Raw genomic sequence first — 113,373 nt, 5'->3', positions numbered from 1 at the left:
TACGATATTTAGAACTGATATTGGATACCTATCACTATGTCCCGAACAACAACAACAAAAAAGATTTCGATAAAACGGTTGATTATATTTTTCGTACCTAATTTGATAGTTTGTATTAAATGTTCTCGTAGAGTCAAATTTATTCTAGCCTTCGGGCACTTTTCATGCATTAATTTCATTCATTAACTGTGAAATGTTACAAGCGCTCCGCAGGATAACTCTCACCTGGGTCAAGATCAAATAGTTTTACATAATATTAGATGCTTACAGATTTTTATGTTATACTAGATTAGAAACTATGAACAAACGAAAATAAAACTATAAAATATTTTGCAAACAATTGTCATCATTTGATATAAAATTGTCTAAAACAAAAAAAAAAAAAAAAAATCATACCAATAAACCTTAAATTGTTTAATAGCTAGAAATACTAAAAAGTAAAAATGCATGTAGAAGTATTGATTAAATTTTAAAACTTTTTGACTGAGTGAATTATATTTTTTATCGACATTTATATAGAATAAATTCAGAGCTTTGCATCGTATCATTTATTATTATTGAAAAATAAAAAACAATATACTATTTTATAGAAAGCTGGGCATTTTTTAAAATAAAATATAAATTCCTAATACAAAAGTACAACAGTTTTTAGATTTATTATATTAATAGCAAGTAGTTAAATTTTTTTTTAATAAATTACTAGAATTAAGGCAATCGGAAATAAAACACGACGTATTTGTTTAGAGGGAGACATTTGAGTATATATGTAAACACTAAACCTACGAGTATGTAGGTACCTTATTATAAACGTACTGACTTATAAGTTTCATATAATTTTAAAAATAGTAGCTCATAATATGAGATTATTAGTTATTATTGTCAATACGTTACTTTATTGTACCAAACAATACCCACCTATATTTTTATTACTATTGGCTATATTTAGATACATTTTATACTAATAATGTAATAAATCTTAAAGACTAATTATAAGAAATAATCTAATACCTATTAAGCGATTCATTTTATTTGAATTAAATAATTCATGTAATTGATTTTATTTTCAAGACATTTTAAGAAAATATTAATTGTTTTTATTTATAATTATTGATTAAAAATGATTCCTATTAAATATTATTAAATAGTTAACTAACCACATAAAATTATATAAAATTATAAATCAAGTGAAGCTTGTAAGATAAAAAAAAAATATTTGGATTTCAAGTTAACCAAAATGTATATATAGTGGTTTTTGGTTAATTTCTGTTTTAGGAAAAAAAAATCATCGTGGCTATTTGGATATTGGGTGTTTGTTTTTTAGAGGTTTTAATGGGTGTACAGATTACAGTTAACTTAGACGCAAAGCTCTGAAAAAAATTTAAAAAAATCGAAAATACAATTTAAATGTTTATAAAAATTATTTTACGTCAAGACATTTTAGTATAAACATTTAGTGAACATTTTAAGTGTCTTAAGATTAAAAAATAAACCAATTTTCTTAAATAATAGATTGCATAAAAATGTCTATTTTCCTAAATTTAAGATTCTGATCAATGAATGTATTGATTTTTTAATAACTATAAGTTTTTGTGTGTGTGTGTGTGTGTGTGTGTGTGTGTGTGTGTAAGAGTACACCAAGATAAATTATCAATAAAAGTTATTTTATTATTAAAAAAACATATAAAATGTTTTGTTTAAATACTTTAAATCTAAAATTGAATACAGGATTCTTTATAAGTTTATCAATTTAAATAATAACGAAAAAGTTCTACCAGAAAGTCGAGTTAATTTTTATATGCATTTAAACTTAGAATATTGACATAAATGTTCAACTATGAATCTACCTATTTTTACTGTTTCATGGTATTTATAGAAGTATGCTATTAAATTTTGAATTATAAAAGTTGATAAACTTAATATACCTAAGTATAATATATTATTAATTATTCCAATAATAATATTAATCTATCGTAATATTAAATAAAAGTAAAATAAATTACTAATAGCTCTATCACTATATCAAAAGTATATATCACGAAATATACTTAGTGGTATAAACTGACAGACCGTCTCTCCTCATAATCGTTTTTCGTGTACAATGATATGACATCATTGAATTTAAATTTAATACACCCATAATAATGACTCACTCGACATCTAATGTATAACAGAGCTACATAGGGGGGATAATTTCTACACTAGAGTAATTATTAGTAAAAAATTGCATACCCATGTTAATTCCCACAAATGAGATGCGTAAGTTCTTACACGATAAAAATATTAATATGAAGTTCTTAATGTTCTTATACAAATTGTACATTAATCTTAAACTGATCGTTTATCTATAACCATTGGAGTATAACAGTGCAAAGTACAGGTTTATTAATATTAAATCTAAAATGACAAAATTATATAAATTATTTATTGACAAGTAAAACTCTTATACATCTAAAATCTAAATGATATATAAACCTGCTAAAATGCCTAGCTAGTAGCTACAGTTGTGAAAATTCCACCTAATAAACAAATAAGACCTCTACCAGTTTTATCTTAATGGCATGATGTGTACATGTAGTAAATACCTAGAAATTAGTAGACTAGAAACTATTTAGTATTTTCAGATATTATAAAATATAAAATGTCGATCATAAGTATAATGATGTATAATAATTAAAAGCTAATAAGCTAAAATCAATATAAAAGATATATTGTCCAAGGATATTATTTCGAAGATATTTTGACCCAGTCACTCTTTTCATTACTGGTAAAAATGATACAGAAAACTTGAAGTTAGTTTGATAATAATTATAACTATACACAGAATAATAAATATTACCACATTGAGTAATTTATTCAGTTTGTTAGTATTGTTCGAAACGTTCATGTGTCTGTAAATATTCGTCTGCACTCTATAATATAGACTCAATACTACGTAATAAATATGTACGAAGGCACGATGAGTAAAAATGACGTATCTTTCATGTTTAGTAAAAAAAGCAAAAAATCGCTAGTTTTAAATTGTTTAAATATCGAAAAAAAAATGAAAATAATATGTGATTGTATGTTACAAATAAGTGTAGTTCAAAAGTAGGTAAGTAACAAAAATCAGTCAAAAATATGCTGAAAAAGAAAATTTTTATAAAATATCACATTTTTAATTATTAAATGTATGTAATACAATAATACATTAGAATTATATTATATAGTAATACATTGACGATTTGTGTAGAAGCTTATACGTACGCATATTTTTTTTATACCGTGTAGGAACTTACAAATATCATTTTTTCGCCGTATAGGAACTAACATATTTTTTTACTTGCTAGGTCTTGTGTAGAAACACATATACACTCTAGTAGAGTGAAACCCATTTCCTTAGGCACCTTATTTTTTTTCACTGTTTATTTTAAGACAGTGGATATTTTAACTAATATACTGGGCGACAAAAATGTCGCCTAGAGAAAACTTTTTTTCACCTAATAGACCATAATATTTAATTACTGGGCGACAACGATTATTTGTAAAAATGACAATGTTTAAAATTATTATACAATTATTTCTTATGTTTAATTTTGTTATTTATTTATATCTATATTATATCGTTCAATCATTTGAATTTGGAAGCACAAATAATTATTGAAATTTTCTACAATGAAAAACCCGTGTGACCAATCTCCTTAGGTACTCATAGAAATATAGAATAATACAGTATGCGAGAAGTAATTTATTCTATGCGACAATATGACATGTTTCATCTGGTTCCAATAAATACCTACAAATTATTTTCAATTTTATTTTAGTCCTGGTTCCTACAAGCTAATTCTTATATTTTACTTTAATATGTTGTTTTTTATACTTTTATAACAAAATGTATATAGGTACTGTATGTTATTGATTCTTTTTTTTAACTAAAAAGAATATGTTTAACACATAAATAATTTGTACTTATTATGTATTGTGAGTTATGATGGTATTGTTAGATATAAGTAAGGTCTTGTATATTTAATTCTGAAAAGTATTTTTTAGGCTCATATATTGATTTTGATTATGACGTAATGACGTGTATAAATTTTTATTTTTAATGTTGCCCAGTGATAATTTTTATGTTATACGTACATGTGGTATGATAATATTTTAAATTTAATTATGTAATTAAATTAATCATTTTTAGACAGTAGTATGGTTTTGCCTCGGCTTTCTTTATTTATGTATCAATTGATGAACAACTTTATTTTAGTTTATAGTTGTGCAAAGGACTTCTATATTTTACTAAATAATATTATATAACAGGTAGACATTTAGAACTTTATTTTATTATAGTTTATTAACAATTAAGTTAAGTTTCAAATTTTTTGCTAGTGCTCCCCCGAATGATCTAATCTATTACTATAAAAAATTACCTTACAGTACTTCAGCACTGCTGTTTTCTAATTTTCACTGACTGCAGCATCTAACCATTTCTCTAAATGAGTTCTATTTAAGACTGTCATTACTTGCAAGAGGATTTGATTGATATGGCCATGTAGGTTAATGCGTTGAATTTAACGTTTAACATTTCTAAATGTACAATGACACTTAAGAGGGTCAATAATCCTCTCGCCTTTACTTGCAATAACCGAGTAAACGTCCTATAACAGTGAGACACGGTATACATTTGATTAGTTGAGGACATCTACTTCAATTTTGATCAAAGGCTGAGTTTCCAGAGTAATATTGAGACTTAAGAGTACTAGATGCCTGTAAAGTTTTTAAATTGTTACTCTTTGTTAGACATACTGCGATATGTATGGAATTTAAATTTTAAGTCATTGACACTGTTCATTAGTTCGTCTCTAGTTTTTAGAATATTTGGCATTGCTAATCTCAAACTTAAATGTTAGGAACGTGAATTTTTAAAATTGGTTACTCTTATATATTATACTACCATTACTATACCTATTATACTTGCATATTAATTGTTCAATTTCATATTTGTTATGTTTATGTTAACATGCTAAATATATTAAGCGTATCTTTATAAATAATATTATATATATAAGTAAACTTGTAAGTATTTAGTATTTATTTTATATGATTAATCTATTTGGTCCCATAACACAGTATATTTTAGCTATTTTAAATAAATTATAATGAACGGGCTTTATATATTAAATCTAACTAAGTACTTACATACTACTAAAAACCATATGTTTTTATATCACCAATTATTTGTTTTAAATATTTGTTAACGTAAAAATATATTAATCTGAGAGTAATATAGTACTGTGTTTTGGTTACGGAATCCTATAGTGATCTACTAATCTATGGGCTATGACCATATAATTATCAAACAGTTAACATTATATTGAGTTTTAATAGGTACTAGGTACTAGTTGATTAGTTTGATCAGTTATTAATTGCATTATCTATACTGCTACTGACCTTTGGGATTTTGAGCATGCTCAAGCGTTTATAGTTACAGCATAATATGCATGTAATATTTGATTTCTGTGCTATAATCTATGGACATACAAATGCAATCTTTAGATAAAAAAAAGATTATTAAGAATTGAATTAAATTCGGTCGATTAGTATCATAATCTCTTCTGAATCGCCTTAGCTAAACTTGGTATAGAATAATTTATTCACAATCTGCTACTCCTGTAGTCCCTTATCTAAAAACAACGTGTAATGTATGTACTTTATAGACAATACTACAACAGATATATATATATATATTACGTGTAAAAATAATAATAATTGCATAAATAATAATAGTCGAATGCATTAACAAAACTGTATACACGGTCAAAATGTCAAAATCAATTTGATAAAAAAATGTAGGTATAACTAGCACATTCATCTATACACTACACATACTTGTAATAATTGGAAAATGTATGACGAAGAAGTAAATTTAAACGAGTTTAAAACAGAATTTAATATTTGTTTATAATTAGGTTTAAATGTTTTTTTTTTTTATATTTAATTGAATAGTTTACTGAATCATGGATATAATATATTAAGATTTGTTGAATACACTATAGGTACTGTTAAGTGTTTTAGAGTCATAAGTCTCATAACCAATATTATAATATATATTATTGTTTACTTCTAACTCGTATTATAATATGATTTAATATATATTCAGTATCTCGTTAATTATTACCGATTGAATATGTAGGTACTTCATATGTATTATGTATGTGTGTGTGTGTGTGCGTGTGCGCGTGCACTCGCTCGACTGTATATATATATCACATTACACTCACTACAATATTACTATTTCTATTAACTTAATACTAAACATTTCAAAAAAATAATATTATTTACATAAATTTTAAAATGTGCATAATACATATAGACCGTAGGGAATAACATTGGTCATAAATAAATAACAAGTACAATTTGGACAAAATAATGTGTTTTTGGTACAAATTGTACTTGTGCTTATTTAAAGTGATTGCGGTGTTTAATTATTATATTATATTATTTTTACGTCGAAAATTGTCGAACATAAACATTTTCTGCTTGATTGAACTTATGTCTGACTGCCTGAGTGTATATCATATAATATTATGTAGTATAAGCATTTTGTTATAGAATACTTGCTAGTTGCTTTATAGATATAATTTATGTTATTAGTATAATACAATGTTTCTCAACATTTGTATTGTATTACAGTGGCAATATACCTACTATTAAAATATTTTATACTTTCCACTTACAATAAACAAAAAAGAATAATGGATAATAATTAATTTTAATAGGAAATATAAAATATGTAAAATATGTGGGTAACAGATAACTTATTTTTAATCATCATGGAAATAATATCAAATACCTATAAGTTATTGTAAATCGCATCAAAAACATTTGAATGTTTTGTATTATTTGATATAATTCGTGATACATTTGGACTAAGTTCGGCGACACATAAGCACCAATGTGTCGTGACACGATGATATAGTTGTATAATGGTATCTATAATTTTGTTATTATCAAAGTGCATTTTATAATATAATATCTTACATGGTAATAAAATCCTATGTATTCGTTCGTTCCGATAAAGGAATACATATTCATATTTTCCGTTTCGATTGTAAAATATACAAACCTAGTAATGTTTTTATGATTATTACCAACATGTTTGTTCAAGTGGATATTAAATATAAATTAACACACGTACCGTATATAAACGTCAACATTTAAAAAAAACATCACATTTTTATAAAATACATACGAGTATATGATATAATATGTATAATATAAATTATAAATACAAAAAAATAAAATAAAACATTTTTATTAATTTATCTATATTATGTATTATAGCTTCATTTTTAATCACTAGTGTTGATTTTATAGATTTTATGTATTAAAACATATATTAATTTCAGTCGAGCCATCGCCATCTAATCTACATCTACAATCTACAAAACAATATAAAACGTGAGTACGTGACAGTGTGACAATCGAATATTATAACTAGTAACCAACTATATATACTATATTTACTATGTAGTTTCAAATAGTTTTTAAATTATTTTTACATCTATAATAAACATTATGTTTAGATAATTAAATATTTAAAATATTATACCTTATTTGTATTATATCTTAATAATTCGTACAAATTGTACACACTAGTATTCACATTATAACAGATTAACTTTGTATTTATAAAAAATAACAAAAACAATAATTTTTTATTAAAAGCTTATAATCTTAATATAGTGAAAACTATTTTAGGATATACAAATATTATTTAGGTACATTGTTATGAGAAAAAGTTTTATTTATACATAAATGGTAATTCTTTGAAATTAAAAATTGTAAAAGTACATAATACGTATGTATTAGTTTTAGTATTTGTCATTGTCATAAGTTTATATTTCTATTCAAGAAAAATAATATACATCATATTTCATCAAGAATTTAATTGATTTTCAATTCTATTCTATTCGTTTGATATAATCTAAATCTATAATTCATTACTTTTTATCTTATCAAATGTGAAAGCAAGTTGATGAAAAAATTATATAATATACGTATATTAAATCTTAAAGTTTAAATTTAACATGGGAAATTATTACCTTAATTCAGTTAAATAAAGTTAATTTATTATTTTTTTTATTATCATCTAGATCACTAGATAGTGCTTCTGGAACTTAAAAAGTTATTCTATTACTCTTTCTTATTGTATATTAGCTGTAGTGATTGTTTAGACTAATCAAATGTTTGTGTCTTTTAAATTATCAAGTTAAAGAAATATTAACTTGTTAATTTTTGGTTAAGATACTTACTAAAAAATTTAAAAAATTAAACTTTTAACTAATTAAAGCTAACTTTTTAATATTACTTAAATCTAATAATATTATTTACTGATAAAAATTTAATAAAACATGTTTTGCGGTTTCAAAACATAAAATAATCTATGTTATTAATTATTATACACTAATGTTAGTGTATAACGTTTACTGTACGTTTACAACATTAACTATCGCATATTATTTAGGTATATTTGTTTGATGTTGAACAATTTAATTTAAATACATCTTTATTTTTATTTATTTTAAATATTATATTATGTGATACATAGGTACCGTATCATGAATATATATTTAAATATAAGTAATAAATTATTATTAATATTACACTTCAACAATAATTGAGTGTATTTGTAAATATATGTTTTTGTTAACGATGAATATAGTACATGAATCGGTTTAAAATTATGTACAAAAGTTTAATACAATAATAAAAGTTTATCTCAACTAAATGAACTTGTTGCTGTACCAATATTGTGTTTTAATAAACTGCACAACAAGTGTGTATATTTAACAAGAATAATAATATGAATGAATAAATTTTTATTTTTGATTTTATTTGCAAGAAAAGTATATAATTATGTATGTTTATTTTATTTACATGATCATTGTATACAACTTATGCAGTTTTCGTGGGATTATTAAAAGTAACATTCAATACAATGCATTTCAGCGATGCAAGCTTAAGATATTTGCACCCAGGGTTTAAATTATTTTTTTTCTTTTAGCCAAAAGTGAGAGCACTAATATTTGTTTTTAATTATAGTAGTATACCTAAATTAAAATAAACTGAATAGTATGCATTTTTCTGCTGCTGTTATTCTGGATACATTTGATCAGTTCATAAAGATTTGTAGCATTTCAATAATAGTAAGTCATAATTAATTGCTTGCGTCGTTTATTTTTTGTGTATCATAGAACGAATTATTAATATTTTTGACTTAAATGTTTTTTGGAATCATATTTTTAACAACTACTTTTAAGTATTTAATTATGCGTCTATATAGATATATGGCTTAATTAAATCATTAAAGTCAGACGTAAAAAGTTATTTATTTATTTGTAACAAACTCAAAGATAAATTATTGTGTGAGTTAAACATGCGGCAATTCATATATGTATAGTGATAATCATAGCAAATTGATTTTGAATAAACATATAGTAATCATAGATATTATGATGTATGCAAAAAAAAAAAAAAAACTAGTATCCGAGTTACCGGTTAATACCGGCTTGTCCTCTCGCGTTTTGGTGTAGAACGAAGACATATCTAGTATATACCCCGCGGGACCATAACACGCGTATAATATAAAAGTTTTGCGATGGTATAATAATATTATTTTTGAGATGGAAACATGCGGTGCGAATATATATGTACCAGTTTCGTTTTTATTTTTGGACCGCACGCTGTCGCAGAAAACGTGCACGATCCATAAACTCAATTGTATATGTATGCACACACATATATATATATATACATACAAACACGTAAAATAAAAAAAAAATTGGAAAAAGCATCTACCTTTTCTATATGGAAATGCTTCATCAATGTATATCGAATCTTACAGATATCTCTCATCTAGCAAAGGGTTACGTTATGGTGTTACGTTGAGCGTGGTAATGAGATGAGACTTGATTAGTACAATAAAGACGTAATAAAAACTTTAAGATTGTAGCAGGTTATCAATAATTTTTATCAATATACAACAATACGGCCGACACAGCATAATGTAAGAACTCGTTTTATTCGTATATATATGCACACTATTTTGTTATTTGTTATTTCCTGTAAATGGGTCAGGACGGAAGGATGGGTAGGTATATTATATTACTATATAAGTGGCTTGTTAGAATGATCTGAGTGCGACCAATAAAACTATATGCATATATATATATATATATATATATATTATACACAACTATAACATATGCACGACTTTCATCAAAGTTCCGTGTGAATATGATTATGTTTATTGACTTCTTGTCAGTTGGCGGAAAAGACGCTCCTCCTACATCATACTCCGGAAAAATGTTATCTATGTGATATTAGTAACATCGGCGCAGAATCTCTTGCAGCAGGTCCTACATGTTTATACCACGGAAAAAACCTTTTCCCAGTTTCCAACTACGTAATAATATATAGATAGATCGAGATGGATCGAGAAAAAGAGAGAGGGAGAGGGAGAGAGAGTAAGAAAGAGTGAGAAGAGAAAAGAGAAGTGGTGACGTGATCCCGTCACGAGTGGGCTTAAACCTTATCCTCGTGCTTCACGACCGGAGTGCAGAATACGTATATGCGACTACATTGTATTATATAATATATATTACTATAGCTAGAGGAAACTCTCGCGCGCGCGCGAAATCCATCAGGAGGGTCCAACGAGAGGCTGAAACGACCGTGGCGTCACAGAGCCGGCGGAAAATCAATACGTGGTCCCGTGAGTCGGCGGCGGCGGCGCCGAGGTCGTGGCCGAGCCGGCAGGACGGGGTACGAGGCGTTTGCCAGCGTGCGATGTTCGCGTGCCGTTAGTCGGTCGAATGGACCTCTCTCGGGATGGACGCAGCGCGGTGACCCGAGGGCAAGAAACGGCGGTGGTAGTATATAGTAAGTGTAGAGGAAAAAGGGATGACAAGGCCTATATACTATATAGTCGTATTCTTCCAAGACCCTTTATATACGCACGTATAATATAGATAGATATAATATATATAAACGGCGAGAGAGAAAGAAAGAGAGAAAAATAAAAGAACAACCTATTCACACACATGTGATTCTTTATATTATTGTGCACGTATAGATACTTGTGAGGGGACGCGCGAAAACCGTGCGTATATAAACTGAAGATTTTAGCTGCAGCGAGCCGGATTAAAGGATCTCCGGGGAAAACTCGATTGGTTCTCTCGAACACACACTCGGCGGCGGTGAACTCACCCCCGAAAACCTTCGTCCGAACGCATCATGCGTATATAACATATATTAAATTATTGAAAAAACGCTTCTCGGGAAAATGTGTAAGACTTTCCTATGTACACGACGGTATAGCTGCAGTAAAGTTGCGGCGATTGTATCTATTGCGATATCACTCACACTCTGAACAGAGTTTGATACGACGACATGGCAAAGTTCTAAGACATTATAATATACGCCGATATAGTGACTTCAGTATATAACATACCTAACCTAACCTATGGATCGCGAAAGCATTATTTAAATACATAATATTTTGTTTTCATTTAATTTTCAAGAAAAAAAAATCCCGAAAGATTCTGGTAATAAAGTAATCGAGAAAGAAAATTATTTTAAATAGGTTATAAGACTTCTGTGAGCTGTGTGTGGTCGTACTCTCTTATAGCGTACTATAGGTATAAATAACTTGTATTTTTATTTATAATATTGTTCCTCGAAATACCACGACGTGTCTTTATGCGTCCTTATAGTAGTTTTGGTATAGGTACGTATACTAGTATTGATGTTTCATTCTTGTTTTTACTAGTTTATCGATCAGTTTTTCCGCTTTAGTCATACTTAATCGTTATTCTATCTATTGCGTATTTATTGATTTCCTCTTTTAAATGCATTTTTTGAAGATTCAACATTAATAATAGACGACTTAAAATAACTGCTTCAAGAGTACTTGGACAAATTACAGTTAAAACTCGATCGGCATATACAAGAAGATGTAGAGTTTAGTAAATAAGTGAGTTGGATGAGAAATCTATTTAAAATATCTATTCACAAAGTTAGTAATGATATTTGCAGGTCACCAAAGAATTATTTGATCTTCAAGCTCATCAAGTTTTAAAAGAAAATTTTTCTCGATAGTTTTCAACTCAATTTTGGGCACAGCTAAAAGATTTTAATGAGAAAATCTGAAAATACATTACCTTCATACTCAACCGTATACTTATATAAAGTCGGGTTTACAACGTTAGTTATCACTAAGTCAAAATATAGAAATCGCCTTGACACTCAACACGATATGCTATGTGAACTTTCAATTAATACACATTCAAAGATTAAAAAACATGTGGAAAATGTTCAGCACCGAAGAATTTATTAAATATAAATAATTATTCTCATGTTAAATTTTAAAAAATTAATAAATTCATTTTTATAGTATGTATATTGATTTGTTTTTTTAATTTATTTAATTTAAGTATTTGAGAATTGATAAATATACATACCTACACATATTTACCAATGTAGGATTAATAAATGAAACTTTTGCTTGCAGTAAAGGTTTTTTTTAGGTCGTCAAAAGTTAATTTCAAAATGTTAGGGTCACGCTCTTAAAAGGCTGGGAACCGCTAGTATAGACCAACGTCGTGTTGGAGCATAACGATATATAGCGTAAAGAAAGATTGCTTAAAACCGTTATTTACCTACAAGGATTAGGATATAACCTTTTTAGGAAATTATAATATTCTGTATTCGAAATCCTAGACCTGATACAAAACATTTTTCTATAAATTGTACAATAATTAATACAAAAATTTTAAAATGACACTCATAAGTCATAAACCATAAAACATGAATTCATAATTCAACATATAAATTAAAAATTTGTTGTGGAAATTTTTTGGAAAAATAACAGCCGGTTAAATATTTTTACACGTGATTAAATGATCAAACAATAATATTTTATATTTTTAATATTTTCCTTGATATCTAAAAATGATTTATGCATTACTAATAAATATCTAGATTTCTCACAAATTTAGGTTTTCTAAAATAAATGTTTTTATGTCTGAAACATCCCGATTGTTGCCAAATCCATTTTCAAAAATATAAAGTACCACATCTTGCTAAATATCTTCAAGTTTCTAAACAGCAATACATATTTTTAAAAAATTGACTTGAAACTTTCAATTACCGATAATCAAATAACTATTATAATAAAATATATTTTAATTTTAAAGACCTTTTTCATTTTTTCATGGCATATGGGTGCGTATGTAAGATAAAGAAATAATATAAATGATTCCAAAACAATTCACAACGTGGTAATATTTATCGGTCACCCCCATTTATTATAAATAAACAGGATTAAACAAGTTTTCTATTCATCGCAATTGGTTATAAGTTGTAAATTACAGGCTATAAAATACTATGGAAGTTTCTAACTGATTAATAAGTTACAGTTAAAGTGTAATTTAGTTACAATTAATGTTAAAAATTACTCAACTATTTATTTCTTAAAGAAAATGAAGACACTAGTAAAAATTTATATGTTAGGGGTTGATGATTAAAATATATTGTACGACATATTTAAGTTGTAAGTTATAACTAATATTTAATTTAATTGATAATGACATAAATTATTATAACTCAGTATTTATTCATAAGCATTTAAAGTTAGAAATTAGACAAAATTCATTAACATTGTAAAAATTATTAAAATATTTTGTAGTTAAAAATCCCTAAACTTTTTAATATATGTACCTAAGATTTTAAAATTGAATACAAGGTTCTACGTAAATTCAATAACTGAAATTAAAAAAAAGTTGAGTGTAGTTTCTCACAAATATTTTATATCAACGTCTGAGTATTTTGACGAAAATAGACATTCATGAGTAAAATAATGATTTCTTATAAAACGATTTTCTTATTTTTTTAATTTAAAAATGAATAACCAGAAATGTTTGAAATTTTCATTAAATGTTAAATTCGTTATTTTCAGGTACATAGTATAATTTACAAAATATTTTAACTCTTTTTGAGCTATTTAAAATCATTTCAAATTTTTTTATTCTAAGTTTTTTACTCGGTAATAATGAGAATGTAATGCAATAAGATTCCTTGAACATAAGTATGTAGTTATCAAAACTTTTTAAGAATATTAAAAAAATTCTGGCATGAATCTTTTTTTTTTATATGCATTTGAAACTAAAATTTTACGAAGTTAAATAATTAAATGAAGAATGTTGTAATTCAAAAATATTATTTGTAAGGAGTGGGGATTTGAAATGTTTAGGTACGTGTATAACGTATATATTCGTATTATCATATTTTTTACAGACGAAATTTTCGAGTACATTTTCGTCAAAAAGTAATTTAACTTATCATATTAATAAAAATAAAATAAATCAATTTAATATCAATATAAATATAGTATAAAAAATACATATTTTGATACTAGTTATAGATATATGCGTTTGACCGTATTCGCTTAGTATTGTTTTATGTTTATGTTTATATTACATTAAAATCACAAATGTGCTCTTATTTTATGTCCTGATAATTGATAAAAATTTACTTTAACGACGGTAAAACGAGAAATGGCATCAGTCTTTAATAAACAAGTTGATACTGAGCTTTTATTATAATTTAGAAAGAAATTATAAAATTAAATTTTTATCAAATACTAGTATTCTAGTCTCTAGAAGTTATAAATGTAGTATAAATTCTCAAACTGTTTTGGAATTGTTAAATTATTTACAGATATATTTGCTTTTTGAGCTATATATAGCTATATATAAAATATTTGTTTGATGGTAAAAAAAAGAAGCTATGAATTGAATTAGTTTAATTTAATTTACTTTGATATATTATAGTTTAAAAATATTAAAAAAATTTTTTTTTTTAATAATCTTTTGAAATCATTTTTTTTATTAAATCACAAAAATGTATTACTTATGAGAATATTATAAATTAAATTTGTTATTAATTGCAATTGTATTATAGTTGTATTAACGTCTTCAACACTTAACAAATGAAAATGCTTACATTTTACAGTTATATGCCTATATGTCTATATGTAATATGTGTAGTAGGTATAATGACTAATGACGTCACACGTTTATATTCAATATTGTGTGGCATCTCTTTGAATAATGAAAATTAAACCCTGTCGGCTGTCACTTATATCAATTATCTAAGAATTGAACGTTTGTGTTTACATACAATATAAATAAAGGTTTTTTTCTGTATTATGCACTCCTTTCAAAAAATGTTAATCCAAGGAATTGATTTCTGTCGTTTCAAGTTCAGATAATATTATGCGATGGTGAAAAACTTTTGTTTACGATATGGCTATTTATCTTTTGACTCAACGTTTTAAATAAAAGTATACGTCATGATATAATCTATGATATTTACATATATTATAAACCATATAATACAACTTACTATAAAGAATAACGATGATATGCAAATGGGATGAGGACGAAAATAACATACAACACCACGAGACATTGTTGGACAATAGTACACAAATAAAAGAGACACGTAGGTGGTATGGAACTAATCGAATATCTTTATTTACTCTTAAATGTAATGTTTTTAGGCAGTTATAGTACTATTACATATCTGTGTGATAATCTTATTAAGTACCCTACAAGAAAGACGCAATATTTCTACTGCAGTGGCGTAATTTAAATGTTTCTTTTTTTTCTTATGCTACGAGTTCACCGTTAAATCTTCAAACGAATATAATTAAATTTATACTAATAAAATTTAATTTCAAATAGGTAGTTTCTTTTCTTTCCACGAGGTCCAGTGTCTTCTTCAGTCCTTACCCCTAATATACAAAAAACACAATTATTTGATCTTGAAATAAAATTTAATGAATTCACTTGAGTTTATGCAGGAGAATACGAAAGTAAGGAAATGGAATTTGCCCATGTGTAATCGTACGTGAACAGCAGACACACAACATAATGATATAACGTAGGATTAAACTTTAAACTGCTTTCTTGTAAATATAAATCAAATTATTGTTATAAATAATAACTTTTAAAGTATTTATTTTATGTATTGTTGAATAACTTACTACTTTTACGAGTGCAACTACGAAGATAATTTCAAATATCATTATTACTACTAATTAGTGTAATAAAATATAACAGCAACGATAATATTATTTACAATGAATATTTTATCATTAATGACATAATTGTCATTGTTATTCATCTATATAATTTTTAAAATGTCCTAACTATTATACCATCACATACTAATTTTAATTGCATTGATCTAAATGCCATAGACATATACTGACATCCATGGCTATAAAAAAAATATTATTTATTTATAAATGTATAGAAACAGAAAAATGGAAAATTTACTTTACTGTGGTTTTTGAATGACATTACCTTGTGATTGAGTAGGTTATTTAGTTATTGTAACTAGTATATTTCATTTTAAATATATATTTAAATATTCATTGCAAACGAAAAACGATTCTAAGCAGAGACGGACCGTTAGCATATAGCCATATATATAATATATATAGGTCTTAGGATATTTTATTATATATTTTTATTACTCCTATAAGTAATACGGTAGGTTGAACCGATTTTCGCCAAAATAAAATCATATATAATATATCATTATAATATTATTTCATAAAATATTACTATCCACTATAAGTTAAGTTTAACGTACACAGTTAAACGGTGTGAATATGTTCACAATCATAATAGTGGTATAAAATAGCTTCAAATTCGTTTAAATATTTTAAAAATGTTATTTAGTATAGACAATGATAATGGATAATTTAAGTACAAAAGTGGAATGTTCAAAAATATAACAATAACTTTTTTTTGAACTACATTCTACAACGAAATAAAAAACATATTGTTTGAGAAAAAATTGTTATATTACGTATTTATGTATGAATATTCAATAAATAGTTTTTATCTAACTTTAAACTTCAATCTATCATAAAAAGAATGATCTGGCTTTACGCTAGATTTTTAATTTAAAAAGATATATAGTTTGGAGTAATGAATGCTTTTATATTTTATTTTCAAACTTTGGCTGTCAAAATAAAAATTGTTTGAAATTTGTAAATAGTTGTGATTTTAATAAATTTAGTAAAAACCTTAACTGTGTGTAAATTTATAAAAAAATAAATTGTGACTATTTATTTTTTTAATCAAGTTTTTTCACTCAAAAACAAAAATTTTATTATGCAAAAATTAAAAAGAAACTAGTATAAAATTCAAGTCTCTGCAGTATTTCATTTATAAGTTGCAAAAATAAACACAAATTAAAAACTTATTTTTTTCTCCGTGGTCTTATTTTATTCCTGATAATTATGCAAAATTTTTACTATTGTGCCCCCCTTCCTAAATATATAATAAGTACCAGTTAGTTCCAATATGTAATTTTTTAACCATCTTCAACATTTAATATTAAAGCATTTTTATTTTTAATTGATCCTGAAGGTAAGGTCAAATAAAAAAAAATAACACATTGAATCCGTTTTGAGTATATATATAATAAATTTTCATCAAATAAATTATATTCAGGAACTTGTCAGATACACGTATGTTTATAATATTTAGGTTGAATATAAGGTTTAACCAGAACGTTTCCTGTCATATATGAAATTATAGTTTGACTAATTTCATAATTAAACAATTTTGACTGGTATCAGAATTACTTAGAAACATAATTTAACGAAATAGATAACTATACAGTAAAAATTATCGACTACAGCTGAATTGTTTTATAGGTATTTATTATAAGTACGTATTGCTAAATGTTTCTGTATTTTTAAATATAAGGATGGCTAAATTTCTATATAAATAAATGAATTAAATAATATAAGCAATACCTACTTTACAAAATTGAAGAATAACAATTTGTAATTTATTGTTTATGTAAAAATTTACTATTTTAGTAAAAATAGTAAATTAAGTATTTACATATTTTTTATGATTTTCAAATTAAACTCAAAATATCAAGTATCTATTTTATATGTTTGTGCATTATACGGAATTTTAAGTAAATTCCACATAATAGATATAAATGTTTAGAAAATAGTATGTAATGCGAAGGAATGGATTGCAAATTTAAATATGAAACCAGTAAATAGCATAAACGGACGTAGTGAGTGGCTGACCTTGTGCTGAGTCACCTTAAATGATCTGTTGACTGTTCATCATTTAAGAAAAATATGCAAATACGGATTGAAGACGGATGAACTATATAATGGACTATAGTGAAATTAACTTAAATATATTTAAAATATTGACCTTTATTAAGGGTTTAAATGTAAAGAGCTTTGAAAAAATATTAATGAGATTAGCGGAAATTTATTTATTTATTAAGATTTAAATTAACATACACTGCAGCCGTTGTAATAATTGTGTGTTTTTTATAACTTGTAAAAATTAAACCTGAAACGTAAAGCGTAGTTATTTTTTGTTATAAAAAGAAAGGACTAATTATGATTTATCTTTATTATGGGTAGAGTGTTAGAAATTCCTAAATACATTATATAAGTTACATAAGCTCAAATGCTCAATGTATTTTAATTAGTATATGTTTATTATAATATTTATATAAAATAATATTTATTTTATCTTAAAATGATATATGTGTAGTCCGAAATCGATAGTAAACAAAACATTATAATATACTACTTTACTTTTAGCTGTTTGTGAATTTTTAACCTAATTATTTATAGTGGGTGTAAAATTTTTTTCTGTGGTATTAAAATTTTTTTAATAAATTTAGCAATATACATTTTAACCTATGTTAAATTGTTGTGTATTTAAACTATTGAATTATTTTCAATATATAATATATATAAACCGTACAAATTTTCATTCTGCGCATTGTAGAAATTTGATAGAAAAATGGTATAAGTAATATTATAATAATATATGATAACAACTATAAATAAATTAACAGTTATATAGATTTGGATATACATACAATATATATATTCATAAATAATTTGTTTTTAGAACTTTCAAAAAAAATTTCCTTTATTCTCTTTTTTTAAGCGCACAATTTTTAATTATTAATAGAGTGCTATACATTTTTGTTTAATGAAATAAATCTTAAAATGTGTTAAATATTTTATCATGATGACCATATATTATTTAATACATTTTCATTGAAAATTATTAATTACCTTATACAATGATTAATAAAATACGATGTACTTGTCACTAGTCAAATTTATTTCTATTTGGTTAATTTTTTTTTCTAAAATTAAGTAAGTTGTAGATCTGAGATAAAATCCTAAAAATATTTATTTTTTCCAGTTAAAAAGTATAATAAATATCTCCGCTATAACTGCCTGTGTGGCTAATATTTACGTCAACCTATCATCTACACAATAATACAGTAGGTAAGTATATAGGCACTGTGTATTGTAAATATATTTTGTTGTATAAACGCTTAGTCATATACAGTCGCTATACTGCAGTACACGCTCTAGATTTGATATACTGATATTTAATGGTTTTAATAAGTCTTATTAATGTCTGTTTATCTCAAACAAAAACATTTCATCATAACGTTATTTCATGTACAGAATAATTAACATAATTAGGCATTTGAGTAATGAATCACTAACTCATTTGCTGGACGCGTATTATAATATTAAGTATGTTGAAACCGTCATTGAAGATTATATGAATAAAATTAAACAAATATTAATTATACAACTGATTTACGAATTATATGCTGTATTAGACAAATACATTTTTTACACAATAGAAAGGAAATACGATTTTAATTGTTATTAAATAAACTCAATGATTTATCTTAATGGTTAATGATAACATAATTATTTGAACGGTACATGAAGATTGAAATTGTATTATATAAATGTATACTTAATATCATATGCCGACAAAGTTTAGATAACATAATGATTAATTTCTTCCTGCTTCGAAAAAACGTCAATGACAACATTTGGAAACGTCGTAAAATTTCACATTGTAGTGGGGCGGAACAGTATCTCCCTAAATACAATTGGTCAGCAAAATACTTATACATGTATGTGTAAAAGAAAACTTTCATTGAATCAGCAGAATTAAAGATGATTCATGTGAAAAATCTCAACAGCATTTAATTTATACGCAAGCAAAGCGTTTGTTTAATTGAAGGTACAGATAATTATGTCGGTTTATGTATGTATACATAGGTATGCACTAGGCAATTAGATAAAATACGAGCAAAAAATTTAAACACGGGTATAATATATAAATATATTTTTAAATAAATATAGCATAAAGATAAAATTAAATGTTTTTAAATTTCAATTGATAAAAAAAAGTGATTGTAATAAGAGCTCAATCACTGTAGTTGTAAGTAGGTACCTACGTGGTGTAAACATTTTGTGTGATGAAAATTGTTTATTTCTTGACGATTTTGTGTTTTTGGTTAGATTTATTGATTTGCAACTGCATACAACGTATTTCGTGTCATTTTAAAATATTTGTTTTACCTGTCAAATTCGGTAATTGAATAAAACTAAAAAAATAAATTATAACACCTATCGTATTTCATTAATTAAGGATGAAAATTAATGTAATTTAACCAATATCAGTAATGTTTTGCTAGTGTCACATTTTATTCTAAGGTAGAGGGGATTCTGCAGTCACAGTAATCGCAGTAGCCATGTGTAAAATATAGGTATTCCTCTTCGCACGGATTGAAACATTTGGAACACGTTTAACACACATTCCTAAAGTTATTATAAATGCTGTGAATTTTTTTTTTTTTTTATAAGATACGTGACTAGTAGAATAAAAATAATAAATGTTTTTCGTTTCGAAGTAGATACATATTTTAGACGACTGCAAGTTTTTGAAAAACGAATTGTTCTGGAAAAAAAATAAATCATCAATCCCAGCAGGCACAACGCGTTCTGTAAATCAATATAAGTACATCGCGTTGGAGATGTAATAATGAGACCCTTGGAATGGCACATAAGTCTATTATTGGTGTATAAAATATATATATGTAGTAAATCGTTAGCAACTTTCTATGCAGGATAGGCCACCGCGTGTGGTTTCTCGTTTTGCCCTGTTAGATTTATAGGAAAGAGGAGACATAATGGTCTCATCCTGTACATAATACGTATATAGAGATTTCTCAAAAATAGATATATTTATAAATATATATATATATATATATATAGATGACACGTAGAAAGCTCAACAATTTCGTGTTCTATCGATGCACCGCTTTTATGATATGATCAAACGGTTATTAATTCACATTTCGCGCAACTATATAAAAGTAAATATTATTATAGGTATAGCTATGTAGTATTGGGTATTAACTATAAATATTAGTAATATTACATGAATATCATTAAACTATAATAATTGTATTATGTACGCATCAATGAAACAAATATAATTATTATGATCTTTACTTTATAGGTTTCATAGAAGTAGTTTTGTCAGAGAATGGTGACACTGAAACCAAAACACCGACCTCGAAGAAACTTATGTTAATTTAATCTTTTTTTTTACTTCACGTCTTTTTTATAATCATGTGTTGTGCGTTTTATTTTTGGTATGTCATTTTTCTTCGATCGCCGTCATAATATAATTATGCAAAATTTATATTGGCATATTATTATTGGAAATTTAGTTACCTACTGCTCTTTATACGTTTGTGAATATTACTATCTATACTCGATATATACAGCAGGAGTGTGTAATATATACATAATGCATTTTTCTAACCGTAATTTCTTTATCGTTGTTCCCCTGTAGAAACGCATACACTATTGCCAATCATAAGATAGTTGAAATATCAACTACTAAAAATGAAGTTTATTTTTTCATATGGTTTTTATTAAACTGTGATTTAAATATTAAATTATATAAACATATTAATTATGTGTTTTCTATAATTTAGTTTCCAAGAATATTATATAATTATATTCTAGAGTCTAGACCTATGAATAGTTAAATTATTATAAAATACTGATAACTCTATTTTAAGATTAATGATCTTATTTTATCACTTAATTATTGTTATTATTTTAATTTCTTTTTACAAACTATAACATTAACTTAAAACTTAAGATAAAAATTAATTATATTTATTAGTTGTGTATACTTGTAAAATTTAATGGAACTGTCTTATTAAAATTAAACAATCATATAAGTTGTTATTTACAGAGTTTTTAAATATAAAATATTTAAATTAAAACTTTAATTTTTTTTTATCAAATGCCAAATATAAAGTTTAATAGAAATTTTATATGTATTACCAATGTAATAATTAAATCTTTTTGACCTTACATATCATTATATATATATATATATATAGAAAATAGGTAAATACTTTATTGTACTAATTCACTACATACACACACATGCACACATACACATGTACTTGTTGCAGCTACACTTTTTAAAAATTAATCATTGTGTAACCCACTAATTAATTAGACATCTGTGGCTGGTCATGAACTTAATAATTTGTGAGATAATAAGTATTCCTAAAACCTCAAACATATAATTATAATATTTAGTAAACTAAGTATAAGATAACGATGAATTTAATAAAAATTATTAGGATTACACCAATTTTTATTTGGTGAAATTACGTTCTAAAGCATGAGACGTAATAAAGAATAACTGATAGAAAAATAACTTTACCACTGGGGTAATATTTTCATTTTTTTGCTAATTTTTGTCATTTTATAATATATTTTTTCCTCTCCTTGCTATATTATATTTGTATCGGTAAACTGAAAAAAAAAGTATTTTTCCCATACTCATAGTGTTGTATGAACATGGATCGTCTCTGTGTCACAATTATTTTATAATCATATTTATAATTTTCTATTAAAAAATTATTTCACACACACACACACACACCCACACCTACAGAATAAACAAAAAACTCAAAGCAATTATAAAAACAATACATTCATCACTCTACTTTAAATCTAAAATTTAAATAATTTTACGCAACTTTAAAATTATACCTGTAAATAATAGTATGAATGTGCGCCACTGATAAACATTATTGATAAATATATATTACTCTGTAAAATACATAATAGTCAATTTAAAATCAAAATAATCTATCTAACTACTATAACGTATAATTTATACTTAAAAAATCCAATCATATTTCTATTATTTTGACAAAATAGTTTGATATTAAGTATACCTATATTATTTATGAAATGTTTTTGAGAGATTTTTTGACAAAACGGTTAAAAAGAATTTATTTATTTTTATTGAAACTGTAAATTACCTGCCTAAAAAACAATATTATTCATTAGGAATTTAGAATTAGTTTTATAAACAGTTGTCTAAATGAAATTTAATATATATTACCGGCAATAAGCTTCTGAAAAATTCTATTTTATATTTAACTTTTAGTGTACCGTTTAAACAGTTTTCAGTTTAAGCTTGAAATATATATTTATAGTTTAATAATTTTATAATAAATTAACTTTAGTATTTTACTTCTAAAAATAATAAATACATAAAAAAAGCATAAATAAGCTTAGTAGATTTTAATTCAAAATCTTTTTAACTTCAATATTATTCAATTAACTTGATAGTTTAATACAAAGCTTCTTTTAATTGTTAATTTTTGAATTTAAAGATACAAAAATCTATAGTCACAATATTTTTATTTTTATGTGTTATAATTTAAAAATGTATTACCTGGTTTTTATTCGTTTTTCAATTTTTAAATAAAATAGGTACATTTTTTTATATGCATTTGATGTTAAAAATTAGGAAATTTATTAAAAGTGTAGAAAATTTCAAACTATTTTGAAGTTAAAGTTCATTATTTTTTTTCTTTTTGTAATGAAAATTGAATATAAGATTTCTATGTATAGTATATAAATGTAACTATAAAATTTAAAAAATATATGGAATTTCTTAAGCTCAAATTTAGACAAAAATTATTTATTTAAACTATTAATAAATATGATAATTATTTCGTTATAATTTAAAAACATTATTCGTGGTAACCTAGACTTTTACGTATTTTGAATTATAACAAAATATTATGCTAAACGTATTAAAATTTTTGATTTATTCTAAAATATTATCTATTTATAGGTAGGTACTATATAAATTAATTTTTACTGTTTTACGGTATTTACAGAAACTACAGAAAGATATTACTAAATTTTGAGTTGAATAAGTTGATATAATATATATATAATTATAATAATTAATAATTAAATACTAATAATATAATAAATGCAATATTTTTGGCAGAAATTATATCAACCTACTATAATATTAAAGTCTAAAAGTAAAATAAATGATTTCAGTAGCTACATAAAAACATTATCAATTGGTGATATAATAATTTGATAGATCGTTTTTGTTTTGAATTATTTTTCGTTTACAATGATAGTTATATTATTTAATTTAAATTTAAAAGACTTAAAATAGTGACCCACACAATATTTAATGTACAGAAGAGCGGTATTTTTGTACCTATCTATTTTTATAATACTTTATTGTATCTAGCATTTAAACAAGTTGTTCTTTGAGACGTTGGCATTTATATTGGTATACTCTATCATAAATCTTTAACATTATCAGCTATAGTATAATTAGATGATAGTCTTTTGTTTCTATATTTATATGACTATAATATGGTCTATATGTTTTCTAATATATTAATATGAAACATCTTATAAGTAAATTAAATTAATATTCTTCAGAAGAATAATGATTTCCGTATATTTCTAATTTATTCGTGTAATGGTTAATCAAGGTAGTGTATAAAAATTGTTTAAAAATTAAATTCTTGATATTATATTTTGTAAAGTTTTATTGATAAAAAGCCAAGGTTAGTTAAGGTTAGGAAATACGTTAAATTTGCATACACTATAATATTGTAATCAACACGTCGTTTTGATGAGCATATTCACAGTTTATATAATTTGGTGGGTAACTATAATAATGCATAACTTGTATATAACATAACATAACATCATGTTGTACATTTATTTTTTTAACAAATTTGAATTTTGCTACAGAAATTATAAAAAAAAATATATTTATTATGTACAATTTACAAATAAATAATAATAATAATAATAATAATGTTTATTTTTTAATGATTGAAAAATAACAAATGTTTAACGATTTGCTAAACGTTTTGTCTATGTGCTACATAATATTAGATACCAGTTGGTAACGGGTTATCGTTTTTTTGTTGCGTCTCAATATGCGATCAAGTTAAGCGTTAACTGTTGTATAGTCAAATTAAAATAAATAACCTCAATTATAAAAATTTAATTGAAAATAATTTAAATAAACTAGTACTCTTGTGATTGAAAATTTAATGTGTATTTGATTTATCGAATAGTCATAAAAAGGCAAAGAGTTAGAATTATACAGTTAACAATTATTGTGCTTATTTTTTCTTCATCCTAAGAAATAAATATTATATACTTATTATATAATTTAATATTTAAAATGTGTTTATGAATGCATGAAAAAAAATTAAATTTTGAAAAATCGAAATTTAATGGAAAAAATTGTTTGATTTAGACATACAAAAAATGCACAGAAAAATTATTGGCTAAATAACTTTTATTGATGAGAGTATCTCAAATGCTTAAATTTATTCATCAAAATGAGATTTTCATTTGAAAAACAGAAGTTTGTATCTCTTCGTCAAATTCTTCAAGTAAGTAGAACAAAAAATATTAAGAATCAGAAAATATGATACTTCAGTATATTTTAAATTTTTAAACAACTGTATTATTATAAAAAAAAAATGGAAATCATTTTTGGTGAATCATTCTGTATATTTTAATAGCAAAATAAATAAAATAAATAGCAAGTCCACGTTTATAAGAAAATATTGATTTTCTAGCAAAATAATGATCTTTTTAAAACAAAAAATTTAAATTTATAAATGATTGTGTTTAAACTACCTCAATTGGCAAGTCTTTGTCATTTATTTTCTAATTCTACAATTATATATTAAATATTTTTATGTACATCGTCCATTGTCTTGTACACTAGTATATTTATATCATTATTATATTTAATGAAATAACTTAGTTTTGGTTTTTCGTATCTTTTTAAATTATATAAATGTGGTATCTTAAAGAAAAAATAATAATTTTTTATCGCTTTTATGTTTATGAAGTTAACTGCATAATACTACATAATATTACAGAATTTAAACAAGTTAAGTGAGTATGCAGGAAAAAAATCGTCATTAAAGGACATTAATGCATGATATTTTGTTTAATTATGTTATGTACCTCTTTTGTTATGCAATCAAGTAAGATTTCATAAGATATGAGAAATTTAGTTTTCGATCAGTTAATACAGTTTTTATATTATAAATTAATTATATATAAAAAAAAAAAAAAAATAAATAAACAAATATATTATATAAAAAAAAAAATTTATTCACATTATTCAAATTATAAATTTGCTATTTTTTTAAACTTTAAACAGAGTTTATAAACTCTTTGTATTCCATTAAAGAAATATTGATTTTTGTTTTAAATAATATCATAGTAAATATCAAATAAATATTTATAATCTGAACATAATATTTTTATAATTAGACTTAAAGTTAGCTTTAGTTAGAGAGTTCAAGTATTTTGATGTGAGTAGACTGGCGCAAAAAATGTAAGTACATGCAAAAATAAAGAAAAATAAGTAGACTTTTACTATATTTTTCTACTAATATTACTAATATTTCTGTCTAGAGTGTTGATAACTTTGTAAACAGTGTTCTCTTCAGATATAAGTGGCTCAATGATTTTCTAAAAAAATATACATGTATATGTATAAATTGATAGTGATTTTTATAAGTGAAATATAAGTTTTAATTCTTATTGATTATGTTTATTTGTAAAATTTAAATTTAAATTTTCAAAAATAATTTTTTTGGAAAAACTTTACGATGTACATCAATTAACAAAACATGCCTATTCATTATAATTAATTATCAATTATGTGCATTTTTTAAATACATTTTAGCAAATTAACAAATTAACTAAATCAAAATTCTATTCTGGAGAACGATTTATTAATTTTATAAATTGTATTTTAATCACATGTATGATAGGTGACGTCATCTAAGGGTATGTGATTTAAAGGCTATTTCTAAAAAAAATGAAATCGCTCTCATTCGTGAGTTATTTGACTATAGCATAAAATTTGAATAATCTATAATGTACATTTTTATACACTAACCTTGATTAAACCTATGGTTATAACGATTAACGGGACTCTTAGTCCATAGCAATTTTTATTATGCATTTGTTGATCAATGGCAACAAATTAATTAAGTGAGAACGCTACTGATAAATCTATTATAACACAATTACATAATATTAACAAATTTAAATGTGATTTTTATCAATTACTATTAATTTCTATGTAAAAATAAATATGGCAGTAGTCGTTATCGTCATCAGAAAGAAAAATTGTTTTTATATTTAACGTGAGGTTTTTTCTGAAAATTATCACCGTCGTCATTTATGAACAAAAATTTAAAATTTTATACATTATTGTATATTATAAATGATAATTTGAGTGATTTTTACTTTACCGTAGTGTCTGATTACATTTTGTATATTTTGAAAGTGAAACAACGACAATAACAGACACTTTAGAAATACTTTGCATTGTGTATCGGTGTCTTGTTGGCGAGGGTGGTATATAATACGAGTGCTGAAGGTTGTGGTTTGTGACCTCTGTTAAAATTCTAGGCAAATCCGCCGTCTACGTGATTTTCCCAAAAAAATATCTTAAAATTTAATTAGCGAAATACTTAGCAACATAGAAATTAAAACGCAAAAGTTCCGTTTAAAAAGGAACGCGAAATTCCACTATGTATAGTTGTCAAGAATCTGAACATTAAAAGCGTAAATGTCACGTGGCTTAATTTATAAAAAGTTCAAAGCAATTTTAATAACCAAATAAATCAACAACAGCGGGGTTTAACCGCTATAATATATTTTATAATACTATGGACACTCTGATAAACCGTAAATACTATATACATAACATAATGTACACAATCACGCTTGTAAGTACCTATGTAATATTATATATTATGGCGTTATCATTTATTTATCGTTCGACATTTCGCAGTTTTCTTACAGGACGGTACGTTCTAGTGTTCTATTGCGTTATGACTTATGATAGTAACGATATATCGTTATATTATCTACACAAGACGCATTAAATTTAGTGTTTGGTACCGTAGTAGTACATATTAATATATTATAGGAAACATCGATTTACCGCCGTAACCAATATATATATAATGTATAATATTTAAATGATATAATGTAATTACATTAATGATTGTATAACAAACACGCAAAACCGTCTTCGGGTCAAAATCATTTTTATAGAAAATCGTTTATGTATAAAAATATACACTATATGATATATAGTGTATATGCTGATGAGTTGACTGTTAAAAGTGCCCAAGATGTGAACCTTTAAAAAAAATGCAAGTTTCTAATAAACATAATATAGCAAAACATTAAAACGAACAGTGCATTTTATACATATATAGGTATTTTAGTAAAATTGAATACTTAAAAGCTCTATGTTTTAATGTTTATGTTTAACTTATACTAATAGAACAATGAAAATGAAATTTTTGAAGTTTAAATATTATATAATTTATAGTATACTTTAATTATATAAAATTAACTCGAAAGTATATTGATCTGTGCTTATCCTGTCAATGTACTTAAGTCTATAGAAAGTTATATTAATGATAGATCTCTTTAACATAATTTTAGTTACATTTTATATATTTTTTCTATTTTTTTTTTTTTTTTTTTTTTTTTGGTTATTTATATTTACTGTCATTACCATATTGTATTTGTAATTGGAATATTATTCAGTTAATATAAAATATTATAGTACAAGTTTTAACTAATATTCGCATCTTCTATATGTTAATGTTATTTTGAAATTGTTGGTTTTCAAAGGTTTTTACTAATATATAATCATTTATCGGTTACCGCTAATCTGAGAAAGTTATTATATACATTATATTAAATGACTAAATATTTTTGACCTTCAGACAATCTATAAACCTATAGGTCTGCAAGAGAAAATTGATTTCGCCCTTATTTTGGTTGCAATAGTAAAAAAAAAAAAAAAACGATTTTTGCGAAAAAAATGTCTTAATCTGGAATTGGTTCCGCGTGACATACCATTGCGGCGTGGTTCTGTTTTCAATCACTTTATTGCGAATCAAGTACCATATTATATACAATTCGCTCCGAGCACCCGCTGATGCGAATAGTTGATAGATATACACTACCGCAAAGCGTTGTGTCGGTGTTTATTGATTACAATGGATACACAATGTTATATATAGTTATATAGGATGAAAGCAGTGGTTTTTTCATCTATAAAAAATGTGAATTATAAATTATATATTAATAAATTAACTGTGGATAACGATAGGATAATGACTAATGAGTAAAAATGACACATCTAAACAATTTTTAGTTATCTTATATTAACATATTATGATTTGTTTACACAAAACATTTAAATTCAATAAACGTGATTGAATTACTTACTTTCGAAAGCAAAAAAATTTCATAGTACTATATCCATACAAATAAACCTAACTTTAATAATTATTATTTAGAATTAATTCAATAATAATAATTAATAACGATAGTGGTTTATTTAAAGAAAAATAAGGTATTATAAGAGTCCAAAATTAAAAATTATAATTATAAGTAAAAATTTTTAAAATTAACACATTTACATTTTAAAAGGTTTTTGTGAGTAGAGAAAAAAGTGATTTAAACAAAGATAGTCTAAATTATTCAAAATAAATAAATATAATTTCAGATAAAATTATTTATTTTTTTTTAAACATGAATTATTGTAATTTATACTTATTATTTTAAGTTAAAGAATTAATAATAATTTTATTTTAATACGCAAGTATATTAAGAGTTAAAATAATAATAAAATCGATAAATTTTTTGTTTTTCATAGATTTCTAAAGTTTATTGACTAGAAATTAGTATATTGTATGTGCTCGAAGTCACGATTCCCCTAGAACGTTATCAGCTATATTTTATGCCTTTTGGATTTTACGAGTCTTTGAAAAATCTTTACACATATTATTTTTTTAAACAAATAACGTATAATGTTTTGGTAGCGTTGTTGCCAATGATGAATGTATTAGTAGTAAAGTGGCCATCACACAAAACGTTATTTAAATATCGAATAGTGAACACAAACATTAAAGTACTATTGTAACTTAGATTTAGTAGTCATTATTATTTAGATTCTTTTATTTTTTATTTTTGGTGGAGTGGTAAAGTAACAACTTTAAGATTAGCTCTCTTGATATATTTTTTTTACTATTCTCAGTGTTTTACTGTTACTTTTTATTTGCATTCTAAGTTCAAAGTTCCAAAATCTATTGCTACACTGTGTTCCTATTTTAGGCAAGGTAGTTTTCCTCATGGATTATTCTAAACTACATAAATTATATATATATTTCTCTTTCTACTATGTATTTCCGAATTTTTTCATCATTTTATAGTTATATGAGGTCGTTAAAACAAATTTTGGAGTTTTTAGTTATATATTTTCTTTCACTCACCAGTATAAATACCTTGGAGTATTTCCAAAATTATTTTAAAGATTTCTTAAGTCATGTAATACTACATAATGTATTAGAAAAAAATCTATGTTTGTAATCTTAAATTATTGAAGATAGCTTTTGAACTTAATTTGATATCAAACTCATTTTACTACTTATATGTTCAGACTTCTTTCAAAATGTCCATTGAAAAAAATATACGTTAGATATTAGTATAAATATTTTGCTGAATGTTCTTAATCCCAAAAACAATATAGTTCTTATAATTTAACATACTAAAATACAAATTTATGCACAATATAATATGAAGTATTGTGTGTAAGCAATTATCAACACACATGATAATATACAAAATAAATCTATTATATTTTTATTCACATACACTATGAAATCTAGCCATTTATATACTTATTTAATTTAATAAAATAAAATGAGTAGATTTTTTTCCAGATTTTAATACTATAAAGTGTTCAGTAAATAATAACAATATAAGTACATAAACAAATAGCTATCGGTATAAAAGAGGTTTAGCTGGTGATTGGATCATAATATCAAAATCATTATACATCATTTTATAAATAGCATAGGATACAAAGATTTTACATTTATTAAACACTAATTTATTAGCTTGGCAAACAAATCGCATATTTTAAAATAAATTATCTGAAGTAATTTATACTTTATTTAAAATTAAAGCAACTATTCAGTATCCTGGTATCAATGTCTGACCATCATCTAAGTCTATCTCGTATAGTTCTATGTAAATAATACGTAAATTCTTCATTGTGTGTAGATATACCCCTACACATAATATATAATACGTACAAAAAACAATAACTTTTAAAACTTACAACAACCTTCAGTACAGTCCGTTAAAATTTAAATTCACTACAAATAATTTAGGTCTATTTTAATTTACATATAGGTATTCAAAAATATTCTAAATGAATGCCTCTAATTTACTACGTAGTACATGGTCTATTATTATTTAATTTTTATGTCTAGGTTATTAGGTAAGGTTAGATAATATCCTTTTATTTTTCATCGACCTATAAGAACGAAATTATATTATGTCTATATATATATTGAACAAAACATGCGTGTTAGTACTAAGTATTAAATAGGTATATTTAAAAAGTAGTTGATATTAAGTCTTGTCTATATTTGTTAACTTATAGCTATAATTTACATATCATTTGAATGTTCGTCCTATTTATATTAGCATACGGACAGTGCATTCCTATTTTCACTATAATTTTTGGCCAATACAGTACGGAGAACGAAACGATGGTACTCACTCGCATAGAAGCTTCTGAGCGATAAAGAAACTAACGTTTAAATATTAGTGACGAGGTTGCAGTTAACAATGGTATCAGTTTTGTTAGTATACAGATTTTTATACAATGACGCATCAAATGGTTAGTCCTGACAAAACAAAAATCTGACAGTTCTACATATGTAGGGAGTTGTGTATATGTGTATATGTAAATAAATGTTGTTACTTGTTATACCTATTGTAGTTTATTGTGTGGATATTGAATAATGTTATCAGAACCGACTTTTTACTTTTTATAGATACGTAGACTATAGATGCTACCAAATCGAGACTTCAAGGTTCAAGCTTGTACCTAGTTAAAAAAAAAAAGAAATGTTACAAAATGTGTGTGAAATATTTTTGACAAGTCTAAAGAAGAATAAAGATTAATAAGAAACTAGGTACATTTAATCGTACTCATTATTTTTTTAATATTGAAATATTTATACATAGATAAATTTCCAATCACAATAATTTTAATTTATTTTTTAAATTTCAAATTTTAGCACGAAGTTAAGAATATATTAGATATACAATGATCTTTTAGTCCAAAAAAAAAAAATTAACAAAATTTTTATATATCTGTGTAGTAATATATTTTCTCAAATCAATGAACACTAAAAATAATCGCTGGTAATAAATTTAACTTAGTCAGTTCTTTATATAGTTGAAAATACCTTTCTTAATAATTGGAAAAAATTTACAAAAAACTACAAGAAAATAGAAATATTTACGCATTACTAGCTTTTAATAAAAATTGATTTTCTTTTTTTTTTTAATATAGAAAAGAATAATTGTAGACATTTTAAATTTATATTTTTTGTTATTACGACATTCAAAGTGACAAGAACATAAACATCTAAATATACCTAAATAAATTATAAATAACTATTAATTATATACGTCTTGTATTATGAATTATGATATTGATAAATAAAGCTAAATATTCTTTTGTTTTATTAATAAACTTTAATTATTGCCTTGATAATTTATAAAAAAAATTTAAAACCTAAAATAATACAAATTAAATATTTTTAAATATACTTAACACTTTAAATGTTCTATAGGTATTTTTCAATTAATTCTCACTGTTGTTTTATAATTTCTTAAGCGTTTTATATATTGTAATATAATAATTGTATATCTAAATAATAAAATTTGGTTTTCGTTTTTTCATTGAAACAAGTGTTCTCTAATCTTCTTGAACCACCCAATCAATTTATTCGAAATTCGACATAGTCATTCGTCCGGATCTCAACTGAAATCGTGTCATACTTACCATCACTTTCAGGTAACTTTCTGGATCACTGAAACCCTTTTTCATTTATTTTTGTGGTCATTATGAACAAAATTATTGGTCTAAACAGGGATATAATATGTAGTGTAAACTATTTTGAAGTGCTTAAAGAGAGTTTTTCAAGGATTTCCTTGGATTTTTCTTCTTTCATTATTAGTATTATTTTTTTTTTTTTGATTTTAGAAATTATTTTCTTATTTTATACAGCTTTTAGGGTTTTATTCGTATATTGGTTCATTTAAATGGGGATTTTATACATGATATTTTGAAAAGCGTGAAAAAAACACTGGGAGCTTATGATAAGAGACATACGATTATTATTTTTGGAAACCTTGATATTATTGAATCACATTTTTTAAATTTACTTTAATAACAGTAGGATAATTAAAATTTTTTTTTCTGAAAATAAATAAATAAAAAATAGAATTATTTTTCTATTGAAGAAAAAGGAAAAAAAATCACAAAAGAATACATTTCATTTATTATGTGGGAATGTCGAAAGATCAGTATTAAGTAGTTCAAAAATTAGGACATTGTAAATTTCAAACAAAAATAAACTCAATAAATAAGGACCAACCAGGTACACTTTTTAATATTTCTAGTTTTAAATTTACTGTATTATTAATTCTTTTCTTACTTGGTGCTATGGTATATAGTTAACAGAAGATGGCAACATAGTTTGTAGTTTCTTTCTAACATTATTACTATACATATACGGTATATTTTAATTTATAACCATCCATAAATGAAAAATGCATACATTTCAAGGTGAAAATAAAGTAAATAAATGATTGTAGAATGTAGATAGTAGATCTATGAGGCAATAATTGTTATTGCTCATTTGCTAACTGATAAGACATAGGAATTATTTGGGCGCGAAACTGCGTAATATAACTTAGGACTACCGCTCGCGGTATTGCGGTTAATGGTTATTGATGAATAGGTAAGCTTCTTGTACCATGGTCTCTAGGATTTTATATTATTTTATACTTAGGTATATATCAGGTCGAATAAGAAATGTAAACATAATAAACAATAGAAAAACTCCATTTTATTTCAATTGCGTTTTTATTTTCACCGTGATGAGTTGATTTCCGACATCTGTCTAAAATCTCACAAATGAGCGTTTTGTTTCAAATATATTTTTATTTTTTTAATAAGATGTACGCGAGTGCACTCTGTTATTGTTTTTGTGTGAATATGCATCTATTTTCCGGGTGAACAAATTTTGTGGTAAGTTCTTGTATTCGTAAATATTAACATATAAAATTTAAAATATACTGATATTGCTGATAGGTATAACTATTTATTTAACAAGTAAGATGTTCGAATTATTATTTATTTGTGTATAATATGTTCATTTTTAAAATAATAATTCTTTAGCAAATATTAGTGCATTTTTCTTGTTTATAATTAATTATGGGATAAATTAATTTAATTTATCATTCGTTTTTTAACATTTTTTTTTTTTTTTTTTTTTTGAAATTTATGTATTTTAATGATTTAAGACTTTAAAACAACGATGGAAAAAGATTTGCAGAAATTATAAGTTTATTAAGTTTATATCATAAAACCTTCCGAAATTCGCGATTTTCCGTTCTTAACGTATGTACGTAAGCGCTCTAGTTTACCATATTTTGAAATTTTCATCAAATTTTTATTTTTATTTATTAATTTTTTTTTTTGGAACTTTCTCATTTTAACGAGTTAAAAATTATTGTGTAATCAGAAATTGTGCTGGAACATCGTTTCGAAATTATAACTACTATAAGTATTTATCATTTGTCATAGTAATTACGTCTATTCGGTGCAGATAATTTATAATATGGTCGCTGGTCTAAGTTCACAGCTGCGACCAGAACCAGTAGGCGTAGGGAACGATTATTCGTGTAACTTAAACAGTTTAATTAGCAATATTATTAGTGGTCCCTAGGACCTCGAGTTTTTTGACCGCCAACCAGAACTGGTATGAGTAGAGAGCAACTACTTGTCATACTTTAACTGACAAGGTTACAAAACACTCATTAAGATACCTGTTTCGTTTACCCAAATATAATTGCAAAAATGGTTATCATAGCATTAAGATAATTTAATATATACATAATAAAAATAGAAATTTGTTTAAGACTTGGTAAACTAGAGAGTGCAACGTATGCATAAAATACGGGGAATTTAGGATGGCTATAACTTAACTTAATCTAACTAATTCAAATGATTTCCATAAATTGTATTTAGTTCTTAACTTGTTAACATGTATAAGTAAAAGAAAACGTGTTGCAACTTATGTGAACTTGTGCCATAATTATAAATATTGTAAATAAAGACCGGATTTGAATGTATCAGTATTTAGAATGTTTTCATTAATAAATAATTATTATAAAAGACACAATGTTTAAAATTGATATAATAAGTAGGTACCTTCTACTAGTTCTCTAGTTCTACTCAAATATGTTTAATTATAATAGAACTACAATTAAAGAGTGAAACGAATTAAATTGTTGATACCATTATACCGACAAAGCTATTGATTGTATATACATACCCTACATTTTTATTTCTTAAGGTTGCTCAAGACAAATATAAAGTCAGTATAAAATGATATATATTCGATAAAATAACAAAGTTTATAAGTTAGAGGTATAGCTTTAACTTAAATGATTACATATTAAAAAAAAAAAACAGTTACTATTTGTAAACATTTGTATAAATTATTATTACATTTATGTAACTACACTGTCAATTGACTGTTTTGAAATTAAATAATAATTGGAGAATGCATAAATATAGAAGCCTCGGGCTTACCACACTTATTCACCTTGTCGTTCCGGTTTTAATAGTCAACGGTGGATGTTGGTCACTAAATTGTAAAAAAAAACACATAAATGGCTATAATAATAATATTATGATTACGATGTTAAAAAAAAGATTCAATGAGCTTTCACATTGCAATAACGTTCTTTGACGAACCCACTTAAGATAATATATTTATTAAAATTATATAACCATGTGTATTCATAGATCGTGAGATATCATACGTACAATCATGATGCGTAGGCGTGTCGACATCTGCACATTATACGTGATATTTGGCGCTTGGCATACATCGTGTTACGCGTCCGTTTACCTACCGTCTCACAGTGCAGAATAAACGGAAAAATTTATTACTCGCAGGAATTTATTGGCATAATGCTCAAATGGTGTAACTCAAGATCTGTGGCTCTTCGTTGCTAAGAGAACACGTACATCTAAGGACATTTTACAATACCCTTAAATTTAATAGAATCTCAAGAAAATAAAAATATTCTATAGGATTACAGTTTACATTTGAAGTTTAATTTGACGTACATTAGAGGTTCATCTTATCGTAATTAAATAACAATAATAATAATATTTACTTTTTGGATACCAATAAAATTAAAAGTATAACACTTTTTCCAAGTCCTATAATGAGTATATCGTATATAACTGCTCTATAGCGTATTTTAATAATTCATGGTTGCATTATTGATAAAGCATATTTTTCTATAGCACTGTGGAACTATACAATTGTACCTATTAGATCAATTTTAGTTTTTTTTTTTATTTTTGTGTGAAAAGGCGGAAGGTGGCAAATTTTTGCGTTACACTACTTTTTAACTCTACAAAAGGGGTGTTTAACCAGCCGCCTGCGGTATGCATGCGGCCCATGGTAGATATTGATGCGGCCCTCACTTTAATTTAAAAACTATTAATTAATTGTTTATAATATATTAATATTTTGAGAATAAATTTATCACAAGAATATAAAAATACATAATATTAAACATCAAATAAACTTTAATAATGTTTAATACTTTTATCTTAACATAATAGCACGGGCACACATTAATTATACGAGTAATTAATGGATTAACTCGAGCCGATTTTGATAAAATATTTTATTATCGGAGATATGTCTACGGCATAGATCTCGTGTCATTTATCAACAAATAAAAATAAAATACTGTATGTATAAACTATTATTATTAAAAACTATGCAGCCCACAACAACGTCTACCCATATGATATGGCCCAGACTTTACAAAAGGTTGGACACCCCTGCTCTACAAAATGTAATTATGTACACGAGGATGCATCATCTGTAGTCACCAACTGGTGATTGGTTATAATGTGACGTGATTCGTTTTGAGATTTCACTACACAGCCACTGCCAATCAAATGATGGATATGTTAAAAACAAAAATACAAACGTTAAATCATCATGAACATCAATATATACAGACGAAAAAGGTCAATAGCTCTTGAAATGTAATAAAAAATCATTAACTGAGAATGTCTTGAACTGTTTTTGGTTATCCAAATTCGTATGGTAAATACCATACTCTCATTGTTATTAAGTGGTCGGGGTAAACGTCAAGAACGCAGGGGACAAGAGACAGCAGATGGTGGCGGACGTGCGTCAACGTCTGTATAACTTGTTAGTTTATAAGAGGGGATGAGGAGGCAGGGTGACGTCTCTGAGGAATTCGTAAGCAAAGCGATTGCGGTCGTGTCTCGTCGTTTAACAACTACCGCAGGAAAGGCGTATTTCCGGTGCGATGTAATCGGCGAAGTTTTTCTTTCGGGATTGGAAAAATAATTACGTTATTGGAAAACCATCGTGCGCGTACTCGCTGCCGGAACAGTGTACATATATAATATAGCTACGTCACATCATAAAAATCTTACGACCGACTGTGGTGCACAAGCTGCCGCCGACTACATCGTGACGGAGTGCGCCCGCATCGGAACGGGTCGTGGGTGTGGGGTGGTGGGTATGTCCGGGTCGCAGCGCGTTAAGTGCACGGCGGCTATATATGGGCCCGTTTAAATTGGGGAGACCGTCGCGGCCCGGCGGATGACTGATGACGACGAATTTATACAACCGATACACACGCACGCGTCGTGACCACCAACAGGATCCCCCGATGGTCGTCGGCTCGGACGTTCCATGCCTCTCGTGCGTGTTCATCCGGTGACGGGTGACCGGGCGACCGGCCCGGAAGGGACGCGAACACGCGATAACTACACCTACGGTGCGTCGACGTCAATGTCATAGTCGTCGGCGGTGGGGCAGACGCATAGGGGCCACAAGCAGACGCAGCAGCGACTACGTCGGCGGGCATAGCCACGCCGCACGATATAATATAGGTATTAGGTAGTTGTTCCTCGCGCGCGCACCGACTACGTCCGTGACACTCTGCTGCGCGGCTGTCATGTTATGCGTGTAGTGGATATTACGAACACGGCCGGTTGAACTTTTGCACACGTTGGCAACATTGCGCTGCCGCCGAACGTGTGTGTATAATAATATGTGTGTGCGTGTGTGGCTTATCGTTGGTTATATTTTTCTGTACGCGCCGAGGGCCATCCACATCCGCCGTCAGCAGTAGCGTTACCGTCCGCTCGCCGACGCTTTATAATATTATCCCACAACCAACAACCTCAATAATAATAATAACAACATTGCACCTATACGTAATATTCTGACGACCACGCTCGTTTATCATATTTTTATAGTAAACGCTTTAAACGAATGCTCGGTTCGCAATGAATAACGACGATACATACGGGTTGTGTAGTGTACCGTGAGTTATCGGTCAGTCGCTGTTTTTCTTTTTATTCCCGTCGGAGCGCAGCTTCCGCGCGCAAAACATTTCCCCGATAATACGCATTATAATACGTATCGTGTTTTGAATTGGAGATTACGACCGATACACCGGTGTACCTGTGTGCTGATTATCAATATTGTATCATTATCGAATATAATATGAAATACGCACTGTAAATACCCAACTGTTCGTACACCGTAGGTTATGTCGTGATATTATATTATGCCGGAATCGATGGCCGCAACGCGAGAAGCGGAACGCCGCATTATTTCCCGACACGACGACGAGCCGGCGGGCGGCGATCAACACGTGTTCGCCGGTCGCCGCCGCCGTATCAGCAGTGCGTCGTAGCAGCACCAGCAGGGCAGCAGCATCGCGGCGGCAATAGCCAACCGGCGACATCACCAACAGGAGCAGCGGCAGCACAGGCACCAGCACGTCGGGCGGCTCATTCCGCCACGACGACCGTTCGCGTACAGTCGTCGCCACCCTACAGCTGCGCCTGCCCACGGTACGACGACGACCTCCAGCCGCACTCTAGCTCGCCGCACTCTAGCTCGCCGTACTCGTCCGTTACGCGCGCGTGTGTTTGAACGTACGCGTGTCGTGCCTCAACCGATGCAGCACAAAATTAGCCGCCACTGAAAGTCCATCACAGGTAAGAAGACCGTTTGTGTACATTTTACATTTATTTTTTCTACACAATTATAGAAGTACCTATTTACCGTATTTCGATGTTTTATAAATAGTCAATAATACTTTATAAAATTATATTATAATTTGTGGTGTTATCGAAGAGCGGGGACCGTTGTCCCGCGATGATTATTAATATTATTGTGTCGTCGTCGTCGTTGTTGTTGTTGTTGTTGTTATTATTGTTATTATTAACACCATCGTCGATCGTAAATCGGGCATGCGGGCGTCCTACTATTATGAATTCTCTTACCTAATAATTTAATTTCGGTAAAATTCGTTTTTCGATAAGCTATTACATAATGACGTATTATTCGGAGGGCGATATTACGTATTTGTGTAAGAAAAAAAAAATAACCAAATAACGACGAGCAATTCAATTAATTTTACTCGTCTCGCACAGCTGGCAATTTTTATCCGAACCGTCGTCGTCTGTAATCGGTACGCACGATGAACGCGAAAACCGTAATATCTGTTGACTTAGCGCCAATGCGCGTGTAAGCGCGTCTGTACTAATTTTGTTTTTAAATAATATAATATAATATATAATACGCACGCTGTAGTATAATATGTTATTGTGTATAATAATATGTGCAAGTTTACAACGTTGCTGTGTTGTGTTTTTCTGTGAACCGTCGAATCGGAAACGCCGCCGTCGCCGTGCGCTAGTCACGTGTTTCACAATGTGACAATAATGTGAACATCGTACGCGCAAAGCTGTCGCCGTGAGTAGGTACCTTAATAATTTATTGTGATACTAATATGCCGACCGCTACGGTCTTTTTCGCGCCGGGTATGTTGTGTGCGTGTATTTGTTTTGCTCCCGTGCGCGATTTGGACCTTTGATTCGTATATATACTGCCTATAGGTAGGTATTTTTAAATTTTCGTTACCGGATGAAAGCCTCCCGAATCGGGCAAAATCAGTGCTGACACATCAAAGTTTATACGTGGGGAGGATGAATGGGCACGCTAAATAGTAATGACTAATAATGAATAATGATAGTAACAATTAGTAACAATAACAAAAAGTTGTTGAAACCATCGCAATGATATGTTTTTTCGTTGATAATCGACACAATCGACTTTTGGCCATCGAAGAAACTCGATAAAACTTATTTTTTATTATTTATTTATATAATTTAGTATATTGTGTAATTACTAACCTAGCTATAAAATAATATTAATTAGTAATGTTAATATTATTGGTATGCTTGTGAAAATAGAAATTTGCCAATGAATATAATAATATACATTGTAAGTTGTGGCCTATAATAGTTGTAAATTGCTGAGCGATTTTTGTAGACAATCTATAAGTGCTTCTACCCGCATTCGGCGTTTATTACCGTACCATGATATTAACCGCGATATAATATTATCATGAACGCTATCGCTATGGTGTTGGATATATTCCCACGGCAAAGGTCAATCTAGACATAATATTATGCGCTTACGATATTTTGTAAACGTACTGTGGTATCCGTCTTACAAGTGCGTAACACCAATTTATATTCAGCAATTTACGGTTAGCTTTGTTAATTTTAATGTAAGAGTGAATTTAATTTGTTTTCTTTTAAACATAAAGGTAAAAACATTTTCTGTTTTTGTATGTCGGTTTTTTTAAGATATTTAAATTATTTAACAAGACATGAGTAATGAGTATTTTTGAATTATAATATTTTATATTGTCATGCCATAACTCTCTTAAAAATTTAAATGTAAAAACCCAACAAACGTTATATTACATTGTGGATGTTATACAGACATGTATTAGCTCCGTCTACTAACTTACAACTTGAAAAATTTAATGTTCAGAAGAATTTATTGTAAAAACTCTATTGTAAATATTATTTAAATTATAAGGTATAACGTCTTATTAAGGTAATATGTCCCTAAGTTCATTCTACTATCAACAATACCAAACGTGAACTTCTAAACGTATACGAGTATCTGCTATGCAATGTCGCACTATTGTAAGATAGAGATAATAAATATTATGATTATTCTCTTAAAACAAGTTTTAAAAATATTTAGTTAGTTTGTAACTTAAACGAAAACTAACAAAATAAAATAGTGTTTTATTTACTTTTATCTGTTTTGGTGTCTTTAAACATTTTTAAAGTAATATATAAGTTAAATTAGGAAAAAATAATATTTCTTAAATTTAATGATTTATCTAAATTAAAATATTTTTTATATTCGCACGACTTCAATATTATTTCAAATTATAGATAAAATTTATAAAATACTATCATAAAATAACTCATAACTTTAATTTCCAATTGTTTTAATATTTCAATTTAAAATAGTAGCAGTTTTTATTCTATTGGATATAGTTTTCGCGAAAACAGAGTCGGTGCACTTAGGTCTAACTAAATCAATATTTGAATCTGGAATTTTATCCACCGTGTTTTGTAAAAAAATCAAAATTTAAAATCAAATTGTATAAATAATTGTGTAATACAATTAAAGACTACAATAATTTAAAGTTTTAAAAACGGTATACATATTTTAAGATTATTGTTATCTGTTTTACAGTAAATAATTAAATAGATTTAACATTTTTTGATACGATTTAATTAAGTATTATATTATATTATTAATTCAATGACATAATGATACATAATTAGGTAATCGATTAAATAAAGATAATGAACCAGTCAGCTAAAATATTTTATTACATATCTACTCATAATACCAAATCACCATCAACCATAAACAATTCCTTTTTTAAAGAAAACAATATTAAGAACTAAATTTAATATTAGAATTAAATTGTAAAATTAATAAAAAACAAATATAGTATACCTATAACTATTTTAATAATACAGTGAGATTTAATTATAGGTACATATGGCAGTATTTAATTTTCCGTAGTTAACTATTTTCAAAAACAAACTCACATAAGTTATATTCTTACAGTATTTAGTATAATAAATGTAATTAGAGTCAATTTATTTTAAACCAATTTATATATTTTTTTGTTGTACTTTCCATTAAACACATGTATAATATATTCAATGTAGGGCGTGAATAAACTAATTTCATCACATTGAATAATATCTTTCACTTGTTGTCGCGTATCTCCATAAGAGTGATTAGTATATTAAGTCAAATTTTTTTTTTTTTTTAATATATTATTTAAAAATAGTTAATTCACCCAAATCTACTTCTTTGCATTCAAATTCTAAGAAAATAACTTTTTGTCTTTTTTGACGTTTTAAAACTTGGTCGGTTAAGATCTTAAGACTTGTTCGTCATCCGTCGATCAATAAATACCTACCTGCTTTCTTTTGATGTTTACCGACTTTTTGTCGATCGGAATTGTGACCGATGTCAAACTAGTGTAACACGAGCATAGCGCGAGTTTGTGATTTAAGCTTTAAAATATGATTGGTTTTTTTTATGTATAATTTTTTATTTATTTCTACTTTTTTCAGCTTATTATCTCACTATTTTATTAGTACAATATACATGGCTTTTTCTTATTAAATTTCATGTCAATTTTCTAATTCTGGTTTTTTTTTTTTAATAAGTGATATAGTTTTATGTCACATACTCGTAAATTATAATAGATATACTTAATTAAATATTTTATTATTATTATTATTGTTATACATTTATAAAGCATATTATTTTTAATTTAATTTTTGTTATTTTGTTGTTACGTAATACGCCTTTAATGTGTACCCAATATATTTTATTTACATAGATTTATAAGTTTTAACTTACAAGTATATAATTGTATAAAAACAAACATTTTAAATTACGTCATTAAATTGAAATTACATATTGTGGTATTATTGATAATATGATATTTAAACCCCGTGTTGGATAACGACAAATAGAACAAAAAATATGTTAAATTCGAATCATAGTTATAACCCATAGTATATAGTACTAAAATGTTTTATTTAATATCATAACGTAATTACTAATTACTAATTAGTATTAATAGTCCACAGTATGTATCTAATGGTTATAATATTATTGAACGACAAAACACGAATATATAATAATATATACTGTCATTATAATTACACATGTTCATGTGCGTCAGGTTTCGAGATGGAATATTCTTTTATATTCTTTATTAGATTTCTGTACAACTGTGTAAACCAAAACACGATGTAATTCTAAAGACATTGCGAATGTCTACGCAAATATAAGACTATATAATACAGTGACGGTTTTTGGCTCAACTTCAAAGAGCACATTAATGAAATTAGCTTGATATACGATTTTACGAATTCTATTAATTATTACTATTACAACAGATGTAGAAATCTATCACCACGATTTCTACACTCAAATGTTTCCAATCTGATAATACTTTGGCTGTCGTGACGATTAAAAAACTAAAAAACACCTTTAAAAAAATAAATAGATTTCATTAACTTGGTTAATCTGATTTAGGAATTTGGCTATACGTTAGTATGTTAAGTGCAAATATAAATCAATTTTCCGGAGTTTTATTGATTTTAAATCTTATTTTTTTTTTTTTTACTGTAATTAGGAAGGTTATAAATTATAATTTAGAAATTTATATTATGAATAGTGGTCAGGCGGAGGAAAGTAGTTTGATATTGGTGACTGACAACAATTCGTTTTAAAGTGTTATTTTAATCAGAAAAAAGGAGGGTTTATGACATGGTTATATTATTATAATGGATAAAGACTCTTGAAGTCTATATTCCCTCTAACCTATTGGTCTTTTGATGCTCTTACCGACAGCGATAATTTACCCTTCGAGTACATCGCGTTTCAGTAGGTTATTGCTGCCGCATTGGCAACAAGATATCTCACAAACAGTGCCGTAAAATATGCCAACGATGCAATGCAGTACATCTCTCGACGAGGGGCCCTACAAAAATCAAGTTTAACTATACATTTTTCATATTGAAATTTCAAATTTCAACTCGTACTGGAAAATTAAAAAAAAACAATGTATTGCATTCATGCATAATGTGTATAGATACGCGGTATATAAATTATATAATTACATATTATTATAATCTATAGTAGTAAATTAGTAAATATCAAACAGTTACTAATATGTATTCTAACGTTTATTATCAATATCTAAACTCCATAAAAAGAACTAATAACTATTATTAATAATGTTTCGGCAGTTCATATGTTAACAGTAGGTATCAAACTAAATCTTAAAAACTTAGTCAATACCTTATTTAACCTAGTTAAATGTTCAAATTCAGAGCTTTGTTTAAGTATTATTTTGTAAATTACATATTGTTCAGTTTTTATTGTACACGAGTGGTGATAGTTATACTTTTTGACTACAAGATTATTGTTTTTTTTTTTTTGTATTGGTTTTAGTTAAAATAATTATTGTATCATAGTAATTGTAAACCCTAACCTTAAATTATACAGATGATTAGAGCTTTACTTGGGGATGTTTTTTGTTATCCTTGTTGTCTTTCGCTTTCTATATTCATTTAAATATATAAACGTATGGCGCAAAAATGCAAAATTAAACTTTTTTTTATTCATCAGTGCCGCTAATGACTGCCGTGTCCGCATATTATGTAAATATAGTAAATGTAAAGAATATGTGTATCCGACACCGTACATTTTAACTATCTGGCATCAACTCTTAAGTAAATTGAGAATAAATGTATAGTATATTGAGTACAATAATATTGTTTTTTAACAATGTGATATATATACTGTAATATATAGCATTTACGAGTATATAGTACATACTAGAGTCAAAGTATAATACTATACAGTTAATGTAGTTCATAAGATAGCTGCTTGATAGTTTAAAAAATAACATTAGTCTATAAGTCTTAGAATTCATGTCACCTCTTCTGTGCTTATTAACTATATTAGCAACAATTGATTGTCGAGGACTTCAATACTTCAAACGTGAATTAATTTAATATACCTATACGCTGTAATCATATTTACAACTTAAAGAGATGACTAATTGACGAACCCTTTCCAGTTCGCTGTGTATTTTTGTGTAACTTTGTTCAATGTGCTGAATATATTTTTTATATTAACAAAAAGACAGACGAAATATAAGTAGGTATACTGGTTGTTGGTCATGCTCACTATTGCTTTGCTCGTTCTAGTTAAAATAAGAGATAGTATAGTGAAAGATAAGAGTAGTTTATTAGTATTGATTATTTTAAAGCAATAATATAGATGATTCTGTTTGATGCATTCAAAAGATGATTTTTGGTTTATTATATTTATAAAAATTGTAAGTGTTTGTAATCAATATACAAACTGATGTTAAGACTATTTTTTTAAATTATTACTTACTTCAGTTAAACTTAATAGTTTATACCAAAATTAAATTGTGTACCATATAAATTTGTATATACCACAACTACACACACTTTATAAAAATGACAAATAAAATAAATATGTATGTGTACAAGTATATACTTATTATATTAAAAAATAAATGTGTAAAAATCTATTAACAATTTTAGTATATTTTAAATTATAAAAATATAGTTATAAAATATTCTGTATATTCAAATATAGTTATTATAATTTATAACGTAATTTACTATTCTTGACATTCAATATTTTTGAGATTCAGTTAAAATTAACTCTGCAATGTTATGTCAATTCCAAAAACTTATCTTTTAAAAATCTCATTAAAAGTAATTATTTATGAATAATTAATGTATTTTACATGTTTTTTAATTTAATAGGTTATTGTTAAGTACAATATATTTATTTGTATACATTTAATTAATTTTAGATATTAATTAAGTTTAAAAAAACAGTACGTTTTTTACTAGATAAATATTGATTTTGTTTTGCAAAATCGGCGTATTAGCAATTTTGAATTGGGCACCCCTGACATTGTATTTAATGCGCGCGTTAAAACCCTTGCATAGTATTTTCATTCCAATTAAATTAACCGCGCCGCAACATTGGTCTTTTAATAATAATATACGCGATGCATACATAGAAAGATCGGAGAGGGAACCCTTTTATAATAAATCGGCCGCCACTGATGTGGATGACACACAGTTCAGTTAATTTACAACTACAACGGAAATGATGTATGGTAGTGGACGGTAGTGTAGGACAACCGCAGGATTAAGGCTATTTTTCTGCCGGGCACTATTGTACGCGTTATTCGATACAAAATTTCTTCATTGCCCTCCCGTTTAAATAAGTTACCTACCAGCATGTCGGCGTAGACATAGGAACATAGGGATGATGTTTGGTCTCAATATATTATATTTTTTTTACGAAAGTGCTTTAATTATAATGAATTCACGTTTCTTGTTTTTTCTTAGAATTAAAATGCGATATTTTATATTGACAATAGAGTATTTTTGAACATTTACAATTTATGGTGACATAAAAACCAATATAATAAAAATGTAAGAACCCGGAATTATATGCACCACAGGAAATACCCTATTATAATGCGTATTTTATGCTATAAATTCAAAAAGCGGTTGTTTGTGATTATAATATTATTGAAGTATATACTACATTATTATAGTAAATAGTAGCTATTGTAACAATCAATATGGGTATTTTAAAAATGTCATTTGTCTACGAATTGACCTTTTTTGTTACCACGCAGAGTTCGCTCTGGAGATGATTCTTTATGAGCCTAACGGGAAATAAACATACAATGTGTAGGTGTCCTCATTGTTTTCGTCGTTATTAAATTGTTGATGATGGAGGATTAGGTCTATTCGATTTCTGGTGTTTCGTGAAACTTCTGCCGCAATTTTGGTCAAGGTCGTCCTGTGTTTGGTTTTTATTTTCAGTCGTTTATAAATGGTATGCCGCCTTGTGTTCTACTCCTCCTTGTCATTTCTTCACCGCCGATACGAGGACACGTAGTGATCACTTTTTAGATTATTGCATCCGATTAGTTCATTCACGGTAATCGTGTGCGACGTCTATTATTCGGCCGTGCGCCTATTGTAGTGTATTATCGTATCGAATGAGCAGCATCGACATCTATGTATATCGTTATCGAGGCGTTTTCGACCCTTCCCTTTCCCTTTTACTCATTGGTCATATTCATACACACGCCAAACAGTTTGCAAAACTTTGTCACAAGGTAGTGTTACTTTTCGAAATTTAAAGGGCACGAAAGTTCGATATTTTTTTTGTGTTTTGGTGTACGATTAATTATAATATTAATATTGTTGACTCGTTCCAAGACGACGACATGACGTTGGCGCCGCCAGGCGTTTACGCGCCGCCGAAGAGACCTGTAGGGTTGCCAGCTCTGGTTCCCGTCAAAATCGTCGCTTCTCTCCCCGCCATCACCACTACCGCCACGATCGTAATGCAGCGGCACCAACAAATCGTGCCGGACGGCATTGAGTGAGTGAGTCGTACAATAAACATGATAGTATTATAATAAAAATGAGTGAAAATTAATGAATAATTAGTATCATTTTAAAACCGTAACTCATAAACGTTGGCCAGGAATAATTATGATAATAATAATAATGTGTTTTATATTATTATTATTATTATTATGCATTTGTGAGTGTTGTCAATGCTATAATCTATAGGTTAACTACCAACAGGTGGCTAACACGTACATAACGTAAATAGTATAATATTATACTTGATAATATAGTTAATGTTCACAACAGGCACGCATGCATTTAGGCGATAAAAAAAAAAAAATATAATATTATGTTATGTTATAAAATATACATATTATTATTAGGTATAATAAGCAGAGTTTTCATTTGAATGGCGGTTGTTATCGGTTTTTTTCTCGACATTCGACCGTCAGGCGTCAGCGCACAGTTCGCGGAAACATTGACCACAAGGATTGAGTAAATTTCGAAGCGATAGAGAATATAGAGATGGTTTAATTTTAATATAATAGTACTTTTATCGTACGGATGTCTAATAGTCGTCATTACAATCTGTTTATGTTCTATGATGACAAAAACATACTTGATTTCATGTTAATTGGGTAATAAATAATTATATAATATAGGTTTTCTTTTCAAAAAAATTGTGTATTTAAAAGTGTATTTTGGTAGAAGTCTGGGGTGCGTTGTTTCAAAACAAAGTTTATTGGTGTGCAAAAGTAGAGTTAATGGTTGCATGGCCGACAAGATAATATTTTTTATTTTTCGAACTTTTTTTTCTGAACTTTTTACTGCTTACCGATAAAACAATTGACCTTTACAGAAAATCTGATACGACACTTGGAATATTTCAATGGTGTAAAAAGTTAGTACACAAAAATAATTATATATTTTTTTTAAATGTACATTTTAGTGTATAGTACTATTGTAATCCGAAACTGTAAACTTTATGTTAAAATTAACTTATTGAATGCGTACTAATATCGCTATTGTTCGCCTTTTTATGATATTATGCAAAATGTTAAAACAACCATCATTGTGTATTTGTATATCGATGATAAATCGTGTTGGATTCCATTAAGTATAAGGTTACTTGGAATTTGGAACCGTGAGCGCTCTGGTCTGTACTGCGCTTACTCGTGAAAGCCCGTCCGATCTGGGAATTTAATGGAAGTTACGTCGCACATCATTTGTCCGGATTATAGGGTTTTTTTCCTCTCTCAACTACGTATAGCTCGATAAAGGGGCTTTCGTTCATTCACCAACCAACGCCGCCGCGCTTTTCCATTCCGTGTTTTGTGCCAGTTTTCGAGCTTTTGTCTGAAAAGGAACAGATCTATATAACGTTGTTTTATTATAATATTAGTGCAGCAGTACAATGTCTGGTTGTGCTTGTCACTTTATTATCTGCGCCGAAGGCATTATAATGTATTGTCCAACTGTTTGCGTCCAACAATGGTTTTCGTCAACTTCCGGTGATAATAGTTCTCATTTGTGTGTAAATAACCATACAATAAAATAATATAGACACTATTTGTGGAATTTTTATTAAACATATATTCCGCATTTAATATCTGAGCATGTGTAATTATTATTTTAAGGCCCAGAAAGTGATTACTGCATCAAATATTAGTATACTTATATACTTGTATATTTATTACATCGTATTACTACGATCCTGCGCGAACTAATTTTGTTCTATCAACCCATTTTGTGAGAGTAGGTAAAGGTTAACAGTATGCTGACCTGTTTTCTGTCTTTAACAAAAACTTCCATAGCCTGAAAAATATTTACTTAATGCATATACTATAATTTATCAGTAATTTGTATTAAATTGTATAACATATTTTAATTCTGCAATCTTCAATTTTATGGATATAAACGAGTATACCAAAAATATAAATCCTTGTTTTGTTATATAGTAACTTTAAAAAATAATATTAATTTTAAGACCAACGACCATAGTGTATATATATATTATGAATAAATATGAAAAAGTTATGCACATATAATTAATTATTGAAAAGTCGGTGTTGTATGGCATTTATTAAAATTACGTTGCTCTGCAGAGGTTTTTAGCTTTTCAATGGTCGTTTCCATTCCACACAATTCGTATGCGTTCAATAATATACTGTAATAAGTACCACATGTTTTTTTTTTATCTATGATATTTACTACTATGCATGTACGTGAATCATCGCGCGTTGTGCGATAAAGTCTTGTTGACGGGTCAACAAAGGTTTGCAAACAATTTAATATTAAGTGTCTACATTATATAATGACGCGTTGGTCATCATATTGGAGTGGTCTTTTAAAAACCAAAGTACAAATCTTTGAATAGTTAAATTTTTTTTTTTAACCGTGCGATGTGTGTTGATGAAAATATCTGTAAAAATTTTATATAACACATTAGGAAATATTTTTATTTTCGGTGGGGTTTTAGCATTGGCGTGTGTCAAAAAGTACGACTAGAAGATATTATTCGCAGTTATGGCGCAGATATTTCTTGTCTTTGAGTACGCACTCGGGTGAATTATTCTTATCATTTAATATTTAGTAGAGAAATAAATCGAAAAACGCGCAGCAATGACGAAATGTAAAAATTGTTTCGGTTATATGCCGTTTACACGTCGTCGTTGTCGTTATTAAATATTTACATATTTTTTCCCGACCCCGTTGTGAACTCTGTCCTTTGTGCATTGTGTACGTTGCCGTTGTTGTCGTCGAGTATCGACTAAATCGTTTCAAACGTTTCTGCATAGGTAATATTGAATTACCTGACACAAGTTCCTTTTTGCATGCAAAAGTATGTAATGTATACGTCGCCGGTTTGTGCTTCATCATTTATTCGATTTTTAGTAACCATGGTTTTTGGTCGAGTAGTTTTATATTTTTTGATCAGACGATACGAAAATCCATCGAAATTATATTAGAGGTGTCTGTTGTAAGTACACAGTTAGTGTAATAAAAATCAAATGTTGTACAAAAAAGAATTGGAAATCAAATGTTTCTTATGGAATTTCAACGAATCTAGCAAATCTAATCGCTTATCATAATTTAAGTTCCTACATAACTTACATACTCTGTACACAAATTAAAAATAAATACTGAAAGAAAGCTATGATGACATCTAATAACAATAATAAAATTGAGCCGTTTGAAAATCAAATACATTATATAAAAACCACAAATAACAGCTCTCTGTTAAATGTTTTAATATGACCATTAAGACTGTAAGTCTCGTGTACTTCAAGGAAAAATGAATTTTGGGACCACCAAGAGTCTGTAGGCCATTTAAATATAAATTTGTTATACCCCTATAACATAATCACACAGCCAAAACTTTTTTAAGAAGACAATAATATATTAGGGAGCCCGCTATTAGATGCTCACTATATATAGACGGTTTGCAGTAGTTAGTTAACCATCAAATACTAAACGCTTTAGTAACATACTTTAATAACTGTCTTAAAATAATAACTTACAAAATATAATTGTTATTTTTTTAAGAATATAAATTTAATAAATACATATTATTACTGAAAAAAATCAAGTGTTTATTTTAACGTTAAGAAGACGCCGCACGTGCTACCTTCGTCTTATATACAACATAGCAAATTTTCGTACAGCGGAATCTATTTTATGTTGTTAGCTTCAATATCAGAGTAAATTTACCTATTATCAAACTTAAAAGTAAGAATTTTATCTAGGCCATCACTAAGGCTTTTATTTATATTTTAATTTTAAACTGAGTTATAGCTATGTAAGATATTAAAACTTTAAAATGCTCATAACTCACTTTAAAATTATAATATTTATAAAAACCTATGTGATGATCTGGATAAAATTTTTACATTTAAGTTTGATAATAGGTAAATTTACTCTAATGTTAAAGCTAACAACATAAAATGGATTCTGCTGAACGAAAATTTGCTATGTTGTATATATGTAAGACAGAGATAATACACGCGGGTGCGGCGTCCTTTTTAATACTCAACGATCAGTTGGTACATAATATAAAGTATGTATTTATTAATTGTATTACTTATTAAAATTTAGAAAAATAAATATGAATGTGAAGTAATTAATCGAATGACAATTTAAATATTTTTACTACGTAAAGAATACTAATGTATTATAATTATTATTATTACTAACAACTTATAATATATTATGTTAGAATTAATTTTTAATTCCATCACGGAAAAAAATCAACACTAAACTACAGAAAAAACGAGGTATTCTACGAAATAATATTGTTTTTCCCTTGCTAAATTTCCGCTCTAATACCTATCGTCATAGGATATATTTAAAACAATGTATTTTGATGATTAAAGATAGTCTGTAAGTGTGTCATTTGCCGATAAAACGCATCATAACATTATTATCATATCATCCGACGTCCAATTACTTCATCACTGTCATATTCTTATATTCTGTATTAATAATTGACGCGTTAACAATTTACCAATCATTATATATAATAAAAAAAATAAATATTATTATAAATTCATAGAGCCGAAATTACATTTTCGTAAAAACTTTTTCGATTAGCTTACTGTTTTCAATATTGTCAAGACGATGTGCATAATTGACTCATTGTCGTATCCTTATCAACGCAAACCGTCGTAAAATTTATGATGACGATATTTTTGTAGAATTCGTTAAAATTGTTTTGAAATAATATATTCATGATCACTTATTTTATTATTATTAATATTAGCATATTTTTCGTTCAATACCTAGGTTTATTGTTATAGTTGATTTTTTAAACCCTCGCTGTCACTTATAAATTATATAACAAAATGTGGTTAGTTTAAATTTGGTTTTCGAATTGTATAATTTGTTTATACTTTAAACTTAAACAAAAATATAAAATATTTAAGGTACTCAGACACTTACTATGTGCGGTTATATCCAGAAATTAACTCTGCTGTCTGTAGAAATCATCCTGTTATTTGAAGTTGATGATAATAACAGTTGTTCGTAATTACAATGGCCTTTGGGTTTCGAATTCAGACCGTAATTCGTATAATGTTATACATTACGAAATTATCATATTTTCCTGCAGTAGATCATGAAATAGTTCTTATATAATATACGCATATATCACATCGTTGTTATTTTATGTACGACGAATACCGAGTAATAGGTACATAATATAGTTTATATTAATTTGGTTTGGTAATCCTGAGATACGACCGGAGTTTTTATAGTGTGTGTATAAAATGCCCAAGAACAGCTACATTATTATGTGGCAGTGTCAGAGGCCAGAGTAGAGTAGGTACTGGTGTTTTATCTTTTGACTTTGATCCGTTGGATTTTTAGACGTTGTACCTATAGTATAATCTAACTTTCTGCAACGGTTTGTATAAAAATATATAATATTTAACAGACGTCTTTCGAAATTACAAGACCGCCATAAAATAATAATATGTATACTTACTGGCGGTTACACTACGTCTATAAAATTTGTAAGCGGTCAGAACTGTTTTCAGATTACAATTGCGTAAATTGATATCAAGGAATGTTTACATAATTTTCTTTTTTTAATAAAATCAGTTCTCCTCAATTTTGCACAGAATTATACTAATGTACTGTTCATCTTTCATGGATAAGACAGTTTTCTAAATATTTTTATTCTACTTCATACTTGAACTAATATATTGTTATAATATATATACAATTCTCATACTAATGCAGCTAATTAATAATATCAGTAATGAGTTGAGTGTTCTAGTTACTGTTATGTGATATCTTAAATATAATCAAAATTTTAGTTCCTATAATATTTTAATGATAATATTACCTATGTTAATAATACCTATATAAATAATAAATTAGTGGTCATTATACAAAAAAGTTAGATAAATCGAATCATTTTTTATGGTGTAAAACACAGTTATAAACTTTAAACTTTACGATTAAAAGAATAATATATATTTTAAATTTTCTGTTGATGTAAAATAATAATTTTAATTTCTTATGTGTATTGTTTTCATAGTTCAATTTATGCCTCTTCGGGTATTATATATTGTCTTTCAATAGATATACAGTGTAGTGAGTATAAAATTATAAATACGTATGTACTTACGTCCAAAAATTTAAATAATATACAAAAAAATATTTTTTGTATCAATAACTGCATAAAATCTGCCTAAATAAATAAATCATTTATATTTTTTTGATGCTGACATTCTTTCGTAATACCAGAAGTACCTACTAATTTATAGTTTGATTAATATAACAAAATAATGTATAGGAGAAACAACGGAAATGTTGATTTCATGCCTTTGTGGTCAAGTTGTGAGTTGGCTTGGGGTTGAAAGTACTATTCTTCTCGTAATGCTTTTAATATATACATTTAGTTATTATATTATGATTAAGTGAACTTTTATTGTAGTAAAACATTTTTTTATTTTTTTCCAATTATTCATGTACATTCCCTTCTCTATTACGGATTTTAATCGTTATTTTGGTTATTTATACCCGTATAAGCTACGTAGATACGTTTTGTTGCCGGACGTCACTATAGACAATAATCATCGTGGTTGCATACTGATAATTTAATTTAAACTTTAAACACTTCATGAGATTTGCTGAATTTTAATTGATACTGTCATATGAGTATCTAGAAAAGAGCTTCAGGGCTTAGCTTCCAATGTGAATATTAGCTCCTCAGAATTATTTGTTGTCTATTTTGTTTAGATAAATTGTTCTTATAATATTAAACTAGTTGTGAATGGCAATTATATTAAAACTAAAGTGTTGTAGCCCATAAGTGTAAAATATGACCCAAACGCAACTTAAAAATAAATATTCCATAAGCACAAAAAAATAAATACTTTTTTTAACTAAGCACAAATAAATTTTACAAAAAAAAAAAAATGTATTTTATAAGTTAAGTATAAGTTTATACTGTATATATTGTATAGTTACCTTAAATAATTATCAACCTTAACCATAATTCATCACGATAAAATATGATATACGATAATACTAAACTTCAACTGAACTCGATCACTATTGATGTATTTTAGAATAATTAATAAAAATGCTATATATTTTTAATTAATATCAACAATTCAATTTAATAATTAATAATTTTATAATGAAACTGATAGTTTAATGGGTACAATATTTATTTTTACGCTTTTGATCTATCGAAAAATAATAGACGATTTGCACTTTTGGGTTTCACCGTACTAAAGTTATCATTTTTGTAATTATTTATCAGCGATCATTTTTAATTAACTGGTCGTAATATTATGTTCGATGGAAGTTGACTAACTGATTTTATCAAATACGACTGTACGGGCCTTGTAGAAATTAAATTACTAAATTACAATTGACAGGAGGATACCCGGGCTCATGATCCGTGATCGCTTTTTCTTTTTTTTAACTCGCAATTGCCGCCACCGCAAATTTTACACTTTAAAGTTTCTGAACACGTTTTAAATTCAATAAAACCATTCATCAATGAAGTTTAGTATGGATAAAAAAGTGTTCGGTATATTTTATGTATCAAAAAAATCAGCACAAACAGTGTTGAGGATGATAAATCACTGGATGACCCTTTATAAAAATTACCATCTTTACCTGTTGTACAGGAACTTTTATAAATGTACAGCTTGGTATTACTGATGTAACTTTGGATTATGAATAAAAAAATCAATTTCAGTGAAAAATTATAAAACTAATACGCTTAAAGTTATATTTATTTTATTATGTGTTCTGATTAATGTAAAATTAACTAAAAGTTAAATTTACTTCCAGCTGAAATGATAGTTGCCAAAAATTATATTAAACATTATAATAATGATCCGGAACAAAAAGATTAAATCAATTTATTCAAAAAAAAATTTAACAATTTCAATTTTTCCTAATGTATATACACTTTTACATTTAATTCTGACCTTATTAATTTCTTTGGCATCATATAAGAGGTTATTTTCAACAATGAAACGTAATACATATATACGGTCAACTATGACATTAGATTGTTTTTTATCCTTGAAAATACTAAATATTGAAAGATTTATCTCAAATAATATTAATCCAAATGCCATCTTAAATATATAATCTAAAAATTAAAGGTGTATGGAATTATAGCTGGGAAAAAATAAATTCTTATTTTCACCTAAAATCTAGATTATAGTATTTATTTTTTTTTTATATAATTGTTGTTGTTATAAATTCTTTTTATTAATTTACCATTGAGTTAATATTAATTAGCTTAATTTTTAGTAGCTCAAGCAATAATTTATAATTGTCATTAACATTAATTGGGTGATAGGTGGAGGTATGGGGTGGTCAGAGCGAGTCTCAATGAAGGAATACATTAAAAATTTATAGTAGGGCTTCAACTTCCAATATATTATATCACTCTACGGTTGTGGGTATTGTCTTGATTTTTGAATCTACTGAGTTGACGTTTCTGTTTTAACAATTATTTATAAGTCCTATTTATATATATATATATATATATATGTAGGTAGATAAAAATATTTATGGATTTTTTAGTTAAGTCTAGACACATGTCACCTAACTTGCTAAAATATCTATAAAAAATACGAAAACAAAACGAAAGTGACATCTTTAGTAATGTTTTGTATAAGTCGTAATTAAAGTGCAGTGAGTAGCTCAATCAGCAAATTAATTTTTTTATTTCATAAATAAATACAGAAGTAGATATTGACAAAATAATTTTGTGGAGTGAAAAATATCTTAGTTGTTAGATAACAGTGTTTTTTCAGAAATGTTAAAATGTAATAAAATGAAAAACCTTGTGGCCTGGTACTCGTAGTGTATGAATCACTGCGCTTTCAAGACAATTAAAATATTATTGTTGGTCGTGATACGTAGTTGTATAATCTGTGATTATCATCATTATTCTTTTTTGAAAATTCAACCTATTTGATTCCTAACTTTTATCCTAGGTTATGTTATGTCGGGTAAAAATTAATATTTTGTCTAGAATTTATATTTATAAATAAATGCAGTATACCTATAATAATAATTATTGTAAAAATTAGCAAAAAATTATAATTGGGGAAAAAAGCTAGTACATTTTAGTGTATTACAATCGCAATGATGTAAAACGAATTTATATAATAGGATTACCTTTTTATCACGCATACACATCTATCAAAAAAACATTTTTTATAAAATCTGAGCCTTATTTAAATGTATTATTTCAAATTATTTATTATTTACAATTTTTATGTAGGTTAAATTAAGTGAAGGTTTATTTAAAATTTAAGATTTTTCTTTATGATATTAGAGTTAAAGTGCTCTTTCCCCCTCCAAACGATGTATGGACTAATATTATTGAAAATGATGTCTAAAAAAAAAAAAACGTAAACTTTAAGGCGATACATATACCAATATTTTATTAGTAATAACAATGGGGGTATTTAATGGATAGCTGGTATTTTATTATTGTTATAACACACAATTTCGTAACAAATTGATTAGAAAAACAATGTCATGCTATTTCTAGACTTTTAGTTGTCATACAAAAATGCACGAAAGACATCACTGTATGATTACTTATATACATTGGAACATAAGGTGTTAAACGTTTATCAGTATAATTTGGAGTTAACAGAAAATTGTTATCTACCTACACAGACACGTGCTTAACATAATTTGTTTTTATTTTTAAAACATTTAATTTTTATACGTTTATAATCAATATATTTTTTATGCTACTATATAATTAATTATATTGCTCTAATAACTAATAATATCAGAAGTCATAATGAAATAGGATCGATGTTACATAAAAACAGAAAAATGAATTTCAAGAGCGTCAGTAGAAATTTATTCACTTTTAAAGTTGATGCTTAGATTTTAATATTATTTCAATGTTAGGTATTCGAGTTTGTTGTGTAGAATACCAACATGATTTAAACAGAATATTAACTATTAAATAAACAAAACTATTAAAACCTATATTGTGGGGCTGAAGAAAAAATATACAATAATACAATATATATACTGTACAATAAATCTACTTTACCGGTAATTAAATGTCAATAACGAGTTACATCTGATCAAACCAGTGGACCACAGTTATTTCTGATAATGAAATTTGTCAGCTAAACAATTAAAATAAATTTATTAGTATTAATTTTCAGTTCTACATTTTAAATGCATTGATTACAACAACATTGACGAGTATCTTAATTAGTTTTGTACTTCGCTATGCTCTCTTTTTAATGAATTAAAATGAAGATTACACACTTTTTGGACTTTATTTCTTGCGATTAAAAGTACCTCCGTAGTAGGACTTAATATGTTGTATACATGTAACTATATGTACTATACATTTTAGTGTAAAATCATGATAGATAATTTAAAAACATTATAACAATAATATACATATATAGTAGTTATATTCGTATAAAAAAAAGATAAGGCTATATATAATTGAAAAAAATAAATATAATTTATTAACTTTTAGTTAAATTATAGTATACATATTATTATATTGAAAAATTGGTTGGTAAAATTTAATACGTGGTACAGTTATACCTACGCCAAGACGTAAATCGTATTAATAAAAATACATAGTTATGTAAATACCGATATTACATTACCTACGAAAACGTTTTATTTATAGCGAATAAATTGGCTTTTACACATATTTTTGGTAAAATAAAATACCCCTGAAAATACCTATAATTAAGTATGGGTATAATTATAAAAATAGTAATTAAAAAAATAGTAATTATAAAATAGCGTCATAAAAATGTAATATAAAATAAAAATGTTATTACTGTTATTAGTGTATTACACTTACCATTGGCTCATGGCTGTTGTATTCATATTTTAAGCATATCGTTGAAGTGATTAATTTTACGAATTCAAATCAGACAATATTAATAGTTATAAACTTTGTCTTTCAAATAATATAAATAACTAAAATTAAATTTAGTTATATTTAGTTATCTAGTTATTATTGTAATTTATGCCCAAATGCATAATAACTAATTATTGACAATATAATTGAATATAGATAGTATGTATATTAAATATTAATACGTTAATGGTTAATATATCAATAATCATTGATTACAGCTGTATATCTACTTACCAACAAGATATCTACTGCTGGTATAAAAACGGATAAATTAAAAATAGATAGTAATATTAAAATTTATTGCATTAGTTGTAACGGTTGTCATACTTATCGTACTTATGAGTTATTTTATTATGTCAACGTAGTGCATGCGACTTAAAAAAAAAAAAGATTAATGACAGCGATATATACAATCATTAAAGTCATCAAACACAATCGTAGAATTATACAATCCATAAATAAAAAATTACTTAATTTTGTTTTGGAGTATTTTTGCGAATTTACGCTGGTAAATGACAAATTATTTATTTGTATTTTCGTTGCACAGACTTTGAGACCATTTCGTGCTGTTGCTGATTTTGGATTAGACTAGTTTTCATCGTTAAGAGGACGCAGCAAACGCATGTGTTATCTCCATATAATATACACACAACAGCAAATTTTCATTCAGCGGCATGTTATTAGCTTTAATATTAAAGTAAATTTACCTATTATTAAGCTTAAAAGTAAGAATTTTATCCAGGCTATCACATGGGTTTTTATTAATATTTTAATTTTGAACTGAGTTATGAGCATTTTAAAGTTTTAATACCTTACATAGCTATAATTCAGTTTAAAATTTATATATCATTAAAAGCCTCTGTGATGGCCCAGATAAAATTCCTACCTTTAAGTTTGATAATAGGTAAGTTTACTCCAATATTAAAGCTAACAACATGTGTTATACATGGCGGGTGAATGTAGTGTTCTCTTAAGCAATGTAACTGAGACGATGCAGTGAAGTTTTCGAGAACTCTGCACTTGAAATGTCTCAACGATCTGAGAATAGTTATTTATTATTTATAAGCTCGTTTATAACGAGGATCATTTTTTGTAAATATTTTCAAATCTATTTCCTTTGTTCGTGTTATTAATTAAAATCATAATGTAAAGGAGTTGCTTATATAATAGCAATATATTAACAAATAACTATTGAAGTGTTGTAATTATACACTATTTTTACGTTAAAAATTATATTGGTAATTATTAAATTAAAGTCTAGTATTTTTTTTGACAGTAGAATTTACATAGATTCTGTTACAATACAACTGAATCGTTCCTGCCGAACAACGATAAACGTTGGTCATCTATGGTTGTTTCTTTAAAATAAGTATGATTAATATGAATATACAATAATAATGTGACGATCATAAAACAACCAAGTAGTTTGATGCATAGAGAAATTTCGAGGCACATGTGCACTGTATAGTTAATTAAAGTATCGTCCTTCCTACAATATTTTTTGATAACTAAGTAAAAAAATTATATTTACTGTTAAATTTATGATAATTCTATTTATTTTCTAAATATTATATATTATTATATTTCAAACATTTTAAAATATTAATTAGTTTGTCCCACAAGTCTAATCTTAAACAGACAACAAGGTTCTGACAGTTGGTTTTTATAATTTATATTATATATAGTCGATATAGTAGTGGTAACTCCTTAGTCCTGAGTAGTGGTAGTGAATTCCCCTTCTTTTTATTTCTATTTACATTTTTCATAAGCGTTAGCTGTTTTTCTTACTTAGATTTAAAACAAATCAAATATTACTGGACATCCTATTTTTTATCAAATTGTCAACACTATGGTTCCAAACTTAACTGAGTATATTAAAAATTTAAAACGAACGTAAATGGGGCTTACACATTTTATGTATTATGTAATATAAATATATAATAACGAATTATAAGAATGCACGTATGCACTTATTATTGAGTAATATAAATAATATGATGTACAATAAATTTTGAGTATTTGATACTAAGATATAAATATAAGCTAGTTTTTACATTTTATAATCTCGTTAATTTGAGGTATGGAATTATTATCTAACCGAATTAATAACTACCTGACATAGCACACTCATATTAGTCAATGCAATTGTGCTTATATATAATTTTATCAAATAACAGTAGTATTCTCAAACGTTCAAATCTTCGAACTTTCCGATAATAAAATTTACTTTCGATTTGTTCGGTTTTAACAGTTTTTTGAATGGCATGCTGTATAGTCATCTTATGTGGACGTCGCCACGTAAAATTAATCAGTTTAGTAGCCGACAAAGCCAATCGTCCAAAACGTAAAATTGTATATAAACGTTCGAAACACTGATGGGCGTTTACTATATTTTCGGGAGCAATAATAAAACGTCGCTTCGATTTAGTTTTATCAGTGTGTGGCGGACGCGTCATTAAACCTATACAACACTGGCATACGCACGCTGTTGATATATATGCCATATTATACGTGACCTTTGTACACTCTAATCAAACATTGACCGATATACATTCGGATCGATGGCTTTTCAGAGTGCTTATTCGTATTATATTTTATACACGTCACACATTCCGATTACATGTGCTCTCGTTCGTATACACATATTATATTGTCATAAATAATTATCATTGTCATATTATACACTTTATGTATGTGTACTATATAATAATTGCAGTGCGCTCGTCCACGTTTTTATTTCTCGATAAAGCAATTTTCTATGACGAAACATCGTGTAATAATCATCACTGAACACGCACGTTTGCAATACCTATATTTTACCATATTATAACTGCCATATCGTTTGTATATATAATATGTTATGGGGTGGACCTGTTGTTACAATTTTAACACGTGGAGGTAATGTTAAAATACGCTAATTTTCATTGAAATAAGTTTTGTAACTGAAATACATTTTTTACTTGGATATTTTATTATAAAATTAGATAAGTACCCGTAAAAAAAAGAGATTATTTCACTCGCCGTTTATATTTCATATTTTTATATTTCTACATGGGTAATGAATAATTATTATTAGTGGTTTTACCGAAAATTTTCTAATCTAACAACAAAATCTTGTGAATGAAACTGTTTCTTACACCAAAAATTATTTGGCGGTTTTAAGATATTTTGAAAAATTATTGACTTTTTGGAGCTAATAAAATTAAAGCTTTTAATATTAATATCTGATAATTTTAATTTAACATAAGCCTGAGTCGTTTAGTGATAAAGTATTAATTACATTATATGATATTAGAGTTTTAAAATTTCTGAAAACTTTGAAATTTGTGTTTTGTTGTTTGACCATTTATTTCAAATTGAAATGTTTAAGTGGTGCTAGAATTGCTTACACAGTAATCAAAAAAAAAAAAAAATAATAATAATAATAATAACAAATACAATTTACGCACAGCTAATAATAATAATAGGTATATCGTTAATTACTAATATTATGTCCGGGGATGAGTTCACCTTAGCATTGGCCCTGATTATATGCGAACATAGTCGTCTTCCGAATCATTGTACAATATAACCTAACCGGCAATGTGCTTTAGGTATTATTTTCGTTTAAAACAATATAGTGTGCCAACTAATGTAAATATCATTTATTCCTGACGCTCATAATCTCGCGGTGTTGCGCTCGGAACAGTCGTAACCTGTTTTTTTCGTTTGGATTTTGCGATAGTACGGCATTCGCGCGCCGCGCCGTGATATTATAATATTACATTGACGGAGTCACGCTCGACGTTGTTGGCGATCGTTACTTAATCGCCGCAACAATCGTCGACGGCCAATGTCGTCCGAATCCGTGTCATATGCACAAGCGCGTAATAACGTTGAAGTCGCATAGATTTTTATTCAATAACAATTATTATTATGCGCCGTCGAATAACGAGTCTTTCGGCGACCTGACGGATACCCACCCGTCCCCGACCTGCAACAGCGCGGCGGCGACGATGACCAGACGCTCAGGAATTTGACGTCCGTTAATACGGAGGGCCATGTGGCCACCGCGTGCGCATCATAGCAGACGAAAAAAACCGTATACGGCGAAGGATTGAGGCTGCGTAAGCGGTGGGAAGAGAAACTGCGATTGTACTCGGCTGTACACGCGTGTCGCTATCGAAACCGTCACCGCCACCGCCACATATGCCGTAGTAACCGTCGATGACGTTTTTCTCTTGCACTAGATTCCCGGGCACGACGATGACTGCTGTATGCTTCCTATACGTTGTTCTCTGTTGTCTGCGCATAACCCTTTGCGCGCACAGCTGCTGCTGTGAAATCTGCCGCAGGATACGGCACTCGTCGCGCGCGCGTTTCGCACCGCGGTTCGGCGACGTTTCGCAATCGACCCCGCTGAACCGGTTCCCGCTGCGCGGTCTCTGTGTCGTCCACCCTTCGTGCCGTCCGGTTTCTCAGCTCCCTCTCTTTTGGGGGGAACGGAAAAAAAGGAAAAACAGAAACGGACGATTCGCTGTGCACACATGCGGTGGAACGCATTACAAACGTTAAGCTTATTATTATGTGGGTACCGTTTCGGTGCTAATGGTATTACGCCGCAGCCAAATATTGCGTCGTTTCAAACTACGCCGCCGCTGCGGTCACCTTGACACATATGGCGCACGCGCGACGCCTGTGTACGATATGCAAATATCTATCTCCGTTCTTGGACGGCGGCGGCGGCGGCGCCTCTGCACGCAACGACAAAGGCGGGCGGCGGAGTCGTAGACGATAATATTATAATGTCATAACGTACGAACGGCAACGGTATAATGTCGGTTTCGTTACGTATCTTCGACGCACACGTCTTTAGCTGTTCGAGGAAATCCTCCGCCGGCGCGGTGTTCCCACACGTGCAGTTCGAACAAAACGGGTCGCCGCCGCCGTTTCCGGCTCGATCTCTATAGTATTCCGTCTGTCGCTCCCCGCTCGCCGTGCTCCGCGGGTTCCGTGAACTCTTGTCATTCTTTTCCTCCGAATGATGACGAACGACGGCCTGCCGCGGCCGGCGGTAGACGCAAAAAGTAGGGACGACGCTCCTCCGTGCGTGTGCGTGCGGGTGTGCAGGTGCCGCAGATGGTTGTGCGTGCGCGCGCGTTCGAGTGGGACTGCTCACCGGAGTGTCGATGGCTTGTGTGCGCGCCTTGCACGCGTGTGCTGTTTGCCCGTGTCTGGTCGACGACGATGGTACTCTTTATCATACCAAGAGCGGCGCGGCGGCAGCAGCAGCGGCAGCTGCAGCGGCGTCGCCGGCGGCTGCGGCTGCTCTGATCAGTTAAAGCGGCGGTCGGTGGTGGTAGCGGCGGTGGCAATGGCTGTGGTAGCGGTGGTGGTGGTGGTGGTAGTGGTGGTAGCCGCGCAACCTTCGTAACGGCTGCCGCCGCCGCCGCCGCGCCGCCTGCCTGCCTGCCTGCCTGCCCGCCTCGTGCGGTCGGTTAGTCTGTAGTGCGCCGGCCGACGGAACAGAACGAGACTCGATAGCCAGCAGCAGCCCACCGGCACACCAGCTGCTGCCGCGACCGCGTGTATTGTCAGTGTGTGTGTGTGTGTGTGTGTGTGCGCGCGCGCGCGCAATTAATAATAATAATAATAATAGTAATAATATTAATGATACGACGTTCCTCGCCGGCGTGTGTTCTTCACTCAGGCCGTGGACAACAAATCTCTATAATAAGTCCCGTAAGTATCCTTTTACTCCATCGCCCCAATAAAAAAGACCATAGTGTACGTCTTACGCAATACCGGATAATATATTAGACAATATATTATAGTATAAAAAATGTATATAGTATTATAGTATATTGTTGTTATCGTAGTAATGATTACTACAAGTCTTGTCGTTTATGATAATATTATTGCAGTACTCGTATTGTGTAATATTATCGCGTCCGTACCAGAGTATTTGCGTTTAACGCGTACACCTCGTAAAAGACACAATATTATTGAATATAATAGATTTTGATGAAAGAACAGCTGTGATGTATCGAACACGCCGGGTATCTTTTTCCTGGTTGCCGCAGATACCACCTGTCACCAGCACCGACTGCTGCTGCATGTGCTTCTGTCGCTGCTGCTGCTCGTGCTTTGCTCGTCGTAGACGCGAGCGCGGTGGCAGTAACTCTGACGTATGCCTTACCCGTCTTGTTTTTGTCGTGAGCTTCTTTTTCACGTTGCGCTCCGAGGGCGACGGTATATAACGATCGACGGCCACCTCGGCGCGCGCGCTATGGTATACACCGCCGGCCGTAACTGAATTTCGTTGCGAGCGACGGTGGGAAACCCCTCGGCTCGCCCGCCCGCCACGGCAGCCGCCCGTTGTGTAACCATCGCGAGCGCCAGAGCTGGGAATCGATAAACCCGACGACTACGACGACAAAGCCCTCCACCATAGTAATACACTACAACGTGCCAGCAGCAATAGCACTACACGCCTCCATCGCCACTATATTGCTCAAACCATCACCACCGTTACCAACCATCGTCGTAGTCGTCACCGCTGCGTGCCACTTATTTCGAACACTTGGCGCACGAGGATGTATAACGATCTGCTGGGCAGCGACCACATCGACAGAATACTAGGACAATCCCTGCAGCACTTGAGAACCCTCTCGTTACGCTTATTCAACACTCGCAGTATAATACAACTCCTATATCGTGAAACATCATACGACTTCTTTCGTCCTTTATATAATCTGTCCGTCCAGAAATAACAATTAGGGTCGACTTGTCTTCGCCGCCGGTAATATTTCGTCGTCGTACTTCGTAAACTCTCGTGTCTCGTCCTATTTTGGGCGGTGACGGGGTTGAGGGTAGCTATTCGTACGCAGAAACCATTCGTAAAAATGGCTTATGACGACCGGATATCCAGTCTTGGCGTCTATATGATATTATCTATACGCGAGCGAACGCCGAAGTTATCATAGTACTCACCGCTCGATGACGTTAACGGAGCGAATCGACGTTTTGGGTCAAGTTTTTCGCATCAGAAATTCCTGTCAGTCGCGCTACGCGTCCTCGTCGTAGAATAACCGACGACCACGCGCAGTGTGTTTGGTCGCAATCAAACATCATTGCCGGTCATATAATTATTCCCAACTTACTTAATATCGTACTCTTGTTGTGCGTCGAGTGATTATAATAGATTGGTGTTTATTATACACCGACCACGGCGTCGCGAACTGTACTTCACCGGAAATACCGTTCGCGAGCGCGCATGTTTAGCGCTCGCGTTCATCTGCTTGCAGTCGTGCAGCGTGCTTATTATATTATTGCGTTTCGCGCGCTCGACGTTTCGGCGGCGACGGCGGCGGCCCACTGGTTATTTTTAAACCCCCTCCGCACGACACCCTCTTGAGACTATACGACAGACGCGCACGTTTGTAAAATACGTCTGTGTAATAATAACCTCCCGACTGCTGGCCAAATGCTCGTTGCGGCATGAGTTTTGGCAAATTCGACCAAACCGTCCAGCAGCACACTCATTTTTACTCCTATCGCCTTACCCTATGGCTGAAAACCCGACGTAAACGATTTTCCACTCCCCAAAGCAAAACTTCCGTCACGTTAACAGTGTCGAAGGGTCAAGCCCGATAATGTCTTTGCTGACTATATATGTATATAAGTTATATTTTCTACGAATACGGACGCAGATGTGGGAGGGGTCTCGGTCAAAAAGATTTCCGAGTGACGCATTTACGGTATATACATAGTATAGCTGTGGGTTGAAAACTAACGCGATGTGGAGGGTCATCAGAAATGTGATATACGACCCATTGGCGGTACGTAATTTATTTGTGAAAAATCTCGTTTGCTGTTATCGTGACGTTTATTAAACAGTATTTTTCGCAGTTTCTAACTGTAGTATGGACATAAGACGTAATATATTATCATTTAATCTTCTACCTAATATACGTACCATCGACTGAACGAGAGTAATATTTGCGTAGGTGGTTTGTAATAATTAATAACCAACTACAATGCCACTACTTGCGTGCACAAATCCGATAACGAAACACGACGCACAAAATAATATGATATAGTAAAAGTCGATAATAAGATAATTTTAATTTTTTATGAAATTTTCTCACATAGTTCATTGTCATTATAACATATTAAATTCAATAAGCTTAATCTTATGTTAAAAGTTCGTCTAATACCGCGGACTTCTATCAACGCATTTTCAAACAAAACCGAAATATTGTGAAAAGTGAAATCTGTTTCAAACGGAATCTATTCCGTTTGAACGTCATCTGTCGTTATTTTCCAAATCGACTTCGGCGATCGTGCTGCGCATCACTGACTATGTACCCACTCATCGGACGTCATCGTAAGTCGCAACGAAACGTAAAATTGAATGTTATAAGTCAATCGATGGCGTGGTCAGATTTTACTTTTCCCGTTGCCCCTGCCCATTTGGTGCGATATAATATATATAATGTACTATGATCGGATTGTTGTTAGAATATACCGTCGATATACGTTTTGGCGGCTGCGGCCTTGGCACAGAGTAGTTTGTATCGTCTTCCTTCTCAATTCATTATAATAATAATATATACACGAAGCAACGCTAATAATAAAGCTAATGAAGCTTGACATGACGACGACAATTAAACACGCGTGCGTATTGTATGCATATGTGTGTGTGTTTTTGTTTGGCGGCATACACTGCGAACATCAGCAACGGTGTGTACCGTTTACCGAGCTAACGCCTATATCGACTTTCGTACGAAATTAGTTTGGTTCTAGAACCCCCTCCATTTTCCTGCCAGCACATACTATAATGATTATACTATATATTATATTATACTTTTATCTTCAAGCGCGAAAACGCCGAAAACCAACGTGTCGTCACCGTGCGTAAGTACAGATTGTATGAGTGCTGTAACGTTATATAATAATATTGCGCAAAACACTCCAGTCAGCGCGGTGATTTTATGTTTCAATATAATATATTAAATAAATATACCGTGGAAGGTCGACGAATTCTCTGCCGAAAGTAAAACTATTAAGTGTGTGTCATTTTAGCTTGATCGCCCAACAGTAGTACGCCTATACTAAAACCTAGACCTGAATGCGATCATATATACGATCTAATATCTAAATGTTATTGTTTTAAATAATCAAATGGTTTTCCGGTCTTGAGTTGCGCTGCACGCGTTCTTTGGTTGAGTAGAGATGACACATCTTGTATTTAGATAAAATGCAACGTTGGCGGCGGCGATAGTAATATACAATAGTAATAATATACATTACACTGTTTTACATTATGTGTACACAGTAAGTTAGGCGCGTACGAGCAACGACGTCGATGACGAGAAGACCGTCACCGCCGCCGCCGCTCCTTTTCCGTCGTTTCTTGCTTGACGACGAAAATGTAGCAGTAAACATATCCGTCTATTTTCCTCCTACCCAAATACTACTGACATCACCCTCCCCCTCTAACCACCGACACGATACAGTGATACAGCGGTTGTAGCGTTAAACGATTATAAAGATCGCACTCGCCAAGGCTCGGTCGGCCGGTAATAATCGTCGTATCGCCGTGACTTTGTATCCGTTAGCATCGTAACACAGTAATAGTGTACAATATAAAATATCTTCGATAGATACACGACACATATGAGACATTATTTAGCACATAGTATTAATACATAATATTATAGGAATTTTTGATTTATAACCATATAAACGCACGTGACCCGGAGTTATAATAATGCACAAATGGGGGAAGGAATTTAGGTACCAAATTATTAAGAAAATTGATATTAAAATATATTAATAATATCATTATTAATATAATTTTCATTTATTATTAACTTTTTTCTAAAATTTTCTAAAACATCGTTTAGACCTAATACTAAGTCCACAAAATCAACCAGTAATCTGATACTTAAAGAACTTATTTGGTAAATTTACTTTAATATTAAAGCTAAGAGCATAAAACGGATCCTACTGAACGAAAATTTCCTAAGTTGTATATTAGTATATTTGTATGTATGTAAGACAGAGATAACACATGCGAGTGCAGCGTCCTCTTAAAATCTAAAGTTACAAACTATTTTAAAATTGTTTTCATCTTAATCGTTTATTTCAACTTGCATTCTTAAGTGGATTGGAAACGATGATTTTCTGTCATTACACGCACAACGTAGAATTATAGACGTGTTCTATTTCAAATGATATAAGAAGTTATAAGAATTTTTAAAATAAATTTGAATTTTTCGTTAAGTCTATGTAAGATTGATTTTTCTATTTTTTTGATTTTATGCGACAAAATCCTAAAAACATTATATTAAAAAATTTACAAATTTAAATTTTTGGAGAATTTAAAATCAAAAATGTGGTAAAATTCTATCTATGTTGCGCGTGTATTAGACAAGTACAGATCACCGTTTCCAATCCCTATAAAGACGCAAAAATAAAATAACAACCAAAAAAATATACATTTAAAATGTATTCATGTATTTCAACTATTAAAATTATATTGAAACTTAAAATTTATTTCATTTAGGTTCTCGTATGATGGGAATACATTTAAATACAATTTTTAAATTTATTTATTATGAAGATGCGTAGTGAGCAATACTTTGATCATCGATTGCATCCACTCATAAGAAAATGTGGTTATGCCCCAGAAATCCATTAACACTGTAGTTACTTTAATGTTTTATGTTGTTTGTCGGGAAAATGCTATTTTCGAAGGTATAGTTCCAACTATCTATCCGAAACTGTTTCGTTTTTAGACGACCGCGTTCGTAAAAAATAATGGTGATTAAATATTATACGCATTTTTTTCCGTGCAGATCCGTAAGTACAACGCAAACACATTTTTGAACATAAAATATTTTGTAAATATGGTGTATAAACACAGCACCTAGCCGTGTACACATAATAATATTATGATTAAATATAGCAGTTGTGTGTCGCGAGAAGGTAAGGTCTTACTCGTGCGATAGTTATTTTGTTTCGTGTTGGCTTTTATTTTCCCATCCTCTGCGATTTATATTTATATATAATATTCTAATGTCGATATGATATATTACTATTATTGCACGTGATAAACGGCTGCAACGAAGGTTTCGAGTATATATTATGTACAGTAGGAAACGTTACGAAAATTGTTTGCCAAGGTCGTCGTCGCATCGCCATATTATATGTATATATTATTAAGTTATTACGTATTGTCATTATATTATGTGATATATAAGTACGACCGCCACTCTCCTCTCCGGTAGATTCTATGGCATGTTTGAGCCGCGGACTCGGCGAGCTCGAAATATTTATCTTCGCGCCGCCGCGAAACGCTCTCTGCGAGAACCGCGGCCAAGTGTGTCCCCGCCGTTTGGCAAGAACTGTGGCGCGGAGATCGCTCTCGTCGCCGTTATATCCATCGCCAGGTAGACGATGGTCTATTTCCGAGCGTTCTGCGGTGTGTGGGGCGGGACGACGACGATGACACCTTAAACGCGCCGTCGCAGGATTTCGGTCGTGACTGTTTTCTTCCAAAAATGAGATAGGTACTGTATGTCCGTATCCGTCCGTGTCCGTGTCCGTATTCGCTATCAAAATAAGATTCACTTTCTCATTGATTTTAATAAAAACCTGTCATTTTCATATTCTGACCATAAATATTATTCTATAATATTTTTAAGAAATGATTAAAAATCAAAAATGATTGTGATAAAAATATATTTTTTTTTACATTAAAACTATAATAACTTCAAATTAAAATGTAGTACATAAATAACCATTTTATTTTTTAAATGATTTAATATTAATATAATTAAATGTATAAATATAAATATAAATATTCAATTATTATTTTATTTTAAATAACTATTTAATAGTGAGAAGATTTTAAACCCAAAAAAATGGAAAGTATTTTTTTTTTTTTTTTTTTGAGAAAACTACTTATTTCATTTTACAAAGGAAAATAATATAATCCTGTTTATTGTTTCAATACTTTGATGCTCATATGCTCTCATGGTCAGTGGTCACCTCGTAGAGTTTAATTTAAAAAGTTGTTCATGGTTTAACTCTATGCATCTGTTTGATTTCTGAACGCGTATGCTCACAGCTTCCAACGCATATTTCGCGATTGCGAGTGAGATAAACCATAGTAGTATATTATACAATATTTCGACATAGCTGACGCCTCTAGGTGCTCATGTAATTTGAAGTTCAAAGGGAAAAACGTTATTCAAGTTATATATTGACAATTTTGAGATATCAAAAACCAATTTAGTGAGATGGTAAGAATTTTCGATAAGTACCCGACGACTTATTTCGAGATATCAAAGTTCGAGTTACCGATAGTCAACCGTCTAGTTTATTATATACTTTGCTCGTGTATTAATAAAGTATCGATCGTTGCGGTTTTATGTCTTATATATCACGTTTCTTTTATATTGTGGCGCAAACCGCTTGAACGTTGTCGTCGTCGTCGTCGGTCATGAAAAATATAAAACTCGGTGGCCTCACAGAAGAATTTCATCACGAGGTGTCCCCTCCATCTTGATATGATTATAACATTAATAATAAGTGGAATTTCTTCCGCGGCGGGTTTATTTCGTTTGCCGAATGTACCGCATATAATATATGCCCGTGAAGAGCGGGAACGGTCAAACTCGGTATGCTCAGAGCTCGTTCAGTTATCGCCGGACGAGACTCGTGATTTATCGTAGTAGTAAAATGCCTTAATACATTGTTGTTATTACTGTAATTACCGGAGGAGCACGAGAGTTTGAGCTTTTTGACAGCGGTATATAACTTTGCGAGAGGCGTCGACGGGTTCGTCGATAACGATTATGGCGATGACGACGGAGAAGAGATTTGAAACGACGACGCGATGACTGTATATTATGCGCGATGACGACGATCAACAACGCGCGAGACCTCTGCACCGCAGCCCATAAATATTTAACGACGGCGTGTACATAATACGCGTTCGCAAACCCGTAACGACGATTACGGCGTGCGCGCGTGTGACCTAAATAATATTATATTATTGTCGTCGTACTCGCGACGCCGCCGCCGCCGCCATCGGCGACACGCGGCGGTGCGATGAGGTACCGTGCTCGCCGCCGGACGATGACGAGAGACAAAAGGCGCGCTCGGCCCTGAACCGCGCGCCGCAGCGCCTGCAGGATTACGGGCCGAACGCGCGAAACCACCGCAGCGGCCACTCTAGCGTTTCTACGCACGGACGCCCGTTTTTCCTTCGGGACGTGTCCGACGGTTCCGTCAGGTATAAATATTACAGTGAATTCGTGCGCTTATGTACGCGTACCGCACACGTGTCTCTTTGAAAACCGATGTATCGATTGTGCGTATGGCCGAAGAAAAAAAAAAACCGAAAACACGTACGTCGCGCGCCGAGATTTTGTGTGTGTGCGGTGCGGCGGAAAGCGGCAGCGCCGCGCGGACGTCGTCGGTCGCTCTCACTCTTTCGCGCGCGCGCGAAGTGGAACGAGGACAACGCCGGCCGGCACGTCGACTCGAGATGATCGTCGTGTTACGCGCGACGTCGGTTCGGGCGCGCGTCCGACGCGTAAAAAGCAGCCGCGTCGACCGCGGCCACGTTGCGGCCTTCCGCCGGTTTCCCATACTCGCCGTGGCGGTTTAGGCGACGCGCGCGGACACTCGACGAAGACACCCGCGACCGTCACCGGAAAACTGACACCGCGCCGAGTGTGTCGCAGTCGTCGTGTGTGTCTTCAGCGGACGTCAGACTTGTCTTCGGCGGCCTATAGCGCCATATCATCGCGGCCTGCACACCGGACTCGTCCGCGACCATGTGTGTATGCCACTGCCGTCGTCGACGAGGTCAAAGACCTATATTTAGTGGCCGCCGCCGATGACCGTTTCTGCCCGCTCCAGAAAACTCGTTCGCTCGCCTCTTCCTTTCTCGCGCGCATACCACGTGCGTCGTCCACGATGCGTCTTCCGGTTCTCCTTGTCCCGCGTAACCAGTACGATATCATATAGGCACTACAGTTAATTACTCTCGCACGGTCTTCTTTTTCGCGCCAACGCTATATCATCGCCGCCGCCGTCTAATCGTGACTTGTAAACACGTCATCCGTCGCGCAGGTTACTCTGTACACGTGCATAATACCATTGGATCATCAAGTCTCTTTACATTATAATATTAACATTATTGTGTAACGCGTACAAACACTAATTTTACAATAATATTCATAAAAATATCCGAGTACATGTTATTATAGAATATAATATAACTCGAAAATATCGTAAAGCGTAACCGTGTATACGGTTACAACACTTATATCATATTATCGTTATGATATCACCATCTAAACTCTAAATCAATTACGCATAGGACGCGAGTGTGTGTGTTTGTGTTCGCGCGCGCGTTTGTGTATTTGTGTGTAGAGATGATGTGGAGGAGGCAACGATTACGTACGATATAATTATTATATTAATATTATACATACACAGTAGGCATGTGTGTGTGTGTGTGTGTGCGCGTGTGTAAATAAAACGACATAACGACATAGTTTTATTAGCTCACACGTGTGTGCAGTACGGCTCCGAACGTTGGCGGTAATTTTATTACAACGATACTGTGTGTAAGTGTATAATATATTATTATACGTACACGTCTAGATACTACTTATTACTACGCACCATATCTATGCCCGAACACCGCTCGACATATATTTTTCTGTTTAATAATTGTTGGTATATTATATTACATTATTATTATTATTATTATTATTATTATTATTATTATTATTAATATTAATATTATGTCTCTGCACGTCGGTGTGTGTATGTGTGTGTGTTTGTGTGTGTGTGTGTATAACAGTGTTTGACTAATCGTTATCATCGAGTATGTATACGTTCGTCATTTGCATATGTGTATTCCCGGCGTTTAAAAATGGGCAATGCAGCTCTATATTCTGATCTTTTTATTAATCTTGTAGGACGCGACTATATATAATATAATGGTGAGGGGTTCCTCCGATGATGATGATAATGATGATGATCGTAACGAAATAAATTGGATTCGGCGAACGGTTGTGTGTGGGAGAGAAAAGGGGGAAAGGGGTTCATGGATGGTTTCATAAAATATATTATTGTTGTTAATTATAATAATAATAATAATAATAATATGACGGAGTACTTAGTTATATATGTGTGCCATAATAATATACGCAGTAACCCAGGCAGTTGCAGGAGTCTTAGCTATATACCTATATATATTATAGAGCGCGTATATTTGAATCAAAAATATTTTCGTTTTGTTTGATACAATATATTATCATAGTATAATATGTTGTAATCGGGACTTGAACTTGAATTGCTATTATATTTAAATGTAACAAATATCAGAGTAGAAGTATCGTCTGTTTTTATTTATGTACAAGAGTATGCCGAATACCATCGCTACCAACGCCGTCGCAACCATTACAGCTATAATATGCTGTAAAGTATAAATACTATAATATTATACATGATCATCATGTACCGACCTAACGCAATGTGGATCGATATTGTCGTCGTAAACGACGCGTGTTGTTTCGTCACCGCGGTTGAGTGTTTATCGATGATCCGTCATCATCTGGCCATCCTCGACCGCCGCTTTTTTTTTTATACCTACATTGTTTTTTCGGCGAGAGAAAGTCGACGTCCAGTCTCGTGTGTGCGACGTGCTCGCTGCAGGATTGCTCGTTTCGAAAAGCACATATTATAGAATATAGGCACTCTTAAAAAAAAATTTAAAAAAATATCTTAGCCGCTGGCACTGATTGTTCACACACACACACACACACACACACACACACACACACACTCGCACTTATGTGTATAATACTGCTGTAATATTCACATACTCGAATGTATTGTAATATACCTATACATAGGTATGTGTAAATTGTTTAATATTGCGAAACAGCAGTGCGCTGCCGCTGCAGTGGGATGTTTATGCAGCCGGTTTACTGTAATATCATTTATTATTGTCACCGTTGTTGTTACGACCATACGACGAATTCAGACGTTTTTGTTTTTCTGAACGGTCATCGATTTTAACGCCGACACCCGACCGACCCTATCGCTTTTCTCTTTTATTTTTCCCCCCGTCAAAACGATGTGCGACGTCCGTCATCGTCGTTCTTCGCGCACATACGATTCGTCTTGTATAATTAAAATGGAAACCTCTGCCGTGTCCCGTCTGCAGTCTTGCGAACGTTGTCAATCGTAATAGTAATCTTCATATTGTCATCGCAGATGCAGTCTGTATGTACATCTGTGTATGAGCGGCTGATGACGACGAATAACTCGCGTATTATAATAATATGTGCAGCTCGACGGGACCGCGACGACGATTTTCTTTCATCTGTGCGTTTGCATTCAACTTTTTCTGATGCTGCTGCAAATGCGATGCACAACGTATAATTAACTTTCAACCGTAAGCGCGCAGCTTGTGGCCATTACTATTGGTGGGTTCGACAGCACCAGAACTTGTGCGACAAGACTTCTTCCCGAAATCGCGGTCTCGTACACAACGCAGAAAAACGTCGTTCATATACATAATGCTGCAGGCCACGTGGTCGTCGTTTCTTCTCGCGCCGATCTAACTTCGAATAACGCGGAAATCACCATAATATTATCGTTTATTTTTATAAATTATGAGGGTATATTCTATCATATAAAAGGAGATCGCTCAATAACGGCCCGAATCGATACATTTTTTCATTTTTTATATCTCGATTGTGACCCGTATATTGAGTATAAAGACAGAAAATACTGTTAACAGCGATTATTGAAACTAAAAACAAGTACTTCTGATTTTGTTTAATTCATACCATTATCAATTTTACCACATACGCACAAACTAACAATATACAGCTATACTATATAATATAGAATATTCGAACTGCTGAAATGGTGCCATTAATTCCAATAAATATAAAACAACAGATGAGACAGTGGATATTTTAACTAATATAGTGGGTGACAACAATTATTTGTAAAAATGTCGATGTTTAAAAATATTATTCAATTATTTCTTATGTTTGATTTTGTTGTTTATTTATATTTATATTATTTCGTTCGATCATTTGAATTTGGGAGTACAAATAATTATTGAAATTTTCTGTAATGGAAAACCCGTGTGACTGATCTTAGGTACTCATAGAATAAATACAGTATGCAAAAAGCAATTTATTCTATGCGACAATGTGACGTCATGTTTCATCTGGTCATCAGCCATTCTAATAAATATCTACAAATTATTTTCGATTTTATTTTAGTCCTGGCTCCTACAAACTAATTCTTATATTTATTTTAATATGTTGTTTTTTATACTTATATAATAATATGAATAAATACTGTATGTTATTGATTCTTTTTTTTTTTAACTAAAAAAGAATAAGTTTAACATATAAATTATTTGTACTTGTTTATGTATTGTGAGTTTTGATGGTATTGTTAGATATAAGTAAGGTTTTGTTTATTTAATTTTAAAAAGTATTTTTTAAGCGTATATGTTAATTTTTATTATGATGTGTAAATTTTTTTTTTTAATGTCGATAATTGCTAAAAATATCCACTGAGATGAGATGATCCACAAAGTTCCAAAGCTAGATCTTGTCCTACACTTGAAATACAATTATAATATTATCACAATAATACGTGTAAATTATTGGTTTGAAAATTTGAATCATTATTCACATGTAAATTAACGAAGATCAATACACTTATTCAATTTAATATTTATTGAATCAATAATAAATTCTTATTGTTATCATCTAGTACCTAAAATTCAATACCTATTTATTAATTGTTATTTTTATGGAAATAATTATGTGACTGCGTGCTTACGCATTTATTATATCATTTACTTTCAACTTTTAACTTTTATACATTAAAAAAAATCACCACACATGCGGCATGCCTACACTAGAATACCATGTAATCGGTGATACCAACATACAATACTTATATATTATTTTGTATCCTACAAGACTTAAGCCGGGTTTCCAATACACCGTGGTTTGTCGTGTTTCGTATGTAGTAAGACATGTTGGTAACATGTTACCGATACGTGTTAAATGTATTCAATTCTATACCACATGAAACCCAATTTTATGTCTAGACACTTACGATTAAGTGCTTAGTGCCTAGGTATAATCCTGACTTAGAGTTCTGCCAATAAACCACCTAGATGTCAGGAACGACTAATTTCATAAAATAGATTTAATTGCAAAATAATTAGTTACTACATTTTTATACTTAATTATTTTAGTTCTAGTGATTTTATAGTCACACCAGTAATTTATTGTTATATTTACCTATGAATATTTTGTTCATTTAAAATTGTGCCTTTGCGGTTCTATAAGAATAAAAGTCATCGTCTCTCCAGAATTTTGTTTCTAGTCATACCTTTATTTAACTTAACTTTTACTACCATATTAATTGGTGAGTTTATAGTGCACTTTATACTGTATTTATTTTACTTACACAATTGCAGTGACGTCAATAATATTATATATCGACTTAATTCTTGCGCACGCGCCACATCATCCGTTGTTTTTGTTATACACACTTGAACAAATGTTACATCGTGATTCGAAAAACTGACACAAGAAAATCGTGTAGTGTTCCTACGTAAACAGTTTTTCCCGGAAAAACTTTATGCGATGATGTAAAATGTTTAAATAATGTATATGCGGTGTAGATGACTTTCGTACGTCAAAACATTGCTGAATGTGTACCGCCCGCAGACTCGTTACCATACTTTTATACGTACTTAATATTGATTTAACCGGTTACGCCTCGTAGTTGCGTTCATGTAAAAATACAAAAAATGTAATAAACCGAAATATAATTATTATAATCGTGATCGTTCCAAAAAGAATTGAAAATCTAACGATAAAAATAAATATTGGCTTAGATTCTCACCACAGCAGATAGTACATACCTTGTCTTTTTCACCCTATATACAGTATAATATAATAAACGGATCACCAAGGTTACGTATGCGACGCCGTCCAGTTGCAGGGCTCGATGTAATAATAGTCACTAGAGTTTTCGTCATTGCTTCGTTTCGTCTCTATCAACGCGAGATTCATCGACAGATATATTTCTGTCGGAAACGCACTCGTGCACTCGTATGGTATAACGTGGTTATAATAATAATAATAATATGTCCTACATAGAAACATGTATACTATATATAAATATATATATATATATATATATATAGTTGGTCGTACATCATATACATTGCTTGTACTACTGGTACTGCAGTGTATACGCCAAGGTTTTGCGCTTAGCCGCGCCTCCTTGACATCGATATTTGCCTCGCTGTCGTCGGGGGACTTTCGCGAACGGTGTTACACCAACAGCAACAGCGGGTAGTCTTCTTTGCCATGTTATTTATAGAATGCACGGCGGCGCACAGCTTCTGCCGGCGTCACGTCGTATATATACAATTTAGTTTCATGTTTTCTGATCAGAAATACATATTGATAATTATTCATAAAACGACGCGTTCGAACGTCAGCCGTTAAATAATAACATATCCTGCAGTATATGATGTGTAGTGGCTGTCGGACATACGTGTGACTTTTATAACAATAATAACCACAACTCAAGCACTATTTTTACTCGTTAAGGTCGTATCCCACCACGAACTGTAGGTACACGTCGTAAAAGTCAGTGCGATTAAGTGGATAAATTTGTACGCGCATTGACTTCATAATATATAAATAGTACGATGACGTCCACAACGACTGTCAAGTTTTAATTTTAATACTTAAACGGATTCAATCAACATTGATACATTACGTTTTTTTCTTTTTTAATTTACAGATACTTTATAATGGCCAAAACGGCCTTGTCGGTTCCGTCAGCCGCTTCTTCGGATGATGTGCAACATCAAAAGCCCGGGCCGAAGCCAAAATATTCTCAGCAGCAGTCGTCTTCATCCGCGCCACCGTCGTCGTCGGCGACGGATTCAAAACTCCTACTGCCTCAGTGTAAGGTTAAGCGGAATTACGCATGCGCAAAGTGCCCGTATTATACCCAGAACCCACGCAGCTTTCTACACCACCAGAAAAACGTACACTCCGAACGACTCAAGGTGTACGAGTGTTCGCACTGTCTGTACGCGTCAAAACACAGTCAGAAGCTGCAGCGGCACGTGCAGATGGTGCACCAGATGGACAACAAAAGTGGCAAAAAGAACCCCGGATTCGATGACGACGGCAAGCAACTCCTGGTGCCGCCTGTCCGGATTCGGGTGCAACGTTTCGAAAAGTTTACGGACCAGCATCTTGCTAAGCTGGTGATTGTAGAGGACGTGGATGTCGAGGAGACTGAAGTGGTGACCGGTATTGAGGATGAATCTGGATCCGAAGAACACAATGCTGATGCCGAAGAAGAGAACGAACCTGAAGTCGACGCGGAAGTCGAAGCCGAAGCCGAAGTAGAAGCCGAAGTGGAAGTTGAAGCGAAAGCCGAAGCCGAAGTAGAAGCCGAAGTGGAAGTTGAAGCGGAAGCCGATGCCGATGTCGATGTTGAGGAAGACGAAGACTTGCTGGACGAAGAAGAGGCCGGCGGAGAAGAAGAACAAGAGGACGAAGAGGAAGTAGACGATCCGGACGACGAGGTGGACTTTAGCAACGATGGTTCGGTAGACGTGGATGACTGTGTGCCCGCAGTCTCGTTGTTGCAGACCACCTCACCAACACCGCAATCTTCGGCGCCGCCACCACCACCCCAACAACAGAAGAAGTCGTACAAACAGGACAAGTCTGTGACATTTATCCGGTGTTCCGTGTGTCCGTTCGGCAGCCACAGCCGGACACTGGTCAACAGACACGAGAAGTCGGCGCACCTGAAAAAGAAATTTTTCAGGTGCATGAAATGCAACTACGTAACTCACATGCGAGCTCGGTACACCAAACATGTCAAGTATCACACGATGCCGATGATCAAGTGCGACGACTGCGACTTCCGGACGCCGTACAAGTGGAACCTGGACCGGCACAACCGCAACCACAGCACCATAGCACCGGGTACGTACAAGTGCTCGCACTGTTCGTTCTCGGCCGACATCAAGCAGAGTCTCACGGTGCATGAGACAAATCACCACGTTCCCCCGGTAGGCGGTGTATTCCCCCCAAACGGCACCAACCGCCGCAGGTACCGGGTGGGCGCATCCGATGCTCCTGGTTCAGCAGTTGACGGCACCGAGGTACGTACACCTATAATTTAACGGCGAATTGCCATATTATTATGTATTGGGAAATGATTTAATATAATGATACCTATTAAACGTGATCTAAGATTAGACGAGTGTAGCTAGGATTTTAATCAGGGGAGTCATTTTTTTGCCTTTTCTCTGTAGTAAAATCGTTAACGATCTAAGAAATAGAATTTAGTTTAAAGCACAAGGGCGGAACTTGCCCCCCCATGCCCCACGCTACGCTCATAAACGTGGTACTGAAACAGCGAAAATGACCGTTACTTATTTATAAAATATTACGCGTCGGTAATATTTTTTTTCATTTTTTTTTTCGATTTGAAGCATGCGTCGATTTCCGCCAAAATATTCATAATATATTGGTACACCTTTATTTAATTTCATCGTCATAAATATTCAAATGTTCATTGTTTCTACTATATAGTTTGGTACTTATTATTAATAGTGATCTTTCGCTTATAGGATGTAATCAGACAATTGACTGTTAAATTATCGGCGGGGTTGTATTCTGTGGTGGTGGGAGTTACTATTGCCACCCTGAAATTTTCGATATAATTTTATCCTTTCCTTCCACTTCTAGATATGCCTACGGTATAGATCTTTAAATCTTTTAAAGCAGCGGTTCTCAAACTTTTTTTCGCGTACCACTTAAGTATATTATCAATCAGTCGCGTACCACTGATGATTAAAAATCCTACCACCATGCGGCCTTCCGCGTAAGTCTTTCGCGTACCACAGTTTGAGAACCGTTGTTATAAAGTAAAAAGAATAATGTATTATACATACATATATAATATTAAAAAAAAAAAAAAATGTTTTCCTTAAATGAATATTCAGAGTACATTTATTTAATATCTTTACCTATGTTAACGTTAATAATACGTTTCCGTAATATTATTTCATGAATTACGATTACAGAATTATAATTACATTTATTTATTTTTTAAGCTAGTTATTGCAATTTTTTTTTATGAACTCTTATTTACTAATTTAATATTAATCATTTAACGATAATATGGGTATCTACGATTTATTCCAAGCCATAAAATTAGTTTTAAGATTCATGTAAAAACAAATAATTAAATTATGGTTTCACTTTTGGCGAACAAATGATTTTTTCTTTGTAATTTTTTAACCAGTTATGACGTTGCAAGTAACGATATCGATCATTGCGATTTATATAGGCACGAAAATAACTAATAAATTAACGTGTTAGCATCGATTCGAAATTTACGTTAATGATCATCGTATGTAATATATGATCCTGAAATTCGCAATTTTTATTCAAAAAGATACTATAATTTAAAATATTTTTATTACGTATAGGATTTTCTAATAAATTATAACAAATTACAAACTTGTAGGTATGTTAATATAATATTAACTTACCTATATACAAGAATCATTAAAATATTACTCACGTGTAAATTTATTTTAAAGTACTCATGCGTTACATGTGTAAAATATATTAAATTATATTTCGTAAAATTTTTAAATATAAAATGTGGCTATAGTATGTTCATTGGTGCCTAATGAGATTTATAGATGAACAATTTATGCAATAGTTAATATAGTAAACTGTATAGTTACCATATGTAGGTACATTTTAATATTTTATAAATGGTCAACTCTGGTTTAAAGAATATCTTTGAAAAACAAAACTAATGTAATCTACCTTAAACTTCACGAACAAGGTTTTTAGCTAATAAATTCGGCTTATCATACACAAAAGTATTAGCTACAGTTAATTACTATTTATTAAAAACCTTAAAATCATTCTTTAATAATATAAATTAAAATAAAGATTGTCTAAGTTTATCGAAAAAGTATAATTGAATTAAGAATATAACTAAATAACTTGGAGGATTTTGTATGTTTCTTTTGATTATTAACAGAAGCGTAGCATGAATGTATAATATGTATTAACAGTTGTCAGCTCCGAAAAGTACCATTTATGTTGGTATAAGTAAAACTTTTTCTCAGTAAACATAATATTTGTTTATATCCTAAAATAAATTTCTCTATAGTACGCTCTTGCATATTCTTTTAATTTTATATTTGATCAGTTATATTTTAAATATTTATATATATTTTACTCTAATTTATTCATAATATTTCAGCTTTTTTTCTTAAGAGGATTAGATTAAGTTAGAGTCATTTCTATCTTATTAACGTATATAGCATAAAAAATTATTGCTAAGCAGTTTAAATTTTGAATATAAACTTTAATAATAGAGTGAATTGATAACTTATAAAGGTAGAACATAATCTGTGTTTAGTCGTGTTTTTTTTTTGCAATATTTGCTATATTTTAATTTTTAAACATGTTTCAATGTAAAATATTTCAATTTAAAAATTATTATAGCTAACTTTTAAATATAAATATGGTAAAAAAAAAAAAAAAAACAATATAATAAAATACAAATAATGTTCTATATGTTTAAATAGGTAATTATCACTGTATAATATTAAAATGTATTATACACAAAAGTAATAGTTGAACACAAATTCGCTATGATGTATGTTTTGTAAGATGCAGACAACAAATACGGATGTTATTTTAAGATACTTTTGACTATCACTATTTATTAGTTGTAATGCGACTTCAGTTTTGGGATTAACTAAACGTATAGAATATTTGCCGTTGTTCACGTAATTATATAAATGTTAAATTGTATTATTATATATACTTGATTAACCTTATGACACTACCTATTGATCTCACAACCCCAATAATAACTATTATGCCATTAAAGGCCGATGATAAGATTAAAATTGGCAGGTCGCATATAATACCAAATGTGGGAGTGCACTATAGATTATGCTTTAGGTACTCAATGCCATTATTATTTTGATTTGTGAAGGACATTGTTTAACTATAAGTATTTACGTGTGTATATTATATCTTGTATGCATATTGTATAATATATTATATATTTTACTAGTATATACTATCGTGGTACGTTTAATAAACGCCTATAGGTGATTTTCAGTATAAGAATTTTATCGGGAATTTAGAAGAGTGAATGAATATAACCTTAAAAATATCAAGTACCTATGTGTCAAGCGTGGGTATAAAGTATATTACGTATATATATTCTACAACAGTTAATGTTCGCTATTCGTATTTTATAAGAGTATATTATCATATATTATTGTCTAGGTACCTGGGTACCTATTATACATTATACATTTCATTACCCTAGGGCCTAGGGTATACATATAAGAAAATTTACTATTTTTAATATTCATCAGTTAAATTCTAGACGTACCTATAGTATTTTTATTATTGATTATTTGTACCGATTAATAGGTTTCTTTATTGTGCACGTTTGACATTCGGTCATCATTGGCGTCGGCGTTCAGTCACTAAATTTGCATGTTGTGCGCATTTAACATCGTCATTTGGTGTCGTGTTCGACTGCCGTCGTATGTTTCTCATTTTACAAATGTATATACTACTGCACCATCGAAAAAATTCCTTCCTATTGCTTATATTATGTATCACGGTTGAACATACGTCATCGCCATGCAGTCATCTTATTATTTTTTCACACTACCATTCCACAGATCTCACAGTTATGTCTAGCACATGCTATTGGTGGTAGTATAGGTAGTATAGATGATATAAAGTTTAAAATATAATTTTCAATTTATATGAAAAAAAAAAATGTTATCTCAAATAACTTCCTCATATTATTTAATGAAGTAAAAAGAAATCTAATGTCGGTATTATAGATATAAACTTATAACCAGTCGGTTTCTTCTATTTTGTTACTTTTTCCTGTTAAAGAAACTTTATTGTAACTTAAACAATTTCGTGAATACTGATGTTTGAATAAGCTTCGAAAACTAATAATAAATTATGCCTGCAGTTGTAGACCATGTCAAATAAATAATAATAAACACATTTTTATGCAACGTAAATAAACATTAACATTATATTTTTTTTAATAATCATTTTTTTTTATGTATCGTATATATTGACGGGAACTGAGACACAATTACTAGAGGTCCAGCATACCCAATGTCATACGTAATTTATAGTATAATTTATGATACTGGGAGACCGGTCATCTGTCTTGTCCAGAAACTATTGTTATATGAAGCCTTTTGATTGAGTGTGTGCTATTTATAAGAGCTTTTTTATGCATTTTATTTTGAGTTACTTATTTATTCGATTTTGTTTTTGTAGATGCCTATATTAGTGGTGTTTTAGATTATTAATATTATAATTTATAGCTAATATAGATTCAAGTTTTATTGAATATATATATATTATAGCATCACTTTTAACTTATATAAGAACAACTCCAAGAGCCTATAAACCTTAACATTACATTTCAATTATTGAAATATTCACCATGATCTTTTTTTATAACATTTCCTTGCAACATTGAACACAAAAATACAATTTCAATCAAAATCAGAAGTATTTGATATTAAAACAATATGATATTATGTACTTATAGTCAGTCTATAGCTCGTCGTAGTTATATATTTTATAGATAGCCCGGATATGATGTACCTATATGCGTTTTCAGTTGGTTGATACTATATAGGTAATATAGACATTCCCCAGCCATCCTCTTCGAAGCTTTGCTGTAGTGGCCCCGTAGTGCCAAAGACTGTCGGTATTGAAGAGTCGCGGTTCGGCGACGGGGCGGCGCGTTTTATTATATAGTATTGTTGTGTATATACGGCTCAATAAAATTTAGATTATATTTCGCCGCCTCAACGGAGCGGAAACTACCGTTTATACACAGCGGACTTGTGTCATATAAATATAGGTATATATATTTTATATAGCCGGCGTGGCGAAAAGAAACACAAAACTATATGCCCGTATAATAAAAATAATGATAGCAATAAAAATCCTCTCTTGTTAGTTTCTATCAATTTTGGACGGCGATGAACGATGGAATTGGTTGAAGGATGAATATTTTACATAGCGTCACTATCATTAGGGAAACTTTGGATCAGGACAATGCCTGGCCTAATTGCGAAAGAGCGTTTTCCTTAAAAAATGTTAAGATATGGACAACATTTTAAAATAAAAGCTGGGGTAATTTCTTTGCTGTATAGTATAGGTGTTGAATGTAAGAACTTTGTCATCTAGTAAATATCACTGAATCGAATGTGTTATAATATATGTATTTTAGGAAAACGATTCTGTGCGGTGACGGTGTGTAATATTTTGAAAATTAAATAGCGTATGGTAAATAATAATAAACATAATGGTGAAAAGTTTGAATTATCCTTGTCAATACAACTTTCTAAAATCACAAAAACATTTTGTAAATATTCAGTTTACAAAATAAACTAAAAATAGTAATGTCATAATTTATAACTCATAAGCAATTAAACTTAAAACGCCTGTAACAAAAATATGTATATATTTATAATATATATTTTTAGGCTGTTGATAAAAACGCGCGAGATACTTAATGTTATATATTTTTAAGTCTTAACTATGAGTATGAAAATACCATGTCTGTAAAGACATTGTTTTTTGCCAATATATTGAAAAATATTAAGAAATTTCTACTTTTGATACCCCAAACTAGATCCAATTTACTACCAGTAACCTTCCTCGAATTTAAAGATCAAAGTATATTGTTTTCTATTGCAAAAATGTTTTCAAGCATAAAAAACAACAACAGGCATAGGCATAATTTATATAAAGCGGTACCTACCTAATTTCTACCGAATAATACATTTGGCCTTCTTGAAATTCAATCATAATAAAACGGACAAAGAACAAATTTTTTATTTTTGAGTTTAAGTAAATTTTGATATATCATAAATATTTAAATATCTTATGACTTATATATTTATATTATAGACTATAGTATTAAAATAGTATACACCTATAAGTACTACTGTCACGTTGACGCGTCCTTCGAAAACGGTTTTACAGCGTACGGTCGCAGCTTGCAAAACACATTTCAATGCACGCACGCCGCGCAGTCAATGTGCCGCAGTGTTTATCAATTTATATAGGTACATGATATTATTATATAGTACTGTTTAATGAGGTATAGGCATAAAAATTATAACACAATTATAGTAGTAGCAGCAGCAGCAGCAGCAGCAGTGGCAGTGGCGGTACCTATACTAACAGTCCGTTCGGTGCGCGAGAAGTATATCCGCGGCCGCGAGTTCGTTAATAGTCGTTGGTGCGTTATTAACTGTAGACGTATGCATGCGGTAAACACTGTTGTGAACACACTTGGACGGGACTTAATTATAATCTAATTAGAACAATATTACAATATTGGCGTCGCCACCATCATCATTCGCGTATGTAGTTGAGGTATATAATATTATTGTATTCAATTTATAAATGTAGGCAATTTTCTTAACTTAACGTCGGCTGCTTAATATCCTGTATAAGCTATTATAATACGTGTTTATTGGATTTCATTTGTTTCCGTTCCAAGCGTCTTGGGCGTTTTAAATATTATGAAGAAAAATCCCACTATACGTGTATATAGTTTTTTTTTTATAAATAAATATAAACTGTCCGGATTTTGTAGGGTTACGAGAAATGCTTAAGCCGTCGTACCTATACTGATATCGCAATTTATTCAAACTGTAATATAAATGGTTTGTGAGATTGTTGTGTTCGACCAAATATTGAAAAAATAATAATAATATAATTTACCTCTTTACCTAATTTCTTTTTATTCATTAAGAAACGTCAATCGGTAATTCGTACAATACATCTCCAAAAATTGTTGAAACGAAATTCACTCATCATGAACTCGAAAATTTATGAACTTCACACGTAGTTAATTATACTACAATATTAAAGTGGTCATTTTGTATATTTCTATAATTATTGTATTTTATTTTGTTTTGCATGTGACTTCAATTTTTAAATATTTTATAGCAACATTAATTTTATACGACAAACTGTAACTGTTTGAATGAAAATTATAGTTTAAAGCAGTTTCTGTGAAATTGTTGCGACAGGTCGTTGTCAGTGACCTCAGATTTTAACTCCGGAGTATTGAACGAACCATATTTTAAGTGTACTTGCGTAGTCTTATCGTCCAGAGTTCTAAAAACGATAACCTTTAGATCGCCGACATTATGTGTTGTATCGTATTATACGCATGTGCGTAACATTATAAAATCAAATATTTTATTTATTAACATATACATCATATATCGTTTATTGCGTATAATATCATGATATACACGTGCTTTTGTTGCTGCAGCAGCAGCAGCAGCAGCCAGAAATGTGTTACACAAACACGCCGCCTCGCGTTATCTAATCAGCTGCGTTAGCTGACGGTTCACTCGCCTCCGGTCTTATAGGAATTACTACAATATATTATGTATTATGTTACTATGTAAATAATAATAATTGGACATTTTGTGCGCTATATTATAAATTATAATAAGAATACATACATCAATCTAAGAAGTTGCACGTCTTTCTACCTACCGTGTAGTAAACAGGATACGTCATCGAAAAATTATAAAACATATGATCTTATTTTGTATGTATCTACTGTTCATTTTGTACCTATAATATTTGATTACCGAAACTTGCAATGTTTACCTATCATTTATAAGTCACGTCGACATCCAATTCATTTTTATACACCTGCATTAGCAAGAATATTTAACTGTGGTAATTGTTCTATGCATTGATTAAAATTAAAATTATTGTTGCTTATCTATAATATGAAAATAATATTGCGAGTCTGTCGATAAGTATCTACTTATGTTTTTTTCTTGTCGGTGATCTAGTAATTAGGATTCCTTATTTATCCAATAAATTAGTAAACTGGGTCCAAGCTGCCGAATGGTAAAAAATAATAATTCCCTTTCAATATTTTATTTTTCCTCATCTATATACCTCACATATTAAAATTAAATGTTTATAATATTTTCAGTTTTACATAATATAATATAATACACTAGTTGTATAACCCGATTTTGCCCGTAAAAAATTAACAAATATCAAATACGTTACTATATTGATGTATAAAATCAAATTATCTTGATTTATAGATAAAAATTATTTATTATCATTTATTTATTTTTTGATTTATATTTATTTATTTATTTATTTATCTCGATTTTAGCGTATGTACCAACCTCAATTTACAAGTAAATTAATGTCGGTGTATACCTTGTTTAGTGATATAATTTGATTGAAATGTCTTTCGATTAATCTGTCTTTGGTAGTTTAGATATAGCTTTTAGTACATTTTCGAATTCAGTTTAGAATCTGGATTTTCCTAAAATTTTTAAGAACAATTTAAAATCATTTAACATCGTTTAATATTTTTTGAGTAGATAAGTTACAAATAAAAATTAATCGATCTATACATAGATTATATAAAAAAAAATTTCTGTACTAATATTCAGCTCTATATATGTAAATATAAAATATTCAATTTTTCTATATGGCAATTTATAATAAAGGGTTGAATAACTAATATTTGTTCAAAATTTGGTGCTAATTTGTTCAATAGTTTCCAAACCTATAGGATAAACTTACATTATATTTTATAAATCAAGATAAAATTTATTAATAAAATAGATTAGGATATTACTTCTTTTTTTTTTTTTTTATCTTAAACCGTGACATAATAAAGATTAATAGAAATTAATTAATTTATATAATCTTCCATTTAATTTAAATTTATAAAATTATGTTTTATTGTATGAGAAAATATATATACATATATCAAAATGAAGGAGAAAGATAACAATATTATTAAAATATCGTTGACCTCCATCCCTCTAACGATTATAAAAACAAATTTCCACGTAGAAAAAAAGTCTAACGTTACCACTATTCTTGTACTTACTAGGTATAGAAAATTCAATATCGAAACTTTTACTTACCTAATAACATTTTTAAGGAATTTATACATCGTAAGTGCATATTGTTTTTACATATATTATTCAAATGTTTATTATAAAATTAATCAAAAAACAAAAAAATTATTTCATCTATTTTTTGTGTGTACAAAATATATAATACATATCTATACGTACTTATTATTTATTAGTCATTAAAGATGTTTAGTTTGTATCTTCAAATTAAATCTGACCTCGAATTAATTTCAAGATATTTGACATCTTCGTTTGTGTAATTAAAAAAAAACTTTTTCTTTTGTTCAAGTTTACTTACATTTTTAGTTTTGAAACATTATATCATCGTATTGTTACTTGGATGGATCATCTCTGTTGTACGCACGTACATCCACGTCACTATCGTCTTTGTATCAATACAAAGTGCGGCGCCGCTAGTTTTTGTTTTCGCCAAAAATGCTATCCGTAATCCGGGTCAGCAGTATCAAATATTATTAACATTTCCGTGAGAGTAACTGTTATTAAATATTAACTTACAAACAGTATACTAATAGTGCGAACCTTATCGCTATTACAACACGTGGTCGAGATTTAGATGTAAGTGTCTGCAGCAGGTACACTACCGTGCATGTATTACTTTGCGGATAATTTATATTACAGAAAATGTATACCTCTACGCGTGTGATTTGTTTCAACTGGGATTTCGATATAAATATTATATAAAAATATCCAATCCTGTAATGTTTAGAAATATTGTGTATAAATATCATATATACGTAGATTTATACTTAAAATTCTGTCCACATGGGACTTGTGAGAATAATGAAATGGAAGTATATATGTATTTTTATGATATTTAAAAATGTAGTACAATTATATTACTATAGGCTACTAAAGGATTTAATATTATCTAATCTGCCCGCCTCTAAGAGAATTAAAAAAAAATAAAATAAAATAGCTTGTATCTATATGGTTTAAAACTTTTAAAATAGGAAAAAAATATAGAAAAGTTAGTCATAAAAAAACACGAGTTTTCTGTCTTCATATGGTTACTCAATGTCGTTTTATGCAAACATAATGTTAAATATATATATCAATGTTTTATCCTGCCAAATATGTGATTATAATATATTTATGCCATTTTAAATATTGATTTTTATACGTGAGTTTCTATAACAAGATTTTATTTGCTTATTTATTAACAATTGAACATAGTGACCATGTAATCAGAAAAAGAACTATTTTTCTGGAGTAGTTTAATTTTTTCTCGACAGCGTATCTCTTTCCGTTTCCCTTATCATTGTATTATACAGTAATTTGGCCTTTGGTCGCCGTCGTCGCCACCGCTCGATTTTCTCTCTTTGGTGCGGAGCGATAACCGGCTGCGTATCTTTGACCTGATGACTGCGTGGTTCCTATAACGCCTATATAACTATTATCGAAAACAGTTTTACCACTCTTCATCGTTGTACTATTGCATGTTTCAAAAAAACAGCTGCCGCTTACGCTATTCGACTGTTGTATACAAACGTAAATAATTTATGTTAAATCCTGTTTAAATATACTCTAAGGTGGACTACGCTATGCTATTCACAAATTCTAATTATAACGAGCCTTATTTTTTTCGAAATTCGCATATCACCTATACAATACATAATGCAGGTAAGTACTCATATTAATATTTTGTTATAAAATATGCACTTCAATAGAACTTTGACTTATAATCAACTATATAAAATAAAGGTATAATTATTGATAAGTATCGGGCGCGAGCAAAGAAAGATCGTTTTTTAAATTAATTTAACACACATAAATCGTCTATAAAATATAAAAGTGCATATCTACATTGACTGGTACTGTCATTGTTACGCAGTTCGCCAAGTGTGCATTGATAATATATACATACATATACTTGTATTCAAGTACGTGATCGCAGATAAATATAGTAGTGTTACGTGCAATTTAATTAGTGGTATCACCTCACCACCATTGATAATATTACATACGTCGTCAAACAACTTACAATTTTAATATAATCATAATTCACTTAAAAATTAAAATATGAAAAAAAACTTACTGGAGTCTATGATTTCTATTTTAAATTTTAAATTTGATAATAATGTAGGTAAATTCACTCTAAACAGAACTAAATGGAGTTTTCAGAACATAAAATTTGTTATTTTATACGTATGGATGACCAATAACAATGTATGCGGGTGTACTATGCTCTTAAATATAATAATAAAATAAAATTAACTTCAAAACACAACATAATGACTAATCTTATTGCAAATTAATAATAATATTGAAATTTAATTAATGGCTTCAAAATTTCTCAGATAGCGGATTGATAAAATTGTTTTCTTTATTATAAACTATACTCACAACCGCATATTATAACCATTATGGTAACTAGTATTATAGGTCGTATAGATTCTTCGATCACCGTGTATAATGTATATATATATATAGGGATATTCTACCCACCCATGTGTGAATATATTATCTATGCGGATACGTTGTTTCGCAATAGTATAACATTATATTTTGAATTCAGGAAAAAAACCGACTGTCTTTGTAATCGTCACAGCCCGCTACAGTGATGACAAAATAATAATGCCTTTTATACATTATGTTAAGTAAATTCGCGTTGTACCATGTGAGTGCATGCGCGTGTGTCGTTCGCTTCGACTTAAACGTGTTTTTGCATTTTTAGGCTACTCGCATTACCATAATATAATGACAATGATTTTGTATTGTATATGGTCTTACAACGATCGCAATAATATTAAATTCGACGTTGCATCGTGTATATATATATTACATGAATGTGTGTGTGTGTGTGTGTGTATATTCTATGATATGATATTACGACGGTCGCTTTATATTTATGGGTGTAGCTGCTTTCCGCTAAAATTGACCTTGTTGTTCACTGCCTGATCCGTTTATATGATATATATACTTATCCATTTTCCACCGAAATGAAAATTTCAATTTTTCATCTTCATAGAACTATGGTTATTATAAGAATTGAAATAAAATTGTATTATTATGCTATTTTAGAGTTAATATTCAAAAACTTTAAACTTATATTGTGTACTTTGTTAACCTAACAGATAAAAAAATAAAAAGGGGAAATAAGGTAACTGTTCTGCAATAGAGTATCTGCCAAATGTACCTCGTTGTTGAGTAAATCATTCAAATCATTGTAATGTAGAGACTTAAATTATGTAGGTATAGTACGATACACTTTGTGTAGTACAAAATTAAAAAGTGTGTAATAGCTTAACTAATTTTTACAGTTTTTTTTTAAATTTTATTTCTGAAAGATTCATTTATATATTATAATCGTACATTTTGTAAAAAAAAATTTTCTGCGTGGTATAAATGTAACGGGAAAAAGTCAAAATCGGGTAAACCTCAAAAAAGTATCTATAAAGTATTGAGCATTTTGATTTCCCAAAAGTATGGATTATATTAAATTTTCTACCAAAAACCTTCATTGAAGTTGATTATAACAGAGCAATTTTTTCTTATAGAAAGTGTGAAAAAAGTATAGAATTTCTAACTAAAAAATAATTAGTCAATTTTAGCAATTTTTCTAAATTTCAAATTTCTCACTTTAAACACTTAAATTTTTTTTAATTATATATTTTTGATATTTGTTAATTGAAAAATAAAAAACTTATTTAGAACTTTTTATCAACTTTTCAAGCATTTTTACTCTGCGAACAATGTTTAAATCATATTTTTATAAAAAAAAAAATTAGAAATATATATTTAAATTATAGAAAATTATTATTAAAAATTTATTTTTAGGTATTTATATGACTATTAATAGTTAATAATATTTTTTTATAACTGTTAATTTTTAAAAAACAAAAATTTGAATTTTTTGGCATAAAATAACAATTTAACGTTATTGTAACATAAAGATTGGAAAAGTAAAATTATACTCTTTAACAGTCATGTTTAAACCTTAAGTAACGATGGTTTTTTTGTTATTCATACTGACGAGTTCTCGTTCATTACATTTATTTTTTTAAACGTCTATTGTAACATTTTGTATATTTTCGTTGCAATTTATGGGAAATATTAGTAGACATTATTAACATAATATGATATGTACTGCTAAGAGTCAATTTAGGTAGTCTGTAACCGGATATATATAGATCGTTGGACCTTAAACTTTGATTTTCTGTAAGCGGATCATTCCGACACATTTTTATACACAGATAGTATTGTTTGCTGTGACTAGTGTCGATTTCGCATGTACAAAATGTACATATTGACTCAGTGTAAGTTATTTTACGTTTTATGGCTAATATACGAGTACTTATATATATATATACTGTACTACGATATCGCTATTTAATCACAAGTGAACATAGACAATTAATGCCTTTGCAGTCGTTTCCAAACATGAGTATTAAAACCACTAACCATCGAATCTTATTACGACGAGTCGAATCCGACGTCGTCGTTTGTTTCAAATTTCTGTATCCGACGAATAAATATATACTTACCTCTTAACTTGTAAATTAAATTTAAAGCAACTTAATTTCGTTTCTTCTGCGGTACACACTTCTTGCAGTGATAATGTGGCATGATGGTTCACACTACGTATGTATAATTAAAATTAAATTTAATACAATTTGATTAATACTGAAATTGAACAATACGCATATAATATTATGATAGACGGTAATCACGTATATTATACCATGTGCACGCTTCAGTGTTGTGCAATCTATGCCGTGTCCTGGAAGTTTAACGCTTGACTTAGTGAAGCTCAAATAGAGATTTTTTTATCACATTTTTTATATGAAAAAAATATGCGTGATGTAAATTTTTTTCACAATTTTAGTCATTGCAACATTCTATATATTATTATATCGTTTACGTAGTGACCTGTGTAATACGTATATACACGTATATGGTATTATAACCAGTACACATCGCTATTGTGTAAATTACAATTGCCGATCCAGAAAATAGTATTTGTAGACTATTATTCTCAAGTTGCCAATCGGGTGTATTACCTACATGGATAAACGTTCCCTGAGTTAGGTTAGGAGGTTGACCCTAGTTTTATTTTTCGTTTTTAAAGCAGATATTTACTTTTATGTATATAACACAAGCATGTTATTATTGAAACGAGTGTATTCGCATTGTAGTGCAAAAAAAAACATTTAGGTTAGTTCACAATATACTATATATTATATAGTATATATAGATATTAATATATTTTTTATTTGGTACACATAGACATAAGTAGCTTAGCAGTGAGAATTTGGTTAAAAAAAAATACATAAATATACTAATGTATGAATAAGTCAAGACAATGAAAAAAAAAAAATTATATGCTGTTATCACAAAAATGTCAATATTTGTTGTGTGTTATTTGCTGTCAGCCTATGAGTTAATATTTTTATTAAAAGTGTATGAGAAAATATTGTTTATTAAAGTTAATTATTCTACACTTCAGGTGTAGTACGCGCTCTTACATATTTATTTTATATACTTAATCTATTCTGCAATAGTCTAAAAAATTATAAAATAAACAAATCTGCTTGATCCGCATACAATGCTTACTACACTAAAATATTTTCTGTACTAGTTTTTAGTTTGGATATTGTAATTATGATTTAATTAACTATTCGATTGGCCAATGTTGGTTTAAAGTACTGATTATTTATTATTGTACTGTGAGTTATTTATATGTATTATACGATTTCTTGGTTTTGGTAGGACTAAATAATGCAAGAAATATATTATTTTTTTTTTTTAATTAAGAAAAACCTTCCTATGAATACATAGCTTTATTGATTTTTGATCGTCTTTTGATGTTCAAAAACAAGTCTCCAAATTCAGATGATACACAGATACCAAACCAAAAGTTCCTGATACCAACCTTTATAGCATCTTATACACTGTACACACACATATATATAAATATAAAGTGTAACTTGTGTAACAAAGAAGCAATAAAATCATTTATGTTTTTTAGATCGTGACATTTGAAACGACCAAAGAAGGTGGTATCGTTGAGATCATGACCGAGACAAAGAGCACTTCGCCGGCGGTGTCTGCCAGCAGTAGCTTGTTGTCAAAGGTCACGGCGGCAAAAATTGGAAGCACTGGCAGCACCACTACCGTAGTGAAAAAGACTACAACGACAACGACGACAACCACTACGTTACCGCCTAAGCCAATAAAAAAGCCAGTAAAGATAATTTCTGTGACTAGTCCACCGGAGGGCAGCAACAAGGCCGCTGAGAAAAAGCCACCATCTCGACGTCGGCCTATGCCTAAGCTCATACCGATCGTTGAACAGCAACAGCATCAGAAGAAACGCATGCCTGCAATTATCCGCATGCAACTTCCCACTACGACATCACCGCCGCCGCTTCCGCAGGATAACGCTGCCCCCGTCATTGCGGACGACTACTACAGTTTGAAAACAGGTCACAGCGCGCTCAGCGATTTCGCGTCCATCATCGATGATACGGACTGTGCATCAAGCTCGTTCAACTCGAACACCGGCTTGCCCAACTCCACCGCCAGCGGTGTCGCAACCTCTGGAACCATGGCGAATCGCCGGCAGAGTAGTAGCAGTACCGGCAGTAGTAGCACCACCTCGTCGCCGAAGAGCAAGACCGCTTCGTTTTTCGACAAACTCAAAGCCAAAGTGGACGAGACGGCGGACCTGACATGCCAGGTATGCCGTTACGAGTCCAAATGTCTTTCGGAATTCATGCGACATCAGCGGACTCATAACAGCGATATTAACGGCGGCCATGTTTCCACTGCAATCACGGATATCCTCAAAACCGATCATACCGCGACTACACAAGAGCGGACGCCAACTCCACCGCCGCCGGTGACGGCCGCCGAGCTCAAGTCGACCCGGTGTCAGCGGTGCCGGAAACGGTGCAAGACCAGTGCCGAGTTGCTCGTGCACTTGGCTACTTGCCGAGGAACAACTACCATGTCCACTGCGGCTTCAGCGATCGACAGCCCGAGCCAATCCGCCGCGGCGAAAGAAATCGTTACAGACGAAGACCGAGAAGAAACGCAACAACATCCGATGGAGAACAAGATTTTCGTGTGGAACACCGCCGCGGTGACAACACCACAGGGCGACGATGACGATGACGACTGCGAAGAACGAAATTCCGTTACCGTGACGGAAATCGGAATGCCACAAAATGTCGAACCGCCGTCGGCGGACCGAGAACCGGACGATGAGTCGGAAGACGACACCAATGATACGCCCGACAATAATAATCCATCAGACACTGAGATTTTAAAACATCAAGAACAACTGAAGCACGCAATCAGAAAGGAAGGAAAAATGTACAAAACGGTAAGATTTTTAATTGATATTGACGTGTAGTATCTTTATACATATATATATTACCATCAATAATCGATATGATGATAATTAGGAATTACTGAAAATGGCTGATTTATGTTGACTCTGACCGTTTTCCACGAATATTGATATTATTGGCTAGTTATTTAAAAAAAATGTTTAACTTAAGACAGACAACGATAGGAACAATTTAGTATCTACTTAATTTTTATGATTGTCTATTCATTGTCATTATTAACTAAGATTATTTAGTCAATAAAAAACTAAAAAGGTACATATATTTACTACTTAAAAATTATAGCAATACACAATGAAATCAGATTTTTCACAATTTTATCATTCTTACGTAAATTATGTATGGATAACTCATATTCTTACACGATAAACTGCCATGGCACTTTCCTGTACAAAGCTCGTGAGTTGAATGCACATTATGAAGTATTGGTTTAGAAACTAGGCCTCACTTTAGATTCGATGATTTTTTTCGAAGTATATACAGAGAACAAAATAGATCATAATAGTTTTCCTGGTAATATTACAATATTTTGTCTTTAATTCATAAACTGTGATTATTCAAAATATCAAATAATTCGTCGTTTGATACATAAATAGTGTACACTTTTTGAATCGTTGCTTATACAATTAATTAGTTGTTCTTTTCCATTGAATGTTAATACATCATATTTACGAATTTATCTATAATTGCTTGCACTTTTCTTCTCTTTTTTTTCTCCAAATTTTTTTTTTTAGCTAATTTCACTTATTGTAATCGTAACAAATATTATTTTTCGTTTAAAATTAATTTATTATCCCCACGTTTACTTTTCAATAAATCAGATATTTCTTTGTAAAATTTAACATATTTTATTTAAATACATTTTTTTTTTAATTATTTAACACTTACAAATAAATTATAGTGACACAATTAAGTTTAAAACGAAAAAATACTTAAACTAGGTATGTAATATTTGCACAATACGTAAGTATAATGAAGACTAGTCTATAACGATACTAAATTTAGGTTAGATGCTGTGGGTATTAAAACTATAAAAAATAATATATACTACAAAACAGGTACCTATTCTTGATGTGGATATTGAAACCATAAAAGATAAAATTGATTACAAGACGATCAGAAAATATTTTAAAATGACTAGCCAATCTATCAAATTGTAACATCAACTAATTTATCAAGTTAATCTCATAAATATAAATCCTTAATAGTTAATAATTTACACAAGCATTATATGAATTGATCGGAGCTATTGAATTGGCTTCCTAACTCAGGTAATCATCATTTTTACGTATTTAATTGGCTCCTAAGATTTATGCATTGAGTTGGTTCCCTACACATATATTTTATAAATCCATTGGTTATCAAAATTGTTTGAAAATAAATTCAACTATATGTACGTCTATACGTTAAAAATATAAAAGTTGAAAAGTACACGACTGTAATATTTTAGTGACACAGTGCCGGTTATAGTCTTGAAATTATCAATTCATTAATCCGATAACGGTCACAACTATCGACGTATTTATACAACCTATTTAGGTATAGTACAGTATTTTACTGCATTTAATAATATCAGTACTAATAAAGTACTAATAATTGCAGTGCTCGTAGTTCGTTGCAATTTTTTGTAATTCGTACCTATACATAGAATATAAAATTAATTTGGTTGAAATAATGACAAGTGAAAAGGGAGAATTAATTTTAATAGTTAATAAGTTTAAATTCAGCTACCATAAGCTTCTCCAAAATGGATTTAAACGATTCAAATGTACTAAACGAGGATGCAAAGCTTATTTAAGAATTAGTAACCAAGAAAATGTTGTATTGGAATCGTCCAATCTTAACCACAACTTTTATATTTTGAGAACCACTTTTTAAAAATTATATTGGGAGCCAATTTAATATTACCTGTCTTGGGAGCCAATTCAAGTCTTGACTAGGTACCTAACCTAATATTGGGAGCCAATTCAATGGTCACCGAATTGATTGATCAATATTATCATTACCCGAATTTTCTATATTGACGGTAATATATTTTATATATATAATGTATACGGAACAGTATCCATGGACTTATTTAAACAATTTTAATTACTAATTACCATTTCGGTTTACTGCTTGCTTAATTTTAGTCAAACTTTTTTTTGAAAAAATAATTTACTATTTCACTTTATAGTTTTTACGTTTAACAATGATTCTATAAATACAATTAGAACTAAGTCAGTCCGAAATTTTTTGTTTATAAATTTAATTGTTAATAATAAGATATTTTTTTTATGTATATTATAATAAGTAATCATAAAAAATACCTTTTTTTCATTTTTGAACCAATGGTGCCGCGGAAACTGATTTCGCATTGCCTCTATGCAATAATAAAAAATACCTATAATAATCAATTCTATTACAAAGTAAAGAATATTTATCAAAAATAACTTAAATATTATGCTCACACAATTTTAGACAAATTTTCTAAAAAAATATTTTTTTATTCGAAAACATTTACCTAAAGTTTACCCGGCATAATTGGTACAATAGTTTACATTATGTTATATTTAAGTAAATATAAGAGTTAAAAAGTATTACCTTTTGTACTTTTGAAGTATAATTTTAAAATTGATATTCCATAGTTTAAATTAATACTTAAATATAAGCTTTATAAATTCTATAGTTCCTACAAAAATATTTTTATGTTTTAATATGTTTTTAGTTATAATAAAAAATGATAATGATATAATAGTAAATAATTGTTATATTTACTAATATGAATGTATTATTATGTTTGAAATTTAAATAATTTGTTAATTGTATTAATATATCAATATCAAATTCAAAGTATAGATGGACATATCTTATATCTTACATCAAAGAAAATTTAATATTTTATTTAGAGTACATTTTGAAAAAAAGTGAATTTTAGATACTTATAAAATACGTATGCACTATAAGCCATAGATATTAATTTAATATTAGATTAAATACTGCAAAGTATTGACACTTTTAGGCCTCAAACTTCTCATATCCCATGATTTCAATCTAGTAGTATCTCTCAAGGCTCTATATTGTACCTACACTTGTACGCCCAATCTTCGATTATAAAAATATTCTATTCAATTATTTCAGTTAAATAATATGTTTGAAAGAGACCAAAGACTATTCTAACGTGATTTTTGTTTAGACGGATATACTTCCATCCCCCTAACAAACACACTAGGTACTGATAAAAATTTGGTCGACTAATTTTGAATCTCTATCTAACATCTTAACTGGCACAGTTGACCTCTCAATACTTTCAATATACCTTTTCACTTTACTTCGCTTCCACGCTATCTTAACTTCTTCGGAAAACTATTTTTGATAATCCTCCAATCCTTCAGCTTATATTCTCGATGCTGAACTCTTCCATTCTTTTACTTATTCATACCTGTTAAATTATTAATTTGTATAAAGCAAATTGTATTTATAATATATTTTTTTAGCTTGTCCCGTTCCCGTACTTACTTATGCATAAAGTATAATAAAAATATATCTATACTGCAGGTGTTCAAGTGCCCACACTGCACTTTCTGGGCGGCTACCGCTTCGCGGTTCCACGTGCACATCGTTGGCCACTTAAACCGCAAGCCGTTTGAGTGTTCGTGCTGCGCGTACCGGTCAAATTGGCGCTGGGACATTACCAAACACATCCGGCTCAAGTCAGCGAGGAAAGGTGGTGGTGAGGAGTCGATAGCGGTGGCAACCTCGCACCAGGGTGCGAAAGTACTGATGACAGACGAGACGGGCCGCCGGAATTACAGCAAGTACAATCGGTACCTGACTGTAATGGAGATGGACATAACAGATGGAGCGGATAAGGCGGCCGGTGGTGAGTGTGAGGATGGAAAGGGTGTCCGCAAGTCTGTAGGCGGCGGCATCGCCAGGAAGCGGCGGGCGCCAGCTTTTGCCCACAACAAGGGTGCTTCGTTATCGCTCAAGCAGCACCAACTCCAGTTGACGTCTTTGTCGGGTAAGGCCGCGGCAGTAGCGGGACAGTTGAAAAGGTCCAAAGCCGCCGCGATCCGGAACCAACAGCTGAACCAGCACATGACCCACAACTCCGCGGTGTCGAATTCCAGTCTGTCGTCGGCTACGGGAGGCGACAACCGCAGCAAGACCGTTTGGAAGTGCAAAAAATGCTTCTTCAGGTGAATAAAATGATTATAATATGATAAACATTTACACGCGGATGCAAGTTGGTGATATTTCTATTTCACTGCATACGTGAACATTTTTCTTTTAATTTTTTTTTCAATTCTTATTATTACTATACCCGCAAACCTATCTGAAAAAGAAACGTTGTCATCCTTCCTCCACACACAAACACATACACACACACACATCTATATCAATAAAATAGAAACGATAAAAAAGTGCTAGCTAATATCAAAAAAAAAAAAAAAAATATTTAGTACATTTGATTTCATCTACAAACTAATCTTTTGTTATAAGCCATGAGATGAGTTGACCTATTATTAATTAAAATCCACATTATCTGCGTTTATACGTCGGATTTCTTACTGTATTTTAATTTTTCTGTGATATGATAATCATTTTTAAATTATCATATTTTATATACTTATAGCATTTATGAAAATGAAGTATTGTCAAAAAACCGACATACTTATACAGATAATTTTCTTATCTTTAAGTTTAATAACAGATCAATTGAACTCAATTAATTTTAATATTAAAGTCAACTACATAAAATTGGTTTGGCTAAACGAAAAATTTATATGTTGCGTGTGGTCATAGAATAAAAACAATAACACTGATATCACTTTTATACATTTTTATTTTAATAAAAAATACAAATAGTTAACGAATAACCACAGTATGTTTATTTCACATTAGTTGTGGTTATAGTTTGGTGGCTTTAGTGATGATAACAAAAACAATGTATTATTAAATTTTTATAATTTATATTATAAAATATATTTAAAAAAAATTGTATATATATTTTATATTAATGATTTTATTTATTATTAATTGTAGTGTTAGTAGCTTAAGTGTTGAAGGGTAAAAATCTAAACAAAATTATTTATTATTATTAATTTTTTTGCTGATTTATTCCAACATTTGATCATTTATTTTATATTTCAAATATATTATTATAGTATTCTACGTACTAATTTAATCGTTAGTCATAAAATAAAAAAGTTGTGCTTATATCTAATCTGACTAAACCTTTGACAGAATTTTAATGTTGAAAATCGATTTTGATTCGTATACAAATTTCTATGTTCTAATTAAAACGATTTTTAATATTTCTTAAACTTCTTATATTGTACGGTAATGCAACAACTTAAGTATTAAGTTTTCTCTAATCTATATTCTTTTTCAGGCGATACTATCTTTTAAAAAGTTTTAAATGTCATGAAAATAGTGACCATATGATATTCATTGACATTTGACACATGTGCCTGACACGAACAAATAGCAAAATAGTGTATTGCTAAGTGCACCCACCGTTTCATTCACACGACTTATCAAATATTCAAATTAAAACCGCAACATTTAATGTTCCATTTTATATATTATATTACCTATAAATTAATTATAATATCTCTTCAGTAATAAAAACTGCTGTCTCCACTGAAAATAATTTTAAAATATTTTATAATTTATTTATGATTTTTTTTTCTTTGTTGCACATAACAGAGACTGCGATCGACTTACTGTTTTGAACCACGTCAAGGCACACTACAGAAGAGGAGAATTCGTCAGCAATTCCAGTGCCACTAGTATTAATTCGTCGCAACACAATGACGACACAACCACTATTGCCATTGACACGGCAGCCAATAACGAATTATATGTACGTACCTAACACTGGTTAAAGCTTTTAAGAGAACACGAAACATACCCATACATTTTGTGTAAAACTCGTTTCGTGTAAAAAATGACCACTTAGGTTATAGAGCCATTTACAGTTGAAAACCAAAATTTATAAAAAATACAAAAGTCGATATTTTTGTGTTTTAAATCTTTTTTTTATCAGCAATATAATAAAAGTTATTTAAGTTTGAATTATATATTAATAACGAATTTTAAAACAATAATTTATATTTGTATTAATACATTATTATATTGAAAAAAAGCAAAAACAACAAATATTGTCTTTTTTATCGTGTTTAAATTTGGGTGTTTATTTTGACTGTGATTAAGTAGTTCCTTTTAGTATGAACAATTTTTTTTTAAATAATCTTGTAATTACATAACAACTAATATCCAACAATGGAACTTACTACGATAAAACGATTTGGATGTTACTTTAAATTAAAATTTTAACATGGTATGGCTTAAAAATTTAATTTACCTCAAAACGACATCAATGATTGCCGATATCAAACCATCCTTTTCATTATTAATATTTATCTTAAACATACCAGTACATGTTTATTTATTCCGTGAAACTCTGTAGTCATTAATACAAAATTTAATTTAAATAAAAAAAAAATTTGAAGTGTGCCCATAACCTATATAATATATTAACTGAATTGGATTAACTCTTGCTTAACTCAGACCTTAAATAATTTGACCTCTTTCGAAAAATGTAAACGAACATTGGCATAAATATAATAACTGACGTGATGGATTTAAAACAAAAAAATATTTTTAACAACTTATAGTTACGAGTATATCTTCTAAATTTCAAAGATGTTTTTTGAAATATTACTATTTAGATACAAAGATCATCGCTACACAATTCAAATTACTGCAGTCATTTATCGTTTTGTTTACTTTTATAAACTAATTAATATTACGCTGCAATATTTTTATTAATAAGAATAATTGCTACTTTATTACTTGGGTTCTTATCTTTTTGTATATGACCGATAGTTGACACAATACTTACACTTGTATATATAAATTACTACTCAAAAAATACCTCATTCCAACTCGTCGTTCTAAAGGATTTCAATGCACTATTTTTTTTTCTCTTTAAGCGATGGCTGCATCATAGAAATTTATTTTTTTTATTTCTTGTATTCACGAAACTTTGTTTTTTATTGTTTTGAATAATATTAGAGTAAAATTATAGAGAATAATATTTTTAATTGTGTGACTAAATAATTTCGTCTTAAAAAAAAATGTTTATCTATTTAAATGTATATTTGTTTTTTTATTTTTTTAGTAAAATAATTACATTTTTACAAAAATAGTATGTTAATCTCTCGAAAATATTAATAGTAATTTACATTACTAAAATATTAATACATTTTTATAGCGAGTCATTTTACTCTGAGATTACTTTGAAATCATTAAAAATTATTTTGGATGAATTAATTTTGTTTATGTTGCGTGTACGGTTCTGTAAAAACAAATAGTGCACTGACATCCAATTTTGCATTTAGCGATGCCTGCAAATCATAAAAAAATAATACGATAAGTTGATTTTATATCATCATATAAATTGATGATATTAATTATTATTATACTTAAAGTTAATTTATTATTTACTACTAAAAATGATAAAATTATATAATTAGATGATAATTATTATTAAAGTCAAACCCTAGTGTATCTCGATTATATATTTTAATTTAATATAAACCGATTGAACTAGTATTAATTTTAAAAAACGATTATGAAACTTATAGGTACATGGTAGATCACCAATAAGCGAACTTTATCGAAATTTGTATAATTATATATAATGCTAAAACACGGTACTATATAATGCGACGTGATAATAACATAATCAATAACCTTTTGTCACAAAACAATTTATTTGTACTATATTTTTAATAACTATAGTATAGCGTTGTTTTCTAACATGACATCAAAACATAATTTCACATTTAACTAATATCACAATTTATCATTGAATAATAAATGCAACTATAAAATTATTATATTTATTAGTCTTAAGACTTAAAGTATTAAGTAGGTGCGTATATGTCCAGTTTTTTCTTTCAAAATTCCATAGAAATATCACACTTTTCAAAATATGTGTGTCTCGTCGCTCGAATCAGATCTTTACCAATTTAAATTCGTGTTACTTATACTATAGATAATTAATAGCACACATATTATTAAATTATAATATTATTCTACCCTACACGCGTATTTGGGTACGATTATAGTCCGCACATTTATACACCCGTTTCGGATGTATTTTTAACAGCGTCGCTTATTATTTTGTGGATAAGTTAATGTCATTATTCGTTTTCCAATTCCATTTCATTTTGTAACCCCTGACAAATTATTTTTCAAGTTTATAATTTGACTTGTGTCTCTAACTCATCAGTCTCTAGGTAATTGCAATTAACTTTTCGCGTCACTCAATAACACGAATTATCCATTAATTATCAATATGACAATAAGTCATTTGGTAATATATAATTTAACTGTAGTAAGCATGTTTGATTCTCTGGTTCCATGAACATTAGCCTAACCTATAACCGATCAATTTAAAGGTGCTTATCAAAGTTCATATATTATGTGTATGTTATATTATATAAAATAATTAAGCATTTAGAAATGTCATCCTAATATTTTCAACCATATCTCAAATCTCAATCGCACAGAAATAAGATCACAAAAAATAGTCATAATGTAATGATTATAACTTACTATCAGAAATAAAAAACTTATAAATTTGATTGAAAATTATATTTTCAATAATCTCTTTATTAACGTTATTATAATATATTAAATATATCGCTTGATAATTAACAAAAATAGTTTTTCAAAAGCTTTAAATCGAAATAGCTTTTAAAAAGTAAAACTATACGCCGCCTTCAACTACTTTAAAATATTTCACTTTTTTTCTGTGAAATAATTTCACTATCATGTTAGTGAGTATTTTATGTCATATCTCTAAAACTACTTTTTCGACATTAAACCATCCCTTCTCCTGATATTTTCTGTTTGTATTACATATTTTATATGTAATAATTTTGTTGCTAGTCCCACACGGTGAAATTCTTAAACTTATTTTTCTTCATGTACATTCGAGATTATAGATTTATGCACCGATTTTTCATACTTATAAGCGCAGTATTCTGCTTTTCTTTCGTATCGTTACTATGTCTATATCATTCTCTCTGCGTTATATTGTTTTTTGATTTTTAATTCTGTGTCATACAAAACAACATTTAACAAATCGAAATTATTCTCTACTTCTTATTTTTATCGACTGAATTTACCACCCACATCATAAATATAATTTACTTATATTTTTGATTTAAAGTACAGCGACGATTCTATTGTTGGTTTTAACATAGTATATTTTTCATCAAACTTTGGATCTTCAATTTTTAAATTAAACTTAAGTTTTTAGTGACTTATTTGAACTAGTCGTTAAAGTCAGAAGTATAAAATTTCTAGATTTTTAAAAATTATCAAAAAAAAATTGGAATATTTACTAAATACAAATATTTTATAAAATACATTTTGTTACTTGGTTATATTTTAAAAAGAAATAACCGTAGAAATATTCGTCATTTTTTTAGTTTTTTTTCTATTTTCAGTGATACAATTACTATAAAAGTCATATTGCTTAAAAATATATTAAAAGGTTTTTCAAATGTTCTTAAAGTTATTAAAAAAATTATATACTGTGACATTTTTATTTAGGCGTTTGAGAATTCAACGTCAGCCTAATTATGATAAATCAAAATTATTTTGTTATTGAAAATTCATTACATTTTTATTTAAAATACTTAAAAATTGAGTGTTTTATACAATTTTCCTTACAGTCATTCTCATTGAAACTAAAGAAAAAGTTTATTTTAAAGCCACATTCATTTTTTATGAGTAATTGAAAATATTATTTTTATATAGGTAAATTGGATATTTATTCTAAAAATAATGATACTTAATTAAAAAAATATAAATTATAGAAAATTGTAACATACTACTAATATTTTAATTGCCTTTCATTTTCAGTGAAATTTTTAAAATATTTAAATTGTTTTTAAGCTTTTTTTATACCTCAATTCACACTATTCTGTGGTATGTTAGTATTGACTTATAATTAAGGTTAATAATATTAATGTATGATGTACTGTTTTGATTACTATTATATAATAAATATGTTATTTTTGGAAAAATTAATTTAATAAAATTGCATTTATCAAATGTAATGCTTAGTTATTAAATTCAAATTTAACACGTCAATTACAACAGCTTAGTCAATAATGTAAGGTACTCTCAAGACAACTTGATATATAGCAGAATGACTTGTCCGGTTTTTAAAATTGTTAATAAATGTACAACTGTTCATAAAAAAATAATAAAATTGTTGTTTTCAACGTTAACTATTAATCTTGAAGTGTTACCATTTAATTTATATATAAGTAATAGTAATTTACCACAATGTATTTTTCATTATTTATACAAAATAAATATTCTTAATTTTACCTTTATGCATATGAATCGTTTTTTTTTTTTTTTTATTCGTTTTTTTTCTAAAAAAAAAAAATAAAAATTAATAAAAATTTTTAAAAAAAAAAAAAAAAAAAAAAAAAAAAAAAAAACAACTACAGATAACAATAAATTATAACATAACAATATTATGTACATAAAGGAAAAGAAATGTTTTTAATATATTTTCATATTATTTTATTTTAACTATCCTCAATAATCCATAAAAAAAAATATTCTGTTCTTCATTAATGCATAAACATTTTGTTAAACAAGTTTGGAAACGATCATTAGGCTAATTGGGCCTGATGAAAGATAATATTATAATATAATCAATGAGATAATTAAATGTTTTACATTTTAAATGTTATGCAGTTTTTTCTGTAATTCTTCCATGCTGGTAATAAAATATACATGCAATAATTTAGAGTTTCCAAACTTATTGATAATCTAGTATACATATTATATATTATAATATAATTTATGCTTAATTATTTGACTAAAAACCTAAGAATATGATAAAACTATTGTGTCATCGAACAATGACTATTGATACATTTATGTGTGAAATATTTAAAAATGTATTTTTATTTCTAAATCTACATTTTGATATTGTTCATAAATTAGAACTTTCAATAAAAAAACTTAAAACAACTACTTAAACTTACTCATAAAAAATTATTTTAAATTAAATACTCGTGTGAAAATATGACAGTAATAAATAATAATAATTACCTATCACTAAACTCAATATGTTATTAAATGCTATGGGATGTGATGTGTGTACTCGTCTTCTATGCATTTATGAAAACATTTTTATTACGCTTAAATATGATTGACTTAAGTATCGCGATTTATTCAATTAATAATTAATCACGTTATATTTTATATAGGCTCAAACAAAAAAATCGGCAGAATTAAAAGAAACTACAGAACAAAATTCACTAACCGTTGACCGCAGGAAAACAAAGACCCCTTCAACCGGGACCACATCCGACAATTTGTTGTTGTTGTCCACCAACCCTAAGTCGTTTATGCTTTATGGTGAGTATTATACTTATTTACATATCTCTCTTTGTTGGGTTGAATTAAAAATATTTGTTTAATTATTACGTTTTTTAAACTTAATTCAAAAGATTTAATACAAAAAGTTAAAGCTGCTTATAATAATTGCAGTTTATTTATAAGTATATAAAATATGTATCATTTTTTTTTCTTTTTAGATGACGAAAACTTTCTGTCTTGTCCGCTCTGTGACGTGACAGCTGCTAGCCCGGGCCAATTGAAGGAACATATGCAGAGCACCCATATTCCGGAAGAAACTAAATATCGGTGTGAGTACTGTCCGTTTTGGTCAGAAGAAAAAAAGTGAGCTATTTTCAATTCGAAAATCTGAATTCCGTAACATCTTTTTAATAAATATTAATATTTTACATTTTTAATATAGAGCTATGTTGGACCACATGATGTTTGCTCACGAGATGGACGATGGTAGTGTTAATACCGATGTTAATGCTACCGATGTAAATTACGGGACCGAACAACGAGACGAATCGGCTTCAAATTCAATCAACTATGATGATGAGGAAGAAATGCAGGCAGTCGATGAAAACGGTAGTAGTAACGACGCGACAACTAATATGACGATGTTCGACAACGGTAGTGATGACACAAATGCCACGGTCAATATGGAAGTGTTGTTCGATACTAATGACGAAAATGTCGTTGTAGTAGAAACGGTAGAGTGCAAACCTGATTTTGTTGATAATGACGAAGGATCAACTATTGAAACATCATCGATACCAAGCAAGAGCTCCGAAAAAAGCAGTTATAGTAGTACTGCTGCTGATGAAAAAATAACTGACAGTATGATTAGTCACGAATACGATGGAGTTGAAGAATCGGATGAAGACGAGCAACCAGAGGACGAAGAAATGATTATCAATGCAGAAGAAGTCACCGAACCTACATCAGTTAAAATCATCAAAGTAAATTACTTCCCTCTAAATAAATTAATAAATAATGAGCTTATTAAACATATAATATTTTAAACGTACTGTATTTGTAATAAAATATTTTGAAATTTCAGGCCACTTTCACACCTACACCATCAGCAGCATCGGAAGGAGATACCACAACTGTATCGCCCAAAGAAATTGAAGTATTTGAGTGTAATGAATGTTGGTACTATTCAACCAATAAAAAAGACTTATTAGCACATAAACAGCTGCACGTCGAACGGGGTGCGCTATATAATTGTACAGAATGTGTGTTTAACGTCACTAAATCAGCTATTTTGTACCATCATTATCGACACGGACACGTGATCGAAGAACCAGAGCTTCGATTTCCAGAAGATTCCGTGGTTCGAGCTGGACAAAGAGACATGAATGCAAGAAATTCTGATACCAGATTATTAGAAAATAAAACAGCCAACGCAACAGATGTGGATGAAATTACCGGACCGCCTATGGTATGGAATTACATAAAAGAAAACATCCCACCTTATACGAAAGTATTCAAGTGCCGATACTGTCCTCATACTAACCGCCGGCGACACAATACAGTTGAGCATGAACGGATGCATTCAGATCATCCGGATCATCAGCATCATAGACAAATGCAACAGCGTTTATCGGGATGTTCAGTTCCACCGTCTCCTTTACACCCGTGCAAACGATGCACTTATGTGTGCAACAATGCGGGTGTCTTGGCATCACATGTCAAGGTACATTCAATCAATTATAGGTGCTCAACAGTGGGATTTTACGATAATACCATCGTGGACACGATCCAGATACGGGCCCTTGAATACGTAATGGAGTTAGAAAAAAGTTTACTGTTAGACAAGAACACTGCCGCTAACAGCGGTATGTCACTTTCCGGTAATAAAGTTTTGTCTGATTCATCCAGCGATAATGAAAACCCCGAAGACATCACAAAGTACACAGAAATCGATGATCCTGAGCTTAAATTTTGTCCATATTGCCCGGCTCGGTACTTTTTCCGTGCTGACCTCCGATTTCACATTCGGTTTCACAGGTTCCGAGGCTGGAAAAACGCGTGCGACTGCTGTTCATTTGTAGCTAGGGCCAGAGACCATGTAAACGCACACGAGGTCGTGCACTGTGATGAATATGCACAACGTACTACCGAACTGCTCGCTTCTGGATATCCAGTTAACCCTAAATATCCACGACCTTCCGAGTATCCGGCATCGACGAGTGACGACTCGCCTCATCTTCAAAGACGACCATGGTCTCCGCCTCAATTATTAAATTATAAACATTCAAAAATACACTCATCCGAATCTGACAGCCAACGTCAAAGGCGGACTAAACGTGCTCGTTATTCCGAACCCAACAACGCCACCGTAGCGGAATCACCGTCCACCGAGTACGATGATGACAATAACAAACGACGACGTCGATCTATGACAGTAGGCGTTGCTATGAAAACAGCCAATGCAAAACCACCACCACCAGCATTACTACCCGTGTCTAAAATTATCAGTAAGTCACCACCGCCACCACCATTGCTACCAGCCTCTAAGGCTAATGCAATAAAACCTGTAAGTGGGGCCGCTGTTAAACCCGTCGCTCAAAAGTCCACCAGTGATACCGTCGTAAAGCCTGTGAAGACTACCAAAGCAAGTTACATACGGCAGTTTATGTGTACCATGTGCCCCGGTAAGTTCTTCAAATCTACAGCTTTGCAGTACCACAAAACGTTACATGGTGGTCCTGGGCGTCACCGATGCAGGTGTTGTGATTATGCAGTGAGTACTTATGGTAACTTGGTTCGGCACGAAGCCGTACATCGGGACCTACCTGCCAGGGAAAAAATTAAGAATAAGACATCGAAGAAACTGAAAGCTCTGTCAAAGTTAAAAGCCAAAGGTAAAAAAATTCCCTTGCCCGCGGTTTTATCAACGATGACACCATCATCAGATACACAGGTACAAAAATTAGACCTGGACGACGACGACGACGACGACGACGATGACGACTACGACTACGATGATGAATTTAAGATCGATCCCGAGTTCGGATCCGTCATGCTGGGTAACCCATCTTTCTACTATCCGACTAACGTAAAAAATGGCGTTATTCGATCCAAGCGGTACAAGTGCCCTAAGTGCCCGTCAGCTTTCGACAAGCGTGATCAGTACGCTATACACTTGACCCTGCACGGCGCTCAGGACAAGTACCAGTGTGATAAATGTGACTATGCGGTGCGGTACACGGCCAACTACGTGCAACACCAACGGAAACACGCACATGACGCCGAGATCCGGAAGAATCACGAACTAGCAGCCGAACGGTCGAAAATGATTAAGGAACAGGAGGAGGCAGCCAGCACGCAACGGATTCGTAAGCGATCGACCACGGAAGATAGGAAATCACAACGTATCGCCAAACCGGCGGTACCGTCAGTGGTCAAACTACAGCCGCAGGACACGACTTTCACAAACGAGATATCAGACCAGCAGACTGCATATGAGTTGAACGCCGCCTATGGGGCCACCGGAAACTTAGTCGGCGAGACGACTACGTCCCTGTTCCGGTGCGCACACTGCCCATTTGAGTGCGACATCCGATCGCAGCTAGATCGGCACAACACGCATCACTTTGCAGCTATGAACTCGTCGGGAGCCGCGTCCAAACGGTCGTGGAAACGATCGTGCAGGTTCTGCACATACCGCACGCACAGCGAAGTCGACCTGACCGAGCACACTCGCGTTCACTTCTTACGGTCGACCGGCGAACCGATGTCCACCAACGAGGAATACTCAAACGAAGATACTAACGTGGCCACCGCGCCCACGGACATTGGCGACCACGTCGAATTCCACGGCAAGCGCGTTGTGTACAGCCAACGGCGGCGCAACAACAACGCCGACAACCAGGACGTCGTGGCGGAAAACCTGGACGAAGAAGATATCGAACCATTTTTCGTGTTTAAAGACTGTGGCGACATTCGTTACCGTGCTAAAGACTCCGCAAACGGCATGACGACCGCTGCCGTTATCAAATCCCACAAGAGGTTCAGTCCCGACTGTCCGCCGCCACAAATGACCACCGATTACAACGACAACCGCACTGAAGACGACGGCCCTAAAGCACCGCCGGCTGCGTTTGTGCGGTTCTACGACAACGGCACCCGGCTCGAATTCCTGGACGACGAACCCGCCGAGTCCGCGGGTAAGAGGAAAAAAAGTAAAAAATAATGGGCACGCTGGTCACCTTTACCAAAATTTTCCTCTTCGTTTCGTGTCCGCTCGACGTTCGTTTTTCGAACGCTAGTAAAAAATATTTTCGTTTTTCAGGGCACACACTCCTATAATATTATAAATCGTACGTCGTTCGTCGTGATCGACACATTTTACGTTCTATACTAGTATTGTGTAGATTATAATTTTTTAGTTTTACCTTTTTATTTTCATTTATTTATTCTTATTATCACGTTTTTTTTTTTTTTTTTTCATTTATCGAACCTACTTTTATTAACCTAACCCAGATTATTACTTTTAATTTCTAATGTAAAATATTTTTTCATGTATAAAATTAGACATTGTGGTGTACCTTTACGCTGTACCCATCCCTATGCTTGAGTTTCTATTGACACACCTATTAGATATCAATATTATGTACGTTCTTCCCTTTCCCCACCAATTTATTTATTATTATATTCTAATTGTACATAATATATTATTGAATCAAGTACAATCGTGATTATTCACTTTTCATTTTTATTAGTTAACTAGTATAATTTTTCAGTAGTGATGTATCTTTGTTATATAATATTTATCGTAGACACATGTATCGCGTTTGGACCAAAATTATATTTATTTATGTCACCACTCTTCCTAGCTCATACTTCGTGCAGAAAAGTTATAGGTATTCAAATAGTCTTGTTATTATTATTATATTATATTTTTTGTGTTTCCATACAAACCACACTATATAACGACTATATTATGTATTTTATAGATAATATTAAACGTTTATTTTCGAGTATTTTGTTTAGTTTTTTTTTTCTTCACTTTATAATGTATAAACAATGATTATATTTAGACGATCGTTTTATCTTATGCGCTGCACGTGTACCTAAACTGTAAAAGTGACATCTGCTGCTGTATACGTGTATTATTTTATTTTTCATCGGTTAATCAAAAAAATAAACTATATGTGTATGTATTTATTAAATGTATTTATTTAAATTATTTATGTGACGACGACGAATAAAAGGGATTAATGTATTAAAATAGCATTTGAATTATTTTTAATAGTTTTGTCGATTTTAAATATGTTTTTGTTTAAATGACTACGACGCCTGTAATTACTGAAGTCTAAAAAATGTTTTAATAAAATATAATAATTTGAAATGGCTATAAACTTGTTAAGAAATAAAAATCTATTGTTATGTTTTTCTAATTAAGTATGATAATCAATGACGATACGAGTAAACCATGATTACTAAAAAATAATCGGGGTAGCTACCGGACGTACTTAATGATTTGGTGATTTTGAAATTTTTTATATCATTTTCATTATATAATAAAAATTTCAAAATATTTTAACTCTTTTTGAGTTATTTATCAATTTTTTTTTCTCATTTTTAAATAAAAAATTATTCGCTGGGTCAAAACACTTGAAA

The 113,373-nt window shown here is 30.1% G+C and overlaps 1 protein-coding gene across 3 annotated transcripts; it reads left to right on the top strand.

The window, feature by feature from the left end:
• The first annotated feature begins 38,480 nt into the window (after positions 1-38,480).
• Positions 38,481-112,983, top strand: LOC112595633. 3 transcript variants are annotated; one of them, XM_025340913.1, is made up of 9 exons: positions 38,481-39,542; positions 78,676-80,062; positions 94,923-96,281; positions 99,844-100,487; positions 102,001-102,157; positions 107,607-107,757; positions 107,937-108,081; positions 108,161-108,701; positions 108,803-112,983. In XM_025340913.1, the coding sequence occupies exons 2-9, from the start codon at positions 78,686-78,688 to the stop codon at positions 111,941-111,943; spliced, it is 7,515 nt and encodes a 2,504-aa protein (XP_025196698.1). In that variant the 5' UTR covers positions 38,481-39,542; positions 78,676-78,685; the 3' UTR covers positions 111,944-112,983. The 3 variants fall into 3 exon arrangements, with proteins under 3 accessions (XP_025196698.1, XP_025196697.1, XP_025196699.1); XM_025340912.1 differs by lacking the exon at positions 38,481-39,542 and adding an exon at positions 64,273-64,515; XM_025340914.1 differs by lacking the exons at positions 38,481-39,542; positions 78,676-80,062 and adding an exon at positions 86,240-86,387.
• Positions 112,984-113,373: the final 390 nt, after the last annotated feature.

This window comes from Melanaphis sacchari, unplaced genomic scaffold (genome assembly GCF_002803265.2).
Source record: "Melanaphis sacchari strain LSU unplaced genomic scaffold, SCAv2.0 Contig28_pilon_pilon, whole genome shotgun sequence".
In the NCBI taxonomy this organism is placed as follows: domain Eukaryota; kingdom Metazoa; phylum Arthropoda; class Insecta; order Hemiptera; family Aphididae; genus Melanaphis; species Melanaphis sacchari.
This window is presented reverse-complemented; position numbering and strand designations above follow the sequence as displayed.

What these genes read in the sequence shown, in the direction of transcription:
- LOC112595633 (XM_025340913.1), top strand. Translation starts at nt 78,686, where the DNA reads ATGGCCAAAACGGCCTTGTCGGTTCCGTCAGCCGCTTCTTCGGATGAT. An exon ending in CAGCAGTTGACGGCACCGAG is followed by an intron (nt 80,063 to 94,922) that starts GTACGTACACCT and finishes TATGTTTTTTAG; the next exon opens with ATCGTGACATTTGAAACGAC. An exon ending in TTTTGGTCAGAAGAAAAAAA is followed by an intron (nt 108,082 to 108,160) that starts GTGAGCTATTTT and finishes TTTTTAATATAG; the next exon opens with AGCTATGTTGGACCACATGA.